The sequence below is a fragment of the Pseudophryne corroboree genome, chromosome 12 (assembly GCF_028390025.1).
Source record: "Pseudophryne corroboree isolate aPseCor3 chromosome 12, aPseCor3.hap2, whole genome shotgun sequence".
NCBI classification, from domain to species: domain Eukaryota; kingdom Metazoa; phylum Chordata; class Amphibia; order Anura; family Myobatrachidae; genus Pseudophryne; species Pseudophryne corroboree.
In genome coordinates, this window is record NC_086455.1 from 145,044,914 (window position 1) to 145,189,092 (window position 144,179).

Here is a 144,179-nt window from a genome sequence, read left to right on the forward strand (position 1 = left end):
CTATCTTTTTTGGTTTACTAACAACTCTGAATAAGGCCCCAAGTCCCCTTGACAAATGTAGTTTACAATTAGTTTAAATGGCATATCATATGAATGCAGTTTTGTTATAATGGCTTGTGTTTTGCTTTTACAATTAAAATGGGAAAAAGGATATATTATGTGTTATGCAATCAGCTGACATTATAAGGATCAGCAACTAAACCAAATGGATGTTATTCTTAAGGATTAAATTGGAATCTAACCTAAAAAAAAAAAAAAAAAAAAAGTTGGCATTTAGGATAAGTAGCCAGAGGGAGGATGGGTGTTTGGCCACAGGAAACTGAAGACAATTGCTTAGACGAGAGATGTAGTAATTAGTGAACTGCTGATTAAACTCATTCTTGCCTAGGGAGAGCGCACACCTGCAAGGAGCCCCAGGGTATAATCTTTAAGAGAGAAGGACCATTCTTTGGCAACTTGTTAGTAGTCAATGGGTCACATCGACAATCTTCACCTATTTCACTATGGCAAAGAGGTGACTCCTTTTAGACTCTCATTATACTATTTCTCACATGGTAATGGGCTCAGAATAGGATGGACTATTACAAATACATGTTTAATGATTATAATGGAGAAGATGTACACTACTCTCTAAATTACCCAGAAATAACTCCTACATTAGTTTTAATATACCATAATTATCTTCAGTATAAGTCTAACCTTTCTAAATGGTACTGTTCAAAGCCAAACCCACAGATATTGTCAGTTGGATGTTTTCAGGAATTTATATGACATTACCACTGGTCCTGTAACATAATGTGCCATCTACAGACAGATTAACACATTCACTGCCAGGGTATCTATCTATCTATCTATCTATCTATCTATCTATCTATCTATCTATCTATCTATCTATCTATCTATCTATCTATGTTACCAGTGGAGTACCCCAGGGATCTGTACTTGGACCAGTGCTTTTTAATATATTTATTAGTGACATTGCAAATGTCATTAAAGGGAAGTATGCCCTTTTGCAGATGACACAAAGGTATGCAACAGGGTAGACACACCAGGTGGGGTAAAACAAATGATTGAGGATCTAGGTAGACTAGAGGAATGGTCAAGAGTCTGGCAATTACAGTTTAATGCCAAAAAATGCAAAATCATGCACTTGGGTCTCAAAAATCCAAAGGCTAAATACAGTATTAATGGCACTATACTGGAAACTACTGAGGAGGAAAGGACTCTAGGAGTTACTATTTCAGATGACTTAAAGGCAGGTAAGCAATGTAACAAGGCAATGAGGAAGGCTAGTCAGATGCTTGGCTGCATTGGGAGAGGAATCAGCAGCAGAAAGAAAGAAGTAATAATGCCACTGTATAGGTCATTGGTACGGCCTCATCTAGAATACTGTGTTCAGTTCTGGAGGCCATATCTTCAAAAGGATATTAATACATTAGAAACTGTACAAAGGAGGGCAACTAAAATGGTGCATGGCCTACATCACAAAACATACCCAGAAAGACTAAAGGCCAGTACTCACCAGCCGATGTCAGAGAGATGTGTGCTGAGCGAACCGCTCAGCGCACATCTCTCCCGGCGCTCAGCACAGCGCGATCTGTGCTGAGCGTGTGCGGGGGGAGACGGGGGGGGCGCTCACTTCACCCAGCGGGTGAAGTGAGCGACCCGCTAGATTGGCCTGCATGCAGGCCAATCTAGCAGCAGCGATAGCGATGCGCGGGGCTGCGCATCGCTATCGCTGAGGGGGCTGCACACGGAGCGATCGTGCTTAAAATCTAAGCAATCTAGTCAGATTGCTTAGATTTTAAGCAGCGATCGCTCCGTGAGTACCCCCCTTAAGAAATCTCAATATGTATAGTTTGGAGCAGAGAAGGGAAAGGGGGGACATGATAGAAACTTTCAAATATATCAAGGGTTTCAACAAAGTCCAGGAGGGAAACATTCTCCAAATGAAGAGAAGCAAAAGGACACAAGGACATGCACTGAGACTGGAGGGGGGGAGGTTCAGGGGAAATTTGCGGAAAAATTATTTCACAGAAATGGTAGTGGACAAGTGGAATAGCCTTCCATCAGAGGTGGTAGAGGCTAAGACAGTAGAGCAATTTAAACATGCATGGGATAGACATAAGGATATCCTTACAAAGAAATAAGGATCAAATAAGGTTAGAGATAAAAAATAATATAAAAAAAAAAAAAAAAAGGGGCAGACTAGATGTGCCAAGTGGTTCTTATCTGCCGACAAATTCTATGTTTCTATGTTTCTATCTATCTATCTATCTATCTATCTATCTATCTATCTATCTATCTATCTATCTATCTATCATTTGTTATAGCTGCCACTCCAGTAGAAAATCTCAGAAGGTCAGGGTTCCCATCCCATATTTTCAGTAACCATATATAGACTTACCATGCTATCACTTCCTGATGGTTTTTAAAGAGTTAAAAGCTATATGTCTTTTTGTGGATGCTTGGTGGACATTTTGAACCGTAACAATGGGTACGGCGGTCTTTAACAGACTGCAATGCTTAGCTATGTCTCTAAATCAGGCCTGGCCAACCAGTGGCTCTCTAGATGTTGTGATACTACACATCTCAGCATGCCCTGCCACAGTGTTAGCATTCCCTTATAGCAAAGCTGTAGCAAGGCATGATGGGACTTGTAGTTTTACAACAGCTGGAGAGCCGCAGGTTGGCCAAGGCTTCTCTAAATGGTGATCATATCTCCAAGAAGACTCTATTTACAAGTAAATTGGGTCCAAGTCTGTTCTAAACGGTGGCCATCACCTACATCTTAGAATGGTTAAGGAAGTGAATACCTGCCAACATATTATAAATGTTCTTCTGACCGTTGTGAGATTTGTGTCACTAGATAGTAAATCAGTTCCCCAACCTCCGCCATTACAGTCCAGGTTTTAAGGAAATCCATGCTTGAGTCCAGATGGTTATATCAAATGGACTAAGATACTTATTAAGTCACCTTTGCTCAAGCATGGATATCCTTCAAACCTGGACTGTAATGGCGTTTGGGAGACTCTGCTGTAAATCTCTATTGATGGTAGTGAAAGGGTTAAGAGCAAAGGGCCACATCTTTTTCCTGTCTGAGGTGATGTAGTACAGATGTAGGTTCTTGTATCCAGAAATCCTTCATTCCAGTGGCTGCTGCGGGCTGGAACGTACATGTGTTGTGGAGCATATATGGTATGGAATGAATACTCACTGGGCAAGATACAAAAATGAGCACACACAAGTCCCAGCAATGCAGTCAATAGTATGTCTCGATGGTGCATACGTTTTTATTGCTACAAATAGTGACAATAAGAAATTATACTTACGGTAGGTTTAGTTGATAATAAATATGCCACTAAATCACTTACTGTACCATCAAGTAACTTGTTTTAATTTGGCTGTGAGAACGGCTGTGTAACTTTACCAGCGATAACCCTCAATTGCCAGCCATCAAGAGCTGTGTTTGCCAACTCCAGTCCTTGAGAAACCACAACAGGTTATGCTATGCAGCAGTTCCACCTATGTTCTGCGGCTGTGGTACAATGCAGGCATTCACCCATGTAGAAACCTTACAATTCTAAGCAGGAGTTTCATACCTTAAGTCCAATGAGCTCAGCAGGACACACCTGTCACAACATGTGGAGGTAGGGACTCCCACAAATTTCAGGCTTTAGGTGAAGGAAGAGGAGAGGTGAAACTTAACCTGGGAACATAGAGAAAAAGAAACCTCTATTCACCCTCTCCAGGCTTCAGCTAAAACCTTTTGTTTAACGTGATTAAATCCTCTTTGTTTCATTACAGACATTCAGGCAAAACAAACACTCAGCTTGAAATAAGCAGCAGGCCTCCTCAATAGGAACCTCTTACCTGGCTTGTGTAAGACTGATGGTATCAGACGCACAGGTGTGCAGGTACAGGGAAAAGTGTGAACTGCTTCTGTTGGTGATAAGATTGAGTGATGGCTTCTTCCATTCTGCTGACCTCTGATGTAGAAGTGTTTATGCAAACAATAGCCAGGGCTTAGAGCAATGATTCTCTAATTCTATTCTTACAGGTCTTCACACAATGCCACGAATATTACAGCAAAGATCTAGAATATCACTTCTACAATTCAGGTAAATCGTTCAGGTAAATCACTGAATATAGTAAGCTCACCTGTGTTCTTGCACACAGGTTGCAATGTTTAATATTGCTAGAAAATACAATTAGGATTGTTCCTGCAATATTACGAAGTTACAGGTTAATTTCTAAACCAGATTGCTGCTCCAAATGAAGTCCTCTGAGTGCCGCATTCTTTCACTTTGCTACCAATTGCCACATTCGGCACCTGGGCACCTTTACTGTTTTTTTGGATTCTAAGGAGTGCCAGTCCCTGCATTGCTATATATATATATATATATATATATATATAGTGTGTGTGTGTGTGTCTGTATATATATATATATATATATATATATATATTCTGAAATCAAAACAAAATTAGCCATTAGCATGTATTTATTATTTTCTAGTAACTCAGTTACTACTAGTAGGTGAAAATGGTAACTTGTTTAGTTGTTACTATTGAGAATGGACTTTTCTTAATGGATATTACTGCACTGATCTGCCCATCATTCCGCAGCATTGTGCCTGGTTCTGAGCTGGGAATAAAGGAAGAAAGAGCAAGCATACACTTTTCACACAGAATAAGAAATTACTGGGTGAAGAAGTTCCATCTGGTAATTTGACGATTAACATGGATCCTTTTTCTGTGTAAAGGGGTCAACCCAGGTAGAAATTCCCGAGACTTCAACCCTGGAATTTACCGGGGTCGAAGGCCCGGAAATTTCAACCCAGGTTGACCATTTCACACAGACGAAATACCCATGTTGATCCGCAAATTACCGGGTAGAAATTCTTGACCCGGATATTTGCTTGTATTTGCTTGTACGTGTTAAACAGGGACCGGCAAAATGACCCAGCATTGAAATGATGGGTAAAAGCACCTTGGTAAAACCATGTTGAAGTGGAAATAATGGACGCTTTTAGTTGATTGGTGCGCTCTCCTTTAATCAATTATAGGCCAATTGGTCCCTGACGGGAAATAATCCAGTCCATCTGGGAGTACTTTTTCAGGAGAGTTGAGTACCAGCAAATGATTTATTTGCTTGCATGTTATTGCTGTATTTTATCTGTTTCCTTTATTTGTTGTCTGCCATAATACCAACTTTAATTAGTTTAATAATTCAAGAAAACCTCAACCTTCTTGATCCTTAGTTATCTAATGCTATTCTTGTGCCTATCCCAAGCATGTTTAAATTAGTCTACTGTATTAGTCTTTTGGTCAAGATATACATGACGAGTCACATTATTACGACCACCTCCTACATTTGACGTCAGCAGCATGTAGCTCATGAAGTACGTCAGGTGTTGTGCGCTGGCTTGGTGGGTATATAAGGTGTGCGATGGGCCCTCTGCACACATATCATTCGTTGCTGTCATGGGTAAAAGGGGCGATTTATCCGAGTTGGAAAAAGGGATGATTATCGGCTTTTGGGCCAAGGGTGGCAGTATTTCTGAAACAGCGCAGTGTGTGACCTGTTCGCGTGCTGCTGTGGTGAAGGTGTATCGTGACTGGACAAATGGCACCATTTCGAATAACCAACATGGAAGCTGTGGAGCAACAAGTGCTATTGATGTGAGAGGTGAATGTCGGCTACAAAGGTGCGTGAGGGCCGGCTGACACGCTACAGTGGAGCAGCTCACCATCAAAATGAACCTGGGGGCTACCAGACGTGTCTAAAATGACAGGTCAGCCCATCTAGTTGCTGTCCGTGCTGCACACGGTGGTTACTCTGGCCATTAGCCGGTGGTCATAATAATGTTACTCGATAGTGTAGAACAGTATGGAGAAATGGTAATGGCTGTTGAATGAGTTGGGGTGGTTTTGATCCTACTTAAAGCATGTGTCATTTCTGTTATGCTTTATAGTGTGTTCTTACATGTTTGTAGATTTTTATAAACCTATATTAATATTTGCTAGGCGGTTCTTGGGTGCGCCACATGTGGAGAGGTCCATTTGAGTCCATAAGAAAGAATTTGCTGGTCTGATTGATTTGGGAAAATATAATTGGTTAGAAGTCTTCAATATAAGGCTGATTTGAATTTTATTGACGTTTTAAAACAATAAAATCTTTTAAGGAATTTTATAGTGATTGGGTGAACTCTGGTATTATTGTCTCTGTGTAAAATCAAGAAGACTTAGTAACAGATCTCCTTCCAAATTGCGCTATAAAAATAACATTATTGGTGGTTATTAGGGCCTTAAGAACATTGGTGCAGTCATTTAATGAATAATGTTATAGTGATTCTGGTCATATTTTTTCAGCAAATCTAGCTTTATGTTGACTTTGCAACATAGGTTGTTCCAGTCTACTTTGGGGTGCATGGCGTGTGGCAGTCAGGCTGGCGGATGTCACATGGCAATTTCAGGATTTCCTGTGATGGCATGAGTTGAGTATTATGTTTATGTTTAGGGGGAGATAAAGTACCAACCAATCAGCTCCTAACTCTCACCTCACAGGCTGTGTTTGAAAAATGGCAGTTAAGAGCTGAATGGTTGATAATTCAACTCTCTCCAAGCTTTGACAAATATCCCCATTAGTTCTTTTACCAGTGGGTGTCAGTGGGAGGTATAGTATTTATTGTATGGACCTTGGAAGCTCGGAGTTCCCCCCTTTTAGAGTCTTTAATATTGGTTGACTAATTGAGTTATCCCTTGCTGTGGTTTTTTTTTTGGAAGAATTAAGTTTTAGGTCACAAATTCTGTTTTAACATGTACTTACTATGCATTAACACTGATTATTTAGTTTTCTACATTTTTCAATAGAAATGTATTGATTAAGAAATGGCTGCTTTGCCCAATTTAATGTCATTTTTATTTTAAGGGGTAATCTGCGGCTTAGTTTAGTATAGAGGTATACACTAAAGTTTTCCCTATGTCAGTGATTCCCAAACTGTTTTGAATTACGGCGCCATAGAGTATCAGAATTTTTCTCATGGCACCCCTAGGCCAAAAGTTTCTTATTGAGAAATGTAGAACTTTTTAAAATGAAGTACATTATGTTTATATGTTATCCTTAGGTTCAGTTATGTGGTGAGGAACAATATTTGCTTCTGTTTGTCCACATATTTTATGATTGGCAGCCACAAGCAGAGGCGGAACTACCGGCAGGGCAAGCAGTGCATTGCACTGGGGCCCGCCTCTGTCCAGGGGCCCAAGCATGTAATGAGTCAAACTGACTCATTACATGCCGCTGTGCGCTGTGGGCAACTGCTGCCCGCAGCACACAGCCGCCCACAGAGGAGAAGAGCAGCGGCACGGACGGGGGAAGGAGGAGGACGGAGGTGAAGGAGGGAGCCGCAGCAGCGCTTTGTTACTGGTGGAGGTGCTGCTGCTGCTGCCCCTTTGCTTCACTATAGGCTGTCTTCCAAGAACAGCCTATAGTGAAGCAGGGGGGCAGCAGCAGCAGCGCCTCCACCAATAACACAGCGCTGCTGCGGCTCCCTCCTCCACCTCGTCTACTGCCCGGGAATCGTCAAGCTGCACGAGGAGCCTGAGCCAGCGGAGAGGGTAAGTATAATTCTACTTTCTTTCTTTCTCGTTATTTCTTTCTTTCTTTCTGTCTCTTTCTTTATTTCTTTCTGTCTCTTTCTTTCTTTATTTGTTGGGACTGCCTGCCGCTATGTGTAAAAATGGGGGACTGCCTACCGCAATGTGTAAAAAGGGTGGACTGCCTGCCGCTATGTGTAAAAATGGGGGACTGCCTGCCGCAATGTGTAAAAAGGGGGGACTGCCTACCGCAATGTGTAAAAATGGGGAATCTGCCTGCCGCAATGTGTAAAAATGGGGAATCTGCCTGCCACAATGTGTAAAAACGGGGGACTGCCTGCCGCAACGTGTAAAAAGGGTGAATCTGCCTGCCGTAATGTGTAACAAGGGCACGCTGTCTGCCGTAATGTGTAACAAGGGCACGCTGTCTGCCGTAATGTGTGACAAGGGCACGCTGTCTGCCGCTATGTGTAAAAAGTGTACGTTGTCTGCCGTTATGTGTAAAAAGTGTACGCTGTCTGCCATAATGTGTAAAAAGGGGACGCTGTCTGCCGTAATGTGTAAAAAGGGGGACGCTGTCTGCCGTTATGTGTAAAAAGTGTACGCTGTCTGCCGCTATGTTTAACAAGGGCACGCTGTCTGCCGTTATGTGTAAAAAGTGTACGCTGTCTGCCGTAATGTGTAAAAAGTGCACGCTGTCTGCCGCTATGTGTAACAAGGGCACGCTGTCTGCCGTTATGTGTAAAAAGGGGACGCTGTCTGCCGTAATGTATAAAAAGGGGGACGCTGTCTGCCGTAATGTGTAAAAAGGGGACGCTGTCTGCCGTAATGTGTAAAAAGAGGAATCTGTTCGCTGTAAGGTGTAAAAGGGTCTCTACCTGGTGTTGTGGTGCTACTGTGTGGCGTAATTTGAAGAATGGAGACTACTGTGCACCGTTTTAGGAATTGGTATTATTTTGTGGCCACACCCCTTCCCCAGAAGCCACGCCACTATGTATTTTTGCGCGCGCCTATGGCGCGCACTGCCCCTGTTTTGCATGCAGGGGTGGGGCTCCGATGCCGTTTCTTGCACACAGTGCTAAAATGTCTAGTTACGGCACTGTTGCTAGGTATCCATTTCTCTGGCCCTGAGCAGGTCCCCCTCACCAGATCCTCTCAAGGGGTGAGGGGGTGGACTTGGATGGGATGGGGGGGGGGGGGGAAAGCATTTTGTCGCACCTGGGTCTGCCGCTTGCTAGTTCCGCCTCTGGCCACAAGCACTAGTTTTGCTTATTACATTGACAATAAATAGTTTGAATTGGTCCTGGACCACCTACCTGAGGCATCCCTGCAAGTGTCCCATGGCACACAGTTTGAGAACCACTGCCTATGTTCTTCATAGCCTCACATAAAGTTATGACCTTTTATTGTTCTCTAGGTTTACAGCCATTTTTGATTTTCTTTTGCTAACCTCTGTCTCCGTATTCCCGTATAAATTACATTTTAAATCTTTTTAGTGGTCAGATTTTGTTTGTTACAACATTTCTTTACATAAATCCCATCAAATTAAATATGAAATGTCACGATAACAAAACCAGATTCATTTGTCATAATTCTTTTGTTCCTAGATTGTTGCCATTTGCATCATGATGAGTTGAAATTGCTCAGTTTGTAGCGTGGTTAGGTAAATGAGAGTGGGCGATGTGGAAAATAGCCATGTATTTTATCAGCATGGAGTCACCAGACTGTATAACATTTCAAATTAAGCCACCTGTCCAAATTTTCCTTTGCACTTCACTGGGGTTGAGACAAACAAAACAGTTACGTGTAATCATGTTAAACATCCTTGAAACATCTCTGTTTATAAAATGTAAAAAAATTAGAATGCGTGTAGCAATGCATCATATTTTAGAAATGTAATATTCATTTCAATAAAGACAATGGGATAAATTTAATAAGATGGGAGTTCTATTTAAGATGGGAAGATGCCCATAGCAACCAATCAGATTCCAGGTATTATCTTCTAGAAGGGTTTAGGTAAATGACAAGTAAAATCTTATTGGTTGCTATGGGCAACATCCCATCCTAAATAGAGCTCCCATCTTAGTAAATTTACCCCAATGTTTTTTGTATTTATTTGTTGTTCTGGAGCTCCTTACATCCTTGTAATATCAGGCTTGTGTCACGAGGGTAAGGGAACACCAGGCAAATACTGTGGCAATTGTCAAATGAGCTGGGTGTGGATGTTCAGACATTGGCCAGGATGTTATGAAATCCGTGTGCGGGATGCCAGCCAAACTCAGACAATTTTTAAAGGGGCAATCGTGTACAAGTCATGGTTTAACCTTGTACGTGATTGCCCCTTTAAAAAAAAAAAATCAGAGTTCGTCCTGCATCCCGCAAGCTCATGGAACTCGGACTTCATTACATCCTGACCATTAGCTGTTCTTGCAGTGTGTTTTATGATGAGACAACCTGCCAAGGAGTATGGTTCACGAGTTCTCTTCCTGTGTATGAGTTGATGATGGGGTTTCCAGGGCACAACAGGACGGTGCAGATGTGTGGCAGCAGCTTGTGGGTTCTGTGGATGAGAGGGGAAAACATAATTTACCTTGTTCAATTATGGGTTGTAATTTTGGAGGTGGACATTTTCTAAAACTCGTTATCAATTCTCCTGAAGCTTTTATTTTGGAAGGAAGTGGACACCATCGCAATAATTAGGCCCTATAAAATAAAAAAGGGGGGAAAGAGCATGTGTTCACTTAAATACATCTAAAAAGAAGCAAAATAAATTAAGAGAATTCAAGCAAGGTACAGTAAATAAAAATAAGGCTCTACTAAAAGAAACAACTAAAATTACAATTATTAACTTAGCAATAACACTTTGTCACTGGATGAACAAGAGCTACTGCACTTAAAAAAAAGTCTCAAGTTCACACTGTCGAACAAAATTGACGATTTTGAGATGTTTATAGATTTGCAAAAATGTATAAGGAAGCTTGCCTTAAAACGGTTCTTCGCTGATAAAAAAAAGAGGAAAAGGTAAAGAAAGAGACAGTAGATCTATCAGTGAAAGTATTTAATAAAGAAGTCTACTTTATTTCCACACCATAAACATGAATGTTATGTGGAAACATTTGAAAAATTAGTAAGAGAAAAATTTTATAACTAGAATATTTTCAAATTTAACAAAAAATTACTGGGAAGCTATATTTATAATATATATAGAAGCTCTTAGAAACAATGCCCAAATTATAATAAAACCTGCAGACAAGGGGGGCAAGATAGTGATACTAAATAGAGATGATTAGAACACTGACATTTTAAGACAGATCTCTAACGTACAGGAAATTGAGGGGTGATGTCACCCCAATATCCAAAAAATGTTACAGGTATTTTTGAATTTGTATACATCTAAAACCATCGATCCCTGTACTTTATATATTACCTAAAGTATATAAATATAAAGAAAAAACACCAGGATACCACAAAGTGGCAGGAACTGCAAATGCATCATGTTTTTTAGATCATAAAATTGAACTTTTGAGAGTAAGACACGGTCATATTTGGAGCATACTACAGCTACCATAAATAACCTAATAGAAGTGAAATTGGAACCAGAATGGTTTCTAATAAAAACAGATGTCATTTCTTTTTATACAAATATTAAACTTCAACTAGAAATAGAGGCTGTTGCATACCATTTAGATAAGAATATTTTAATGAAAGAATATAAACAATTTATTTTGGAGGGGATCAATCTGGTTTTACAAAATAATTATTTTTGGTATAGAGGAGATTTTAATGTCCGATTAACTGGTACAGCGATGGGCACTAGACTGGCAACCAGCTATGCAAATCTATTTATGGCACACTGGGAGAATTCATTGGTATGGACTGGACAACAGTGGAGTGCCAGTCTAGTGCTCAGGTCCTGATACATAGGTAATAATCTATTTATCTGGAATGGAGATGAACCATCCTTAGACCATTACAATTGGATTAGGAGCATTCCCAACAACCAATTTCAGAGGTTGAGGTGCAATTTCTCAGATTTGGGGATATTTGAAGTTAAAGCTGAAGCATGGAACAACATTTTATGAGTAAGGGTTACAACTTGGAAGAAATACAAAAAGTAGAAAAGAAAAGCAGGGAAATGATGAGGTCACAAGCCTTAATAGGAAAGACGAGGAAGACCAACAATCATTCAGATAATGCACCATTTATTACAAAATATACCACTCAGCATAAACAATTAGAAAATCTTATTAAAAAACATTGGCGCATTTAACAACCTCAATTTTATAAAAAATATTTGACTTCTGGTTCCGGCTGCTTCATGAGTGGCAGCTGAAGCAGTGAGCTCTGCTGCTGACCGCGCTCTGCCAGCTATTTCACGGCTATAATAGCCTCCAAACTGAGCTGCACTCACCCGCTCCAGTAGCTTATACTGTCCACTGCATGGACAGATACTTCTCCCCGATGCCCAGCAGTAAAAGCCACACACAAAAGGAGAAAGAGCGGTGTCATACAGAAATAAAGATGGTGCTAGACGCCATCTCCAGCGCTCCTACAGCCACCTAGCCTCACCACCTGAAGGGAGACAGCTTCTCCAGCCATGAGGTAGGCAATCATTCTGAGGGGGACCCTCAGCCCTGTTCCTCTGTGACATTGGAAGAGACATTACCACCTCCTGACACCCCAGTAACGTATGGGTACATGGTTAGTGCTACAGTATATGCCTGGCTATAGGTCCTCTCAATAAACAGCTCTTGCATCTTACTCAGCGACCTTTACATACGGGACACAGACTGGGAGAAACTTTTGCAGATATGACAGAGATGAAGCACTCTGTTCCTAAACATACAAAAGACATATATCCATTGCATAATAAAATACAAGATCTTGAAAATCGATCCCGGCAACATGATCTATTGGGCTCCCTGAATCGATAAAGGGTCAAGAACTGTTCGATTTTATTAAACTCAAGCTCCCTGAGTTACTACATATTCAAGATAGATGTGAGGACATTGTTATAGAATGAGCCCACAGAATTGGCCTGATCAGGCCACAGGATGGTGCTAGACCTCGTGCAGTGATATTTAACACCCTCAACTATCTTCATAAAGAATTGATCTGGTCCGCATCACGCAGACATCGTAATGTGACCTGGGAGGGCCACAAGATACTATTATTCCAGGATTACTCGGCCGAACTGACAAAAATGAGAAAGGACTTTGCACTTTTATGTTCCCGTTTCGTACAAGAGAATCGCAAGTTCGCTTTGTTATAGCCTGCCAGACTGCGCCTTTACAACAGTTCTGCATTTAAGGAATTTTTGACGGTGTCTGATGCTGAAGCATTTCCTTTAGAGGAATCTGGTGCTCTGGGCTGCAGTGCTGGGATGTCTGACTGTGAATGATGAACATATGGCTTTATTTTACCCATACACCACTAGTGTTTGTAATGTCAAACCACAGTTCCTCATGTCATTACCCAATTTGGTAGGCGGTTGTTTGCAAATTTCAGGTTGTTAACCTTTCTACTCCCGTTGCTCGCCTCCTCCTCATGTTGGCATATTGTTATATTTGCTGCTTTCTTTTGCACCTAGTTACAATTTCACACACCCGGCTCCGAGGTTTCTACTAGACAGCTCTATGCTTTGTTAAAGAATGTTTACCACTGCGAGAGTGCGTTTGCTTAGGAGCAATTCTCTGCTTGAGATGTTGGTTACTATATTTAGTTACATGTAATATTTTTGAAGGAAATCATTACTTGTTAAGAATGTATTCTTCTCCTTTCTTCAGACTGTTTGTTTTCTCTATGTTTGTCTTCTCCCTGGTAGGTACTGGCATCTTTCGTTGTCACCTCCTTTGTCTCCCTGCCACCCTCTCTACTCTCTATATTGTCTCTCATACTGGATTTTTTGAATTTGTCCATTTCTCTGACCATACAACGGTTTTTGACGTCTGTTATAACGCAATGTAGCCAGAGGTGGTTTATCAATGTCTCTTAGGATATGCAGTTGGAATATGGGGGCATTAACTCCCCCCTGAAACGTAAATGCATATGAATGTACCTACATAAGCTTCATGTTGATCTTATATTCCTGCAAGAAACACATCTTATACCCACTGAGGTCCTCAAACTTAACATGCTTAAGTGGAAGTTGTTAGCTGCAGCATCTCATAATTCGAAGGCACGGAGGGGTTACTGTACTTGCTGCAAAACACCTAGCGATAGAGGTTTCTGAGATTAAACCTGACCCTATGGGACGGTATGTGCTATGCCATGTTAAGTATGAACATCAGAAATTTATATATTTGACTATATATGCTCCTACTACTTATTCACAGTCCTTTTTCCGAAATATTGTGACACTTCTTACCCCTTTCATAGATATGCCTATACCCCTCTGCGGGGACTTTAATCTTGTTTCTCTCCCACACCTAGATAAACAATTCCACAAGGAGTCGAGTAATAAACTCCCTAAATTTGGGGTACCGGCCTTAGCTAAGCAAATGTTATTGCTGGATATGTGGAGAGTTAAGCACCCCATAGAGAGGGAATTTTCCTGTTTGTCAGCCGCAAGGGGCACACTTTCTAGGATTATCTATATGTTGATGTCCAGCTCATTGCTCTCCAAACTTTCTTAAATTGAAATGGAGACTATATCTATGTCTGATCACGCAGTTATATGGACGGATGTATTTATTGGTAGGGAACAGAGTGACGTTATTACTTGGAGGTGTCCATCGTCATTGGCTGCTTCTAAAACATTAAAACAAGCGGTGACAAAAGCTTGGGAGCGTTTTGCAAAGGAAAATTTAGAGACGTTTCATTCTGATCCAGTGCTATATTGGCAGGCCGCAAAGGCTACGATAAGGGGTGAACTTTTTCCCACTCAGTGTCATGTAAAAAGAAACTTACAAAATAATTTTTAGTAGCCCAACAGACTCTCGCTTTGGCTTTTCAGGCTTACATAGGTCACCCCTCCCATTCTAATAGAAAAAACTATAACGCGGCGAAACTGGTGTTTGAAAATTTGTTCTGTAGGATGAAATCTTCATATACATTCCGGGGTAAATTCAAATTCCATAAATTTGGGAACAAATCGAGTAAATTAATGTCTACTTTATTGTTGGGCCAACGATCTCCGTCCACCATCCACCCCCTTCAGGGGCCAGACAGATCTATCACCTCCTCTAATGCAGATAGCCTCTGTACTCTCTAATGCAGATAGACCCTGTATTCTTCACCCCCCTCCTGCTCCCAAAGCGAGTCGGAAGTTTGGGAGGGTTTACCTTTCCCACAGTTATCAGAGGCCAATGGTAAAACATTGACTGCAGATGTTACTGCCCAGGAAGTTTTGACAATTATATCCACATTGAAATGCGGGACGGTACCGGGACCTGATGGTTACACTTCTGAGTTCTATAGATTATTATCTCCTAACATTGTACCTGTCCTTGTATCGGTTTACAATAGTGTATTATCTTCAGGAAAACTCACAAACTATTTTAATGCTGCTACTTTACGTGTCCTTCCAAAACCAGGCAGGGACCTGTCTAATCCCGGTTCATATCGTCCAATATCACTTTCGAACTTGGATTACAAGATCCTGACAACATTACTGGCGGAACGTTTAAAATTGGTTCTAGCCACGATAGTGCACCGGGATCGGATGGGTTTTGTTATGGGCAGGAATTCTGTGACTAAAATTAGACGGGTTTTAGCTGTGGTGCAGGACTCCCAATGCACTGTGTCAAATGTACCTAAGGCAATTTTATCTTTGGATGCAGAAAAAGCCTTTGACATGGTGCACTGCGATCACTTGTACGACTCTCTATCTTGGTTCTCCTTCCCAGATAAATTCAAAATGTTTCTTAAAACTCTTTATACCTTTCCTACTACTAGAATAATTTGTAATGGATTGATGTCCGCAAGTTTCCCAATATTGCGTGGGACAAAACAGGGTTGCCCCCTTTCACCTTTGTTATTTGCCCTTGCACTTGGACCCCATGCCATTGCTTTTAGGCATTCCCCCCTCTACCAAGGAATTCTTTTAGGTGAATCAGATCTACATATATCGCTCTTTGCTGATGATAGGCTCCTTTTCCTCTCCCATCCCGAACACTCTATTCCTGCTGTCCTTAAAATCATCACTCAATTTGGGAGCTTGTTCAGGCTACAAAATTAATATTAACAAATCAGAACTTCTCGTCCTGAGGGGACCTAGACCTATCTTGCCAGCTACAGTTAACTTATGTACCATTAAATATTTAATAATTAATATTTGGGCATCCAAAATCCCTGATAAGATTGAAAATGTATACAGACTTAACTACCTTCCGGCAATTTCCCTTATGGAAAAATTATTAGACCATTGGCATAACTTGCCTTTATCGTTACTTGGCAGATTGGAGGTTATCAAAACTGTGATATTCCATAAATTGACATATATAATGCAATTGTTACCTATCAAATTAACTGTAAAGGACATTACACGCATAATGCCAGTCTGCAGTAGTTTTATTTGGAAATCCAAGAATCCACGGATTTCACAGGCTAAATTGCTAAGGGATATGGTCATTAGGTCGACACCACTTAGGTCGACAGTCATTAGATCGACCACTATTGGTCGACATGCATTAGGTCAACAGGGTCACTAGGTCGACAAGGTCATTAGGTAGACATGTACTAGGTCGACAGTTCAAAAGGTCGACATGAGTTTTTCAAATTTTTTAAATTTTTTTGACTTTTTCATACTTTACGATCCACGTGGACTACAATTGGGAATGGTAACCTGTGCCGAGCGCAGCAAGGCACCTTGCCCGAAGCATGGCGAGCGAACATGGTGCACTAATTGGGGTTCCCCATCACTTTACGAAGAAAACAACACCAAAAAAAGCAAAAAAAACTCATGTCAACCTTTTGACCTGTTGACCTAGTACATGTTGACCTAATGACCATGTCGACTTAGTGACCCTGTCGGCCTAATGCATGTCAACCAATGGTGGTCGACCTAATGACTGTCAACCTAAGTTGTGTCGACCCAACGATCAATACCCATTGCAAATGCCTAATATAGATGGAGGAATGGGTCTCCCTAACCTTACCCATTACTTCTGAGCTCTCTTATTCAGATATGCTCTTGATTGGTTGACGGAGCAGAATATCTATACAGATATTCTGGTGGACTGTGCTGTTCTTGCCCCTTTTTCCCCGGGAGCTCTATTGCACACTCCTAGGACACATTGTCCCAAACACATATATAACAAGATATTTTTCAAAGACACTTATGAAGCATGGTGGTCTGTAAATGCAAAATGACATCACAACCCCCGTCATTCACCTTGGTTGCCTCTCTGGGGAAACCCGATGTTCACTCCGGGAATGGAAAACTAGTGATGAGCGGGGTCGGTTCCTCGGGATCCGAACCCCCCCGAACTTCACCCTTTTTTGCATAAGTCCGAGCAGACTCGGATCCTCCCGCCTTGCTCAGTTAACCCGAGCGTGCCCGAACGTCATCATCCCGCGGTCGGATTCTTGCGAGATTCGTATTCTATATAAGGAGCCGCACGTCGCCGCCATTTTTCACTCGTGCATTGGAGATGATCGTGAGAGGACGTGGCTGGCGTCCTCTCAGTTTCTATGTTCAGTGTGCTGCAAATATCTGTGCTCAGTATGCTGCAAATATCAGTGCCCAGTGTGCTGCAAATATCTGTGCTCAGTGTGCTGCAAATATCTGTGCTCAGTGTGCTGCAAATATCTATGTTCTCTGCCTGAAAAACGCTCCATATCTGTGCTCAGTGTGCTGCAAATATCTGTGCTCAGTGTGCTAATTGCTTTATTGTGGGGACTGGGGACCAGCAATATTATATAGTAGGAGGACAGTGCAGAGTTTTGCTGACCAGTGACCACCAGTATACGTTCTCTGCCTGAAAAATGCTCCATATTTGTGCTGCATTGTAGTATATAGTAGGAGGACAGTGCAGAATTTTGCTAACCACCAGTATATATATAGCAGTACGGTACAGTAGTCCACTGCTCTACCTCTGTGTCGTCAAGTATACTATCCCATCCATACCTGTGGTGCATTTAAGTTTTGCACAGTATATATATAGTAGGAGGACAGTGCATAATTTTGCTGACCACCAGTATATAATATATAGCAGTACGGTACAGTAGGCCACTGCTCTACCTACCTCTGTGTCGTCAAGTATACTATCCATCCATACCTGTGGTGCATTTAAGTTTTCCACAGTATATATATATATAGTAGGAGGACAGTGCATAATTTTTCTGACCACCAGTATATAATATATAGCAGTACGGTACAGTAGGCCACTGCTCTACCTACCTCTGTGTCGTCAAGTATACTATCCCATCCATACCTGTGGTGCATTTAAGTTTTGCACAGTATATATATAGTAGGAGGACAGTGCATAATTTTGCTGACCACCAGTATATAATATATAGCAGTACGGTACAGTAGGCCACTGCTCTACCTACCTCTGTGTCGTCAAGTATACTATCCATCCATACCTGTGGTGCATTTAAGTTTTCCACAGTATATATATAGTAGGAGGACAGTGCATAATTTTGCTGACCACCAGTATATAATATATAGCAGTACGGTACAGTAGGCCACTGCTCTACCTACCTCTGTGTCGTCAAGTTTACTATCCATCCATACCTGTGGTGCATTTCAGTTGTGCGCAGTATATATAGTAGTAGGCCATTGCTATTGATATATTACTGGCATATAATTTCACACATTAAAAAATGGAAAACAAAAATGTGGAGGGTAAAATAGGGAAAGATCAAGATCCACTTCCACCTCGTGCTAATGCTGCTGCCACTAGTCATGGCCGAGACGATGAAATGCCATCAACGTCGTCTGCAAAGGCCGATGCCCAATGTCATAGTAGAGAGCATGTAAAATCCAAAAAAATAAAGCTCAGTAAAATGACCAAAAAATCGAAATCAAAATCGTCTGAGGAGAAGCGTAAACTTGCCAATGTGCCATTTACGACACGGAGTGGCAAGGAACGGCTGAGGGCGTGGCCTATGTTCATGGCTAGTGGTTCAGCTTCACATGAGGATGGAAGCACTCATCCTCCCGCTAGAAAACTTAAAAGAGTTAAGATGGCAAAAGCACAGCAAAGAACTGTGCGTTCTTCTAAATCACAAATCCCCAAGGAGAGTCCAATTGTGTCGGTTGCGATGCGTGACCTTCCCAACACTGGACGGGAAGAGGTGGCGCCTTCCACCATTTGCACGCCCCCTGCAAGTGCTGGAAGGAGCACCCGCAGTCCAGTTCCCAATAGTCAAATTGAAGATGTCACTGTTGAATTACACCAGGATGAGGATATGGGTGTTGCTGGCGCTGGGGAGGAAATTGACAAGGAGGATTCTGATGGTGAGGTGGTTTGCTTAAGTCAGGCACCCGGGGAGACACCTGTTGTCCATGGGACGAATATGGCCATTGACATGCCTGGTCAAAATACAAAAAAACAATCACCTCTTCGGTGTGGAATTATTTCAACAGAAATGCGGACAACTGGTGTCAAGCAGTGTGTTGCCTTTGTCAAGCTGTAATAAGTAGGGGTAAGGACGTTAACCACCTAGGAACATCCTCCCTTATACGTCACCTGGAGTGCATTCATCAGAAGTTATTGACAAGTTCAAAAACTTTGGGTGACAGCGGAAGTAGTCCACTGCCAACTAAATCCCTTCCTCTTGTAACCAAGCTCCTGCAAACCACACCACCAACTCCCTCAGTGTCAATTTCCTCCTTAGACAGGAAAGCCAATAGTCCTGCAGGCCATGTCACTGTCAAGTCTGACGAGTCCTCTCCTGCCTGGGATTCCTCCGATGCATCCTTGAGTGTAACGCCTACTGCTGCTGGAGCTGCTGTTGTTGCTGCTGGGAGTCGATCGTCATCCCAGAGGGGAAGTCGGAAGACCACTTGTACTACTTCCAGTAAGCAATTGACTGTCCAACAGTCCTTTGCGAGGAAGATAAAATATCACAGCAGTCATCCTGCTGCAAAGCGGATAACTCAGGCCTTGGCAGCCTTGGTGTGAGAAACGTGTTTCCGGTATCCACCGTTAATTCACAGGGAACTAGAGAATTGATTGAGGTACTGTGTCCCCGATACCAAATACCATCTAGGTTCCATTTCTCTAGGCAGGCGATACCGAAAATGAACACAGACGACAGAAAAAGAGTCACCAGTGTCCTAAAAAATGCAGTTGTACCCAATGTCCACTTAACCACGGACATGTGGACAAGTGAACCAGGGCAGACTCAGTACTATATGACTGTGACAGCCCACTGGGTAGATGTATTGCCTCCCGCAGCAAGAACAGCAGCAGCGGCACCAGTAGCAGCATCTCGCAAACGCCAACTCGTTCCTAGGCAGGCTACGCTTTGTATCACCGCTTTCCATAAGAGGCACACAGCTGACAACCTCTTACGGAAACTGAGGAACATCATCGCAGAATGGCTTACCCCAATTGGACTCTCCTGGGGATTTGTGACATCGGACAACGCCACCAATATTGTGCATGCATTACATCTGGGCAAATTCCAGCACGTCCCATGTTTTGCACATACATTGAATTTGGTGGTGCAGAATAATTTAAAAAACGACAGGGGCGTGCAAGAGATGCTGTCGGTGGCCCGAAGAATTGCGGGCCACTTTCGGCATTCAGCCACCGCGTGCCGAAGACTGGAGCACCAGCAAAAACTTCTGAACCTGCCCTGCCATCATCTGAAGCAAGAGGTGGTAACGAGGTGGAATTCAACCCTCTATATGCTTCAGAGGATGGAGGAGCAGCAAAAGGCCATTCAAGCCTATACAGCTAACTACGATATAGGCAAAGGAGGGGGAATGCACCTGACTCAAGCGCAGTGGAGAATTATTTCAACGTTGTGCAAGGTTCTGCAACCCTTTGAACTTGCCACCCGTGAAGACAGTTCAGACACTGCCAGCCTGAGCCAGGTCATTCCCTTCATCAGGCTTTTGCAGAAGAAGCTGGAGAGATTGAAGGAGGAGCTAAAACAGAGCGATTCCGCTAGGCGTGTGGGACTTGTGGATGGAGCCCTTAATTCGCTTAACCAGGATTCACGGGTGGTCAATCTGTTGAAATAAGAGCACTACATTTTGGCCACCGTGCTCGATCCTAGATTTAAAACCTATGTTGTATCTCTCTTTCCGGCAGACACAAGTCTGCAAAGGTTCAAAGACCTGCTGGTGAGAAAATTGTCAAGTCAAGCGGAACGTGACCCGTCAACAGCTCCTCCTTCACATTCTCCCACAACTGGGGGTGCGAGGAAAAGGCTAAGAATTCCGAGCCCAGCCGCTGGCGATGATGCAGGGCAGTCTGGAGCGAGTGCTGACATCTGGTACAGACTGAAGGACCTGCCAACGATTACTGACATGTCGTATACTGTCACTGCATATGATTCTGTCACCATTGAAAGAATGGTGGAGGATTATATGAGTGACCGCATCCAAGTAGGCACGTCAGACAGCCCGTACGTATACTGGCAGGAAAAAGAGGCAATTTGGAGGCCCTTGCACAAACTGGCTTTATTTTACCTAAGTTGCCCCCCTCCAGTGTGTACTCCGAAAGAGTGTTTAGTGCTGCCGCTCACCTTGTCAGCAATCGGCATACGAGGTTACTTCCAGAAAATGTGGAGAAGATGATGTTCATCAAAATTAATTATAATCAATTCTTCCGTGGAGACATTCACCAGCAATTGCCTCCAGAAAGTACACAGGGACCTGAGATGGTGGATTCCAGTGGGGACGAATTAATAATCTGTGAGGAGGGGGATGTACACAGTGAAAGGGGTGAGGAATCGGAGGATGAGGAGGAGGTGGACATCTTGCCTCTGTAGAGCCAGTTTGTGCAAGGAGAGATTGATTGCTTCTTTTTTGGTGGGGGCCCAAACCAACCATTCATTTCAGTCACAGTTGTGTGGCAGACCCTGTCGCTGAAATGATGGGTTTGTTAAAGTGTGCATGTCCTGTTTATACAACATAAGGGTGGGTGGGAGGGCCCAAGGACAATTCCATCTTGCACCTCTTTTTTCTTTCATTTTTCTTTGCATCATGTGCTGTTTGGGGACTATTTTTTTGAAGTGCCATCCTGTCTGACACTGCAGTGCCACTCCTAGATGGGCCAGGTGTTTGTGTCGGCCACTTGGGTTGCTTAGCTTAGTCACACAGCTACCTCATTGCGCCTCTTTTTTTCTTTGCATCATGTGCTGTTTGGGGACTATTTTTTTGAAGTGCCATCCTGTCTGACACTGCAGTGCCACTCCTAGATGGGCCAGGTGTTTGTGTCGGCCACTTGGGTCGCTTAGCTTAGTCATCCAGCGACCTCGGTGCAAATTTTAGGACTAAAAATAATATTGTGAGGTGTGAGGTGTTCAGAATAGACTGGAAATGAGTGTAAATTATGGTTATTGAGGTTAATAATACTATGGGATCAAAATGACCATTAAATTCTATGATTTAAGCTGTTTTTGAGGGTTTTTTTGTAAAAAAAAAACACCCGAATCCAAAACATACCCGAAACCGACAAAAAATTTTCAGTGCGGTTTTGCCAAAATGCGTCCGAATCCAAAACACGGCCGCGGAACCGAATCCAAAACCAAAACACAAAACCCGAAAAATTTCCGGTGCACATCACTATGGAAAACCCTGTTTTCCAATGCCTCCGATTGAAAGGTCTTAAAGCTATAGCTCAGGTATTTGATCCAGGGGTCAATCTGCTTTCATTCAAAGATCTACGGGAAAAATATGACCTCCCTGATTTTTACTGTTTCTCCATTATGCAGCTATTTCACTATGTACATTCCCTCCCCCCATCACCTCTTTTCCCTTCACCATAGATCCTTTGTTTCCTACAGTATTTTTTCCAAATTTATTAAGGGTCGATACAAAGCCAAAGATGTATACCTGTTACTTTTGAAACCACTTTCTACTAAAATTTGGCAAAAAGCAACAGATGCTTGGAGTGGAGATACACCTTTATTACAAAGAGATGGCACACTTTTTAAATATTATGATGAGAGGATTCTTCGCACTGTGCGGTCCTCCACTCTTCAGGAGGTACATATAAAGACTTTGGACAGGGCGTATGTATCTCACAGTCAGAGGAGTCATTTTGTCCAGGCCGAGTCGGGGAGGTGTCCGAAAATGTAGATACTTTTCGGCCAACCTTTATCGGTATCCGGACTCCAGGTCGACAACAAAAAGGTCGACACACCTTAGGTCGACGCCAATTGATCGACACATCTTATGTCGACATGGACAAAAGGTCGACATGGACAAAAGGTCGACAGGAACAAGGTCGACATGGAAAAAGGTCGACATGAGTTTTTCACGATTTTTTTCTTTTTTGGAACCTTTTCATACTTAACGATCCACGTGGACTACGATTGGAATGGTAATCTGTGCCGAGCGAAGCGGTAGCGGAGCGAAGGCACCATGCCCGAAGCATGGCAAGCGAAGCGAGCCATGCGAGGGGACGCGGTGCACTAATTGGGGTTCCCGGTCACTCTACGAAGAAAACGACACCAAAAAAACATAAAAAACTCATGTCGACCTTTTCCCATGTCGACCTTGTTCCTGTCGACCTTTCGTCCATGACGACATTTTGTCCATGTCGACCTAAGGTGTGTCGACCAATTGGCGTCGACCTAAGGTGTGTCGACCTTTTTGTTGTCGACCTGGAGTCCCAGACCCCCTTTATCACAATTTATGGTCCTGCGGTCACATTAAAAAAATTTGGCACAAAATAATTAACTACATTAATACATCTTTTGCCTTAAAGGTTGTTCTTAACCCTATTGCACTGTTATTTGCCAACTTTGATGTATGGAACATTACCTTACATTCAAAAATCGATAATCCCTTTTCTGATGATCCTGGTCACGGTAGCAAAAAAAGTGATCCTCAGTTCCTGAATAACTAGACATACACCGAGTTTGGTGGAGGTGGAGGACCTACTGTCAAGGGCAGTTGTATGATGAATATGGTGCTTTAGATAACTCTCCTCAAGAGGTTGAAAAAAAATTCAAGAAATGGGGCCCCTATATAAGTACTAAATCTCCTCCTATACAATGCCAGATATTTGACTCTTTTTCAAGTTCTACTGCTTCTAATGGTGTGTGATGACTCTTAACTATATATTTTTTGTGCTTATGCAGACAGCCTTATGAGCCTATATAGCTGTACTCAGGGGTTAAAGTGAGCCGGAACGGGACGGAACTGCGTTCCATCAGTTCCACTTGGAGACGGAACACCTAACTCGATGTGTGCCCGTCGCCGCAGGGAGATGCCGGGCGCCCGCTGAGATTGTGTTACCAGTGGGCACCCGGCTCTCTCTCCACAGCGGAAGCTGGAGGCAGGAGCTCACTACTAAGCTCCGGCTTCCAGCTCTGTCAGTGCGTGCTGTGGGAGAGACATTATGATGTCTCTCCCATAGTGCCGAGGAGCGGACGCCAGGAGGACTGCAGCGGTCGGACGCGGGAGTGCGGCTTGGTGAGTATGGTGTGGTTTTTTGTTTTTTTGTATTTTTATATGTGTGAGTGCTTCTACTGGGGGCAAACTATAAGGGGGCAAGCTATAAAGGGGTTAACTACTGGGGGCAAGCTACTGGGGGCAAACTACTGGGGGCAAACCACAGGGGGGCATTACTACTGGGGGCATAACTAAGGTGGCGTTACTACTGGGGGTAAACTACAGGGGGGCTAAACTACTGGGGGCATAACTACAGGGGTTAAACTACTGGGGGCATTACTACAGGGGCTAAACTACTGGGGGCATTACTACTTGGGGGCTTAACTACAGGAGGGTTAAACTACAGGGGGGCTAAACTACAGGGGGGCATTACTACTGGGGGCATTACTACAAGGGGGCAAACTACAAGGGGGCTAAACTACAGGGGGGCATAACTACAGGGGCTGAACTACAGGGGGCATAACTACAGGGGCTAAACTACTGGGGGCATTACTACTTGGGGGATAAACTACAAGGGTGCAAACTACAAGGGGGCATTACTACTGGGGGCATTACTACAGGGGCATTACTACTGGGAGCATTACTACTTGGGGGCTAATCTACAAGGGGGTAAACTACAAGGGGGAAAACTACAGGGGGCATTACTACAAGGGGGCTAAACTACTGGGGGCATTACTATTTGGGGGCTAAACTACAAGGGGGAAAACTACAAGGGTGCAAACCACTGGGGGCAAACTACAGAGGGGCATTACTACTGGGGGCAATACTACAGGGGCTAAACTACTAGGGGCATAACTACTGGAGTATTACTACAGGGGCTAAACTACTGGGGGCATTACTACTTTGGGGCAAACTACAGGGGGCATTACTACTGGGAGCATTACTACAAGGGGCCTAAACTACTATGGACATAACTACAGGGGATAAACTACTGGGGGCATAACTACAGGGGATAAACTACTGGGGGCATTATTAACGGGGCTAACTACTGGGGGAAAATACATGGGGCTAAACTACATGGGGGCATTACTACTGAGGGGCTAAACTACTGGGGCATAACTGCAGGGGCAAAACTACAGGGGGCATTACCACTGGGGGCTAAATTACATGGGACAAACTACATGAGGGCTAAAGTACAGGGGCTAAACTACTGGGGGCATTACCACTGGGAGGCTAAACTAAAGGGGGGGGGTAAACTACTGGGGTCATAACTGCTGGGGCACTACCACTGGGAGCTAAACTACCAGGGGCATAACTACTGGGGCTAAATGACTAGGGGCATTACTACAGGTGACATTACTACTGGGGGCAATACTACACAGGGGCATTACCATTAAGGGCACTACTAATGAGAGCATTTTAAAGGGGTCACTTCATAAGGGGCATCACTCCTGGGGACATAAGGGGCCCTAAAACTGAGGACATTGCATAAGGGGCACCACTACTATGGGCTCTGTATAATGGGCACTACCCCTGTGAGCACTACCATTACAGTGGACATTGCATAAGGAGCACGACTACTGTGGGCATTGTATAAGGGGCGCTACTTCTGTGGGCATTATGTGTATTAAGGGGTGCTACTACTGTGGGCATTATGTGTGTTAGGGGTACTACTACTGTGGGCATAACTATTGTGTGACCACGCCCCTTTTTGATACCATACCCCTTTTGGGGACGCGCGCCGCAATACCTTTATTACATGGGTGCCGGTGGGAGGGGGGGGGGGGTGAGTCCCACCACCTCTGTAGGACCACTTTAAGCACTGGCTGTACTAATAACAGAGATACTGGATTCTTATGTATCTTCACTGGGACTTATGGTCTGAGATAACTATGGCCCTCATTCCGAGTTGATCGCTCGCTAGCAGCTTTTAGCAGCCGTGCAAACGCTAAGCCGCCGCCCTCTGGGAGTGTATTTTAGCTTAGCAGAAGTGCGAGCGAAAGGATCGCACAGCGGCTACAAAAAAATTGTGCAGTTTCAGAGTAGCTTAATACCTACTCAGCGCTTGCGATCACCTCACACTGTTCATTTCCTGTTTTGACGTCACGAACACGTCGGCCAGCCACGCCTGCGTTTTTCCGAACACTCCCTGAAAACGGTCAGTTGACACCCAGAAACGCCCACTTCATGTCAATCACTCTGCGGCCAGCAGAGCGACAGAAAAGCTTCGCTAGACCTTGTGCGAAACTACATCGGCCGGTGTAAGAGTACGTCACGCGTGCGCATTGCGCTGCATACGCATGCGCAGAAGTGCCATTTTTTTCCTCATCGCTGCACAGCGAACGATTGCAGCTAGCGAACAACTCGGCATGACCACCTATGTTCTACGAATAGAGACAAACTATACTCCCCCACCCCTTCCCTCCCCCCTTCTATTTTTGTTCTTCCCAAGCTTTCTTACCTTTCTCATTTTTTAATTTCTAAAGGCCCATACACACTGGTCGATATATCGGCCGTTTTCTTGAACGGCCGATATATCGCGGGAGCGTCGGCCAGTGTGTACGGCCGATACGTCTGTGAACTCCGTCGTTCACAGACGTATCGCGTCGGCCGTGCAGCACAGCCGACGTCCAATATATCTACCGATATATTGGCGCATCGCTGTGTGTGTACGGGGCGGTCGGCCGACCGCCCGTACACATGCTGTGGCGGCCGGCGGTGATTGACAGCTGAACTGGGCGGGCGTGTGTACACGCCCGCCCAGTTCATGACGTCAGTCCCCGACGGATTGGGCAGTGTGTATGCTGAACACACTGCCCGATCCGTCCATAGATATATCTGCAGATCAATTGATCTGCAGATATATCTACTAGTGTGTACCCACCTTAAGGGTATTTGTGTTGGAAATGAAGTACAAGAAAAATTATACACATGGGGGTAAATTTACTAAGGTGGGAGATTTTTAGAACTGGTGATGTTGCCCATGGCAACCAATCAGATTCTACTTACCATTTATCTAGCTGCTTCTAGCAGATAATAGATATAATCTGATTGGTTGCCATGGGCAACATCGCCAGTTCTAAAAATCTCCCACCTTAGTAAATTTACCCCATGCAGTTTATTAATATGGGTTATTTACTTATTTTTATATGTGTACCCAATTTCATATTAATCCTCATGTCTTTTAATGGATATGTATCTGTTTGTTGTTATATGCTCAAAATGCATATTTTCTTCTTCTCTTATTTAAATATGGAAACTGTACGTTTACTCGACACACTACTTAGGTTCCATGTTTGAAATTGAAAAACTCAATAAATATATATTTTTAAAAAATATATTTCTGAGAGACCGGTTTTTATATATCGAAACACAGAAAAATGTTAAAGATATTTTGGTGAAAAGTTTTTACATAAATCCAGCAGAAAAACATAAAATTTAAATCTAAAGGTTTTTATCATTGTGGATCATCTGCAATATGTACAAACTGTTATACAGATAATAAGGTTCTACCATATAAATCCGTCTATACACAAACAAACTATAAGGTTAGTCAATTTATTACATGTCATAACAAAAATGTACCTATCTCCTAGAATGTAGATGTGTGAAACAATACTTATATATGGGGAAAACAGGCAGAGGGCTAAATGAGTGTCTTATAGAACATGTAAGAAATATATATTAAAAAAGCCTTTGTCCAATTTCATGCAAATGCCACTACAAACTCCTTCCTTTGTATACATACATGTGGCTGGATGTGCAAGGATTGAGATGCCCACTTTTAACATCCGTACATACTGTGATTGATGCATCCGTATACCACCATCGAATCTTGCACCAGCACTGTGACAGATGCAGTTTCTATGTATGACTAAGGTTTTGTATGATTGCGACTGTGCAAATGTGCACATTGACACACCCACAACACTCCTATAACACGCCTACCAATGGCGGCTTCAGAAGTCGGACTGCAGCACAGTCCAAAATTCAAATAGGGGAACCACACCAACTGTCAGTGAGTCACGGCCAGCAATGTTTGGCAGCATTTGGTGTGGCTCCCCTATTAGAATTTTGGACTGCGCTATAGCCCTACCTGTGGAGCTACCACTGATGCTCACTGAATGGAATTTTTTGCTTGCATTTCTGGTCACTCTGTGTGATGCAAGCAAATATGAGATTTTAGGCATTTTCTTGCATGGGCAGTTGCAAAAAATTTCTCAACTACATGGATACTGACATTGGGTACAACTTTTACAATAACCAGAACTGATTTGCATAAGACCCTTGGAGTCACTACTCGCAAGGTCTTCAACCACTAACAGTCACCTGCTGTTCCCATAATAATGCTCACCGGTACTTAGGTGACGGCCTGGATTTATGCTCAGAACAGTATGGGCTTATACAATCAGTCTGGAGATCACTGGACGCAAGATTTGAGGTTAAAGTAACAAAGTCCCAACCATACAGAAATCTGGCCAAAGTGGTGACAACTTCGGAAACACAGGATCTGGCTGTCAGGTTGCGGCTCCAGCCATACAGGATTCTGGCAGATGTTAACAGGCCAAGATTACAGGATATGGCTGCATGGTTGCGGCTCCAGCCATACAGGGTTCTGGCATATGTTAGCAGGCCATGATTACAGGATATGCCTGTGAAGTTTTGGCTTCAGCCATACAGGGTTCTGGCAGATGTTAACAGACCAGGGATGCAGGATATGGCTGTGAAGTTGGGGCTCCAACCATACAGGGTTCTGGCTGATGTTAGCAGGCCAGGATTATAGGATATGGCTGTGAGGTTGTGGCTCAAGCTGTACATGGTTCTGGCAGATGTTAGCATTCCAGGGTCCGTATGTAATGATACCCAAGTTCGGCAGCAATGCGGGATGCTGGCTGAACTCAAACTTTTTTTTAAAGGAGCAACCACTTACAAGGCATCGTTTTTCCTTGTAAGTGATTGCCACTTTAAAAAAATGTTTTAGTTCAGCCGGCATCCCAGCCACTGAACACGGGCTTCATTACATCTGGCCCCAGGATGGCAGGATGTCCCAGGAACCAACAGGAGTACTAACAAGGATCAGGCTTCTGTAACCAGGAACTGAGGACCAGGGGCTCATGTTGCAAGCATGAACTATAACCGGCAGGTCCTGGCAGGGCTGAGTGCAAGATTAAGTATGGAGGAGCTAATCAAAAGGCTTACTCAGCCAGGCCCCCTTTTGATTTAGAATCCATGCTACTGCAGCACTGCACAGCACAGGCACCCTGCAACGTAATTACACCCACCAATAATAAAAATACAAAGCTAAATATAGACTTTTCTCAATCTCCGGTGGGAAGTGCAAGAAGTACTGGTACACCTACACAATACATGGCCTGGTCACCTGATATCGGGCAAATGGTCTAACAATTGTATGGGTGTGTATGCAGGTTCGTTGCAGGAGTGTTAGTCAATAAATAGCTTATAATGATGGCTACAAAGGTAGAGATCATCTTTTATACTGTTTTAATATTTGTCGGCTCGACCTCCCGATCCCATAGAAGCCCGTACACACTGAGTTATTTCTAGTACAGTGTACAGTCATGTCTTTGTAACAAGAGCTCATAGTAAGGGATGTTTATCTTGCATTAAAGAAGGTATTTCAAAAGACCACTCACATTACCCCTCTTATGGAACAGATGTGGGGGTAAATTTACTAAGATAAGAGTTCTATGCAAGATTGGATGTTGCCCATAACAACCAATCAGATTCTATTTCTCATTTAACTAGCACCTTCTAGAAGATAATACCTGGAATCTGATTGGTTGCTATGGACAAGGGCCCTCATTCCGAGTTGATCGCTCGCTAGCTGCTTTTAGCAGCAGTGCAAACGCTAGGCCGCCGCCCTCTGGGAGTGTATCCTAGCTTAGCAGAAGTGCGACCGAAAGGAACGAAGAACGGCGTCTAAATTTTATCAAGCAGTTTCTGAGTTGTTGCAGACCTACTCCTACCTTGCGATTACTTCAGACTATTTAGTTCCTGTTTTGACGTCACAAACAGCCACTCCCCCGTTTCCCCAGGCACTCCTGCGTTTTAATATGACACGCCTGCGTTTTGTAGCACACTCCCGGAAAACGGTCAGTTACCTCCCAGAAACGCCCCATTCCTGTCAATCACTCACCGATCAGCAGAGCGACTGAAGTCGCTCGGCCTTGTGTGAAACAGCTTATTTTTTTGTGAAAGTACGTTGCGCGTGCACACTGCGGGCCATACGCATGCGCAGAAGTGCCAATTTTTTGCCTGATTGCTGCGCTGCGAACAACGGCAGCTAGCGATCAACTCGTAATGACCCCCAATATCCCATCTTAAATAGAACTCCCATCTTAGTAAATTTACCCTGTGGTGAGAGAAAGTCACCGTGATACAACATACAGATGAATAGCAAACTGTATGCCTGATTTTGATTTGGAAGTAAAGCAAAAAAAAGCAAGTATCTGTATCTGGAACCATGTTGCAATGCAAAGGGAACAAATACATTTATATTGTTTCTGCGTAAATACTGGCTGCTTTTGCATGTAGACCACAAATGTTAGACAGCTTCATTTTTACACTGCAATTTAGATTTTAGTCTGAACCCCCCCCATCTGCCCAAATCTAAATCTCTCTGCATATGTTATATCTGCCTCACCTGCAGTGCAGCATGGTTTGCCCAGGTGCACAGTTGCTTTCTTTTTTGTTTTACTTCCAAATTAGAATCAAATCCTGTATTTTTCTTAAAATTGTGTGTCCTAGGGGGTCTGGCCCGATCGCAAGCTGCAGTTTTTTGGCCGCCATTTCGTGGGCACGGTCCGGCCAACGCAAACGTGGCCGGACCGAACGGGGGACGGGCTGCAGCGGCTGCGTGATGTCACACGCAGCCGCTGCGGGCCTGGGAGCGATGAGTAGCTCCCGGCCAGCACGCTAAAGCTGTGCTGGTCGGGAGCTACTCTTGAAGTGTACAGGCATCGCGGGGGGGAAGGGGGGGGGGTAGTGGCACTGACGTGGGGCGGGATAGCTATGTTGCGGGCGTCCCCCCACATGCTGGTGGTGTAAAAGGGGTATATTTGGTCTATTTACAATGCTGCTACCCTGGGGCCTCTGGCATAACTGGTTTAAAATAACCTACCTTTACGTGTTCCTGTTTCCCCTCATACTTATTTTATTTTGTATGTAAAGTGCATCATGTTCAATCTGTAAAGAAACATTTATTTCCCTTATTAACAAAATCCATGTCTTATCAGGAGCAATAGCCACATAAATAGCATTGCTTTGGTCTATTGTCAATCAGAGTAGAGTAGTAAATGTTAATGAGCCGGTGGTTTCTGCATAAATTAGACCTAATTAGTTTAATGTGAAAGTGGTTTGAGATAGTTTTTGTGAAGGTGTTACAGAGAGACGCTTGTAGTGAAGGAACGACCCGTTCAGTTAAACTCTCAGATTGTACAGGGCTACGTAAGATGCTGGAGCGTTAAACTACTAGATAACTAGATAATAATGATAATAAGTAGATATAGTGGTTTTTCCATTGACTACTTTGGTTTTAGGCTCTGACACAAAGTTTTATTTAGCAACCCCAATGCTATAGTGAATTATTTGGGAAATCAAACTAAAAGTAGGAGGAAGCTGAAGAGTCCTAGAGCTTTCTTCTGTCTGGTTAGAATATCTTTTGTTTCAAATCTTATTTCTTGTCTCTCTTTCTGCCTGAATCCTTACATTACTATTATGATAATGGGGAGCCAAGCGTCCATTAATACTAAACCATATGTTCGCCGGCTTGCTGTGAAATAGAAAGACGTATATTATTCCTGTTGTCATGGCAACACTCATGCGTTTTGTCAGGGTTCGGCCCGATCATTTAAATTGCCAGTAAACAAGCATCCTAGCGTTGCCACATGGGTAATATTTACAGTGTCTCTGTTGCTAAACAATGACAAAATGAAGGATTTTTATTCCATCCCACTTCGTTCCACTTCACAGTCTCAGGGTGTTGTTCTGCTTTGGGCTTTATACAAACTGCATTGTTATAGTGTTGCACAGTAAACCATAGCAAGCCCTGTTTTTTGCATGTCAGTATCATAGGCCACAAAATCTGTTTGGATAATGGGGGTAATTCAGAGATGATCGCTGCAGCAAATTTGTTAGCAGTTGGGCAAAACCATGTGCACTGCAGGGGGGGGGGGGCAGATATAACATTTGCAGAGAGAGTTAAGGCCCACATAGACGGGCCGATGCGGGAGAGATGTGTGCTGAGCGAACCGCTCAGCACACATCTCTCCCGCCGCTCAGCACAGCGCGATCTGTGCTGAGCGCGCAGGGGGAGACGGGGGGCCGCTCACCTCACCCAGCGGGTGAAGTGAGCGACCCGCTAGATTGGCCTGCATGCAGGCCAATCTAGCACCAGCGATAGCGATGCGCGGGGCTGCGCATCGCTATCACTGTAGGGGGTACACACGGAGCGATAATGCTCAAATTCTAAGCAATCTAGTCAGATTGCTTAGAATATCGCTCCGTGAGTACCCCTCTTTACATTTGGGTGGGTTATATTGTTTTATTGTTTCTGTGCAGGGTAAATACTGGCTGCTTTATTTTTACACTGCAATTTAGATTTCAGTTTGAACACACCCCACCCAAATCTAACTCTCTCTGCACATGTTATATCTGCCCCCCTGCACTGCACATGGGGGGTCATTCCGAGTTGTTCGCTCGCAAGCTGCTTTTAGCAGCATTGCACACGCTAAGCCGCCGCCTACTGGGAGTGAATCTTAGCTTCTTAAAATTGCGAACGAAAGATTCGCAATATTGCGAAAATACATCTCTGTGCAATTTCTGAGTGGCTCGAGACTTACTCGGCATCTGCGATCAGTTCAGTGCTTGTCGTTCCTGGTTTGACGTCACAAACACACCCAGCGTTCGCTCAGACACTCCTCCGTTTCTCCAGCCACTCCCGCGTTTTTCCCAGAAACGGTAGCGTTTTTTCACACACACCCATAAAACGGCCAGTTTCCGCCCAGAAACACCCACTTCCTGTCAATCACATTACGATCACCAGAACGAAGAAAAAACCTCGTAATGCCGTGAGTAAAATTCCTAACTGCATAGCAAATTTACTTGGCGCAGTCGCACTGCGGACATTGCGCATGCGCAGTAGCGACTAATCGCTCCATTGCAAAAATAAAATAACGAGCGAACAACTCGGAATGACCCCCATGGTTTTGCCCAACTGCTAACAAATTTGCTGCTGCGATCAACTCTGAAGTAGGCCCAATGTACAGTGAATTAAAATGTACATGTATTCTTATAGGATTTTCTCATTTATCTGCTGTACATATTCCCCATATAGCACCATAATCAAACTTCCATAATCCTTAACAGTAGAGAGCACAAATTGACTATTACCAGGAGACTGGACCTGCCGCAGTGACTTTAATGTACTGATGCATCATCCTGGGTTATATCACTGACTCACTCCTTTCTTGTACATCACGGTTAGGGAAATAGAAAAACATGTACATTACAGATCAAACCTTAGAAACTTGTGGAGGTAAAGAGTGTGTTTACTAGAAAACAGAAGCATGCCTTACTGTCTAAATTATAATACTATGCCTTTCATAGTCCTTATGTCCATTGGCCTATATTCAGTATTATAGTTTACTAGTGTCTCTACTTTAAATTGAAAGATCTTTTTCTATCAGATTTTTTTTTTTTTGTTATTAATATCGGCTGATTGAAACTGTTAATGTTTATTCTGGCTGCATATTTCCAGGTTCTATTTCTGAATGATGATTACAGATGTTGAAAGAGGAGTGTGTTATTGTGCAGACACCCTTCTTAATGTTCTCCGGGAAGGCTTCATTCCTTATCCCAAGATGGCCGCAAAGATCCTGACTGAGCATGTGCAGGGGCCATCTTTTCACTATGTAGTGTGACATGGTGGAAGACAGAAGTCGTCCCCGTTAATTACCCGCTATAACACTGTTCCATCAGTCTTCACCACTACCCATTTGCAGGATACACTCATGGCTGGTAAGCTGTAAAACCCCACTCCGCTGAAGATTTACTCCATGAGAACCAGTGTGTAACAGTCAGGGGCGTAGGGAGGGCGGTTCCGGTGGAGCTCGAGCTTCAGGCGCCCAAGACAGTACAGGGCGCCGCAGCTCGACTCCGCGGGAACCTCTGCTTGGCCGCAAGCAGCTCGCAGCCGCAGCTGTCAGTCACTGAGAGCTGGAACCCCGAGCTGCTTCAAGTCTCTCCCTCCCCTCGCCTCCCGTCCCTCCTCTCCGCCCCCCTCCCCTCCCGTCCCTCCTCTCCGCTCACCTCCCTCCTCCCCTCTGGTCCGTGACTTGAGTGTGATGTCACGTGTCACTCGCACGGACCGCGGAGACGCGGCCAGCAGCAGTCGGGAAGCAGGAGCGGGCAGGTGAGTAATTTTTGTTTGTTTTATTTTTATTTTATTTTCTGTTTTCGGCGCTACCAGGGGGCACAGCTACAGGGGGCACACCTACTCGGGGTCCAGCTACAGGGGGCAAATCTACAGGGGCACAGCTTCTGGGGACAAATCTATAGGGGGCACACCTAATGTGGCCACAGCTACAGGGGCACAACTACCGGGGGCACAGCTACTGGGGGCAAATCTATAGGGGGCACACCCACTGGGGCCACACCTACTGGGGGCACAGCTACAGGGGGCACATCTACTGGGGGCAAATCTACAGGGGGCACAACTACTGGGGGCAAATCTATAGGGGACACAGCTACAGGGGGCACAGAGCAGGGTGCACAATTACTCTGGGCACAGCTACAAGAGGCATACCCACTGGGGGCACACTTACTGAGGGCACAGCTATAGGGGACACAACTACTCTGGGCACAGCTATAGGGGGCACATCTACTGGGGGCACAGCTACAGGGGGCACATCTACTGGGGGCAAATCTCCAGGGGCACAATTACTGGGGGCAAATCTACTGGGGGCACAACAACTGGGTCTATAACTACAGGGGGCATAACTGTGACCATGCCCCTTCCCTATGAAGCCACGCTCCTATTTTATGCCACGCGCCTTCGGCGCGCACTATGCTTAACCTCTGTGTGTGTGTGTGGGGGGGGCATGCCAAAGGAAACTTTCGCCCTGGATGTCACTAGGTCTAGAACCGGCCCTGGAAGCCACGCCCCCAATTCAGTACAGGGGAGGGGGGCGCCGAAACATACCTTGCTCCATGCACCATGACACCTTGCTACACCTCTGGTAACAGTTAGTACGGCTGTAACAACTATCTTTCAATAAACTAACACCACTTGTTAAATAATTCAGTTGTTCATAGTTTGATTAATCTGCTGGTGTGTGCCCATACAACTCTGCAATATCAACACCTACACACACTATGACAAGGTCGCCTGAATAGTGGTGGATGGCAAATATATTTGCCCTAGGTTTCTTACATATGTATTTTAAAACTCCAGGAATGTTGTGTTGGTTCTGCTGAGAGCTTTTGGCTTTTAGCAAAAGCCAGATAAGGTGTCCTGGGGTCGGATGTGAGAAGAGAGGGCAGGTCTCCAGCCATTTAGGACCAGTTTGGGTCCTTGGGCTGTTAGCCTCACAGAAGGATAATCAAGGCTTTCAGCTGTAAGTGTGTGTTAAAAAGTCTACCAGCCTGGTCATCTCTCTATAACAATTCCTGTGGAAAGAGGAGAGACTATGGAGTCTCTGTGAAAGTGAAACCTGCTAGATTTGTCTGTTTTTTTGGTTTTTTTTTGTGAGTTAGGATTATCCTCTGTTTAGTATGTGCCAGCCGGCAAGGTAGTTTATTTTGTTGTGCTGCACTGGTTGAGGCCAGTTGCACCAACCCAACAGACTTGTGTGACACTCAGCTGCTGCACACTGCCATCTACCCTGGTATATGGTAATTGTTCCCCTGACCCTGTTACCAAAACAACATTTCCAACAACAGGATAAAAAGGTCAATAAGGTCTTTTTGGCCTAAGGAAGCTGATTGCAATAGAGCACAATTCTCTGGATTGGCATTGGCAGGGGTTGTAGGTGAAAAGCAGAGCAGTAGATAGACAGGTACAGCTCTGCCCCGTGCCAGAAAGGGAATTGGTGCCCCTCCATAATCAAAATAGGGTTAGTGTGCACCAAAGGCGCATGCCAAAAATATAGGGGCATGGCTTCAGGGGCGTTTCTAGAGAGGAAGAGGCCCATTTGTAGGCTCCATCTGGGCCCTCTCCTCTCTAGCTGGCAGTGCTGCATCTCTGGGCACTAGGGTCCCTAGGGGACCCTAGCACTGTCCCAGAGTCTAGAGTGCATGCGCAGATCTCCGGGAAAATGGCGCAGTAACCATGTTCTCAGTGATTTTCCTACTGAGCATGCGCAGAATACTGGGAGAATTGCAACACACCATTTTCACAGTGGTTTCTGGTGCAAGGTGTGGACCCCTGCACTGTACACACAGCACCTATTATAAAAATGCCAGTGCATGGATTCATGGGGAAGGGGTGTGGCCACAGAATAGTACCAATTCACATTACACCACAAAGTACTGTCCATTATTCACATTACACCACACAGTACTGTCCATTATTCACATTACACCACACAGTAGTACTCCTTATACACGTTACGCCACAGTAGGGAAACTTATACAAACTATGCCAGGTAGAGCCCCTTATACACATTATGCCACAGTAGAGTCCCTTATACACATTATGCCATGTAGAGCCCCTTATACAAATGATGCCAAGTACAGCCCCTACACCTCATTTCTCTTCCCCTACAGGTGTATTATTATTATTATTATTATTATTATTATCAAAAAAGACAATGAGATAGAGTGTGTGTGTGTCACATATCATGCAACTTACAGCATCCTCCACAGAAGCGCTACAGCACTGAAGCGTCACCCCCTCCGGGAACCGAAATGCACTTCGCACATAGCAGGACAGGCCGGGAGTTGACACTCAAACTAACTGGCCAGTGCTGCCTGCTGTAACATAGGCAATGACCAGCACTACAGTTATGCAGAGCCGGCAAATCGGGGTACATACAGCGTGGTGTGCAAAGCAACGTCTACACTACCCTAGTTACGGTCCTGGTGAAAGGTTTTGCTTTAGTTTGAATGGTTGGTTGTTAGGGTGGGATGAAGTTTAAAATTATTTTACATAAAGAAAAGAAGAGCCAATGGGAATGAGATGGGAAGTGATGTGAGAGGTGCCTTTGGGTACTTATGGATTCTGTTGAGCAGTTGTTTCTTGTGGACTGATACTGGTGTTGGGCTAAAAAGCATCAAAGTGTATACATGGTGGTTTCAAGTCAGCCAATGGAGGTGTGATAAAGGTTACACTCCTGGGGGGTGGGACACCTAGCGAGTGGGAGGAATGCTTGCACAACTCAGGCACAATCCTATTCTCCCACACACAAATAGATTGTAGACATGATCTGCCAACACACTGACTGCTTCCCATCGTTAGTCCCCCCTTTTACCCTCTGCTGAAGAACTGTTGGCACCCATCAGGATACTGTGACTAGATGTCTGAGTACCCCTCTTCCACCTATGAGCACGGGTCGCAGCCGGGAGCCTGACACGGGTGCTGCCCGGCTGCGACCTGTGCTCAGCCCATTTCCCTTCAGCAGTCGCCAACCCGGCATATTGCCAGGTTGGTGACGCTGCTAGTGATGCGGCAGGGACGGCGCTGGGAGATCACATGATCTCCCAGCGCCGCCCTTCCATACAGTGTAAACGGGAGCCGTGTCGCATCGACACGGCTCCCGTTTACACTACAACCCTAGCCTGATCATTCCCGTGTCCTACTCAGGTAGATACCCGGGTAGGATTCATGGGTCACTTGATCTGGGTTTTTGCGGGGGGACCCTTTTCCACTTGCAAAAAACACAGGTAAATGCGCGCCCCTGTGCATTTACCCGTGTTTTTTGAGCTAGTGGAAAAGGGTTATTGTGCTAAGGAGACTTTTGAGCAGAAAGCTGAGGCTTTGAATTGAACATAAAACAACAGGCAACGTTACTGTGGATGTTAGGGATGTGGAGTTATGAGTTTATTATGTAAGGATCACCTAATGTATGATAAATAGAGTAAAGCTATTTTTAAGAGAACTGTCTTAGTCACCAAGCTGAGGGAGACATTGCAGATTAGAGCAGCTATATACATTATGTTGTAGCGCTGTATTGTGCTAATGTTAGTAATGGGCCTAATTCAGATCTGATCGCAGCAGCAAATTTGTTAGCCAATGGGCAAAACCATGTGCACTGCAGGTGGGGCAGATATAACATGTGCAGAGAGAGTTAGATTTGGGTGTGGTGTGTTCAAACTGAAATCTAAATTGCAGTGTAAAAATAAAGCAGCCAGTATTTACCCTGCACAGAAACAATATAACCCACCTAAATCTAACTCTCTCTGCACATGTTATACCTGCCCCCCCCCCCCCCTGCAGTGCACATGGTTTTGCCCATTGGCTAACAAATTTGCTGCTGTGATCAGATCTGAATTAGGCCCAATGTCCTGAAAGCCAATACTAGTTGTTGAGATTTATATATTTTGTATGACTCACATATTTCCTATCCTTTTTCCTACGTGTACTCCTACAAGGTGATTCAGCATTCCCCATTGGCATTCCCTCCACAAAGATTCTTTCCTTTCCAAACTCCACAGCAGCCTTAAGAGAGCAAAGTTGCCGGGAACTGGTGCCACAGCCGGTTAAGGGGAAGGGTCACCAGGCGGGCCGTGGGCCAACATCAAGTATCCAGGGGGTTAGGGGGAGGTTGCCGGTGGGCAAGCCGGTCCCCCTCTTTAGCACCTGGCCAGTAGAATTAAGCAATGCTAATTGCTGGGTAAGGAGGGTGGCAGAGGGGATATAGCAGTGGGCCGGATGGGAGGGAGCCCTGTTACCTCTCTGCTCCAGCCCGGACATACTTCGCTGCTCCAGCCAGGATATACCGGGACTCTGAGCTGAGCACAGCAACTACGCACAGAGACCCGCGGAAAATTATGCAACCCCTCCCCTCCGAACAGGACAGCATTGGCCCCGGAGAGCAGCAGCCACTTCTTACCCGGTGGTCCTGGAAAAACCACGGGACAGCCAGGAGGGATGGACCACGGAGAGCCGTGCACCAAGCACCATGTCCCGCAGCAACACCATCATATGGACCACAGCCAGCAGTAACGTCCCGTGGAGCAGCCCGGGGCTGATGGACATAGGCTACCCGCACGCTAGTTCAGCCACTCACAGCCTGCCGGTAAGGTCAAAGTGCGCCAATGAGGCCCTGCACCGCGCTGAAAGAGGAGGCAATGGAATACAGACAAAGCCCTCCCCCCCTCAGTTACATTCGCTGCAGCCTGCCTTCTTCCTTCTGTTGCACACAGCGTCCACCTCAGCAGCAGGCCAACACCGGAGACAGGCAAGGAGCTAGGGGACACTCGAGGGGGGCCACACGGACGGGAACAGCACCACACAACAGGACAGGGTTCCAGCCCAGTGGACTGGCACAAGCCCCAGGGAAGGGAGGAAGGCGGCTGCAGCACGTGCGGCAGGAGCGCACCATGTGGCTGCTGGCCAGGACCCGCAGGTCAGCATCTACCCGAACATGGGGAAGCGCACGGATTGCCCTCCACCACTACCATCGTCCATCTCCTTAAGAAGCATCAGCCACAAGTGAAACTTTAATCGCATCTGCAGCACAGAGCAACTGAGGTGAGCCTGGAGGCCCCAATGTAGTACAGCAACACCACCGCCATCAGAAGAGGAGCATGGAGACACACAGCGGTCCATGCCTCATCCAGCGGGTCTGCAGCGCAGCCAAGCGCCAAGGCAAGTGTGGCGGAGGCTCCAGCAACAGAGGGCGTCGCCAAGGCAAACACGGCAAAGGGAGGCACCGACATGTTGTCAAACAGGTGCGGTGAGATGAATAATGCTTATAATGTATATACTGTTAGTGCCATATTGGGTGAGGGTGACGACACGCAAAGTGGGGATGTTAATATAAATAGTGCAGTAAGACGGTAAGGCTAGTGTCACGCGAAGTTCAGTTAGCTAGCGTGGGCACTCAGAACGAGGGTGGAGCTGGCGCAGGTGAGCAGGGCACGACAGCACATTAGAGTCAGAGGTCGATGAGTCCTGCAAGGTTTTAAAGGCACGCTAGAGTCGCCACTATGCAACTCAGGAAGGAAATCACAGCAGGGGGCACCAACGACATAGGCCATCGCTCAGGCGCAGCGCGCCATCAAGGCTATACTCTGCCCAATGGGCGTGGCTAAGTCCGCATTTGGTCGGGTCTATGCTTAAATGCTTGTTGTGAGATATTTCGAGATGACAGTAGTAACAAGGTAAATTGAAAAGATTTTGCAAGTATTGAGGCTAGCGGTGCTGTTTGCAATATTGTAATTTCTTGTTTGCAATATACATTCACTAGAACATGTCTTATATACACATGGATAAAGGGGGATGAACTGGTAATTGCCCTTAGGAAAGAAGTTGATGCGGTCCCGGTGCATGAGAAAAGAGATATTCAGAAAATGAAGACTCTCCGGGCACAAAAAAACTTTGTGAATGCCAATGACCGTGTAGGGAAAATCCGGATTTCAGAGCGCGGCGCAGTGAGACTAGAACCAAACTTGGAAACAGTCCTCTGGTGCAAGAATAAGATCGGGCTAGGGGGCCATGACTATGAGGCGATGGTTGAACCAGATTCCTGTGGAACATCGTCAAAGGCAGTCATCGCCAGAAGTATAGTACGGGTCAAGAAGGGATGGTTGCCAGTCCGATTCTTAAATCCCTTTGATCATCCAGTTTATCTATATAGGAACCAACTAGTCACCGCGTTGACCAAGATAACCTTCCAAAACATTTACCCCCTATTCAATTCTGGTGTATAGGCCAATGTACAAATAGAAAAGAATGTACTGGAAGGAGACAGACTGCTGTGGTGGGAAGCGATTGAAATAGGAACGCCCGAGATCAAATAGAAACAGAAATCTAGAGTACTGAAGGTTGTCTGGAAAAATCAGGTGGCGTTTAGTTACACACCAGGTGATTTTGGCTGTGTGGAAACTATACAACACTGTATTTCAACCGGAAATCATTCCCCGATCAGGGAGCGTCACCGCCCGTTAGGTCCAGCAATGTACCAACCTGTGAAGAAGATGCTGAAAGAAATTAAGGATCATTGCGTAATCAGAGAAAGTTATAGTCCATGGGCGGCCCCGATGGTGTTGGTTCGGAAGAAGGATGGTATGCTACGGTTTTGTGTGGACTATCGCAAACTCAATCAAATTACTCACAAGGATGCTTATCCACTCCCACGTATTTAAGAGACACTGGCGGCACTCAACTCAGCCAAATATTTTTCCGCCTTGGATCTTGCTAGCGGGTATTGGCAAATACCTGTGGCCTCGGAAAACAGAGAGAAAGCGGCTTTCATTACACCAATGGGCCTGTATTAATTCGAGAGAATGCCCTTTGGGCTCTGTAATGCCCCGGGAACATTCCAGAGGGTTATGGGACATTGTTAAGGACATCAAAATTTTGACATGGTCCTGCTATATCTGGACGATATCATCATCTTCTCCAGATCATATGAAGAACATCTCCAACATTTTGATGAAGTCTTCCGTCAATTGGCCGAGTACGGGCTAAAAGTAAAATCATCAAAATGTCACCTCTTAAAGACATCAGTACAATTCCTGGGGCAAATAGTCAGCTCTGGAGGAATCTCCCCTGACCCTGAAAAATTTCGGGCAATACAAGAATGGCCGACTCCAAGAACCTTGAGAGATGTGCAGGCATATCTCGGTTTCGCTGGATACTATAGGCGCTTTATACGAGACTTCTCTAAGATTGGCACATCTCTCTTCAGTTTGCTCTGGGGTGTCTCTAAAGCTTGTACAGCCCCGCGAGGACCCATTACATGGACCAAGACACAACAGCAGGCATTCGATGCCTTGAAGACAGCAATGCTAAGCGCCCCTCTGCTAGCCTACCCGAACTATGACCAACCTTTCAGATTATACACTGATGCCAGTTACCAAGGCCTGGGTGCTGTCTTATCACAAGTTCAGGGGGATCAAGAAAGAGTTATAGCCTACACTAGCCAAGGTTTAACCAAGACAGAGTGCAACGATAACAACTATAGTGCTTTCAAGTTGGAACTCCTGGCCGCCGTATGGGCCATTACAGTAAAGTTTAAATACTATCTTGCTGCTTTATCATTCACAGTTTATACAGATAACAATCCTCTGTCTCATTTGCAAACGGTGCATCTGGGCGCTCTAGAACAATGGTGGTGCTCGAAATTAGCCAACTTTAATATAGTGATTAAATATCGGAAAGGAAGGCAACATGATAATGCTGCCACTCTTTGCAGGCTTCCTCTGCAAATGCTGCATATGGAGGAGGATGAGGATGATCACTGGGAAGAAGTGGAGTTACCACCGTTACCAACAACAGACATGCAACAAAAGTTGATCACCATGCCTCCTGCGCAAACTGAACTTGGAGGCCGGTACAAACAAGGATCAAATCTGGGACAAAACCCATGGTGAACCATTCAAGAAGAGAATGCCTTAATCACAGAAGTGAAGCGTCTGTTAGATTTAACAGAAGGATTAACCAAAACTCAATGGTTATCTGCCGACCCTGAATTAGTTAAACTCTGGAGACAAAAAGACAAGTTTCGGGTGCGAGATGGTCTGCTGCTTTGCTGCTCCATAAATCCTAAAACTCACCCAGTTGTAATTCCACAAACTCATGCCTCTTGCGTATTGGAAAAATTCCATAGCGAATCCGGGCACTTCGGACATCAAAAAACCAAATGCACTATAAGGAAGTGATTCTATAGGGTCGGCCTGCGAGAAGATGTCAAATAATGGTGCCAGTCCTGCCTTTTCTGTCATTTGAAACGAACACCTGACCAACAACAGAGAGCTACTCTTCACCCCATTCAAAGCACCCGACCCCTGGAGTTGGTAGCTCTCGACCATGTCAAGTTGGAAGCAAGTCGCAGCGGTTACCAGTACGCTCTGACAATCATAGACTATTTTACAAAATTTGTTGTGGCAATCCCTGTGAAAGACTTGCTGGCAAAAACTATGGCTGTCACATTCTGGAAACACTTTGTCCAACCATACAGTTATCCAGAACAAATTTTGACTGATCAAGGAACCGCTTTCAAATCACAATTATTTGTGGAACTGTGTGAACTCTATCAGTGTCACAAAATGAGAACAACAGCGTACCATCCGCAATGCAATGGACTATGTGAGAACATCAATCAAACCTTGATCAACATGCTTCGGGCAATTCCGTTACCCAGGAGACTAGACTGGCCAAGCCTTTTACCTGAACTGACATTTCTATACAATAATACTGTGCACTGTTCTACAGGGTATACCCCCTATTATTTGATGTTTGGTCAACAAGTAAAACAGATTTACAGATGGAAGTACCTACAGTACTTGACGACATCTACCAACCCAGGGGAAATTGGGTGGAGGAACATCAAGGGAGAATTGAGGAAGCCAAGGTGTTGGTTAAGCAGCAAATGGACGGAGTGCATCAAAAGCAGGAGATCTATTATAATCAGCAAGCAGATGCTGAATTCTTGAATATAGGAGACCAAGTCTGGCTGAGGAAAAATGCATGTCACAGCAAACTGGATTCGTGTTTGGAGGAGACCCCTATCAGGTGATCAAGAAACCATACCCAGATCAGCCTACTTAGGTAGTTGCAACTGGAGATCAATGAAAGACTGTTCATTGTAATCGCCTATGCCTCTGTACCATCCCTTCTATAGACGTTATGGACTCTGGAGCTCGCATGACAGAGAGGTTAAGTTCCCCTGCAGACCAGCCAATTTGCAATCCTCTGTATATGTTATGTATGCTATGGTTTATGGGTACCCAATGCTAGGAATGGGACCGGTGATGCAGATACCTCAGAGATGGCCCCTGAACCCATGGCAGAGGACGAAGAAGTCAATTGTCCTATTAGAAGTACCAGGAGAATACTCCCTCTGCGGTACAGAGATTAGGCAGACAAATCCCAGAACTGTAACGAACTGTAAACTCTGTATTCAAATGGTTGAATTTTTGCATCCGTACTCTGTATACTATGTTTAGCTAGTGGCGAAGTCGCCAATACATGAGGACACGTATAATTTTAGGGGTGAGGAATGCAATACCCCACACTACATTTTCTTTTTGTGTGTTTATATATATATATATATATATATATATATATATACAGAGGTCCCCCTGGGTATAATTGTCCCCTCACATATGGGTAGAAATCAATATAGCCCATAAGAACACCTTGGACAGGGAGATTGCCGCCACCAAAGTCAGAACTGTCTTCCCCTCTGGCCAGCAACAGCCAAGCCCGGGAAGGTTGTCCCCTATTGATTGGGCCCCCCAGGTTGCAGGGCAGAAAGCACCTGGTGCGGTCTGTTGCTGGGGCTGGCGAACCAGTTAGGACCGAGATCAGGGGAGGCCCATTGGAACAGGGGATGATATAAGCAGCCCCACAGCATGGGAAGGAGAGCTGCCCTGGGGAGAGACTGAAGGAAGACCGCTTACCAGAGGGAGAGTGGAGCTCGGAGAACTAGAGAAGCTACCTGCCCATGGATAATTGAGAGGAGTGGGGTACGTCCGAAGCCCGTAGTGCAGAGAGGATACCAGCCCTGCGAAGACCCCAGCTGACGCCAGAGAGGATAGAGAGCCGTCTTCGCCATTGCCGGGCAGAACAGGACTAAAGGCTACACTGAGAGGAGCCACCTGAAAAGGGAAGTGTAGGAAGGAAGAAGAGAACCGGAGCTGCTATTCCAGCTGGCGTCGAGGCGAAGGAGAGAGCAGCGGCCCGCTGAAGGAGGAAAAGGCAGCATGCAGGACGTCTATAGAGAAGACCCCAGCGAGGACCCCTGGTGGAAGGATCGAAGAGCATCGGGACAAGAGGAGGATAGCACCCACCGGATGGAGAGGGAGAAGAGGACTCCTGTGTCTGCAACTGTTTCAAGGGCGCATCCCCCGGTGCGGTGCCTAGCATCCCGGGTGGCGCCGAAGGTCCTGGAGCCGGGTTGGAGGTGGCAGAAGAGCCGCAACAAGGGTGAGATCCTTTTATCCCCTTCCGCTGCGGTACTCTGCCCCTGTTAATTCCCTTCCGCTGCCAGCACTCTGCATTGGGGAAATATTGTTTAAAAGGGGGTAGGCTTCCCTTGTTTAATTTGTGCCGCACCTCCTCACCACCTACTCCTTGGTTTCCCAGCTCTAATTAGTAAATCGAGGGGGTAGGCTCCCCTCATTCCTTTGTGCCTTGTGTTAACCCCTTCCGCTGCAGTACTCTGCAATCTAGGAATGTTTATAAAGGGGGTAGGCTCCTCTCATTCAGTTACCCCGCAAAGCAGTTAAAACAGGGGGTTGGCTCCCACTAGTACAGAGACCCATTGTCTGACAAGAGGGTAGGGGTGTGTATTCCCCTTAGTAATTACTACTGAAGTGTTATAACATTGACTGGTTCTTCTGGTTTAGTGCTCTCAGGCTATGTGTCTGATGCTAATGATTGCCGTTCATTGGAATTGTGGATATAAGAGAGTAGCCTGTGCTAAGCAATTAAGTGTACAGGGCTTTGTGTTATGCTGGTTTATTTATTGACTGTGTTATGCTAGATCCGCCCAGCAGTGCCTGTCAAAACTAATATACCTGTGTGCTTATTATGTTTACAAAGGCGGGTTATTATTGACTGTGTTATGCAAACTCCGCCCTGCAGTGCCTGTCAAAGCTAATATACCTGTGTGCTCATTACTATTACAAAGGTGGGTTATTATTGACTGTGTTGTGCAAGCTCCACCCAGCAGTGTCTCTTAAAGCTATTGCAAAGACAACGCCAGCTTGCTTACCTGTTCCCGCAACTCACCTGCCTACTGCTATTGCTGGTTATACGAGACTGTGCTATTATAAAGACAACGCCAGCTTATACTCAAGGTTTTTTTTTGCCTGTTGTGTATGTAAACAAAAAGTTCTCAACACAATTTTTACATACTCTGCCAATGTCACCTTTATTATTGTAATTGCTCTTAGTGTGTTATAATAAAATTGTGTTGTACCTGCTGCGGATCATTCTGTGTCTGCTCAAGAAAGGGGAGTTCTATGCCTGTCACGGTGTGCTGATAACGATGAAATTCCTGAAGATCGTCAGCTGCGGTTGGAGCACTAACACACCTTTGGACCGAGGTGTTACACCACCATACTGTATTACGCTCCTGCACCACCATACCATATTACCCTTCTGCACCACCATACCATATTACCCTTCCGCACCACCATACCGTATTACCCTTCCGCACCACCATACCGTATTACCCTCCCGCACCACCATACCGTATTACCCTCCCGCACCACCATACCGTATTACCCTCCCGCACCACCATACTGTATTACCTTCCAGCACCACCACACAATATTACCTTCCTACACCACGTACTGCGCTACTTCCCAATGCATTACTGAGTTACCTCTCCACACACTATACTACATCACCATACTGCTTCATTGGACTGCCTCCTCACAATACATACAGTCAGTAATAGCACTATACTAACCCACTACCTACCCATACTACATCACTACACTGCTCCCCACACACAAACACTACATAACAGCACAAACTCCCCACACTACATCACTGCACTACACTGCACTCCCATTACATGAGAACATACCCTACACACTGGCACTTACCTGTAATGAGGATGTCTGTCTCTTACCTCAGGTACCTGGCTGCAGGCTCAGAAGCCCAGCCTCCGGAGAATCAGCATAGAGAGGCTTAGATAGGACAGGGGATGAGGAGGGCCGGGCCTGTGGATGGGGATTGGAGGAACAGAAGAGGGAGGCAGCTGATGCTTTAGGAGCAGGAAGGGGGCGGGCCTGGCCTTGGGGATGGGTGGGGCTATCTGGACGTCTCTGCCTGAGTGCAGCAGGGTGGGGAGGGGCCAGCCAGACAGCATCCATTCAGAGCATGTTGCAGTTGGACTCTACACCAGGGGAGGCGGGGCGCAGGGCGGGTGAGAGGAGGTGAGCACCAGGGCGGGCAGGGCTCCGGGGCTGACGCTGCTAGTTCCAGCAGCTAGTTGCACTGCACGGGTGTCAGATTGCAGAGGATCCTCTGGGCCTGTTTTCATTGGGGGCTTGGAGCTGCAGCTCCATCCACCCCACTGTTAATCCGGACCTGAAACTAGCCATGGCTAGATTGCACAAAAAACCCTGGACCAGTGGCTGTTGTCCTAACTGCTGTGTGTTTGGAGGTGCCCATCAACCCCAGGAGAGGGCACCCCTAATCCTAATTCAGTATTTATCTGTGATTTCTTTTTTCCTCCCCAAGAATAAACCAGCTACATCAGTGGTTCTCAAACTGTCTCCCAGGATCAGAACATGTCTGGTAAAGGTGATACCTGTTTTAAACAAAGTACATTATTTCTCCAGATGAATGCATCCATCTTTTGGGAATGCATCCATCCTTGCAGCCGCTGTCAATCACTCTGCATGCACATCCTGGAAGGATGCAACCATAAGGTGTAGGGTCAGACACACGGCTGTGGCCAGTGCGCGTGCGCAGACCACCCAAATGCAGTCACTGCATACAGATGCGGTTGCGTTTGGGTCTGATTGACCCCCATTATGTGTAACTGCCACTAACTGTGGACACTATGTGTATCTGGCAGTACTGTGGGCATTATGTGTAAGGGCCATTACTGTGGGCATTATATGTAAGGAGCACTACTGTGGGCATTATGTGTAAGGCTGCTAATTATGTGTGTGTGTAGAGGGCAGTGTGATAATATATATATTTATAGTTTGATAACATAATATTAAGTTGCAATGCCACGCCCACTTTCCCAGGGGCGTGCTTTAAAAATTCTCACTCAGGGTGCTAGTAGGCCTGGAGCTGGCTCTAGCATGATTCCATCCCATGGCATGCTATGAGTCACATGGGCCTGGCCTTGTTATATGCCTCCTGTCTCTCTGTATGCCGGGCAACCGAGCCGAGACCTGGGAAACGGAGCTGCTCAGCCAGCACATCTCTCTGAGTGCTGTACTTCTGAGATATCATTAAAATGGTGACATTCTATACACTGATTCCTGCACCATGTCGACGCACCATCATTATGTCAACAGTACAAATCTTAGGGTTAGCCTTAGGGTTTGGTTAATGTGGAAATCAGGTGTCTCGTGAATATTCTGACTTTATGTCAAAGTCGATATCATATATGATGGACATGTACTGTGATAGCATAGAGTACCTGTGATCATTATGGATTCTACAGTATGATCGCAGACATTATGAGAGTCAACAAATCATAACAAGTTAAATTATTGTACTAAATTGTACTCCAAAAGTATTACAGGACATGTTTTTTTTGCATTGTGTTTGTGCTTCATTACAGTGTGTGATGGGTATGCGGTTAACATACCACTCGTCGGGATCCTGCCTGTCGCAATACCAATGCAGGGATCCCGATGGGGGTACTATACCGCCACAAGAATACTGGCGAGGTAGGTGATTACCCCTCTATGGCTGACCACGACACCAATAGAAGGAGAACAGAACATGTGTCGAGCAAAGCTCACCACCGAGCCCGCAGAACAGTAAAACCCACAAGGGGCTTTGTTGTGCTCGGCCTCCTACCGGCATTCTGGCAAACGGGATGGCGATCTCTGTATCCTGACATTCGGCATCCCGTGCGGTGGTATCACATACCGATCCCGTGTGATAAACTGGTCGAACCTGGTAAAAGACTGAGAGATTGAAGGGATCATTTAAGATGTTAGATAGTAGAACAGTGTAGCATATTTATTATGCATGATCATGCCTATCCATCAGGGCATTCATGGGCTAAACAGCAGTCATACTGGCCACCTGTGCAGGCTCTTTCTGTGACCATTGCAGGTTCTTTTTTACAGTGGCACTGCACAAGGTTTCCAAAACTTAAATACTCTGTTTTAGAGATGTGCGCGGACCCATTTGATTTGATTTTGCCAAAACCGCCTTCCATGTTTTGGTTTTGTTGTCCGGTTTGTCAAAACCACCCTCACATGTTTTAGTTTTTGTTTTGGGTCGGGGAGTTTTTTTAATTGTTAAAAACAGACAAAATCATATTAGTTGGGCCTGTTTTTGTTCCTACAGTATTATTAACTTTAATAACATTCATTTCCAGTCATTTACAATTCATTTTGATCACCTCACAGTTCACAATATTGTTCACCAATATTTTCCAAAAGCTGTCTGGCTAAACTAAGCAAGAAAGCAGCTGCACAAACACTCTGCAGTTATTTCTGTTTCAAAAAATGTTGCAAATTAGTCATGTATTATATGTAGTAATATAATAACCAATAAAAATGTTTGTCTATGCAAAAACAACCAACACCAATGCCCCACAAATATACATCCCATAATGAAAGGAAAAGTGGTGCTAGATGGAATGGTCCTTGAGCCCTCCTACACACCCTTATGTTGTATATTGAAAAGGATATGAACAGTTTAACAAACCAAGCACTTCAGCGACAGGGACCGCAACTTTTGTGGCTGAAGCGCCTAGTTTGTTTGGGCTCCAACAAAGCAAGCTACAAGTGTTGTTAATCCTCTGTACAGTCTCCTCATCCGATTCCTCACCCTCATCAGTGTTAATATTATCATCACACTATGAACAGGATGTATAATGCATCACATTTTAAATGCAATGCATCCCGCCACTCATCGTATGCATATCGGCTCCTCTCTCTATGCCCCTCCTCCAGAACTCAGTTATAGGAACTGTGCCCAGGGAGACGGACATTTAGTGGAAAGGATTTACTTTAAACTAGTGGTGAGATACATACCAGCTCACACCTCAACCATGCCGCACAACATGGCATTCAACAGAACACACGCCAACAGGCATGAATCAATAACAGCAACATGCTAAAACTAATATAACACAACTTGTGTACCTCTAATAACAAAAAACTGCAGGTAAAGTACGCACTGGGACGGGCGCCAAGCATCCTCTACGGACTAGGAGAAAAGGATTTACCGGTAGGTATCAAAATCCTGTTTTCTCATACGTCCTAGAGGATGCTGGGGTCCACTTCATGACCATGGGGTTTATACCAAAGCTCCAGTACGGGCGGGAGAGTGCGGATGACCCTGCAGCACCGATTGACCGAACTGGAGGTCTTCATCGGCCAAGGTGTCAAACTTGTAGAATTTTGCAAATGTGTTTGACCCCGGCCAAGTAAGGTTGCAATGCCGAGACCCCCCGGGCAGCCGCCCAGGATGAGCCCACCTTCCTAGTGGAATGGGCCTTCACCGACGTCGGTAACGCCAATCCAGCCGTAGTATGAGCGTACTGAATCGTACTTCTGATCCAATGCGCAATAGTCTGCTTGGAAGCAGGACACCCAATAATGTTGGGAGCATACAGGACAAACAAAGACTCTGTTTTCCGTATTCGAGCTGTTCTAGCAACATAAATCTTCAAAGCCCTAACCACATCTAGAGACTTTGACTCAGTGAACGTGTCAGTAACTACTGGCACCACAATAGGTTGGTTTATGTGGAAAGATGAAGCCACCTTTGGAAGAAAATGTTGACGATTTCTCAACTCTGCCCTATCTTTATGGAAGATCAGGTAAGGGCTCTTGTGAGACAAGGCCCCCAATTCAGACACCTGCCGTGCGGATGCCAATGCCAAAAGCATCACCACTTTCCAAGTGAGAAACTTCAACTCTATCTCTTGTAGAGGCTCAAACCAATCTGATTGAAGGAACTGCAACACCACATTAAGGTCCCATGGTGCCACTGTAGGCACAAATGGAGGCTGGATGTGCAGAACCCCTTTCACGAAAGTCTGAACCTCTGGAAGAGAGGCCAATTGTTTTTGGAAGGACACTGACAAGGCCAAAATCTGGACCTTGATTGACCCCAGTCGGAGGCCCGCCTCCACACCAGCCTGCAGAAAATGGAGAAAACGTCCCAACTGAAACTCTTCCGTAGGAGCCTCCTTGGATTCACACCAAGACACATATTTTCTCCAAATACGGTGGTAATGTTTCGACGTTTTCCTTTCCTGGCCTGAATAAGGGTGGGGATGACTTCCTTGGGAATACCCTTTCAGGCTAGGATCCAGCGCTCAACAGCCATGCCTTCAAACGTAGCTGCGGTAAGTCTTGATACACGCATGGCCCCTGCTGTAGCAGGTCCTCGCGAAGAGGAAGAGGCCGAGGATCTTCTATGAGCAACTCCTGAAGATCTGGGTACCAAGCCCTCCTTGGCCAGTCTGGGGCAATGAAGATTGCTCGAACTCTTGATCTCCTTATGATCCTGAGCACTTTTGGGATCAGCGGAAGTGGAGGGAAGACATACACCGACCAGAACACCCACTGGGCCACTAGCGCATCCACTGCTATTGCTTGAGGGTCTCTCGACCTGGAACAATATTTCTGAAGCTTCTTGTTGAGATGAGATGCCATCATGTCTACTTGAGGAACTCCCCAAAGACTTGTCACCTCTGCGAAGACTTCTTGGTGGAGGCCCCACTCTCCTGGATGAAGATCGTGTCTGCTGAGGAAGTCTGCTTCCCAGTTGTCTACTCCCGGAATGAAAATTGCCGACAGAGCCTTTACATGTCTTTCTGCCCAGAGGAGGATTTTCGTCACCTCTGCCATTGCCGCTCTGCTTTTCGTTCCGCCCTGCCTGTTTATGTACGCGACTGCTGTTACATTGTCCGCCTGGATCTGCACGGGATGATCTTGAAGAAGCTGTACCGCTTGTTGAAGGCCGTTGTAAATGGCTCTCAATTCCAGCACGTTTATGTGAAGGCAGGCTTCTTGACTTGACCATTTTCCTTGGAAGCTTTCCCCCTGAGTGACAGCTCCCCAGCCTCGGAGACTTGCATCCGTGGTTACCAGGACCCAGTCCTGAATTCCGAACCTGCGTCCCTCTAGTAGGTGAGAACTGTGTAGCCACCACAGGAGCGAAATCCTGGCTTTTGACGACAGGATTATCTTCCGGTGCATGTGTAGGTGGGATCCCGACCACTTGTCCAACAGGTCCCACTGGAATACCCCGGCATGGAACCTGCCAAACTGTATGGCCTCGTAGGCCGCCACCATCTTCCCCAACAACCGAATGCACTGATGGATCGACACACTTGATGGTTTCAATATCTGTTTTACCATTTTCTGGATTTCCAGAGCCTTTTCCACTGGAAGAAATACTCTCTGAACTTCTGTGTCCAGAATCATCCTGAGAAAAGACAATCTTGTCTTCAGTTCCAACTGTGACTTTGGATAATTTATGATCCAACCGTGTTGTTGGAGTATTGACAGGGAGAGTGTGATGTTTTGTAACAACTGCTTCCTGGATCTCGCCTTTATCAGGAGATCATCTAGATAAGGAATTATATTGACTCCTTTTTGACGTAGGAGAACCATCATCTCCGCCATCACCTTGGTGAATACCATCGGCGCCGTGGAGAGACCGAAAGGTAACGTCTGGAATTGGTAATGGCAATCCTGAACCGCAAATCTCAGATAAGCCTGGTGAGGAGGATAAATGGGAACATGCAGGTAAGCATCCTTTATGTCTACAGACACCATGTAGTCCCCCTCCTCCAGACTGGAAATCACTGCCCTCAGTGATTCCATTTTGAACTTGAATCGTTTCAAGTAGAAATTAAGATTTTTTAGGTTTAGGATCGGTCTGACCGAGCCGTCCGGCTTCGGAACTCAAAAAGGCTTGAATTAAACCCCTCCCCTTGTTGTGACAAAGGTACCAGGGCTATGACCTGATCCTGACATAATTTTTGGATTGCCGCTGTTACTGCTTCCCTTTCTGGAAGAGAAGCTGGCAAGGTCGATTTGAAAAATCGGCATGGGGGAACGTCTTCAAACTCCAGCTTGTATCCCTGGAACACTATTTGCAACACCCAGGGATCCAGGCCAGACAGAATCCAACCTTGGCTGAACAGTTTGAGACATGCCCCCACCCGAGCGGCCTCCCGCAAAGGAGCCCCAGCGTCATACTGAAGATTTGGCAGAAGTAGGGGTAGACTTCTGCTCCTGGGAACCTGAAGCCGCTGTGGACTTCTTTCCCTTTCCCCTTCCCCTACCTGCAAAGAAAGGGGAACCTGTCGCTTTTTTGTATTTATTGGGCCGAAAGGACTGCATGTGCGGGTGATATGTCTTTTTTGCCGGTGCAGACGCAGAGGGCAAAAATGACGACTTACCTGCGGTAGCCGCCGTGACTAACGCATCCAGTCCATCGCCAAATAAGGCCTCACCTTTATATGGGAGAGCCTCCATATTTCTTTTGGAATCTGCATCCGCGTTCCACTGGCGAATCCACAACGCCCGCTGAGCCGATACTGCCATGGTAGCGGCTTGTGAACTCAAGAGTCCAATATCTTTCATCGCTTCTAGCATGTATGCGGCAGCGTCTTTGATATTCCCTAACTTAAGGAGTATCTCATCTTTATCAATCGTTTCAATTTCTGATGACACGCTTTCTGACCATTTTTCAATAGCGCGACTCACCCACACGCAAGCAATTGTGGGCCTGAGCAGTGTACCATTGGCAACATAAATGGATTTCAATGTAATTTCCATCTTTCGGTCTGCCGGCTCTTTTAGTGAAGCCGTGCCAGGTGCAGGGAGAATTACCTTCTTTGTCAACCTGGACAGTGCACTGTCTAACACAGGGGGTGACTCCCATTTTTTCCTGTCCTCCACCGGGAAAGGATAAGCTGAATTCTCTTGGGAATACGAAATTTATTTTTGGGATTCACCCACATCCCTTCAAAGAGAGTATTAAGCTCGTGGGAAGGAGGGAAAGTGACCTTGGATTTCTTTTCTTTATAGAAATAAGCCTTCTCCTGAGGTACAGGAGTGGCTTCCATGACTTCCAGAACTTCCCTTATAGCTACAATCATATATTGTATATTTTTTGCCAATTTATGATCTATTTCTCTGGAGTCACTATCGTCGACACAAGAGTCAGTGTCCGTGTCGGTATCAGTATTCACAATATTCGCAAATGGTCTCTTATGTGACCCAGAGGGGTCGCCTGCGGATGGAAGAACAGAGCCCTGAAAAATCACATCCTCCACAGATTTTCTCCAGCACTCAGCATGAGATTCAGACTTATCTAATCTCCTATTGATATGATGCATACTATCACGTATTTCTTTCACCCATGCAGGCTCTTGGTGTGCCGGCAGCGCCACCACATTACACTTCTGTGTCCCTAAAATGGTTTCCTCTGGGGAGGAACTCCCTGCCTCTGACATGTCTTACACACGTGTACAACACACACACACAGACACACTGGGACTTATAGGGGACAGACCCACCGTAAAATCTGCCAGAGGGACACAGTTTAGGAGCAGCCAGTTCACAACCCCAGCGCCAGTATCTAATGCCTGTGAACACAGAATGCCCACTGACATACAGCGCTTTTTACAAAGTAAAACACACTTGTAAAGCACCAAATTTGCTTGCCCCCCCCCCCCCGTTTTGCACGCTGATACTTGTAGTCAGAAGTGAAGGAGGACCAGCGATGTCTCTGCAGCCTGAGGAGAGAGAAAATGGCGCTGAGCAGTGTGCTGGCTGCCTGAGGAAGAAGCTCCGCCCCCACAATGGCGCGTTTTTACCTCAGAAACTTTTCATAATATTTATACTGGCGGGGGTAGGGCTGTGCCATCTTATGCCCGCTTTTTGCCAGTTTATAGAGGTGTTTTTGCTACCCAGGGCACCCCCCCCGCGCCCTGCACCCTGCAGTGCCTGTGTGTGTGGGCAGCAATGGCGCACTGCACTCCCGCCAGCCGCGCTGTACCTCAGCCGTCACTTTTTTTGATAGAAGATCTGTCTTCTTCTACTCACCTGTCTTCTGACTTCTGGCTCTGTGAGGGGGGTGACGGCGTGCTGTGGGAGTGAGCATCTAGACACGGCTAGCGTTCAGTACCCTTCAGGCGCTAATGGTGTCCTGTCAGCCAGAAGCAGAGCCATGAAACTCTGAGGAAGTTGGTTCTGCTTCTGCCCCCTCAGTCCCATGAAGCAGGGAGTCTGATGCCAGCAGTTCTCCCTGAAAATAAAAAACCTAACATAAGTCTTTTCGAGCTCCCTTGGACTGCATCCAGTCTGCCTGGGCACATTTCTAAAACTGAGGTCTGGAGGAGGGGCATAGAGGAAGGAGCCAGTTCACACCCATTGAAAAGTCTTAAAAGTGCCCATGGCTCCTGCGGAACCGTCTATACCCCATGGTCATGAAGTGGACCCCAGCATCCTCTACGACGTATGAGAAACTGACAGGTCACACCATAGATATCACTTTTACCATAGTTCATAAAATATTGATCTAAATATTAATAGCCATTCTGTAAAGACAACACAAAGGGGGTCATTCAGACATGGCCGCATCAGCGGCCTGCAGCGCAGTTTGCCGATGGTGGCAAACTGCACATGCGCAGCGGCTGCGCAGCCACACACATTGCGGTCGCATCCTCAATGGATGTGACACAATGTGATTGACAGTGGCGGGCATTTGCGGGACGGCGACGCGGAGTTGGGGAGGCGGGGTAAACAGGGGCGGTCAGGGACCATTTTTGGGGTGGATGCATGATGTCGCACACGGCCGCTCCGGGAAAAAAAATGTCAGCCGACCGCCTGACAGCGCAGCCAGGCTGCACTGCCAGGGGTCAACCTTAGTTCTGATGCGTCCACAATTAGATTGCGGATGCATCGGGATCCTGGACGGCCTTGCCCTGTGCTGGGCAGCCCCGTTATGTGCAGAGATGAACGCAGATATGGCTGTGTATGCAGCGATCTGCGTTCATCTCTGAATAACCGCCAAAGTAAGATTATATACATACTACTATTAGCAACCAAATCTAAGCATTAGTACTACAGGCATACATTTATAATGAAGGGTATTTTCATTGTTACAACTAAACTGTGCATGAACATAAGCTGCATTAAGGCATGTCAGGGCTTTTTAAAGTTAAAAATGACCTGTTAAAATATATTGAATTATTGTAGTAATTACATACACATGACACCTGGGGGCAGCAGTGTTACAGAACATCCCTGCTGACAGCATTATCTAGTGCACTGCTGCATTATTATAAGAGGAATCTCAATTGAATTGTGTAGGAGAGGCTTGGCGAGCCATATTTTATAGATATCATGTGTTTCCGAGAGCTGTCATTTTCATTTACTGCATTTATTATACTCGTCACTGACCCATGTCTATATTATCTTTGACTCCCTTACCAATACATTACTAGTATGTACAGCTGAGCTGCAGTACTGATTTTGATTACTAATGTGGAATGTAGCTTTTATTGTTTCTAAGTGAGATATATTAGTGAAGGTCACTATAGGACTGAAAACTCAATGCCCAACCTCTCTGGAAAGACACCATAGTTCTCTATGCATGTCGCTAGAGACCTAGAGTACGATACCCCTCTGTTTTATCTCCTGAGGATGCCAGGATGTATATAAGCACCTCCAACTTATCTAATCCAAGTCCTAGACTTATTTCTTTTTCCAATCAGCAGCTAAAGTCATATAGGTAAACACTGCTGCATCTCCGCTCCTTCTTGTAATGCAGTCATTATAAACTGGTTATTTTTAGCTGTTATTCTGGTAGCAGCAAATTAATACAGGCTGGAGATTTTTAACACATTTTCACCCACACACAGAGCTCTACGCTCCGGATGTTAACAGAACACTGAGATTAACCACTTCTTCTGCTAGCCAAGTCCTGCAGTACACTGTAAAGGATTGTATAGACAGAAGGTCAAGTTTGCATTCTAGAGGTTAGAGGTATGTATATGAATAAACTTATTTAAGACCAATTTATTTTTGTAGAATTTTGTGGTTTATATGGTCACTTTTCATATTAATATTATAGACCAAAACAAATTTAGAGATGTGCGGCGGGCACTTTTCATGTTTTGTGTTTTGGTTCTAATTACCCTTTCGTGTTTTGGTTTTGGATGATTTTTGAAAAACAACATAAAAACGTCTAAAATCACAGAATTTGGGGGTCATTTTGATCCTACGGTATTATTAACCTCAATAACATTCATTTCCACTCATTTCCAGTCTATTCTGAACACCTTACACTATTGTTTTTAGGCCAAAAGGTTGCACCGAGGTGGCTGTATGACTAAGCTAAGTGAAACAAGTGTTCGGCACAAACACGTGGCCAAGCTAGGAGTGGCACTGCAGTGGCAGACAGGATGGCAGATTTAAAAAATAGGCCCTAAACAGCACATGATGCAAAGAAGAAAAAGAGGCGCACTGAGGTTGCTGTATGACTAAGCTAAGCGACACAACCACCTGGCTCATCTAGTAGTGGCATGCAGTGGCTGAATGTTGAAAGTGGCCCACAATTTTTCAGTCCACTGACAGCATCTCCTGCACGCCCCTGTCATTTTTCAAAGATTCTGCAATTGGTGGACTTATACGGCAGTACCCATGGACTTATATGGAAGTGTCAGACAGGATGGCACTTTAAAAACCAAGCCCCAAACAGCACTTGATGAAAAGATGAAAGAGAGGTGCACCAAGGTCGCTGTATGACTAAGCTAAGCGACACAAGTGTGCGGCACAAACACCTGTCCCATCTAGGAGTGGCACTGTAGTGTCAGACAGGAGGGCAGATATAAAAAAGGCCCCAAACAGCACATGATGCAAAGATGTAAAAGAGGTGCAATGAGATAGCTATATGACTAAGCCAAGCGACACAAACAATTGGCCCATCTAGGAGTGGCACTGCAGTGTCAGACAGGATGGCACTTAATAAAAATAGTACTCAAACAGCACATCATGCCAAGAAGTAAAAGAGGGCAATGAGGTAGCTGTATAACTAAGCTAAGCAACACAAGTGTGCGGCACAAACACCTGGCCCATCTAGGAGTGGCACTGCAGTCCTACTGCACTGATGGCGGATACCGGACGCAAGTCTGGCACCAGCATAGTTGTTATGGCCTCAGTAATCCGCTTTGCAACAGGGTATATAGATATATATATATATATATATACAAACAGATATATATATATATATATACCAGTATCACTGGACTTATACGGCAGGATCACTGGATTTATACGGCAGGATCACTGGACTTATACGGCAGGATTACTGGAATTATACGGCAGGATCACTGGAGTTATACGGCAGTACCGCTGGACATATACGGCAGTATCAATTGACATATACGGCAGTATCACTGGACTGGACTTATACGCCAGTACCACTGGAATTATACGGAAGGATCACTGGAATTATACGGCAGGATCACTGGATTTATACAGCAGGATCACTGGATTTATACAGCAGGATCACTGGAATTATATGGCAGGATCACTGGAATTATACGGCAGTACCGCTGGACATATACAGCAGTATCAATTGACATATACGGCAGTATCACTGGACTGGATTTATACGCCAGTACCACTGGAATTATACAACAGGATCACTGGAATTATACGGAAGGATCACTGGAATTATACGGAAGGATCACTGGAATTATACGGAAGGATCACTGGAATTATACGGCAGGATCACTGGAATTATATGTCAGTACCGCTGGACATATACGGCAGTATCAATGGACATATACGGCAGTATCAATTGACATTTACGCCAGTATCACTGGACTGGATTTATATGCCAGCACCACTGGAATTATACGGCAGGATCACTGGACATATACGGCAGTATCACTGGACTGGATTTATACGCCAGTACCACTGGAATTATATGCCAGTATCATAGTAATTATACCCCAGTATCACAGGAATTATACGACAGTATCACAGGAATTATACTGCAATATCACTGGAATTATACGCCAGTATCACTGGAATTATACGCCAGTATCACAGGAATTATATGGCAATATCACTGGAATTATATGCCAGTATCACAGGAATTATACGGCAACATCACTGGAATTATACGGCAGTATCACAGGAATTATACAGCAATATCACAGGAATTATACGCCAGTATCACAGGAATTATACGCCAGTATCACAGGAATTATACGCCAGCATCACAGCAATTATACGCCAGTATCACAGGAATTATACGACAATATCACTGGAATTATACGCCAGTATCACAGGAATTATACGCCAGCTTCACAGCAATTATACGCCAGTATCACAGGAATTATACGGCAATATCACTGGAATTATACGCTAGTATCACGGGAATTATATGCCAGTACCACGGGAATTATATGCCAGTACCACGGGAATTATACGCCAGTATCACGGGAATTATACGCCAGTATCACGGGAATTATACGCCAGTATCACAGGAATTATACGCCTCTCACTGCACTCTCCGAGACTGGAGTGAAAATGGCGGCGACGACGACGTGGGTCCTTAAATGGAATCCAAACCCCGCGAGAATCTGACAGCGGGATGATGACGTTTTGCCTCATTCTGGTTTCCGAGTCAGGCGGGAAAACCCGAGCCTGACTCGAATCCAGGCTCGTGACGTGAAGTCCGGTAGGGTTCACTTCTCTGAGAACCGAACCCGCTCACCTCTACAAATGATGCAAAATTTGGGTACTGTTCAGTGATGTGCATTGAATACCAGGCATATTACTATAATTCTTTCCAGGTCCGTACCAAGGGGCTAATTCAGACCTGATCGCTGCTGTGCATTTTCACACAGCGGGCGATAAGGTCTGAACTGCGCATGCGCCGCAGTGCGCGGCAGTGCGGCACATGCCAGAGATGCAATCGACAGGCACAGGCATTCGCTGGGCGGGCCGGCGGCATTGGGCCACTGTTTTGAGGGCGCGGTCTGGGCAAGGCAGGCGTTCCCGGACCATGCGGGGGGCGGGCCGCAGTGGCTGTTTGACGTCACACGCAGCCGCTGCGACCCGGAGAGCGACGGGTAGTTCCCTGCCAGCGCGCAGGAGCTGCGCTGGTAGGGAGCTACTGTTCAGGTACAAAGGCATCGCCGCCATGCGATGCTTTTGTACCTGTGTGGCGGGGGGGAGGGCCAGACATGCAGGGCGGACTAGCCCTGTGGTGGGCGTCCCCCTGCATGTCAGGGTGGCTGATCGTAGCCGTTCAAAATTTTGCACGGCTACGATCAGGTCTGAATTAGGCCCCAAGTACAGTGTGACTAGTGCCTGCGTGCAAGGCCAAGGGGGCGGACACAGCTGCCCATTACCTGCCCTGATTCGTAAAGAGTGCTGGCCCCTGTCTGTGGTCTTTCAGCTCACAAGTGAGGGATGGGAGTGAGCTCAAATCAGCCATACAGGTGATGGAGATAACTGGGGAGGAGCCAAAAGTGACAGGGAGGGGATGGTGGCAGGGCCATCTTAACATATAGGCACATTAGGCAGCTGCCCAAGGCCCTACAATTCTAGGGGCCTGCAAGCAGTGGCGGATGGTGGTCACACAATCAGAGTGGCTAGGTAGCATTCTCTATCTGCCATCCAGCCAGCAGCCAGACAGTGAATGACTGTCAGTATGCTGATTGGTGGATAGCTGGAGCTATCCACCAATTAGAGTGATGACAGCCATTCGCTGTATGGGAAGCATGTGAAGAGATGGTGCAGGACCGCAGGAGGGGCATGTTTCTTTTTTTAATTGGTTCCTGTTAATGGGTGTGTAGGTGCCCCAGTGCACTGCTTTGCCCAGGGCCTACAATGTTGTTAAGAGAGCCCTGGATGTGGGAGTTGAGGGAGGCAGCTGTGGCGCTGTCTAGGTACAGCACTGGATCTATATTAGAATACCATAGCTGGCAACACAGGTTGGGTTTGTGTGACCGGCGGTTGGGAGACCTCCGGTCACCATACCGACGGCGGGATCCTGGCTGTTGGATGGCCGGAGGGGAGAAGGTGGGGGGGGGAGTGCAATAAAGCCCCTTGGGCAACAAAGCCCCTATGGGTCATCGGTTGGGATTCCGGGGTCGGTAGGTCGGTATAGTGGCCAGCGGTCACACAACCGCATCCCGGCAACACATGTTGTGTTTTTAAGGACCAATTTGGAGAGGAGAATAATGATGGTGCACAATTAGGAACATTTCCTAGTGTGGAAACATATGGTTGCACAGGGTTCAGTATGAATTAACTGTGGCTGGGATGCCGGCCGCCAGTATACTGACAGCGGCACCCCAGCCACCAGTATGTCAGCAGCGGGGCGAGCACTAGAAAGCCCCTTGTGGGCTCACTGCGCTCGCCACGCTGTGGGCACAGTGGCTTGCTGCGCTTGCCACAGGTTATATTCTCCCTCTATGGGTGTCGTGGATTTCACCGCTAGTTGGGATTCCGGCATCGGCATTGTGACCGCCGGGATCCCGACTAGCGGTATTTTAACTGCTTCCCATTGCACAGTATAAATGCAGCTTATTCTCTGTTTGCAATCCACATTTTCACTCAATTTTGTTGGCCTGAGCGTAGGTTAGAGCCTCATCATTCTCTTATTCTGGAGTAGCACAGTTTTGCACCCTTTGGGCGGGATGTACTAAAAGGAAAATGCAATAATTTAGCATTTTCATATGTACTAACACCCGGGCCACCACGTTTTCGCCCATGAGGGTATCGCCATCTTTGGATGGCGATACCCTATAAGAGCCTATGAGCTTCTTATCGCCGGCTGCTGCAACCCGCCGACCTCCGTCACCACCCTGCTGCTGATGCCTCCCCCACTCCCCCCGGCATACCTTCCTCCAGGAAGCCTGGGCCCGAAAGGTAAACTTCTCCTATCCCTAGCAACACAGCCGGAGGTCTTTCTGGCTGCAGGAGGAGGAGGAGGTGCCGGGGACAGCCTGCTGCCTGCTTCCCAGCATGTGAGCAGGTGGAGAGCCCAGGTAGGTGACGGTGAACCCCGCACACCACCTCACAGGTATCGCGGGGGGCCTCTGTCACCGCATTGCGATGTTGATTGCATATGTTAGTACATATGCAATCAACATCGCTGTGAGGGGCGGTGATGTATATTAATACATCCCGCCCTCTGAGAGGTCTGGATATAGCTGCAGTAATGAGCCTGATTCTGCTGCCGATTATAAAAAAGAGGCCCAAGATGTTCTAATGAACACCAAGGGGTGAAGAGTGTCTCTCTGGGAGTCATTTCCAGTGTAAGGCGTCTGTAGAATCTTGTTCACGACTATTTTAGGTCTCTGACAGAGAGGCGATAAAGCATTGGCCATTTCTTATAATGGAAAGTATTCTGGCCAAGATCATCTGGACGCAAGGGCGTAGTTACCATAGGTGCAGGCAGTGCAGCTGCTATGGGGCCCAGAGCTGAGAGGGGCCCACCATCCCTGTCAAAGTTACATGTGTTATATACATTTTTCACCATTGTACATAGGGGTCCTTTCAAACCTTTGCCTTGGGGCCTGCAATATATCTAGGTATGGCCCTGGACCTGCTCATTGTACTGTGGTATAGAATGAACTGGAGGGCAATTTAATGTTATATAATATGAACCGGGGCACTGTAATGAGGCACAATATGAACGGGGAGCACTATATATCATAATGTGAATTGGGGGTACTGTGCGGCATAATGTGTACTGGCCGCTCTGAAATGTGACATAGGGTAAACTTAAGCACTACTGCAATTCAGGAAAGATACTAGGGCACTACTATGGGGCATAACATTAAATAAGGCTCTACTATGGTTCAGAAAATGAACTAGGGCACTATGGGTGTAGTATGGTATGCCGGCGGTTGGGCTCCCCGGCGACCAGCATACCGGTGCCGGAATACCGACTGCCGGCATACCGACAGCTGGGCGAGCGCAAATGAGCCACTTGCGGGCTCGCTGCGCTGCGGGCACGGTGGCGCACTACGCGCGCCACGCTATCTATTCTCCCTTCAGGGGGGTCATGGACCCCCAAGTGGGAGAAAAGATGTCGGTATGCCGACGGTCGGGATTCCGGCACCGGTATGGTGGTCGCTGGGAGCCCGACCACCGGCAACCTGAAGACCACCCGGGCACTATTATAGGGCATAAAATTAACAACTGCTGCAGAGAAGTGTCTATCTAGAAGCATTGGGACGGGGGCCCTTTCAAAATGTTGCTATGGGGCCCACAAAGTTGGGGCTCCGCCCCTATCTGGATGCATGTTAAACATCTGCAAAAGCCACTGAAATAAAGTAAAATGATAACATGGAAAATTGAGATCTGAAAAAAAAAGGTGTCACTTTATTCTTGTGACTTTCTTAATTCTTGATTAAGTCACACTAAGGTTACATTAGGAGACATGAGAACCTCTGTAATGGCCTGATTCTGTGACTTGTTGCTAATACTGCTACAAAGCCTGGGTATACATTTGTATGAATGCACAAGGATTTCAGTATTCATAGATGCTGAAATACATTCTATGGAGGCGCAGAATCTATGTTGGAGTATGGCCTCCTGTGTGAGCAAACACTTCAGCGACATGTGTGCAACACAGTAACACAGACCATTTCCGTGCTTCTGAATAGTCACCTCCCATTGACCACCTAGAAATGCCCAATACATTTTCAGAGTACTTCTCTACGCGTGCCTCTGACATCGCAACTGCGACTCTGTATGAACACAAACGGGACTCTTGCGACATATACATTATGTTTTAAGGTCTTGTGACATATGCATTCCCATGATGGCCAGCAATCCTGCAATTATCATCCAAACCATCTGCACAGATGCATACCTCCCAACATTGAAGTAGACGAAGGAGGGACATCTTGGCGCGCCCGCGACCGAAAAGGGGGCGTGGCCTGTGTAGAAGGGTGTGTGGCTTCACGGGAGGTCCCGCGATCGCGAGCCACGCCCCGTTTTCATCACTGAGGGGGCATGGCCAGCGCTCTGTGAGCTGCTGGCATGCCCCCTCTCCCTCTAACTCACTGGAATAGACGCACATCCTATTACTAAAGATATCAAGAGGTGCTATCATGCTGCGGCTTCTAATACTATGCTGGGGGAAGAGAGATGCAGACGCACACTCCTAGCACTAAGAACACTGATAATAAAAATAATTTAAGTAAACCCTCACAATTAACATGGAGTATAATTGAAGTTCTTAGCACACATTTGCGCAAATATGCGGGCCCATGTACCACGGCCAGGTGACTTAATCACATGGGTCCCTAACATCCCTAATATTATCACATCTTGTAAATTTATACAGGACTTACCTCTAAATAGGGCCTTATCAATGTGTGATGGGAAAGTATATTTAACAAGCATCCCCGAAGCTATACCCATGGGTGTAGCTATAGTGGGTGCAGGTGGTGCCATAGCTATGAGTCCCAGAGGCTTATGGGGGCCCCGGAAACAGGTCATATAGTCTACCATGTACCAGGTATTAGCTGCTATGTAATTGAGGGCCTAATTCAGAGTTGATCACAGCAGCAAATTTGTTAGCTGTTGGGCAATACCATGTGCACTGCAGGGGAGGCAGATATAACATGTGCAGAGAGACTTAGATCTTGGTGGGGTGTGTTGAAACTGAAATCTAAATTGCAGTGTAAGAATAAAGCAGCCAGTATTTACCCTGCACAGAAACAAAATAACCCACCCAAATCTAACTCTCTCTGCACATGTTATATCTGCCCCCCCCCCCCCCCCCCCCAGTGCACATGGTTTTGCCCAGCTGCTAACAAATTTGCTGCTGCAATCAACTCTGAATTACCCCCAGAGTCCAGCTTGTTTCCCAGCCTGAAAACAGCGGCTGTGTGTCCCACACAAAGATTGTTTAGCCATTCTGGTGCAAGTTTGTCCTTCCCCAGGAACGCCGTAGCCTGATGGGTGCAGCCACACCACAGCCACCGGCTGAACCTTTTGTTAAAGGAGTACTCCATGCTGCCTCTGCTTACTTTTAGTAGTTGTTAGGCACTAAGGGGGACATGTACTAAGCGGTGATAAAAGTGGAGAAGTGAGCCAGTGGAGAAGTTGCCCCATCAACCAATCAGCAGCTCTGTATAATTTTATAGTATGCAAATTATAGATGTTACTTCAGTGCTGATTGGTTGCCATGGGCACTTCTCCACTGGCTCACTTCTCCGCTCTTATCACTGTTTAGTAAATGTCCCCCTAGGACCCAGCTCGGCTCTCCAGGGGGATGTGACTTGTGTCAAGCACCTTCTGTGTATCTGTGCAGGTTCCTGCCACTTCTGTCTTTTCTCTCCTTCTAATACCCCTTTCACATCACACAAATAACCCGGTATCGACACGGCATATTGCCGTGTCGAAACGGGTCAGTGTGCGATGTGAAAGCTCCTTTGCCGAATTAGCGGGTCGCCTGACCCGGTAATTCAACCCGGTTAAAAAGAAGGGTTATTACCGGGTTGAATACCGGGTCAGGTGCAGTGTGAATGGGAGCCGTTTCGATGCGACACGGCTCCCATTCACAGCATAGGGAGAGGCGGCGCATGAGATGAGCTTATCTCCCAGCGCCGCCTCCACCCCCGCCCCTGCTGCTGCTGCGGAGGTCGGAAAGCCAGCAGAGAAGAGCAAATGCCGGATCCCACCCGGTAAGGACACGTTTCTCTTACCGGGTGGGATCCGGCATTTGCGATCTGAAAGCGGCATAAGCTATCGGACATGCCCCTGAGTTTTTGTATAACAGGAGACCCTAATCACACTGTGCCATCACTGCTACTATTGATATTCATAACCCTGCTTCCACACTTGTGCATAAGTATCCTTACAGTGTGTGTACTACATTGCACCACAATGCCCAATATAACCCTAAAGCTCCTAGCTGCAACTGGGAATCCTTACAACCTGTACCTGCTGTTAACCCTGTGTTACCTATTCCCGTTTTCTACCTAGTTAATAAACCACCTTCTGCTTAAGCCAATATGCTGTTTAGACTAACCGCCATTTTGTACACCGCTGCCACCCTATCCCGAGCCACCCTCTCTGCTGTTTCCAGACCACTCTGTGGCCACCTCCTCTTCCACTTCATTGCAGTTTGTTGACACCAAGGCTGGAGAAGCTGCAGGAGGAGGTACCTGGTTGGCTCAGAATAAAGACTAGCTGGAATCTCATGCAAATAAATACTCTAATTGCATTATAACAGCTTATTTAAATGCTTTAGGCCTGATTCAGCGATGTACTGTACATAAACCCCGATTGTTTACATACATCTCCGATGGTGGCATGCCTGCGCATGTACAAGATCTAATCCGGAAATGTGCAGTATAAGGTCCTGCGTGATTGCACGTGGTGCCGCCTGAGCCACAGCCTGATTGACAGGCTTTGGGCATTTGGGGGCAGGGAATTGGTGCAGCTTGGCAGCATTTTTCAAAATAGGGGTGCCACCCCTGTTTTCTAGGAGTGGCGAGACCAGAGTCTGCATCTTTATAGGCCCTACACATTGGCCGATCCGCCGCCGAGCTGCCCGACGGCGGATACGACCGACAGGCGACCCGGTGGCGGGGGGGCAGTGACGGGGGGAGTGAAGTTTCTTCACTCCCCCCGTCACCCGGCTCCGTAGACTTGAAGGCAAATATGGACGATCTCGTCCATATTGGCCTGCATGCATAGCCGACATGGCACCAGCGATGAACGAGCGCGGGGCCGCGCATCGTTCATCGCTGGTGCCTCCACACTGCACGATATGAACGTTATCTCGTTCATTAATGAACGAGATCGTTCATATCGTGCAGTGATATCGGCCAGTGTGTAGGGCCCATTAGAGTGTGAGGCATCCTGGGTACTCTGAGGGTCGTCATTCCACCCAGTTCCCTGGAAAGGGTCCCAGGATTCATCTTTGGCTCACAGTCCCCCAGAATATTTATCTGTACTTTATACTGTATATCTATTTTCCCCAAATACCACAGACATTAAAAATCAGCATTCACATTTAATAAAATAATTCTCCTCCCAAAACCACCGCACTATTAAATATTACTTCAAGTTCACACCATTAAATTATTAGCCCACGCACCTACCTAAATTAGATGATGATCCTCTTCCCCTCACTTACCTTCTATCCAGCACTGCAGAGACAGACTCTTCTGTTTGTCTTTCCTGCACATGTGGGGTGATGGCACATGTTGTCTCATGTGCCCCCCATAAGTCATATGGTATCAGCACTCAGCAGGGGAGAGATGGGAAAAAGAGAGGAAGGGAGGAATGGACCAGTACAATCTGTGGCTTCAAGAAGATGCCATGTTTTAGGGGAGGGACTAGCCTGTTAATCAAGCACCCACCCAACTCAGTCTGAGTGGGGGGGTTTCTGGGCAACTAGAAATCCCCCCCTAAGTCTATGCCTGCTCTACAGATAGTGACTACGGTATGCACTCTTTACATATTGTAATAAATATATATATATATATATATATATATCAGAGTTTCTCAAACGTGCTCCTCAAGGCACCCCAACAGTTCATGGCTTAGAACAGATGGATAAATCAAATTGACTGAGCTGCTAATTAAGTCACCTGTGGCCAAGCATGGATAAACTTAAAACTTGGACCATGGGGTTGCCTTGAGGACTGCGTGTGAGAACCTCTGATATAATATATATGTATATATATATATATATATATATATATATATATAGCAACCAATTCGGCGGCACTCACGGCAAAGAACGACAAGAATCAGCTCTGGGGCCCCAGAGCTGATTCTTGTCGTTCTTTGCCGTGAGTGCCGCCGAATTGGTTGCTGAATTTGGGGAATTGCATGGTTCCTACGGAGGGCACCGGCGTCTACACGCTGCTATACACGCATCGGATTCGGGAGGAGTGCCGCTGGACTGTATATATATATATATATATATATATATATGTAAAATCATATTTAATTTAATTATCCTTATATGGTTTTCTAATTAATTTTAGTTAGACGCCCTTGAAGCCAATTACATCCGTGTAGTAAATGGTATTGAGTCAGTCACAACACCAATGTTTTCCAGCTCTAGGTTATGTGTCCAAGTAATGGGAGTGTTCCCACTATCTATTCCCCCTTCACACCGCACAAACAACCCGGTATATTGCGGGGTCGACGATGTGTGGTGTGAAAGGGGTAAGTCCCGATTTCCCGGGTCACCTGACCAAGTATTTCAACCCAAGAATAAAGCAGGCTTATTCCCGGGTTATTACTGGGCCAGGTGTCGTGTTCACACTATGGAGGAGGCGGCGTGGAGAAGATCTCATCTCCAGGCGCCTCCTCTGCCCCCGATAACGCAGACGACGCCTCCGCTCCCGCCCCCGATGGAAACACGACCTGGCATTTTGCTGGGTCGCGTTGTCAGTCTGAAAGGGGTCTCATGGCGGGTCACACACGGGAAGGACCTGTGTACAATTCCAGGGTGCGACCCGTGATAGCGTTGGGAAAGCGGTTTAGCTATACATTATCCCACCACCTATTTTCTACAGGTTGGATAGGTGGGTTGTGTATAACTTTACAATTACAACCCCTTTAACAAATACATCCTGAAATATTTACTAGAAAATAGAAATTAACAGTTTACTAAAAAAGTACTTTGCAGAAATTATTTTCAATAGTCATTTCTCAGCAGTAGAAGCACCTTAGAGTAAATCTGCAACAAATCCTTACCATGGTACATTAAAGAGTAGACTGTGTCCATATAATCTGTAGAAAGCAGTATTATTCTGTTTAGCCAGTGTAATCAGGGCCGATTCTAGCCCTTGTGGTGCCCTGGGTGAAAATACGGGTGTTGCTTCATACAGGGGTGTGGTCAGTTGTGCCCCCTGAAGAGTTGTGCCCCCATTTGTGTCCCCAGTAGAGTTGTGCCCCAAGTTGAGTAGCGCTGCTTACAAAAATAAAATAAAAAATGAATTAATACTTACTATTCCCGCTCCTGATTGCAGACCGCTGCTGACCTCCGCCGACGCCGCTCCTCTGATCTATGGGAGAGACGTCATGACGTCTCTCCCACAGCACAGCATAGACACTATAGGTCAATTATGACCCCTAGCGTCTATGTGCCGGTTCCACAATGCTGTGCAGTGCGCAATGACGTCATCGCGCACCGCACAGCAAAGGTCCTCTCCACGAAGGGAAACTAGACGGGTAGCGTCTAGTTTCCTTCACAGCACCGGGGGGGCACTGACCAACAGTAGCGGATCTTGCTATGGCGGCGGTGCCCTCTGGAAGGCGGCGCCCCGGGCAAAAATCCTGTGTGCCCGTAGCAAGATCCGCTACTGAGTGTAATGGCACATTGCTTCTGCAAAACTATTCTTGTGAAATTTGAAATGGCTTTTTCTTCAAGCAGTAGTCAAAGTACAGAACCTCTTTAACTATGTTCTGGTATGGACTTGTCTTACAAAAGTGTGTACTCGGATTTAAGCTGGGTACACACCTATACAATCCACCTGTACAGTCTAGATGCAGGAGCGATGCAGGAGCTTTAGGCGATAAACGGCTTATAATGCTCCTGCAATGGTCGGGATTGGGAGGTCGCATCTTATGCAATGTTAAGTATTTGTTGGCCAAACTCCCGATCCAACAAAAGCCTCTATACACTAAGCCATTACTAGGGGTTCAAGCTGGCTACACTGGTCCTCATTCAGATCCTGTTGGATCTGCTTCCTGATGTACAAAGTATCGAGTTTTGGTACTTTGCTCATGTGCAACACCCGTTCAGTGATTGACAGTCTGACGCCGTTTGGGGAAAGGGGTGGGGAGGGGAGGGGAAGGGGGGGAAAGGCCGACTGCATTTGTGAAAATATAGGCGTGCAGCTGCCATTTAGGGGAGCGGTAAGGGGCCAGGGATCCTCTACGTTGAACAGAGATTTCCTGGCCTCTGCGACGGATGGCTTATGCATACCCATGGGTGCCGCAAGCCACCTGATGATGAGTCAGTGACGCAGGTCAGATCACTCCTGCAGCACGAGGTATCTACTTATAATAGTCGCCTCCTGTTGCATCAACATACAGAATGATTGCTACTGCGTCCACATCTGAATTATTCCCACTCGGCTGATCAGGAGCATTTACCCGAGCAGCTGAGTGATCGCAAAAGTGCGTATCCAGCTTTAGTGTTGAACCTCTTAACAGAATTCTCAGTGTTGGATAATAGTCTTAGCTGTATATTTCTTGGTGGTGGCTGTTCTGGCTGCAGGATTTAAAGGGGCAGTAGTATTAAGTGTAAAGCAATCCTGATTTTGCATTTTACATTATTGCCGTTTTAAATCGGAACGGACGACTGCCAGCGCATTTGTAAAGCTACCGCTTAGTAGATTTACATCTTAGAGGTGCTGAACAATATTTACTGAAGTCACTATGGCCCTCATTCCAAGTTGATCGATAGCTGCTTTCGGTCGCAGCGCGGCGATTAGGGGGAAAAAACTGCATTTCTGCGCATGCGTACGGGCCGCAGTACGCACGCGCAAAGTACTTTCACACAAAACTATGCAGTTTTACACAAGGTCGAGCTACGCTTTTCTGTCGCTCTGTTGATCGGTGAGTGATTGACAGGAAGTGGGTGTTTCTGGGTGGTAACTGGCCGTTTTCCGGGAGTGTGCTAAAAAACGCAGGTATGTCAGGTTAAAACGCAGGCGTGCCTGGGGAAATGGGGGAGTGGCTGGCTGAATGCAGGGCATGTTTGTGACGTGAAAGCAGGAACTAAACTGACTGAGGTGATCGCAAGGTCTGGAGCTGCTCAGAAACTGCATGAAAATTTTTACTAGCAGTTCTGCTAATCTTTCATTCGCACTTCTGCTAAGCTAAGATACACTCCCAGAGGGCGGCGGCCTAGCGTGTGCACTGCTGCTAAAAGTAGTTAGCGAGCGAACAACTCGGAATGAGGGCCCTAGTCAATTTGAGTTTGGCTTTGGTCTGTTATGCACAAAAACCAATTAAGAAAAAAATACTAAATAAAACTATAGATCCAGTACTTCATATCATATGCCACATAGGTTATCCAGGGACAGGTGGATGATGTGCGAGTAAAACTGCTCAGACAGACAGCTAAAATGTTCCTCATTTCTACAGAGATTTTCTAGCTATTGTAGTCCTCGGTATTTGTGTGTCTGTGACAGTTTGCATAGAAGGCTCACAGTGAGCAGTCATCTTCATGTGCAGATCATACACTTGACTTTTTTACAATGTATGCAGCAACTTAAATGTGTCATCGGAGGTTAACAAAAGGGGACACCTCTTTGCGCAATGAAGTGAATGAATTTAGCAACAATTTTCTCCTCTGTTTGACAGGAGCTGGCAAAATGAGTTACTTAATGCTTGTAAAATACGTGCAGAATGTTTTTATTCATTTAGCTTCAGTAGTCAGTAAGAGCCATGCTGCATTGCTAAATATCCTGATAAAGTAACATAAGCCGCCCGCATCATAATGCCCTTTTAGCAATGAACAGCAAGAGATGGGTTCTATTGTCTGGCCAGAACTTCATAACAACCGCTAACAGCTTCAATTGTTCTTCTGCCACCTTCTGTATCAAGTGTACCCCCACAGCTTTTAGACTGTAAGCTCATGTGTTCTGTTTCATGGGGGTCATTCCGAGTTGATCGCTAGCGGAAAATGTTCGCTGCGCATCGATGATGAAAAAAAAAACGGCACTTCTGCGCATGCGTATGCGGCGCAATGCGCACGCGCGACGTACTTTCACAACGGCCGTTGTAGTTTCTCACAAGGTCTAGCGAAGCTTTTCAGTCGCACTGCTGGCGGCAGAGTGATTGACAGGAAGTGGGCGTTTCTGGGTGTCAACTGACCGTTTTCAGGGAGTGTTCAAAAAAACGCAGGAGTGCCAGGAAAAACGCAGGCGTGGCTGGGTGAACGCAGGGCGTGTTCGTGACGTCAAAACAGGAACTGAACAGTCTGAAGTGATCGCAAGCGCTGAGTAGGTCTGAAGCTACTCTGAAACTGCACAAAAAATGTTTGCATCCGCTCTGCGATCATTTTGTGCGCACTTCTGCTAGATAAAATACACTCCCAGTGGGCGGCGGCATAGCGTGTGCACGGCTGCTAAAAACTGCTAGCGAGTGATTAACTCGGAATGACCCCCCATGTTCTTGTACATAGGACCCGATTCAGATCTGATTGCGTTTTCGCACAGCGGGCAATTATCGAACTACTGCGCGTGCCAAACAGCATCAGGATGATGCGAAAATTTCGATGGCATGGCTGTACGCAAGGTGATTGACAGGAAGAGGACGTTTGTGGGTGGTAACAGGCGTTCCCAAGCGCTTTCAGGGCGGGTGTGTGACGTCAGTTCCGGACCCCATCAGCCTGATTCCTTCGCACTGATGGAGTATCTAGTGAGCTATGCACAGACTGCACAGAATGGGAAAAACATTCGATGGTGAGTGTGATGCAAACGTTTTTGCAGCTGTCCACTGACTGAGGGGAATTTTTGCACAGAGTACACATGCAATCGCACACTTGCACTGGGCAAATTTTCACTCCACCTGCAGTGGCAAACGCAGGATTTCTAGAGGGGGGTTTCCAAATACAATCCACAATATCCCACTCTGCGGAGCATGGAATACAATATTAATATTTAACACTATAGAAGATCTATAGTATAGGCTGTATCAAACATATTTTATATAATTAAGATAATGTAAGTGGTCAGGAAAAGGTTAAACATACCATAATAAATACACAAATATTATAGAACCTGTACTGCACTTTCTAAGCACACATTCTCCCACCTCATTGTAAGGCTCCTGTCTCTTCTTCTTAGTAGCTACTCTCTGGTCCAGTGCACTGATTGATCCTCAGAAGCAGAAGAAGCTTCTATCCCTAGGCATGTGCAGCAGCTTAAACTGCATGATGTGGAGGCAGCTCTAGTAATTGTATTATATACCATTGCAATTGTCATAATTTGAGCCACTTGCCAAGAGGAGGGGGGTTTCCCGGCAACCAGAAACCCCCCCCCCCCCCCTGCATTTGCCTATGACCTGGGCGGCGACTATCTGATCATAGGACAATGTAATTTGCAGCACAGCGATCAGGTCTGAATTAGGCCCTTAGTTTGTTTGTAGCATGTTCCCCTTAATTATCTTTGCTGCATGATATGTAGGCGCTTCATAAGTAAAGGATAACTATGGCAAAAAAATATATATTTTTTGTGTGTGTGGGAAATACTATAATAAAAGGCAAATATTATTCCTATTGCATAAAAGGTACTCTTATAACTCTTTATCGAAATGTTATTGCCTATATTGGGAGTGGAAGGGTTAATGTGCAGCCTGCAAGTAGTGGAATGCGAGGAGGTAAGAGGCTTATTTGTACTATGTGTCTGAGCAATATGTGATGTCACCTCCCTCCACAGGCTCTTCTGAAATGTCATGACTTTCAATACAGATGCAGGTGTTACTCCATCCTCTATTCCCAGGCTGTCTTCCTGCTGGAGGTCACAATTGCAGAATACAAGTTCCTAGAGCAGTGAATGAGGGGGACTGATGTTTGTAACTATCCCGTCCTCATCTTTTATTTTATCTCCCATGATCCACAGAGCAGAACTAAAACCCTGAGGGTGTTCACATAAAGCCACAAAACCAACGTGGAGAGGTAGGATGTGTGCGTTGTATAGATTCATAATAACCACAGCGGCTGCTCACCTCCACCTACTGCTCATTCAGTGCCCGTCTCCAGTGCGGCTTCCGGACTTAAATAATATCACTCATTGACATGAGTAGTCACTAATAGACAAAATGGGAGTTCTTAGTAGCTGTCTGGGGATTTGGATCCCAGGATCCGGAATGAGTCCGCACGGACATGGCTTTAAAGTGACAAGTCAGCTATAAGCCATTCTGGACATGATTCTAAATTGGACACAACTAAAAAAAAGTGGGTGCATTCTGCAAATATTTATAGATTGCACATGCGCCAGTCCATACAGACGCACCTTGATGGTAGTAAACCTGCCTGACGCTGCCATCTGCACTTGCGGGCACTTTGCATCTAAGAATTAGGCCCTCTGTGTGCTGGACCATTATCTATCTGCCAAATGGGATCGGGATGTGATCCCACCGCATGGGGGATGCTGAATGTCAGCATACCGACACCAGCATCCCATGCGGAAGCATGCTGGCAGGGGGGTGAGCACAATGATGCCCCTTGCGGGCTCAGTGGTGAGCTTTGCTCGCCACAGGTTTTATTCTGTTGTGGACACCTATAGAGGGGGAATCACCTACCTCGCCGGTATTCCAGTGGCCGTATGGTGGTCTTGTCAGGATCCCAGCGTCGGTATTAAGACAGCCGGGATCCCAACGTGCGGTAAAGATAACAGATCCATTTCATTCTGAAGTCATTGTAATATGTAGTTGCAGCCAGGCCCGGACTGGCCCACAGGAGAACAGGGGAAACCACCGGTAGGCCCCACTGCCTGGGGGGCCCTCCTCCTCTAGGGATCAGGTTCTAGACTGTGCACTTGAACAGGGACGGATCTAGACTTTTCTTTAGGGGGGGGGCGGTTTACGGTTTAATCTTGACTCCTCCCTCTACAGTCCCAACTCCTCCCATCTGCAATCCTAACTCCTCTCTCAATTCTGACTGAACTTTTTGAGTGAGACTGAGATGGAGCTTTGTGATTGTTCTATGTACATGTGACTGTGCTATGGGGTAATTGTATTTATTAGCCCTAGTACACACACACCAGCAAGCGAGGGGCAAATGCTCTGTAACCCTTGCTGTCCTGGCTCCTCTGTGCAGCTGTGGTATAAGCTGCAGCACATCGTTCTGCCTCAGGCTCTCCCCGGAGAACTCTCTTCTGCTCAAAAGTGGGTGTGGCTATGACTGTGTTAGGGGGTGGGCGGTCGCCCCCTACGCCCCTCCTAGATCCGGCCCTGCACTTGAATTATATATTATACATATGTTACCTTATACTGCACAGGATTATGATGTATTCTCTACAGTACATTGCTGTCATTAATCTGGCACATTATCATGCATGCACTAGCATTAATTACTATATAAATTATCAAGGAGTCCAGACCAGGTACTCTCTAATGGTTAGCCTAACCTCTGCGGTAGCTGGCCACACCCCCTTTGGAGGCTGGCCACACCTCTAATCATGGGCCCCTACCACTGCATACCCCCGGTGGGCCCTTCATGCTCCAGTCCGAAACTGGTTGCAGCATATGAACTATTATTAATCTGAATTTCCAGGATGTTTTCCTGCAATTCTAAGAAGTATAATCTATTCAATTAGAATTAAAACACCCTCTGTCTATATTACCTCAGGAATCCTCTTCCCCCTGAAATTGTATAGCAGTGCTCCTTGCAGTGCCCACTGCCTATATGAAGATGCCCTTCCTGATTATTGTGACATTTTTGGATTTCACAGATTTGTTGGCGACAGGATGCTGTAAATATGTAAGACATTTAAAAGACCATTTATAAAACACTATTTCCTCTGGGTATCTTTATATGTCCACTTAAACTTCACCTTATTTGTTATCTGATTTGAGGAAGTGAAGAAGGATCTGTTTGCAAAGACTATCATGAAAGATGCCACGTTACAAATGGCTGCTTGATGAAAGCATGTGCGTGCTAATAGGTCAGGATTGCATTGGACATTGACCACCTGCTCAGCTGACCTTATAAATTGCAAACACATTTTTTCTCTTTTTCAGACTGGGATGTGAACTCAAGGTCATCAGCAGGGCTGGCGTATGGGCAGCCAGATAGATACTAGAGACCTGTGTGAGACAACTAGGGAAGAGTTACCCATCATAGAATTTGGCCTTCCTCAGAATACCGCTGGGTGTTAAGGTTTGGTAATCATGGATAAAGTGCTTTGAAACTGAATTAAAAATACAGCAGTTTTCTGGATTATTCTTCCTTTTTCCCTTGAGGTTCATTTATGAAAACTGACACACAACAAATTTAGATGTGTTCCTGCAGCTTAGAAAGTAAAAGCGCCAATTCGCCAGTTTTCAAATCATAAATGTCCCTCTGTAATTATCCTCAGTAAAACAAGTAATTACTTGTAATTGTCCTTTGTCTTAACCATCTGATGACCTCAAGCTTACCTCCGTTCACTGACCAGAGTGGTTTTCAAATGTTTTGATATGTGGGTTCACTGAGAAAGTATAATTTGTTATTTTATATCTACCCAGGTAAACACATACCGACATACGTCTGTCTCCAGATATTGCGGCAAGTTACACTCACAACCTGGAGAGGTGGAATGGGGTAGAAATCGGAGAGGGAGAGACAAGGGAAGGTTCAGAAAGTTCATCTTTTCTGGAACATTGGGGGTAATTCCAAGTTGATCGCAGCAGGAATTTTGTTAGCAGTTGGGCAAAACCATGTGCACTGCAGGGGAGGCAGATATAACATGTGCAGAAAGAGTTCGATTTGGGTGGGTTATTTTGTTTCTGTGCAGGGTAAATACTGGCTGCTTTATTTTTACACTGCAAATTAGATTGCAGATTGAACACACCACACCCAAATCTAACTCTCTCTGCACATGTTATATCTGCCTCCCCTGCAGAGCACATGGTTTTGCCCAACTGCTAACAAAATTCCTGCTGCGATCAACTTGGAATTACCCCCATAGTCTGATGGAATGCATTGATGTATTTTTTTGCACAATTTGTGTAATTATTATACCTTTTATTATGTCTGTTTGCAGTACTTTAAAGACCATTAAAGTCACTATTAAATGCTTTATTCCATCCCTTCCATCAGGGGCGTATTAAGGGGGTCATTCCGAGATGATAGTAGCTGTGCTAAATTTAGCACAGCTACGATCATTCACACTGACATGCGGGGGGACGCCCAGCACAGGGCTAGTCCGCCCGCCCCGCATGTCAGTGCCCCCCCCCCCCCCCCCGCCGAAGTGCAAAGGCATCGCACAGCGGCGATGCCCTTGCACTTCAAGAGTAGCTCCCGACCAGCGCAGCTTTAGCGTGCTGGCCGGCAGCTACGCATAGCTCCCCGTCCCGCAGCGGCTGCGTGTGACATCACGCAGCTGCTGTGGTCCGCCCCCCGTTTGGTCCGTGCCCATGAAACGGCGGCCAAATGCTGCCGTTCTGCCCCCGCCCAGCGACCGCCTCTGCCTGTCAATCAGGCAGAGGCGATCGTAGCGGACCGCTGCGATAAACTGCAGCGTGCGATCGGGTCAGAATGACCCCCTAAGAGAGGAGGGGGCCCATATGTAGTCTCCTTTCATGCAGGCAGCTGTAAAGACAGGGACTCTGAACATAAGGTGGTGTGCAGGTCTCTGGGAAAATGGAGCAGTGGCCAGGCCATTTCCCCAGCAAAACACTGGCAAAATGGCATCCGCACCATTTTCCCAGACACCTGAGCACCACCTAGTGCTTAGAGTCACGGTCACTGCTGTGGGAGTGAGAGGTATTGAGAAAATGGGTGTGTGGTGTGGGTGGGTCCCCCTGAACCCAGTAGCCTGTGTGCACCACACACACTGCACCCATTATAGATATGCTACTGACTTCAATCTTTTAGCCCCTTTGGATCAAGGAACCCCCCCATATCCACCCCAAACACTCACCCAATACCCATTTTAAAACTTTCTGTAATGTCCACCATCTTTCTAAGGGTAATTTATACACGCTGCACTTTATCTATGCACACGGTCCATTAATGATGTTTAGAAAATTCAGAATTGTCTTTAGCTTTGCACATTTGATGCCCTGTGGGTCACCTTCCCCCGTGGCCAACTAATCTCATTAAGGGGTCTATTCATGAAGCAGTTAAAAGTGTGGGGAAGTGAGCCAGTGGAGAATTTGCCCATGGCAACCAATCAGCATTGAAGTAACATTTATAATTTTCATACTATACAATTGTACAGAGCAGCTGATTGGTTGCCATGGGCAGCTTCTCCACAGGCTTGCTTCTCCACTCCCTTCACTGCTTCATGAATAGACCCCTAAATGTAGCCTACATAATTTAACACTAATGGTACTATGGTAGAGCTAACTAGACCAGTGGTTCCCAATTCGGGCACTACCACCCCATGGGGCGGCATGGTGGGTGTTCAGTGTTTTCTTTTCATTTTAGCCAACACTTGTTATAAATCAGTGGTTCTCAATTCCAGTCCTCTGGTAACCCCAACAGGTCATGTTTTCTGGATGTCTGTCTACGGAAAAAGGTGGCATAATTAGTGATCCAGGAAAATAGATTAATGGGCCCTACACACTGGCAAATCTCACTGCACGATATGAACGTTCTCGTTCATTAATGAACGAGGACTCGTTCATATCGTGCAGTGTGTAGGCACCAACGATTAACGATGTGCGGCCCCGCACTTGTTAATCGTTGGTGCCCCGTCGCTTATGCATGTAAACCAATATGGACAATCTTGTCCACATTAGCATGGATTTGCAACCTCCCCCCCGTCGCAAAAAGGGTGTGTGGCTTCGTTGAAATGGGCGTGGTTACACAAAGGGGCGTGGCATTGCAGGAAAAGGCTACCTCATACCCCAGTTTTGCAACCTGCACGCCCAGACGTTAGCCACCACAGGAAAGAAAAATAATCCTGATTCATGCCCCTTACATTATTTGTCATTTTTCCTCCTTATAGTAATGCCCAGTATACATTATGCCACATACTGCAATGGCCCTTAGACATTATGCCACACACAATAATGCACACACCGTAATGCCCCCGACACACTATGCCACACACCGTAATGCCTGTGACACATTATGACAGGAATCGCAATGCCCGTTATACATTATGCTACACACTGCAATGCCCCTGATACATTATAGCACATACAATGTCTGTGACACATTATGACACACACCGCAATGACCCTGAGACATTATACCACATACCACAATGCCTGTGATATAGTATACAACACACCGTAATGCCTGACACATTATGACACACACCGCAGTGTCCGTGATACATTATGCCACACACTGCAATGACCCTGAGACATTATACCACATACCACAATGCCCGTGATATAGTATACCACACACCATAATGCCTGTGACATATTATGACACACACCGCAATGTCCGTGATACATTATTCCACACACTGCAATGACCCTGAGACATTATACCACATATCACAATGCCCGTGATATAGTATACCATACACCGTAATGCCTGTGACACATACTGCAATGCCCGTTATACCCTATGCCACACACTGCAATGCCCGTTATACATTATGCCACACTGCAATGCCCCTGAGACATTATACCACATACCACAATGCCCGTGATATAGTATACCACACACCATAAAGCCTGTGACACATTATGACACACACCGCAATGTCCGTGATACATTATGCCACACACCGTAATGCCCATTACACATTAAGTCCTATAGTAAAGCTTCTAATTACTTTTAAATTACCTGCTCGTTGCCAGGGGTTTCATGCTCTTGGTTCCATGCTTGGTGCCAGGGGTTTTCATGCTCAGGGTGTCATGCTCGTTGCCAGGGGTTTCATGCACTAGGTGTCATGCTCGTTGCCGGGGTTTCATGCACTGGGTGTCATGCTCGTTGCCAGGGGTTTCATGCACTGGGTGTCATGCTCGTTGCCAGGGGGTAGTGCTTGTTGCTAGGGCTGTGCTCTCCCAGTGCCACATATGCCCCCAGTGCCAGATATTCCCCCATAGTGCCAGGTACTCACATGCCCCCAGTGCCAAATACAGCCCCCTTCCCCCCATGTGCCAGGTACACATATACCCCCCATATACCCCCCAGTGCCACATAAGCCCCCCTCCCCCTGTGCCACATATGCCCCCAGTGCCACATAAGCCCCTCTCCCCATGTGCCACATATGCCCCCAGTGCCACATAAGCCCCCCTCCCCATGTGCCACATATGTCCCCAGTGCCACATAAGCACCCCCCCCTCCCCCTGTGCCGCATATGCTCCCCCAGTGCCCCCCATGCTCCCCCAGTGTGCCCCCGCTCCCCCCCCCCTGTTTTGTGTTGAAGGGACACAGAGGAGGGCACAGCGCGCGCCTCTCCCGTGTCCCTCCGTCCTGCGTCTCCGGCGGGTCTGTTAAAGGAAGTGCCGGTTCGTGAGCCAATCAGAGCTCACGAACGGCACTTCCTTTATTAGACCCGCCGGAGATGTAGGACGGAGGGACACGGGAGAGGCGCGCGCTGTGCCCTCCTCCGTGTCCCTCCTTACAGCAGCGGAGGGAAGGAGACCGCAGATTGACATGCGGACGGCTCGTCCGCATGTCAATCTGCTAAATCAGTGGCGCCCCCAAGCCACTGCGAGGACTGCGGGGGCAGTAGTTACGCCACTGCCCTCTTGGCTCGCTAGGTCGAGTGCGGCTCAGCTGCTTTTTTTAAATCAAAACGTGCATCTTATTTGCATAAATACAACAACCTGAAAACTACAGTATATTGGGGGTAATTCCAAGTTTATCGCAGCAGGAATTTTGTTACCAGTTGGGCAAAACCATGTGCACTGCAGGGGAGGCAGATATAACTAGTGATGAGCGGGTTCGGTTCCTCGGAATCCGAACTTCACCCATTTTACACGGTTCCGAGGCAGACTCGGATCCTCCCGCCTTGCTCGGTTAACCCGAGCGTGCCCGAACGTCATCATCCCGCGGTCGGATTCTCGCGAGATTCGGATTCTATATAAAGCCGCGTGTCGCCGCCATTTTTCACTTGTGCATTGGAAATGATAGTGAGAGGACGTGGCTGGCGTCCGCTCAGTTTTATTCAGGTGGCTGCAAATATCTGTGCTCACTGCTTTATTGTGGGGACTGGGGACCAGCAGTATTATATAGGAGGAGTACAGTGCAGAGTATTGCTGACCAGTGACCACCAGTATTATACGTTCTCTGCCTGAAAAACGCTCCATATCTGTGCTCAGTGTGCTGCATATATCTGTGCTCACACTGCTTTATTGTGGGGACTGGGGACCAGCAGTATTATATAGGAGGAGTACAGTGCAGAGTTTTGCTGACCAGTGACCACCAGTATTATACGTTCTCTGCCTGAAAAACGCTCCATATCTGTGCTGCATTGTAGTATATAGTAGGAGTACAGTGCATAATTTTGCTGACCACCAGTATATAATATATAGCAGTATGGTACAGAAGGCCACTACTCTACCTACCTCTGTGTCGTCAAGTATACTATCCATCCATACCTGTGGTGCATTTCAGTTTTGCACAGTTTGCTGACCACCAGTATATAATATATAGCAGTACGGTACAGAAGGCCACTGCTCTACCTACCTCTGTGTCGTCAAGTATACTATCCATCCATACCTGTGGTGCATTTCAGTTGTGCGCAATATATATAGTAGTAGGCCATTGCTATTGGTACTGGCATATAATTCCACACATTAAAAAATGGAGAACAAAAATGTGGAGGGTAAAATAGGGAAAGATCAAGATCCACTTCCACCTCGTGCTGAAGCTGCTGCCACTAGTCATGGCCGAGACGATGAAATGCCATCAACGTCGTCTGCCAAGGCCGATGTCCAATGTCATAGTAGAGAGCATGTAAAATCCAAAAAACAAAAGTTCAGTAAAATTACCCAAAAATCAAAATTAAAAGCGTCTGAGGAGAAGCGTAAACTTGCCAATATGCCATTTACGACACGGAGTGGCAAGGAACGGCTGAGGCCCTGGCCTATGTTCATGGCTAGTGGTTCAGCTTCACATGAGGATGGAAGCACTCATCCTCTCGCTAGAAAACTGCAGTGCCACTCCTAGATGGGCCAGGTGTTTGTGTCGGCCACTTGGGTCGCTTAGCTTAGTCACACAGCTACCTCATTGCTCTCCTTTTTTTCTTTGCATCATGTGCTGTTTGGGGACTATTTTTTTGAAGTGCCATCCTGTCTGATACTGCAGTGCCACTCCTAGATGGGCCAGGTGTTTGTGTCGGCCACTTGGGTCGCTTAGCTTAGTCACACAGCTACCTCATTGCGCCTCTTTTTTTCTTTGCATCATGTGCTGTTTGGGGACTATTTTTTTGAAGTGCCATCCTGTCTGACATTGCAGTGCCACTCCTAGATGGGCCAGGTGTTTGTGTCGGCCACTTGGGTCGCTTAGCTTAGTCACACAGCTACCTCATTGCGCCTCTTTTTTTCTTTGCATCATGTGCTGTTTGGGGACTATTTTTTTGAAGTGCCATCCTGTCTGACACTGCAGTGCCACTCCTAGATGGGCCAGGTGTTTGTGTCGGCCACTTGGGTCGCTTAGCTTAGTAACACAGCTACCTCATTGCGCCTCTTTTTTTCTTTGCATCATGTACTGTTTGGGGACTATTTTTTTGAAGTGCCATCCTGTCTGACACTGCAGTGCCACTCCTAGATGGGCCAGGTGTTTGTGTCGGCCACTTGGGTCGCTTAGCTTAGTCACACAGCTACCTCATTGCGCCTCTTTTTTTCTTTGCATCATGTGCTGTTTGGGGACTATTTTTTTGAAGTGCCATCCTGTCTGACACTGCAGTGCCACTCCTAGATGGGCCAGGTGTTTGTGTCGGCCACTTGGGTCGCTTAGCTTAGTCACACAGCTACCTCATTGCGCCTCTTTTTTTCTTTGCATCATGTGCTGTTTGGGGACTATTTTTTTGAAGTGCCATCCTGTCTGACACTGCAGTGCCACTCCTAGATGGGCCAGGTGTTTGTGTCGGCCACTTGGGTCGCTTAGCTTAGTCACACAGCTACCTCATTGCGCCTCTTTTTTTCTTTGCATCATGTGCTGTTTGGGGACTATTTTTTTGAAGTGCCATCCTGTCTGACACTGCAGTGCCACTCCTAGATGGGCCAGGTGTTTGTGTCGGCCACTTGGGTCGCTTAGCTTAGTCACACAGCTACCTCATTGTGCCTCTTTTTTTCTTTGCATCATGTGCTGTTTGGGGACTATTTTTTTGAAGTGCCATCCTGTCTGACACTGCAGTGCCACTCCTAGATGGGCCAGGTGTTTGTGTCGGCCACTTGGGTCGCTTAGCTTAGTCACACAGCTACCTCATTGCGCCTCTTTTTTTCTTTGCATCATGTGCTGTTTGGGGACTATTTTTTTGAAGTGCCATCCTGTCTGACACTGCAGTGCCACTCCTAGATGGGCCAGGTGTTTGTGTCGGCCACTTGGGTCGCTTAGCTTAGTCATCCAGCGACCTCGGTGCAAATTTTAGGACTAAAAATAATATTGTGAGGTGTGAGGTGTTTAGAATAGACTGAAAATGAGTGGAAATTATGGTTATTGAGGTTAATAATACTATGGGATCAAAATGACCCCCAAAATTCTATGATTTAAGCTGTTTTTGAGGGTTTTTTGTAAAAAACACCCGAATCCAAAACACACCGAATCCGACAAAAAAATTTCAGGGAGGTTTTGCCAAAACGCGTCCGAATCCAAAACACGGCCACGGAACCGAATCCAAAACCAAAACACAAAACCCGAAAAATGTCCGGTGCACATCACATCACATGTGCAGAAAGAGTTAGATTTGGGTGGGTTATTTTGTTTCTGTGCAGGGTAAATACTGGCTGCTTTATTTTTACACTGCAAATTAGATTGCAGATTGAACACACCCCACCCAAATCTAATGGGCCCTACTCATTTCCCGATGCGCCGCCGAGGTGCCCGACGGCCGATACGGCCGACGAGCGACCCGGCGGCGGGGGGGCAGTGACGGGGGGAGTGAAGTTTCTTCACTCCCCCCGTCATGCGGCTGTATTGAAGTGCAGGCAAATATGGACAAGATCGTCCATATTGGCCTGCATGCACAGCCGACGGGAGACCAGCGATGAACGAGCGCGGGGATGCGCATCGTTCATCGCTGGAGTCTCCACACTGAAAGATATGAACGAGTTCTCGTTCATTTATGAACGAGATCGTTCATATCTTTCTGAAAATCGGCCAGTGTGTAGGGCCTATAACTCTCTCTGCACATGTTATATCTGCCTCCCCTGCAGTGTACATGGTTTTGCCCAACTGCTAACAAAATTCCTGCTGCGATCAACTTAGAATTACCCCGATTGTTAGCTTACACTGACCACTGGGACTGGAAGTAATTGTACATCTGTGTGTGACTGAGCTGAATCTGGGTGAAGTTGGTTCAGATCACTGGCGTATCTATAATGGGCGCAAGGTTTGTGTGGTGCACCCTGGCCTGCACCCATTTAATTATACTTACTGCGCCGCCAGCTCTGCATTGGCTGCAGAGCTGCAAAGATCACTAAGAAAATGGCCACTGCATCCATTTTCCAGTAGTTTGCGCATGCACGTTAGACATGTCACTAATGTCGAATACCAACTATATGAAAGAATAATAAATAAGGAGCTTTCCATGCAAATAAAGAGATAATGAATCACTGTTCTGACCCGATCGCACGCTGCAGTTTTTCGCAGTGTAGCAATTGGGTCAGAACTGGGCATGAGCCGGCGCCGAAGTGCGCCGGCGTATAGACGCCCGTCGCACCGCTACGATCGCCTCTGCCTGATTGACAGGCAGAGGTGGTCGATGGGCGGGAGGTGGCGAAACGGCGGTGCTTGGCCGCCGTTTCGTGGGCATGGTCCGATCAACGCAGGCGTGGCCGGGGCCGGATCGAACGGGGGCGGGCCGCAGTTACTTCATGACGTCACACGCAGCCGCTTCGGGCCAGGGAGCGATAAGTAGCTCCCGGCCAGCACGCTAAAGCTGCGCTGGTCGGGAGCTACTCTTGAAGTGCAAAGGCATTTGCCTTTGCACATCTGTGGGGGAAGGGAAAGGGGGGGCGGCACTGACATGCGGGGCGGACTAGCTCTGTGCTGGGCGTCCTCCCGCATGTCTGAGTTCATGATCGTAGCTGTGCTAAATTCAACTCGGAATGACCCCTAAAATTACAAAAGAACTGTTATTTACTATTACACTAACCACAGAAACAAAAGGCTTATCTATATTTAAAGTTTCTTTGAGGAAATCTCACTACCAGGCATATACGTCATAATTTAAGAGAGCAGGGGGCCCGTGTGCACTTGCCCTGCGGAGCCCTCCTCTCCTGCTGCGCAGTTGTGAGTAGATTTTAAAAAAGGTTTTGATATGTGTGTCTGTGGCCCATACCATGTTTCTAGGGGTTCAGTATGATTTACCGACGGACACAATACCGACGGCCAGAATCCCGACAGCCATTGGCCTACAGTCAAAAAACTGACACGTTAAAAATACAGACATGTTTAAAATGTCGACATTTGAAATACCGACATGAGTTTTCCTGGGGGGGTTGTGTCAATGTCGACATAGGTCAACATGGACACCATGTAAGTGTACCGCGTCCCCTCACATGGCTCGCGGTGCTCGGCACACTATTATATTCCCTCTCCAGGTCCACTTGGATGGTAAAGTATGAACAAGTCTCTTTTTAGGCAAAAACGCATGTCGGCATTTAAAATGTCGGTTTTCTGACTATGTCGGCATTTTGAACATGTTGGCATAATGTATGTCGGTATTTTGCCTGTGTTGGTATTTTGACTGTTGGTCAATGGCTGTTGGGATTATGACTGTCGGTATTGTGTCCGTCGGTAAATCAACTGCTGTCCCTTTCTAGTGATTTCTCCATAGCACAAGCACAAATCCCCAGGATGCTGTACTCCAGAGAGGTGAATATATTGTATGTTTAACGGGTATGCAGTATGGGCCTCCCTGGGCCCAGGGGTCCATGTGCACTGCACACCCTGCACCGACTATAGGGGGTCATTCCGAGTTGATCGTAGCTGTGCTAAATTTAGCACAGCTACGATCATCTTCCCAGACATGCGGTGGGGACGCCCAGAACAGGGCTAGCCCGCCCCGCATGTTAGTCCCCCCCCCCCCCCCGCCATGTCAGTCCGCCCCCCCCGCCCCCCCGCACAAGTACAAAAGCATCGCACAGCGGCTTGAAGCGTACTTGAAGAGTAACTCCCGGCCAGCCGCAGGAGCTGCTCTGGCCGGGAGTTACTCTTCAAGTACGTGCCCCGGGATGCAGCGGCTGCGTGTGACATCACACAGCCGCTGCGGCCCACCCACTGCATGGTCTGGCCACGCTTGCGTTGGCCGGACCACTCCCCAAAAACACTGTGCCGCCCCCTCCCGCCCAGCGACCGCCTCTGCCTGTCAATCAGGCAGAGGCGATCGCAAGGTAACGACGGCCTTCGGCCGTCTGGCATGCGCCGGCGCACTGCGGCACCAGGCATGCGCAGTTCCGACCCGATCGCTGCGCTGCGAACAATTGCAGCGGGCAATCGGGTCGGAATGACCCCCCCATAGTGCGCCACTGATCAAGGGGTTACTAGCCAGCTTTAGATTGTTATGCACAGATGCACACAGATTAAAGGGTATGTCAGGTGCAAGCACATCTGACAAGTAATTGCGACTTTGTCAGTGGATGGTACCAAACAAAGGCTACTTAATTAATACAACTTTTACTTTAATAATCATGTAACATTACTGAAACAAATTGCTGGTATATATAAAGTACTGTACAGTGGCGTACTGTCCCGAATTTCCAGAAGCAGTGCCAAATGCATCGATTTGTATGTGGAAATTGTAGAATGACAAGACCACATAAACTGTTACGTTGCTTTTGCCCAGCAGCGTCGGTTTTCTGATCTGAATGTCATATTAAACTGTTGGTGCAGTGATCCTCCTGTATACTGTATACTGTAGGTGCCTTTTATCTTCTCTATTATTCAGTGCACAATGGAACACAGGGGTGGATGGTGATAAAGTACCAGCCAATCAGATCCTGTCATGTCACAGGCTGGGTTTGAAAAATGACAGTTAGGAGCTGATTGGCTGGTACTTTGTCTCCGTCCACTTTAGCTCTATCCAAGGCTTAGTAAAAAGACCCCAGTATCACAGTGATATGATAGCAGTGGGAGGAGCCTAAACAGGAAGTAGCTATTAGCTATGATGGCTCACTGTGACTCACAACTTCTGCTTTCCTTGCAATTAATAATCTGTTAATGCAAAGATTGGCGAGGAGCTGGGCATAGTGAGATGATGGACATTATGCTGTTTACCATGGTTTCCGGCCGCCCAGGCCATGGTAACTGGCAACATTATTCGATGGAAGTTTGGGATATTATAGGCCGTACAAGCCAAAATCTTTCATTTTTAGATACACCCAAATCACACCCCTTTCATACAGATTATATCCCTTTCCTGTCTAGGACTGTCCCTGGTATATTGGGACCTGTTGGCTGGTGTGCTGAGCCCAGCGGTGCAAGTATGCGGGTACGCTCGGGTACGGAGTACCCTTAAGAATTTGGCAGCGGGTACGCAGTACCACCTGCCACACACTTTGCCATTATAGGTTGAGTATCCCTTATCCAAAATTAAAAATGTGGGTACTACAATTATAATATGCCACAAAGCAACAAGACCATGGTGCTTGGTAGCTCCTCCCACTGTGTCAGGGTTACTGAGAGTGCGACAGTGGCTGTATTTTCCTGTTATAATGGAGGCATTACTATATATTGTTATAAAATTTGGGGCATTACAATATATTTTTATTATACTGGAGGTATCACTATATATTTCTATTATACTGGAGGCATTACTATATATTTTTAGCCTTGCCTCCAGATTGAAAAAAAAAAAAGGGTCTGTCGTGTGGCCACGCTGCTAGTGTCATGTAGCCACTCCCACTAGCAGCAAGTGGCCACCCCCCTCACAACACATGACCACACCCATTTTTCGGCACTCAGTACCACTAAGAAAATATTTCTACTTGCACCACTGGCTGAGCCCCAAAAAACTGCGTTCCTCTTACTCTGCAAAGTGCAATTTTCATAATTATTACAGTGGTTCCACAGCACCCTAGAGTATCAGAATATTTTTCACAGCACTAAAATAGTGTTTATACAGTATGTCATCCCTAGGGTCAGTTATGTGGTGAGGGACTGGGTTCACATATTTTATGACTGGTGGAACATGCACTGGTTTTGACTATCACATTGATGTAAATAATTTGAATTGGTCTTGGAGCACTAGCCCAGGGCAGGGGCAAACGCAGGATTTTTAAAGAGGGGTTTCCAAGCGTTTTTTTTTAAGGTGTGTGGGTGTGTGTGTATATATATATATATATATATATATATATATATACAGATGGGCAGATATAAAAAGAGAGGTAAATGAAGACATACAGAATTACAAAGGGGGAGAAAAAGATTACAGACACACAGGAGGTCATTCCTGTCATTCCACAGGAGGCTGCGCTTCTTTGCAGCCGTGCGGTCGGGTCAGACCTGCGCATGCGCGGCGACCACATTGTGAAGGTGCGTCATTGCCTGGCGACGGGCAGCTACACCTCCAATGAAGAAAGCGGTGGCAAGAAGATTGACAGGAGGAAGGCAGATCCAGGTGTCAACTCACCGTTTTCGGGGCGTGGAGATCTGAACGCAGGCGCGTCGAGGAGTTTGGAGGGCGGATGTCTGACATCAATTCCGGGACCTGCAACGCTGAATTGATCACACAGGGTAAGTAAGTCTTACCCTAGTCTAGTTCTGCACAAAACTTTTTTGCATAGCAGGGCTGCACAATCGATAGCAGCCTTGCTATGCAAAAATAGACTCCCCCATAGGAGGCGTCTACGTGATCGCACGGAACGAGGGCCTCAATGCACAGATACACAAACACAATTGAAGGGAGGCAAAGAGAGAAAGACAGAAATACAGCTGTACATATAAAATAAATGCACAAAGAGGGGTAAAGAAAGGAACAGACATACACAAACAGGAGACAGATGGAGAGAAAATGGCATAGAGGGAGGAAAGGGGGAGACACTGACATGGAAAGAGTAGACGAGTGGCATAGTTAGAGGGCAGAGTGGATGGCAAAGATAGAAAGAGAGGCTGGCGCAGTCAGGACAAGGGCAGAGAGGCTGGCGCAGACAGGACAAGAGCATAGAGGCTGGCGCAGACAGGACAAGGGCAGAGAGGCTGGCGCAGACACGACAAGGGCAGAGAGGCTGGTGCAGACAGGGCAAGGGCAGAAAGGCTGGCACAGCAGAAGGGCAAAGAGGCTGGCACAGCAGAAGGGAATAGAGGCTGGCACAGCAGAAGGGCAGAGAGGCTGGCACAGCAGAAGGGTAGAGGCTGGCACAGAGGAGAGGATAAAAGCAGAAGGCTGACACAGAGGAGAAAAGTGCAAAGTCTGACATGGGCAGTAACAAAAAAAGAGAGATGAAAAAAAAAAAGTACAGGAAGAAACGTACATGTTACAGGAGAAGCTGATATGAGATCGGCAACAGGCAGCAAAGTGTCCTATCCTAGCACGTTACTGTACCTCCGTCAGCTGGACAGTCTTTCAGTTTTCTACAGGGCTCACACATACTGTAAGTCAACGGGAGCCGCAGCAGCGTAAGACATTTACAGGAGGGGAGGGGGAGCGGAGCACGAAACACCTTGTAGAGAAAGAAGCAGCCCGGCAACTCTTGCTAACACACTCAGCGCCGGACAGCTTCTTCACCCTGTCTCCTGACTACCCGCTGTGGTGCGCAGCTCAAATTTAGGAGGGAGAGGGGAATAGGACTGCGGTGCTGGGCACTTCCGGCGTGCAGGGGCGCCCTGGACATGCGTGCCACGCAGCTCCGCATCTCGATCCGTACCTGGTGGCATATGTCTAAACTGTGCGATATTGGCGGCAATGAATCGGCGCAGGGGTTGGAAATGATTCAGTGCAGGGGGGGTTTCTGGGTACTCAGAAACCCCCCCTGCGTGCGCCACTGCAGGGCCCCCCTGCAACTACCCCGAGACACCCCAGGGCAGAGGCGGATTGGCCATAAGGTTTACAGGGAAGATTCCCGGTGGGCCGACGCACCAGTGGGGCCTGTTTTGTTTGAGGACATGTGGTCCTTTTTATAGACATAATGAATAAGATGCAAAATAATTTGCATATATGAAAATGACTTTGCCACTTAGCCTGTGATTGCAGATGATCTAGTGTAGGGGTGGGCAAAATACGGCCCGCGGGCCGGATGCGGCCCGCAAACCGATCCTGCTCGGCCCATTGCCTCCCACCAGCGAGCAATGACAAGCGGCCCGACTGCTTGTCATTGCTCTGCAGTACCTTCAAGCTGCCGATGCAGTCTCCCCTGCTGCTGCTGCTGCACGGCGCCTCCAGAGTCCCCAGTGACAACGGCTGTGTACAGCCGAAAAAGGGGCGGAGATACGGCCCGACGAGGGGGCGTGGCTACACGGGACCTAAGGGGGCGGGGCTACACGGGACAAGAGCAGACTACTACAGATCAATCCTTACTGCCACTACCAGCCAGATCAGTGAGTTACTGGAAAAAGTAAGTGAAAGAAATAAAGTGTGTGTGTTAGTGTGCTTATATTTGTGTGTGCGGGCAGTGGCGTCAGACTGTTTTTAGGTTGGGGGTAGAGATCTTTAGCTCTCGCTGTACCAACCCCTCCCATATTCTGTCACCATGTCACCCCCCCATGTTCTGTCACAGTGACACCCCCCATGTTCTGTCACCCCAGTGTTCTGTCACCGTGTCACCCCCGTGTTCTGTCACCCCCGTGTTCTGTCACCCCCCGTGTTCTGTCACCATGTCACCCCCCCATTGTTCTGTCACAGTGACACCTCCCATGTTCTGTCACTGTCACCCCAGTGTTCTGTCACCGTGTCACCCCCGTGTTCTGTCACCCACCGTGTTCTGTCACTGTGTCACCCCCACGTGTTCTGTAACCGTGTCACCCCCACCGTGTTCTGTCACCGTGTCACCCCCACCGTGTTCTGTCACTGTGTCACCCCCACCGTGTTCTGTCACCGTGTCACCCCCACCGTGTTCTGTCACTGTCACCCCCACCGTGTTCTGTCACTGTGTCACCCCCCGAGTTCTATCACTGTGTCACACCTTTCCCCAGGGGCCATAAGACACTGGATAATTTGCTTGCTGCGCAATGATTATCCCAAATAAAATGTTAATGTGTAAAAGGGGGCTCTTCCTGCTGTAATATGTAAAAGGGGGCTCTACCATCCATACTGTGTATAAGGGAGCTCTACCTGCCATAATGTGTGTAAAAGGGGCTCTACCTGCCATAATGTGTGTAAAAGGGGCTCTACCTGGTGTAATGTGTGTAAGTGGCGCTACTGTGTGGCGCAATTTGAATAATGGAGCAGCCTAATATGAATCTGTATTATTTTTTGGCCATGCCCCTTCCACACGAAGCCACGTCCCTATATTTTTGGCACGTGGGGGGGGGGGGGGGAGCTGCTATTTTATGCGTGGCCCACGGATAGTGACAAGAAAGTGTCAAGTGGCCCCTCAGCTGAAATAATTGCCCACCCCTGATCTAGTGTATGCTCTGTCTGCCTGCTTGGCTGACATATAAGATTGAGTGAATAGTGATTTGGATACGGTTGGTGTAATAAACAAGAAAATATATCTTTCTAGAGAATTATATATAGTTTCCTAAATTCTAAAGGTGTATCATATAATGTGCTCATAATATTTAATTTTATTTCCTTTTAACTTCCCCCTTGATGCCATGCCCACTATCTGGAAAGTCTTGGGGGGAGGGTGCTGCTGCCATGGCCCATGGCTAGACCTTACACCTCTGGTGCTGCCCATGTGGGGCCACTAGTGCAAGTTTTTCCAGGCCCGGTTTTTGTTCCCAATCCGCCCCAGGGTGTACGGAACCTAGTTTGGGAATCACTGAGCTAGAAATATTTATATTGGGAAGAAAACTCTAAAAGGTTTCTGTGCCATATTCATTTATAAATAGGAGCCACTTCCTTAAACTGAACTTTCTAACATTTACTTCAGTATTTGCTATGAATGACTAATGTAGAAAATGCCTGGTTCAGAATGGTACAAGATGTATAGGTAAGAAGATTCAAAGACTCCGGAAAACAAACAGATGGCTGAGAGAATAAACAGGAGGACACGTTCTTAACTGGGCGCTTGCTGTCAGATGGATTGGCGATTGTTTTTAGGTGTGCAGACATTGAGGACTGGTACGCAGGTAAATGGAGCCAGATTCAGCACACATAGCCACACATAACCAGCTGTGCAGTGCTGTCCTGTCCTAGTCTTCCCACATCGCAGACTTCACACAGTCTGTCCTCAGCAGATGTTCAGTACTGGATGAAAAGAAGCCCGCTAGGGATTTGTATCACTCTGCAGGTAGGGGAATAGCAGCAGCTGCAGGATATCACGGAAATAATAAAATAATAACAATAGTAATATCTGTCTAGAGGAAGACTGAATATGTCTTTATTTCTTGCTCCGTTAAAGGACACCTGCCGTGGTATAGGTTGTAGAAAAATTCTATCAAAATATTTGCTGAGCTATTGGATCATATGAAATCTGTGTGTATTGTGCAATAGGTAGGATTTGGCTGCTTGCACCAACAAGTTGCAGCATGGACTGAATATAAGGAAGGAAACCCAACGCTACTGGTATCTTGGAACATTATTGTTATCAAACAGAAAGAACTGGGGAATGTTTGGAAAGCTAGCTGGCAGTTTTTGTACTAACAAAGCATTTTATTTCTTTTTGAAACAATTATTTCAAAAACAAAATATTTTTATGTTTGCAAAACAACTACGTGCATAGTCATACGTGGTGTGTGAGGTAAAGGTACTCCCAGTGCTGCTGCTGAGACCTGCCGGGTTCAGACAGGACGTGAAGCATGCATTTCGGCATTTTCTGCAATATTTGGGCTGATAAGTGACACTGCTCTGTTGGCGTCTCTTGGTGATGTTTAATTTTATCTTGGCAGAGCAAGCACCTAAGAGGAGCTGAGTGATGATTACTGTACTTCATTTTTGTAATTAGTTGTATTTTGGGTGATTCTGAGGGCTTGAGTAAATTGGAGATTGATCTCAAGGAAGTTCACTCTTAGGGGCCATTTTATTAAGCTGAAAATTATGTATAATGATTAGTTAAGAAAAGCCTTATGAATGATGTGGGCAGAAGTCTTTGGTATTCTTTATGGGGGCTGTGGTCTGGGGCAATTTGCCAAGTTCTGAAAATGATCTGGGGGGTTCTAGGCTCTAAGGTGGACATCTAAAGGTGGCACCATCCCTGGTTAGGATTCATTATTATAGCACTGGCTAAACACACACAGCAATATCCAGAGCCGGCCCTAGGCATAGGCAAACTAGGCAATTGCCTAGGGCATCTGGTATGCCTAGGGGCACAAGCAGCTTCTGCTGATTAAAATGATATGCGGCATGCCTTTATTCTGTGTGTAGCATTTCGTATGCAGATACAGCCACAGTCGCACACAGTATATTGGCATGCTACATATCATTTTAATCAGCAGAAACTGCTCGTGTGTCCTAGCCACATAGCAATGCAAATAAGATGCATTTTCATAAAAAATAGGCACCCGGCGTTAGCAGAGCTGCCAGTTGACTCACGCCAGGAACTATATGTGTCATTATGTGTATAAGGGCATTAATAATGTGCAACATAAGAGTAAGGGGCACTATGTGTGTCATTATGTGTATAAGGGCATTAATAATGTGCGGCATATGTGTAAGGGACATTACATGTATAAGGGCATTAATAAAGGTTGGCATAATGTGTAAGGCGCATTATGTTTATAAGGACATTAATAATGTGTGTCATATGTTTAAGGGGCATTACTGTGTGGTATTATGTATATAAATGCATTACCAATGTGTGGCATTATGTGTATAAGGTGCTCTACTGTGTGGCCACGGCGTAACGTATATAAAGGGCACTACTGTGTGGTCTAATGTGAATAAAGAGCAATATGGTGAGGTGTAATGTGAATAAGGAGCAATATGGTGTGGTGTAATGAGAATAAAGAGCAATATGGTGTGGTATAATGTGAATGAGAAGCAATTCAGTATGATGTTATGTGAATTAGGGGCACCACTGTGAGGAGTAACGTATATAAGGTAAAGTGGTACTACTGTGTGATGTAATGTGAATAAGAGACACTATCGCATGATAAATTGTGAATAAAGTTGCACTACTGTGAGGCATAATTTGAATTGGGGGTACTATTGTGTGGCCATGCCCCTTGCCAGCAAAAACACATACCTTTTTGGGCTGTGCGCCGAATGTGCACACTGTTCTTATTTAAATTACAGGGGGTAGGAAAACAAAAAAAAAAGGACTGCTTTGGGTGGGGGGTGATGGTGCTGGGAAAGGGGTGCAGGGTCAGAGGCGGAACTAGCGGTGGTGCTAAGGGGCACCAGTCAAAATCTTGCCTAGGGCATCATATTGGTTAGGGCCGGCTCTGGCAATATCAGCAATTGGGCCACATGCAGCAATGATAGGAATGATATATACCACTGTAGGAGTGTGCACAGTACTTACCGTAAGCAGTAGCACGAGTAGTCATAGATGAAGCAGTCAGAGACAGTCAGCTAGTAACAAAGGCCCTCATTCCGAGTTGATCGCTCGCTAGCTGCTTTTAGCAGCAGTGCAAACGCTAAGCCGCCGCCCTCTGGGAGTGTATCTTCGCTTAGCAGAAGTGCGAACTAAAGGATCGCAGCACTGCTACAAAAAAAGATTGTGCAGTTTCTGAGTAGCTCCAGACTTACTCCTAGCTTGCGATCACTTCAGACTCTTTAGTTCCTGTTTTGACGTCACAAACACGCCCTGGGTTCGGCCAGTCACGCTTACGTTTCCCCAGCCACTCCTGCATTTTTATCTGGCACGCCTGCGTTTTTACACACACTCCCCGAAAACGGTCAGTTACCTCCCAGAAACACCCACTTCCTGTCAATCACTCAGTGTCGCTAGAGCTTGTGTGAAACTGCATCAGCTTTTGTGAAAGTATGTAGCGCGTGCGCAGTGCGCACCATACACATGCTCAGTGCGCACCATACGCATGCGCAGGAGTGCCGATTTTTAGCCTGATCGCTGCACTGCGAACAACTGCAGCTAGCGATCAACTCGGAATGAGGGCCACAGTTAATTAGCAAAGGGCAGGAGACTAAGGAGCGCAACAATAAATGAACATATTGAGAGAGTAGTCATTGATCAATCTAGGTTGGGACAACATCAAACAAAGCAAACATCAGCAATCTGAGGTCAAGAGTAAAACAGGAAGAATATTCAAAACCATACTGGGTCAATCAGGATCATGACACTAACAGACTGGCTGTAACCGGTCACATGAGAGGGCCGCAGATCAGCATATAAAGCACCAATAATGACATATTGAGAAGAATACAGCTGCATCAGGGAGTGAGCTCAAGATTAATAATAATAAGTAGGGTTACCCAGGGCGGTAGTAACTAGGTGTGTGCGGAAGGGGCACCTCACACAACGCTGCAGGGTAGGGGCGCTGTTGGCGGCACTTGTCAATTATTTGTTTGAATTATTTTCACTTGCAGCTTCCCTCCTTTTTGAAGCCCAGCATCTCCTGACCGCCGCTGTTGTACTTTGTTAAAAAAATGATTAGGGTTGCAGCTGAGCAGATCTATGTAGTGTGTGGCTGCAAGGGATTGGATGTGTGGCTGCATACTACATAGATCTGCTCAATTGCAATGCTGATTTTTGTTTTTACAAAGTACCAGTAGCGTCATATAGTGTTCATAGTTTTTGTGCAGGATCAAATAGCTCAATGAGTAGGGTGTTTGATTAGAATTCAACAAGTTATAGGTTTGAATCCTGGGGATGGCAGTATATTGAAATGAGTTATTTGATAAAGGGTATTGTATCTGAATAACAATGAGCTCTCAAGTGCATGAATGTGGTATAAAGAACAATTGTGTCCAAATAAATTTTCTTGCAGTGTTCTATAAATGCCGAAAAAGTTCTGTTTCCGTGAAGTTTGTCAGAGTGCCGCCTGACAACACTGCTATATTGGATCCCAAGCAAAGAAGGGAGACCTAGGAAGGCACCGGAGTGATTTATGCAACTGAAATGGGGAAGGGGGGGGGGGGGGGGGGTAGGACAATTCTCTCTCTTTCACAGGGCACCTCTTTTCCTCTGTTTACATTGGTCATATCCTGCTTTGTTTGTTTCTAATATGGTGATTCAGTCACTCATGGTACAGCATCTTTCATCTCTTGGGTAACCCCCTGGCTGCCTGTGATGGTACTGATGTGTGGACGCCGGATGAGGTCACACACTGATGCTGTGATCGGAGGAGGCGATGAGCCGCGGATAGACGCGTGTTTTTGCACATTGGTTGTACCTATTAAAAGTAAGACTGTTCTTTTTGTTTTATTGTATCCCTGAGAAGAGAGCTAATAAACAGGATCAGAAACGTTGGAGTACAGTGGCTGCATATACTGTAGCCTGATTTAATTGGAGCAGAGAAGTCCTTTGAGTGCTTCCGAGCTGGGCATGTGATTGTATATCTGCGAATGGCAGTCAGTTCAGTCAGTCAGTGTGAACTGGGAGAAAGAGCTCAGCTGACCAATGACATTGATCCTCTGGTGACTGGAACTTTTTTACACAGTTTAAACACTTTAAACAGTTGCAATGTTCTCCTAAGTGGTCCATCCACATTGTCTGTAGATTCCTGACTTCATTAATAAATGACCCTTTCAAAAAAAGGCATATGCTGGTTTGTCCTAAATGGCACGGCCCTAACCGTAGCATCACTCTGCACAATTCTTTATGATTTTAATTATTTAAGATGTGCACAATCACACAGGATCCCAAGATCCCACAGACAGGGCTGTTTCTAGACAATTTGGCTCCCAGTGCGAGCATTAAAAAAATGCCCCACCCATAGACATTCAAAAATGCGCCCCCCGTCCCCCCCCCCTCCGTCCCCCGTACCCTCCATAGACATAAAAAACCCTATTTTGCACGTGTCGGGGTTTGGCCTCACTAAAAGGAGCGTGGACTCGCAGGAAAAGTCTAACTTGCACCCCAGTTTTTTTGCCCTGCAACAACAGACCTCTGCCACCACAGAAAACAAATTCCACCATATTGAGCCCCACACAGTAATGCCCCTTGCACCATATTATGCCACACTGTTATGCACACCAGTGCCTGCAGGAATGTACTGGTGTTTGAACTGTTATGCACACCAGTGCCTGCAGGAATGTACTGGTGTCTGAACAGAGAGGGATGCAAAACAAATGAACTCACAGACAGACTGGGAAATATGACATAACGTACACAGAAGGTGATAGGGTAACAAAACCAACACAGAGTGAACAGAGAAGCCCAGAGGCTAAGAAACTGGGTGTCTCCCTAGTATTAGAAATGCTCAGATGGAAAAAGCAAGATGTTGTGTTTTAATACGTAGAGAACCCGAAATGCTGTTGCTAAGGGCAACAGCAAAACCCTAAAGGGTTACCAACGGGTGTGGCAGTAAACTCCTTGGTCAGAGATGGAATAATAGACACAAGGAGAGTCTCCACAATCCTAATTCTCACTTGCAGGGCCCAGGTTCAGCTTACTGCCACTAAACTGACACATGGACGCCCTGCACAGTGAGAGAGGATTATGCAGGCAGGTCTGAAAGTACAGCCACAAACCTGCTGGGTTCACAGAATAGCAAAAGAACCTCAGCAGGCTAAATGACTGACTCCAGTCTTACTGCTAGGTCTGGATTGGCAGAGTGTAGTACCAAATCCCCAGGCCTATTTGCAGTAAGCAACAACAAATACAAAGCTACACAGTACTGGCTAACTTTCAGGAACTGACTAACCAACAAAGATTCAGCAGCATCTGCTTAACCTGAGAAGAGGCCTTATAAAGCAGGTGCTGTCCACGCCCCCCTCAGACCTCACAGACTGTGAGCACAAAAACCAGCACCGGATCCCCTGCCTGTAACCACTGCATAGCAAAAGACCCGAACCGGAGTATCAGCTGCGCTCAGGTTACTCCGCTAGCACTTGTCTCCCGGTTGCCATGACGACGTGGCAGCACAGGGCAGGAGACCCTAACAGTACCCCCCCTCTGACGAGGGGTCAAAGAACCCCTACCACCGGGTTTATCGGGGAACTGCGAGAAGAAAGAGCGTATCAGTCTGGGGGCATGAAGATCACAACTGCGCACCCACGACCGCTCCTCCGGGCCATACCCCTTCCAGTGCACCAAAAATGACAGCCGACCCCGAACCATCTTGGAGTCAAGAATCCTTTCAACAACAAACTCCCTCTGGCCACGTATCAGAAGAGGGGAAGGTCTTCCTCTGGAAGAAGGATTACTAATCGCCCGTTTTAAAAGGGAACAATGAAATGTTTTATTGATACCCAAAGAACGGGGCAGATCTAACTGAAATGCCACCGGATTGATAACCCTGGTGATCTTATAAGGGCCGATGAACCGGGGGCCTAACTTATGAGATGGCTGTCTCAACTTCAAATTCTTGGTAGACAACCAGACGAAGTCTCCTAATTTGAAGCTGCAGGGTCTTTTCCGCTTATCAAAAACCCTGTTGGTCACTAATGACACAGACACAAGGGCTTTCTTCACTTTCCTCCAAATACCTCTAAGGACCGAAACGACAGAGGAACCACCAGGCGTGGAGTCCAGGGGGTCAAAAGAATTGGCCTTAGGATGATGCCCATACACACAAAGGAAGGGAGAGATCCCTGTAGCAGAGTGAGCCGCGTTGTTATAGGCAAACTCCGCCATTGACAGATGAGCAACCCAGTCAGTCTGACACTTGGAGACATAACACCTGAGGAACTGCTCCAAGGACTGGTTCACCCTTTCAGTCTGCCCATTAGACTGCGGATGGTAGCCTGACGACAAGCTGACAGAAATCTGGAGATCGGAACAAAATGCCCTCCAGAATTTGGCCACAAACTGGGATCCGCGGTCAGAGACCACATCAAGTGGCAACCCGTGGAGACGCACAACATGCAGCATAAATAATTCAGACAGGCGTCTGGCCGATGGCAGCCCAACCAGTGGAACGAAGTGCGCCATCTTCGAAAACCTGTCAACGACAACCCAGATGGCTGTCATCCCCGAGGATTTGGGCAAGTCCACAACAAAATCCATTGAAATGTGGGTCCATGGCTTAGATGGAATAGAGAGTGGATGTAATGGGCCAACAGGAACCCCTCTAGGAGTCTTATTTCGGGCACAGATGTCACATGCCCGAACCCACTGATCCACATCCTTAGCCACCGAGGGCCACCACACCGCCCTAGATAGCAACTCCCGAGTTCTGGCAATACCCGGGTGACCTGCCGACTTCTTGGCATGGAATTCCAGGAACACTCGCTGTCTTAACTTAGGAGGCACAAACAAAAGACCTACCGGAAGGTCTGGAGGAGCCTGCTCCTGTGCTCTAAGGACTAATGACAAGAGGTCCTGGGTAATGCCCACTTTAATACATGATGGGGACACAATGGGCAACGGCTCCTCGGTGGTCTCCTGGATTGGAGCAAAACTCCGCGAGAGCGCATCAGCCTTGATGTTTTTTGACCCAGGGCGATATGTTATCAAAAAATTAAAGCGAGCAAAAAACAAAGCCCATCGTGCCTGCCTGGCATTGAGACGCTTCGCTGACTCTAAATATGCCAAATTCTTATGGTCGGTGAGAATTGAGACCACAAACTTAGCCCCCTCAAGCCAGTGTCTCCACTCCTCGAGTGCATCCTTAATAGCCAACAATTCCCGGTTACCCACGTCATAATTCATCTCGGCAGGCGAAAATTTACGGGAAAAGTAAGCACAGGGATGAAGGCGATTATCAGACACTCCCATCTGAGAGAGCACTGCCCCAATACCCATCTCAGAGGCATCCACCTCCACCACAAAAGGACGCTCTGGATCTGGGTGTCGCAGCACCTTGGCCGAGACAAATGCCCTTTTGAGACGGGCAAAAGCCGCTTTGGCCTCACGAGACCAGTGAGCAACATCCGCCCCTTTCTTAGTGAGTGCCACCAAGGGCGCCACTATAGACGAAAATCCAGCGATAAATCGTCTATAAAAATTTGCAAAGCCCAGGAAACGCTGAAGCGCCTTCAAACTAGTGGGCTGCACCCAATCCAGGACTGCCTGTACCTTGGAACCCTCCATTTGGAAACCTTCTGGGGAGATAATATATCCTAGAAATGCGATTTGCTGAACTTCAAATTCGCACTTCTCCAGCTTCGCCCCAAGCCGGTGGTCTCTGAGTTTCTGGAGGACTAAGCGTACATGCTTCCGATGTTCCTCCAGGGAATGGGAGAAGATTAGGATGTCATCTAAGTATACAACTAAGAATCTATCCAAATATTCCCTGAGCACATCGTTCATGAAATCCTGGAAGACTGCTGGGGCATTACAGAGCCCAAAAGGCATCACCAAATATTCATAATGCCCTGAGTGGGTATTAAAGGCAGTCTTCCATTCATCCCCCTCTCTTATTCGGATTAGATTGTACGCACCGCGTAGGTCAATCTTAGAAAAAATGGTGGCAGTACGAAGCTGGTCAAACAAGACCGAAATGAGAGGCAGTGGGTATGAGTTTTTAATCGTGATACGGTTCAATTCCCTGAAGTCGATGCAGGGTCGCAATGAACCGTCCTTTTTACCCACGAAGAAGAACCCCGACCCAACTGGAGACTGTGAAGGTCTGATAAATCCTTTAGCCAAGTTCTCCTGAATGTACTCTGCCATAGCCTGAGTCTCAGGACGTGACAGGGAGTACAACCTGCTCTTGGGAAGCTTAGCATTCGGCAACAAATCAATGGCACAGTCATAGGGGCGATGGGGAGGTAGTACCTCTGCAACTTTTTTGGAGAACACGTCCGCAAAATCTGCATAACACCCTGGCAATCCTGGCAAACTTAGCTGCGAGAGCCTGACTGGAAGGCTCAAGCAACTCCTGAAACAATCAGTACCCCAACTAAGAATCTCCCCAGAGACCCAGTCAAATTGAGGATTGTGGGCCCTTAACCAGGGTAACCCCAACACCAATGGGGCAAAAGTACAGACAGTCACATAAAAGGACAATTTTTCAGAGTGTGTGGCTCCAATAAACAAAGAAATCTGGCTAGTGCAAGAGGTAATTTTACCCTGGGATAATGGTTCCCCGTTTAACCCACAAATCTCAATTTCCGACGCCAAGGGTACTAAGGAAACAGAGTGTTTCAGGGCGAATTGGCGGTCCATAAAAACCCCGTCGGCCCCACTGTCCACAAAGGCCTCAGTCTTGACAGTTTGACCGAGGATCTTCAAGGTCACCGGAATGATAAAAGTCTTCTTGGGAAATTCTGACTTCTGGCCTAACAGGATATTTCCCATCACCCTCAGGCCCTGAAGTTTTCCGGCTTTTCTGGGCATGATACTACCACATGACCCTTATTCCCACAGTACAAACACAACCCCTGCTGTCTCCTCCGCGTCTTCTCACGCGAGGAGAGGCGGGTAGCCCCAATCTGCATAGGCTCCTCGGAAAATTCCTCAGAGTCTGAGGTTCCCTTGGGAAAGAAGGAAACCTCGGTCTCCCTTTCAAGCCTACGCTCTCTCAGCCGTCTATCCACCCGGATGGATAACTGCATGAGCTGATCCAAGCTATCAGGCAAGGGATATTGTACCAGTTGGTCTTTTATCTGGTTAGAAAGACCTCTTCGGTACTGGTGTCTCAGGGCTGGGTCATTCCACTGGGTATCATGGGCCAACCTCCGAAACTCCGTACAGTAAACCTCAACTGGCCTTCGCCCTTGCTTAAGGATCGAAATCTGAGCCTCGGCTGAGGCCGTCTTGTCAGGGTCATCATACAACATGCCCAGTGCCGTAAAAAAAGCATCAACACTTTTAAGCGACGGACAGTCAGGCTGCAACCCATATGCCCAGACCAGTGGGTCTCCTTGTAGCAAGGAAATCACTATACCCACCCGCTGAATCTCTGACCCAGAAGACTGAGGCCTAAGCTGGAAATATAACTTGCAGCTCTCCTTGAAACAAAAGAACTGCGAGCGATCTCCAGAAAAACGATCCGGAAGATTTACTTTCGGCTCCTTAACCCCTGAAGGTGCTGCTGCTGCGGGAGCTCCGCCAGCGGCCTGGGAGGTGTGCATTTTAATGGACAAATCATTAAATTGACGAGTCAGGACCTGCACCTGATCGACCACCTGTTGCAACGTATTGTGAGGGGTATGCTCCATATTCCCACAAAATTTCAACAGGAGTATTGGGCTGCTGAATATGTTATGCACACCAGTGCCTGCAGGAATGTACTGGTGTTTGAACTGTTATGCACACCAGTGCCTGCAGGAATGTACTGGTGTCTGAACAGAGACGGATGCAAAACAAATGAACTCACAGACAGACTGGGAAATATGACATAACGTACACAGAAGGTGATAGGGTAACAAAACCAACACAGAGTGAACAGAGAAGCCCAGAGGCTAAGAAACTGGGTGTCTCCCTAGTATTAGAAATGCTCAGATGGAAAAAGCAAGATGTTGTGTTTTAATACGTAGAGAACCCGAAATGCTGTTGCTAAGGGCAACAGCAAAACCCTAAAGGGTTACCAACGGGTGTGGCAGTAAACTCCTTGGTCAGAGATGGAATAATAGACACAAGGAGAGTCTCCACAATCCTAATTCTCACTTGCAGGGCCCAGGTTCAGCTTACTGCCACTAAACTGACACATGGACGCCCTGCACAGTGAGAGAGGATTATGCAGGCAGGTCTGAAAGTACAGCCACAAACCTGCTGGGTTCACAGAATAGCAAAAGAACCTCAGCAGGCTAAATGACTGACTCCAGTCTTACTGCTAGGTCTGGATTGGCAGAGTGTAGTACCAAATCCCCAGGCCTATTTGCAGTAAGCAACAACAAATACAAAGCTACACAGTACTGGCTAACTTTCAGGAACTGACTAACCAACAAAGATTCAGCAGCATCTGCTTAACCTGAGAAGAGGCCTTATAAAGCAGGTGCTGTCCACGCCCCCCTCAGACCTCACAGACTGTGAGCACAAAAACCAGCACCGGATCCTCTGCCTGTAACCACTGCATAGCAAAAGACCCGAACCGGAGTATCAGCTGCGCTCAGGTTACTCCGCTAGCACTTGTCTCCCGGTTGCCATGATGACGTGGCAGCACAGGGCAGGAGACCCTAACACACACACTGCAATTCCCATTATATATGCCCTACAGTAATTCTTCTAACTACTTTAAAATGATCTGCTCGTTGCCAGGGGCTTCATGCGCTGGGTGTCATTCTCGATGCCAGGGGTTTCATGCGCTGGGTGTCATGCTCGTTGCCAGGGGTTTCATGCGCTGGGTGTCATGCTCGTTGCCAGGGGTTTCATGGGCTGTTTTTCACGCTCGATGCCAGGGGTTTCATGCGCTGGATGTCATGCTCGTTGCCAGGGGTTTCATGCGCCTGGTGTCATGCTCGTTGCCAGTAGTTTCATGCACTGGGTGTCATGCTCGTTGCCAGGGGTTTCCTGCACCTGGTGTCATGCTCGTTGCCAGTAGTTTCATGTACTGCGTGTCATGCTCGTTGCCAGGGCTTCCATACACTGGGTGTCATACTCATTGCCAGGGGTTTCATGCTTTGGGATCCATGCTCATTTTCAAGGGTGTATACTCGCTGAGAGGTACCAGCCCGCCAGCGCTGATATTCTGCTCCCCCTCCTCCCGCCCATAGTACTCCGCTCGGGGAGGTGGAGTTTTGCGAAAATAATGCAGTTGCATCGTGACGTCACAACGCAACTGTGTCATTCCACGAAACTCCTCCCCCTGAGCGAAGCACTAATGAAGAGGGAGGAGGGGAAGCAGAAGGAGCCACAAAGTGTCATGACGGGCGCCCCGTGCAATCGCACAGCTCACCAGCCGCTTGAAATGGTACAGCTTACACATGTAGGTGCTCTTATATAGGGACAGAGCTTTGTCTTTCAGCCCTCGGCATAAATGTTTTGTTTTCCTGTATGCAATTGCTAAATATGTTACAGTGAGTATGATTTCATATTTTATTGTTGCAATGCAGTCATATTTTTTTTTATACAATACACTGCAGACCCTCCAACATTACCCGCCCCACTAGGTACAAAATGCTCTGTTCCTGGACTTCCCTCTTAATTTATGATTTCCATCACCTGTGTTGAACTAGTTAAATGATAAGAAAGCTGTTTCTTCACAGGTGATGGCAATAATAAATTAAGAGGGAAGTCCAGAAACAGAGCATTTTGTACCTAGTGGGGCGGGTCATGTTGGAGGGTATGACACTGTAGATATTGCCCATACGACATACTTGCCTACCTGACCCTCTCCATGAGGGAGAAAATGCTCTGTTCCTGGACTTTCCAGGTAATGTATGATTGCCATCACCTGTGGTGAGCTAGTTAATGGATAAGAAAGGTGTTTCACCACAGGTGATGGCAATCATACATTACCTGGAAAGTCCAGGAACAGAGCATTTTCTCCCTCATGGAGAGGGTCAGGTAGGCAAGTATGCCATATGAATCTCCTCCAGATATTAAATGTACATTTAATATTCAAATGTACATCCTGCATGAGCCTATGAGAGTGTGGGGGGCCTCTGAATTGCCCTACTGAGTAGTAGCTGCCTCCGTTCATTGTGCTAACTACACAGGGTCTATTGATGAAGCAGTTAAAAGAGTGAAGGAGTGAGCCAGTGGAGAAGTTGCCCATGGCAACCAATCAGCTTTGAAGTAACATTTATCAAGTGCATTCTATAAAATTATACATAGCAGCTGATTAATTACCATTGGCAACTTCTCCAACGGCTCACACCCCAGTGCAGGTATTACTGTTGAGGGTGAGTTAATTGTAGGCAGTCTACACAGATCATTTCAGTGACCTTCAAGATGGGGGAGATGTACTAAGCAGTGAAAAGAGTGGAGAAGTGAGCCAGTGGAGAAGTTGTCTATGGCAACCAATCATGTATAATTTAATAGTATGTACATTATAAATGTTAGTTCAATGCAGATTGGTTGCCATGGGCAACTTCTCCACTGGCTCACTTCTCTGCTCTTTTCGCTGCTTAGTAACCCCTTATTAAACTGAATATCATAGTGATAGACAGTACAAATCTGCCCTATTACATAAGGTGTGTGGTACTTTAAGGGTGGAATTCAAATGTTTGAAAAGTTGGTTGGGTGTCTATTAGATAGGAAAAAAAAACAGACTCCCAACTGACTTTTCAAACATTTCAATCTCCCCCTAAGGGCTCTGATGTCATTTGGACAGAAGGTATAAAAGGGGTATGTGGAGTAGGCTGATGGCATAAGAGGAATGTAGAGGCGTAATAGGGAGAATGTGGAGAAAGTCTGATAGCAGATGAAGGGCATATCTTATTGCATGCTCGTATTGTCTTATGACTAATGGTGCGTACCTATTAGATGATTTTGTAAACCATATAGCTCATTTTTACCCGCCTGAGCAATATTGTTTACAATATCGCCCAGTGTGTATGCTGCCAGCGATGGCCGATGCACGCTTCTGGGGGTCGTTAACAACCCCGCTGTTGCCTGTACATGCAGCTCAATCTGACTATATCGTCAGATGCTGCATATTTAGGCTAGATGCGGCATGACATCACTGTGCTTTATTGCTTGCAATATTGCATAGTGTGTATGTACTATGCCGGCGGCCCAGCCCAGGAGGGGAAAACTATCCAATATCACTCAAAGGGCCAGATGTAATAGAGTGAGAGTTTCAGAAAGTGAGAGATTTGGTAAGGTTTTGCAGTTTTTTTTTTAAAGTGGCAATCATTTACACTGCAAGATCAACCTGGTTTTGCAGTGTAAATGATTGCCACTTTAAAAAAAAACTGAAAAACCTTACCAAATCTCACACTTTCTGAAACTCTCACTCGATTACATTTGGCCCATAGAGTGTATCGCATAGCGTGTACCCACCAATATAAAGATAAAAGAGCATGGTACGATTCTGGCTATGAACGATTTTAGCTTAACGATTTCCCTTGAAGCTCCCGGAGTCCAGAACCAATGATATTGACTATACACACTGAACGATTTTGGCTATGAAAGATTTTGTCTAAAAGTGGGCTGGAATGTCAGGGAGGGTGGGTGCTACTTCTGAAGGGGATAATCATTATCCTCGGCTTATATGGTTAGTACTGTACACACACAAACGATATGCACTATCTAAGCCAAAATAGACACTGCATGCACAGTCTATTTTTTCCAGCGATGACGATATGCAGGAACGCGCATCGTTCATCGTTGGTTCTATACACGCGGTACGGTATGCACTAGATTTTCTAATGGTATAGACCAGTGGATCTCAAACTCGGTCCTCAGGACCCCACACACTGCATGTTTTGCAGGTAACCCAGCAGGTGCACAGGTGTATTAATTACTCGCTGACACATTTTAATAGGTCCACAGGTGGAGCAAATTATTTCACTTGCGATTCTGTGAGGAGACTTGCAAAACATGCACTGTGTGGGGTCCTGAGGACCGAGTTTGAGAACCTGTGGTATAGACTATATAGTCCAGTGGTTTCCAAACTTTTTTGAATCACGGCGCCCTAGAATATCAGAATTTTTTTCACGGCACCCCTAGGCCAAAAATTTCTTATTGAGAAATTTAGAAAGAAATATTACATTAAGTAGATCGCGTTTATATGTCATCCTTAGGGTCAGTTGTGTGGTGAGGGACAAGATTTGCTTCTGTTTGGCCACATATTTTATGACTGGCAGCCACCAGCACTGGTTTTGCCTATTATATTGACCATGAATAATTTGAATTGGTCCTGGACCACCAACCCAGGGCACCCCTGCAAGTGTCCCGAGGCACCCCAGGGAGCCACGGCACACAGTTTGGGAACCTCTTATATAGTCCAAGTCCATATCATTAGCTAGAATTCTACCATGTGTATGCGGCTAAAGAACACATTTACTGCAAAAAATAATCTTTCTGCTCTCACGTGTGCTTATTTGGTGTGTAATATCAAGCGCATGGCGAGTCCACAAATGCTAAACTCTTGTCATACAATCTGTGTCTGCTACAGTGGGGTTAAAAATCTTACTGACCCTATAAGGGCAACAGTATTTTTTATTTTAATTAAGACTCAAGAAAATCAGCCTTTTCCGCAGTAAGTGGTTAAAGAGGAACATTTTATATCTAGATAAGAAATGATTGTCCCCAGCAGAGCCCTAGAGACATAATAGGGGTTATTTACTTACTTGGTGCAGATCTGCAGCAATCTATAGTAAGCAATTAGATATTTGATTTCATTAGTCTAACCAGCACTAGAGTGATTAAAGCTAATTACTGATAAATAGCTATGGCTTACTGTACATTTGCACTTTGGCTTCTACTGTATGTTACTAAATCATCCCCAGAAGTAAGTTATAGCAAATTAAAGTTAATTTGTTTTTTACTTTAGTGTACTGTGTTGTATGATAGTTTATTTTAACAGAATCTGATCAGGAATAATGCATTGGTAACATATTTATAGCCCGATTCTTTTCAAAATAAACAAAATTGGTGCTAAATATGCTTTTTTTTCCAAGCCTCAAACATGCAAGGAAAGATTGTAGAATAAATAATTCTCTGAACAGTACATGTAACATAACATAGAGTATTAACAAGAAGATTTTAGAAGAGACTACACAATAACAATTTAAGACTGAGCTGATCATCTTCCCTCCCTCCCACACAACCTCACCTCCCACAATCTCATTATCCATTGATGGCATGACTATCTCCTCTAGCCCCCAAGTACGCTGTCTTGGCGTAATCCTTGACTCCTCCCTCTCCTTCAAACCGCACATTCAGCACCTCTCACAAACCTGTCGTTTTCATCTCAAAAACATTTCCAGGATCAGACCTTTTCTCACCCAGGATGCCACTAAGATCATTATTCACTCACTGATTATTTCCAGACTGGACTACTGTAATCTCCTCCTAACTGGCCTCCCTGACAATTACCTCTCTCCACTCCAATCTATCCGCAGTGCTGCTGCCCGGCTCATCTTCCTCACCAAACGCACTACATCCACCTCCCCTCTCCTACAACCCCTTCACTGGCTCCCCTTCCCTTCCAGAATCCAATTCAAACTTCTCACACTCACTTACAAAGCCCTCACCCACTCCTCTCCAATTTACATCTCTGACCTTATCTCCCTTTACTCTCCCACCCATCCTTTTCGCTCGGCTAATTTACGCCGACTCTCTTGTCTTCTGATTACTTCCTCCCACTCCTATCTCCAAGATTTTTCACGTGCTGCTCCCTTTCTCTGGAATTCTCTACCTCTACCCCTCAGACTCTCCACCTCTCTACAGAACTTCAAATGGACTCTTAAGACCCACTTCTTTACCAAACCCAGCCAACTCTCATCCTAACCCTCTGTTCCACGCTCTCTATGTACCCCATCTGTGTCACCCTTGTCTGTCCACCCCTCCCCTTAGAATGTAAGCTCTCACGAGTAGGGCCCTCTTCCCTCATGTGCTTATCCTTTTCTTACTTTAATAATCCTCAACTGCCCAAATCCCGACGTTTTTTGGCCACCTTGGAACTTATCTCTATGTTGTTTACTGGTGTAGTTATGCTTAGTTACCCTGTACTTGTCCTATATTGTCTTCAACTGTAAGTCACTGTTTTCCTGTTTTGATTATGTGCATATGTACTCTGTAATTGGGCGATGCGGAACCCTTGTGGCGCCATATAAATAAAGGATAATAATAATAATAATAATAATAATAATAATAAAAAAGATACAGCACCACCTACAGTACTGTCCCTCCAATAAAGCTTCTCAAGTAATACTTAGCCTTTAGCTATTGTTATACTCCAACAGGAAACAACTACTGGTACCTGTGCTAACTATAATACTGCCACCAACACTATTCTGGGCAGGACTGCAGAGAAGCTATGACGGGCCTCTGTACTTTTCATGGGAGGTGTGATCACTCACTCTTGTAAAAAAAAAAAGTAAAATAAAGTATTTGCAGTGCCACTGCACACTGAAAAGGTGGTGTGCTATGATGAGTACCCCAGTCAGGGGCAAATTAACAGGGTGAGAATGATCAGTGTGAATAAATTTAGCACAGCTACGATCATTCACACTGACATGCGGGGGGACGCCCAGCACAGGCTTGTCCGCCCCGCATGTCGGTGCTGCCCCCCCCCTCCCGCAGAAGTGCAAAGGCATCGCACAGTGGCGTTGCCTTTGCACTTCAAGAGTAGCTCCCGACCAGCGCAGCTTTAGCATGCCGCCGTTCAGCCCCCTCCCGCCCAGCGACTGCCTCTGTCTCAGAGGTGATCGCTAGGCAACGACGGCTGCCATGTAACGGCGCATGCGCAGTTCCGACCCGATCGCTGCGCTGCTACAAACTGCAGCAACCAATCGAGTTGGAATGACCCCCCTAGTTCACTATAGAAGGGCATTTCACACCTTCATGTATTTGTCAGGAACCCCACATCACTATGTGCTGCCGAGAGACCTGCTCATACTTTTATCCTACTCTTGTGGGTTTATTTATGAAGCTACATATTAAGAAATCTTCAGTTATTTTTGAAAAGCAGAGTTGTTTTGAAGGTAGAACATGCTGGTTTTGCCCATAATAACATCGCCACATTAAACCCCACAATAGGCAAACGCAGGAGGGGGGTTCCGGTTGCCTGGAAACTCCCTTCCTCTTGGCAAGTGGCTCAAATTATGACAACAATAACAAGCTGCCACCACATCATGAAGCTTCTTCTACCAAGTTTGCTGTGCGTGTGGATCTGTGTCCTAAATCAGTGCACTGGACCAGAGAGTAGCTACCAGGAAGAAGAGACAGAACCCTTACCATGAGGTGGGAGAATGTGTGCTTAGAAGTGCGGTACTGGATCTATTATGTTTGTGTATTTATTTATTATTTAAATATGTTGATACAGGCTATACTATAGACCATCTTTGTTGTGTAAAATATAAATACTGTATTTAATACAGCTGTTGTTCTCATACTTGGTCCTCAGGACCCCACATAGTGCATGTTTTGCAGGTAACCCAGCAAGTGCACAGGTGTATTAATTACTCACTGACACATTTTAAAAGGTCCACAGGTGGAGCTAATTATTTCACTTGTGATTCTGTCAGGAGACCTGCAAAACATGCACTGTGTGGGGTCCTGAGGACCAAGTTTGAGAACCTGTGCTATACAGTATCCAGTGTATAAAAAGACCAATGCTTACATTAATATCCAGGTTCATTTCTAGGGTCTTCTACCGCTCTCCCAGACTCCCGCACTTGCTCCAATGTTCTGCAGAGTGGGAGACTGTGGACTGCATTTGGAAACCCCCCTCTAGGAATCCTAGAGGGGGCACAGCAAAAATCAGAGTTCTTTGCCATCAACATAAAGCTGCCGGTGAGACTGTTTAGGAGCCCAGGATTGATATATACCAGAGATACTGCATTCTGTGTCACTGCAATATGCAGCATGCTACTGACCCACTGATAATAAATTCATCCGTTTGGGTAGAAAAAAGGATTCGTTTGTAAAAAAGGATAAAAGATCAAGTCCAAAAACTCTGGTAAAGGTTGGGCATTCGTGTTTCTATAATGGGTGCAGTGTGTGCGGTGCACACGGGCCCCTGGGTCCAGGGGGGGCCCACACTGCACACATTGCACCCATTTAAATACTTACCTTACCGGAGTCCAGCGGCGGGCGCAGCGGTGGGCGCAGCGATGGGTGCAGCGTCCGCAGTGAAAATGGCTGCCAAAATGGCCGCCGCGCATGCTCGGTAGCCAAATTGGTCTCCGGATCATGGCGGGCGCCATGTTTCCGGAGACCTGCGCATGCGCAGTAGACTCTGGCACATTGCCGAAGTCTACAGCGCCATTCAGAGGAGGGGGTTTACCGCATTTTCCGCTTAGTACATCCCGCCCGGAGTCCCTAAGTAAACAGATATTACACCAATCTGTGTATTTATCATTATCAGGGTAGTATTATTAGGGTTGATGCATCATAGCTTGCAGAGAGATAAAGTGGACAGACAGATAAAACGGTAACCAATCAGCTCCTGTCATTGTTCAAACACAGCCTATAAAAGGACAGTCAGAAGCTGATTGCTTGGTACATTATCTTTCTCCCAAGATTGATGCAGGAGACCGACGCCGGAATCCCGGCAGCGAATCCCCTCGTGGGCTTACTGCGCTCACCATGCTTTGTCGCCACACTATTATATTCCTCCTTGGGTGGTGGCGTGGACCACCACCCGAGTGGGAATGCCAGGCTTCTGTCGGGATTCCGACCTCCGGCATTTCCCCGGCTGTCGGGATTCTGGCATCATCCTGACAGCCGGGATCCTGACAGCTGGTAAATTAACTGCATCTCCCTGGCAAGAGTCTCGTGGCACCCCAGGGTGCCTAAGCACACCGTTTGGGAACCACATTGCAACTCACTTTATGGTGGTCATTCCGAGTTGATCGCTCGCTAGCAGTTTTTTATCAGCCGTGCAAACGCATTGTCGCTGCCAACCAGGGAGTGTATTTTCGCTTTGCAGAAGTGTGAACGCCTGTGCAGCAGAGCGCCTGCAAAAATATTTTGTGCAAAACAAGACCAGCCCTGGACTTACTCTTCGTGTGCGTTGATTCTAACGTTGGAGGGTTAGCTTTTGACTAGAGATGAGCGGATTCGGTTTTACTCGGATTTACTCGGTTCTCAAAACGGCTTCTTATTGGCTATTCAAAACACGTGACATCCGTGAGCCAATAAGATGCCGTTTTGAGAACCGAGTAAATCCGAGTAAAACCGAATCCGCTCATCTCTACTTTTGACGTCACACACTCGCCCAGCGTTCGCGCAGCCACGCCTGCGTTTTCCCCGACACGCCTGCGTTTTTCGAAGCACTCCCTGAAAACGGTCAGTTGACACCCAGAAACGCCCCCTTCCTGTCAATCTTCTTGCAGCCGCCAGTACAAATGAAAATGTCGCTAGAACCTGTGCAAAACCATAAAGGACTTTGTACCCGTACGGCGCGCGTGCGCATTGCTGCCCATACGCATGCGCAGAAATGCCTCTTTTTAGCCTGATCGCTGCGCTGCGAACAACGGCAGCTAGCGATCAACTCAGAATGACCCCCTAGGGCAGGCATTCCCAACCATGGTCCTCAAGGCACACCAACAGTGCAGGTTTTACTGATATCCAGGCTTCAGCACAGATGGTTAAATCAAAATAACTGAGGTACTAATTAAGTCACCTGTGTTCAAGCCTGAATATCACTAAAACCAGGACTGTTAGTGTGCCTTGAGGACCGTGGTTGGAAAACACTGCCCTAGGGCCTTTGTTTTGCAAACAGTAATCGTTCCCGCCAATACATTTACAGTATGACCTCTTAATTTCTAGTTGTCATTTTTATTTTTTTGTCTTTTGACTGAAAAACAATGTATGACATTTCCTTTGGCCATCCAGCTTTAGTAACAGTGATAAATGCACCAAAGAGTCAGACTGTTTGCTTAAATACATTTACTGGAACATAACATATTCTAATATTACTACTTAGCTTTGCACTCACCATTTGTAGCTAGTAGGCGTCATCTACAAAGCAAAACACGGTGCAGTGTCTCATTTAGAACAGTTGTGTATGAAATGAATTAGTGTGTTTATGATTCATTAGTGACACCCACAGTCAGGAGCAATGCATTTGCCCATTTGTACTGATCGTTTTGCAAATCAATTTTGTTTTGTGTACGGTGACGTTAGTCTATGTGTGGCTGCAAATGTTAAAAATGAACATAATATAATCATTTCAGTTTGTCTTACTGTAGGCTTCTGCTGTATATCTAAGCTTCCCAGTGACAGGTGCAAGTCATATGGAGAACCACGCAGGGGGCTTGTTAACACTTGAAACAGCTGATAGCTACTATCGCTACTTAGCGAAAACATCTGAAAATTCATCATGGTATGTAAATGATACAGTACATAACGATTTCTGGGTACCTTTTCTTAATAAGTTAAGTTCAGCAGTCCTATACATAATCAAGGGGTCTGTTCATCATCACTTAACATTATCACCTACTTTTGTATAAATATCCTGGAGATCTCCTGCTTACCTTTCACTCCCGATCTGGTCCGATGTCCCCATATACACTAGTATGGGGAACTAAATTCATAAAGCTCAGAAAAAACAATATTTTGGTAGCTTGACTGTGGGCACATTCGCCATCTCCAGATGGTGTTTGTTCCTGGTCTCCGCTCCTTCACTATGGGAAGAAGACCCGGTTGTGAAGAGAAATCCGTTTGGATCCCTCCGCCACTGTCTGGCTTCTTCCATGTGCATGCATGAACCCTCAGTCATGCATGCAAAGTAGCACTGCCAAGGTCAGACTCAGCAGTGCCAAGTTTCACCGCCACTACAGAAGCGATGAAGAGTTTTTCCGGGGACAGCTGATTTTCACATCAGGTTTCTCCATACCAGAGCAATGATCAATTGCTTTGGCACCTGACTGCAAATTTAAAACGTAATTATCGGGGGCCGCCAATAGGCCCCAAAGTGACCTCTGCATTTTTATCTGCCACTAAATAATATTAAAAGCAAAACTGAATACAATAGCATTATGTAATGTTTATTATAAAATGCCCCTTCATAGAATACCTAGACACAGGATATGGCATTGTCCCCTCTTTCTTTGGAATAAGTGCCACATGTGATGTAGAAGTGGACATATAGGTGTAATGCAGGCTGATGTCTAAGTGACAGACAGCTATCACATTAGAAGTCAATGATAACAGATTTAGCAGTCTGAAATGTAGGCCCCTCTTGACTGTGACCGACCTCTGACCTGACTCCTGCAAGCTTGACTAGCGTAGGGTAATTGTCACAGGTGCAGGGAAACAACTAGTCTACCAAGCCTGGTTACAAAAGCAAGTGGGACAGGAGGTTTAGAGAGGGGGCTTGACCTCTATTGACACTCCAAGGAGACTTACTTTAAACAATGGTAGGAAGTAGACATATGAGAATCAAGAGGAAATTGGGTCAACTCCACTTCACGTAAAAACTTTGTGACATTGGTATATGGGTTCTGAATTAGGTTCTTAGTAAGGGGGTATGGCTACTAGTACAATGCATATAAATAAATGTCTGTTAAGTAGATGGAAAGGTTTGGTGAAAGTTGGAGCTCTCTTAGTTTACTGGTAGCCACCCACATACAGTAGCATAAGCTTTCCATTTAAGGCTCTAATGTACATAGAACCAAAGAGAAAAAAGAAACTCTTTGTTGGGGCACTCTATAGTAAAAAAAATGATTAATTATTAAAACTTAACTTTTAATTACCTTAAATAAAATAAGTGTGGCAGAAAACAGTTGACAAGACAAAACATAGAGGTGTCGCATATGAACCTGTTGTTAAAGTGCATACAAAAGATAAAAGTATACATAAGCCATAGTGAAGATATTTATAAATTAATTTGAGGGATAAGATCCGGTCTATCATTCGTGTATTATGGACAGGATAATGAATCCCTACTAGGACCCTTGGATTCTAGATAATAATTTAGCTTGTGTGCTGTATATTTAGCAAATGATTGAATAGAACAGAGGTTCTCAAACTCGGTCCTCGGGAGCCCACACGGTGCATGTTTTGCAGGTAACCCAGCAGGTGCACAGGTGTATTAATTACTCACTGACACATCCACAGGTGGAGCTAATTATTTCACTTGCGATTCTGTGAGGAGACCTGCAAAACATGCACCGTGTGGGCCCCCGAGGACCGAGTTTGAGAACCTCTGGAATAGAAGATGTAGAAAATTTGTTTTTTTACTATAGTGCCCAAACAGGGACTTTCTTTTTTTCTCTTTGGTTCTCGTATAATCCTCACTGACTCTGGGAGCACCACCAACGTGATAATAACACACTGCATAACGCAATATACTTTATAAATTGTTGGTGTTCGACAATATTCTCAGCGAGGTCTTGTCAGCAATACTAACCCAGTGCGGAACTACCCCCCCCCCCTTTTACCCTCCCCTCCCCCCCCCCCCCCCCTAATGTACATAGCTGTGCCTGTGTTATCTATTTGAGATAACTTTAATAAACTACATGTTTGTGGCTATGAAAGTTTCTTTTAGTGGGTGGCGGATAGCAGGGTTCTATTTACTTCCAAATCTCTGCTGAAGCAACAAATCAAACACTTGGGGGCAAGCAGTGGTAACCACTTTTAGTCGTTTTTGATGAAAAAGGGTTATTACTGCTTTTGCAAAATTTATTTAAAGGCAGTCTGTGGGGAAACCAGAGATTTCTCCAGCAATGTTTTTGATTTCTTTAAATAGTGCCATAGCTAGCCTCCTGGCTAATGTAGACTCTGGCACTATGTGGTGCGGACCCAAAAGGAAGGGGGGGGGGGGGATTGGGTTTTCTTTTTACATTGGAGGGATGGTGCAATGGGCAATGCTCACAAAAAGCTTTATTGGCCCTTGGAAGAGGATGGCAGTGGCAAACGGAGGATTTCTAGAGGGGGGTTTCCAAATGTAATCCACAGTCTACCACTCTGCAGAACATGGAATACAGTATTAAATTAATATGTAACACTACAGACGGTCTATAGTACAGACTGTATCAAACATTTAAATAATATAAATAAGATAAGTGGTCATGAAAAAGGTTAAACATACTATAATAAATAAATACGCAAACACAATGGAACCAGTACTACACTCTCTAAGCACACGTTCTTCCACCTCATGATAAGGCTCCTGTCTCTTCTTCCTGGTAGCTACTCTCTGGTCCAGTGCACTGATTGAGTGCTCAGATCCACACACAGCAAACTTGATAGAAGAAGCTGCTACCACTGGGCATGTGCAGCAGCTCTGCTCTGTCTCTTAACTTACATGATGTGGCAGCAGCTCTAGTAATCGTATTATATACCGTTGGTATTGTCAAAATTTGAGCCAAGAGAAGGGAGGTTTCCGAGCAACCAGAAAACCCCCCCCCCCCTTGTGTTTGCCTATGGAGGGTACTATAAATAGATACAATGACAAACATTGGGTGGGGTTTACAAACACAGTGGGGTCTATGGATGCAGACTGGGGGGTGTTGTGCCGCTGGGGTACTGTCACCACTAGGGGGTTGGTGGTAATATATCTGGAGATCTATTGCTGCTGTGGGATTTAATGACACTGTGGGGTTGCCACTAATTTTTTAATAGGGGGTTAATAATGATCAACTATTTCTGAGCTGATTTTTTGTGTGTGTAGGTAATGTTATAGCTGAACCTTTATATGCCAAAATCAGCCCTGATAAGGTTAATCTGACTAGATCTACAACTCTGGTCTTTATATTCTAGCCAGGTGTGTAACTGGACACAATTGGGCCCATACATGAACGGGATGACACTGACGCTGCCTTGCGCCATGGGGTCTAATGGAGAAGTGAGCCAGTGGAGAAATTGTCCATGGGAACCAATCAGCTGCTCTGTGTACTTTTATAGTATGCAAATTATAAATGTTACGTCAATGCTGATTGGTTTCCATGGTCAACTTCTCCACTGGCTCACTTAACTTTTATCACTACTTAATACATCTCCACCTAACTCTTGATTGTAAGGAACTGCACAGCCGCTTCTTTGCGGCTGTGCAATACCGTTTCACTAAAATTCAAATACAGCAAGAGGTGTCTGTAGGAGATAGATGCCTCATGCATTTGCGAGATTTGCGTGTTACGTCTGGGGATGCAGCCTCGGAGAACCATTGTGACCTTTGCTACCCTCTATTGTGATTCTCAATAGTTTCAGGCACCTGCCAGCCTGCATTAGCTGAAGTTTACTTAGACTGGTTGAAGGATCCAGACACCTTGGTCTAAGAAGTCTGCCGACGACGCAGACCCTTAACCGTCACACCTTCAAAATGGGGGTGCCACCAGTGACAAGCAGTGAGGTAAATGGCTCAGGAGGCACTGGCTAGTACCAGAGCCAGATTTACACACAATATATGAGCCAAAGGGTTCATGTGGGCATTATACACAGGTGCAGCAGTATATACATGTGGGCATTATACACAGGTGCAGCAGTATATACTGCTGGAAGTTTGGTGAGTTTTGATCAGAGATGTGCGGACAAGGTAGGCAGGTGAAGCATTGTCTCACCTGTCATAGACTTTTTACTCCAGAGTTTTGACTATAAAAATGATTGGAATAATACGAAGAAGATATTTACAATATATTCTTTTATATTTTTCATATACATTATATAGTCAAAACTCTGACTTATACTGGAGTATGAGAGGAAAGGCTCTGCCTCCCCTGCCTCATCTTACCGCAGGTCACTGGGTGACACCTCCCATTTTGAAGAACGGTGACGGATGACGCCCCCCCCCCCTCCCCCACCCAAGTGCATGTCACTTGTGCTGCTGCTTACAGCAATATTGGAAGACTAATTCTGCACAAACATGCTCAATGAATTTGGCCCATGGTCCTGTGTTCAATTATCCTGCGACAGTGAGGCTCCTCCCACCTACCATGGACATATTTTGCAAAAAGGTAAGTGACTGGGCATTACTAAATGTCTGTAATAGACCAATCAAATGGCCGGATTAGGGGGAAAAAATACTGTTTTCTTAAAATACACAGGGGCAGATGTATTAACCTGGAGATGGCATAAGGAAGTGATAAACCAGTGATAAATGCAAGGTGATAAAGGCACAAGCCAATTACCTCCTAACTGTTAATTTACATATTGGAGCTGATTGGCTGGTGCGTGTATCACCTTGCATTTATCACTGGTTTATCACTTCCTTATGCCTTCTCCAGGTAATACATCTGCCCAGTGGCGTAACTAGGTGTGTGCAGAAGGTGCATTGCCCACAGCACACTTGCCCTGTGGGCGCACCTTCTACATACACCCCGAGTGGCCAAAATATCCCTCCCGCTGACGGCCGCCCTCCCACTTTCCTGTTCCTTGCGCCCGCAGTAGTCCCAAGTTCGTACCACCTGGAGCCGCTGATCGCTCGCTGTCGTGCTGTGTAAAGTCAGCAGCAGCGCTGAACAGGATATCCCCCCTGCGCTGCTGCGCTCCCGCGGCCTGCCCCCTCTCTTCCTGTGAAGTGTACAGACTGTGCAGAGGAGTCAGGAGCCGGCAACAGTGCTGGAAGAACGTACACATCATGTAAGTGCCTACACAGACACTATACTACAGTACACTACACTACACTATACCACAGTACACTTCACTACAGGACACTACACTACACTATATTACACTACACTTCACTACAGTACACTACACTTCACTACACTACACTATATTACACTACACTTCACTATAGTACACTACACTACACTTCACTACAGTACACTACACTACACTATATTACACTACACTTCACTACAGTACACTACACTACACTATATTACACTAAACTTCACTACAGTACACTACACTACACTACACTCTAAGGGTGGGTGTGTGTGTGTAAGGGGGAATCTGCCTGCCGTACTGTGTAAAAGGGGGACCTATCCTGCCGTAATGTGTAAAAGGGGTCTCTGTCTGCCGTAACGTGTAAAAGGTGGACTCTGTCTCCCGTAATGTGTAAAAGGGGACGCTGTCTGCCGTAATGTGTAAAAAAGGGGATGCTGTCTGCCGTAATGTGTAAAAAGGGGACTCTGTCTGCCGTAATGTGTAAAAAGGGGACGCTGTCTGCCGTAATGTGTAAGAAAAGAGGACGCTGTCTGCCGTAATGTGTAAAAGGGGGAATCTGTCCACCGTAATGTGTAAAAGGGGCTCTAATTGATGTAGTGGCGCCACTGTGCGGCGTATTCAAATTACGCAGTGCTACTGTGCGGCGTAATTTGAATAATGGAGACTACTGTGCACCGTTATATGAATTGGTATTATTTTGTGGCCACAGCCCTTCCCCATGAAGCCACTGCCCCTATTTTACATAAAGGAGGGGGCGCCGATGCCGTTTCTTGCAAACAGCGCTAAAATATCTAGTTACGGCACTGCATCTGCCCCATTGAGACTTCAAACCTATGATGAAAGAGCAAATAAGAAAAAAGGGGGCTTTGATAAGCTTTTTTTTTATTGTTTCATTTTATTGTTTATATTTTCAGATATTTTATGTAGTTTTAAAGAAATATCAAGTCATTAAAGCTGTATTAAGCATTAATAAGCACTTCCTTATTTTTTGACCTTTTTGCTCACAATTAGGGGCCCATTCATCAAAGAGTGATAAAACTTGTTGGGAATCACTTGTTGCGTATGCAGGGCCGGCTCTACCATTAGGCAGCTGCCTAGGGCGCTGGGATCTTGGGGGGCAGCCCTGAGTCTGCTTATCACAAAATGAAGGATAACTCTGAAAGATGCATCCTTGTTTAACTTAATGCAGATGGTGGCTGTTGTACTTCTATGAACTTCTAAGATGCTGCCCTCACACTTTCACCTGAGAGCCTGGAAAGTGGGTACTGGTGTATGGGTTTTTTTTTTTTTTTGGTGGGGGGAGGGGAGTTTTGCCTAGGGTGTCGAGAAACCTTGCACCAGCCATGTGCGGATGATAAATGGTGCCCCAACCAATCAGCTCCTAACTGTCATGTGTTTGAAAAAAAAAAAAAAAAAAAAAATGACAGATAGGAGCTGATTGGCTGGGACACAAACTGTCATGTGTTCAGCTCCTAACTGTAATGTGTTTGAAAAAATAACAGTTGGGAGCTGATTGGCTGGAGCACCAGTTATCATATTCAATGAGTTTTGTCATTCACAGTAAGCTTCATCACTCATTGATAAATGGGCCCCTTAATAAGGGCTATACTGTGATCACAATGTATGATTTCTAGGTGGTGTTTTGTTGAGCACAGGAAAATTGACACTGCTCACCCTTGTAAAATTCTGAGCCTCTGTATTTCGATACAAATAAGGAAGCACATTTTATGCTGTCAGATTGCCATTTATTAAATGCCACCACTAGCATACCATTTAGCAGACAGTGAACAAACTCCATGCTGTGATTCTAAAGTCACTGATTGGTTTCAGAGAAAACAATAGTCCTAATATGTAACCACCAAAATATTTGGCCACAGTATATGAAAGGGGCACAACAAAAATGTTATCGGTATCAGGTTTGCTGGTTTTGGACAGTGACACTCTTCAGGGTAGAAAGCCAAAATTACTGTCAGGTTCCTTCTGAAGGTCGGAGGTCGCGCCCTAAAGTTATTATTTAGTCATAAAATGCTTTGATGAGTAACCTGATCACAGCTCAGTGTATACAAAGCCTAAGGATAATTGTCTGTGGAAAAAGGAGAGATTGTGTTACTCTTAATAGACTGCCAGGCTTCCATATAGCTAGATAAATGCTGAGTCTGTGGTGAATGGGGTGATGGGAAACCCCATCTGTTTGGTTCCTGTTGGCTCTGCATAATTATATAAACACAATAAATAGACTAGATTGTGTTACGGGATCAGCCGCCATTTTAAAAAACCTCTGTCACTGTGGTTTCTGTGTGAGGCAGCCTTAAACCATGTGCGCCGACGTCTGAGGGGAATCTTTCTGTGGTGACAGAATGTCAAACAATTATCTTTCAGGCATGTAGGCATCTGAATTGAACATTCAACGGCATTCAGGCATGATTTAAATAATTATAAATCTCCACTGCCGTTCTGTGCGTTCTCCTTAACCTTAAACGTCTAGTAACATTGGATGTTGGAAACACCTAAGAAACACATATATCTACCACTTAAGCATGTTGCCAATCTTAAAGTAAAAGGGGGATATCCAATTATCCCCATTAAAACATCGGGTCCGAAAAATGGCCGTTTTCGGACGTTTCTCAGACTTTTTTCCGATGTTTTACCGTTTTGTTTTTTTACAGGCTATTCAGTTAAATCGTGTGTAAAAAACAAGAAAACCTTTTCTCCCGAAAACACACAGTGTTCAGTGAAACCTGTGTGTTTTCGGGTGAAACAGCCCCGTTTTCGGCCGAAAACGGGGCTGTTTCCGCGGATTAAACAAAATCCCCGATAAGCCGGCGTGTGCTGCGGCTTATCGGGGCTAATTAGATAGGCGGGACAATTAGCGCCGGTAAAAAACCTTTTATAAAAGACCTTTTATGTTTATTTCTGTTTAGTACATAGCCTGAGTAAAAAGAAGTAAAACAATGTATGCACTACTAAGCTAGATAAAAAGGCAACTATAACACATGAATGAAAATAGCAAATGTATATTTTATAGTATATTTATTCCGACACCATAGAACCTGAAGCTGTTTAATTCCTCCAGCTACGACAAAACCCCCACGTTCTCACGAACTACAGGCTTCATCTTTCGCAGACAAAAACCCATAAAACTGCTACCATGCTTATTATACCAAGTCTCCAGTAGGAGCAGGGGGCATTGTCTACCTGTGTGTTTCGGGAGGAAACTGTGTGCACACCACTTTAGAGGTCTATTGCATTCACAATGCTCGGGTACAGATGAGGTTTGAGTGCCATTCTGTCTCTCTGCCCATGACAGGTATTTGAAGAGAAAAAAAGGCAGCTACAGGGGGCATGAAATCCTATAGAGAGGGGAAGTGCTGTCAGCCGGAGGGGATTTTATCTGCTTTTTTTTTCTTTTTTCTTCCTTTTGACACCTTTGGTTGAGGCCTGAGTTGCAAGTCTTTCCAGCAGTAGCGATGCCATTAACCACCTCTATGCCAGCGCAATCTATTGCTTTGGACATTGAACACGGTTTTCTGGAAGTTGTTAGGGAATGGTATAAAAACCTAGGTGTCTATGTAATAAGCCTAGGAAAGAGATAAAGTAGACGGAGATAACGCACCAGCCAATCAGCTCCTAATTGCCATGTTACAGGATGTGTTTGAAAATGGACAGGAGCTGATTGGCTGGTACGTTATCTCTATCCAATGCTAGTAACATGGCAGTTAGGAGCGGATTAGCTGGTACTTTACGTCCGTCAACTTTATTTCTCTCCAAGGCTTAGTACATAGGGGGTCATTCCGACCCGATCGCTCGCTGCAGTTTGCCGGCGCATGGCAGTCGTCGCTGCCTAGTGATCGCCTCTGAGACACCGGCGTTAAGCCGCTGTTTAGTAGGCCCGGTCCGGCCAACGGAGGCGTGGCCGGACCGTGGGGGGGGGGGGGGGGGCGTGTTACTCCACAAATACAAGAGCATCGCCGCTGTGCGATGCTTTTGTATTTGTGCGGGGGCGACACTGACATGCTGGGCGTCCCCCCGCATGTCAGGGAAGATGATCGTAGCTGTGCTAAATTTAGCACAGCTACGATCAACTCGGAATGACCCCCATAGACCCCTTATTTACAATTTCATTCAGTCTTTAAAATATATACACAAAGTGCATACATGCAGATAGATAAAAACATACTGAAACACACACGTTTATGACCAAAACCAGGTATTGGTGCATTTATGAGTGGCTCTACGGTGCATAGCCAGGTTCCTCTGATGCTACTGTACTTTACTGTGAATGGTATAAATCTGGGACTGGCATACAATTGACAAGGTCATTGCAGAATGTAAAAAAACAATTGACGTACTTTAAAAAAGTTTAAGCATGCTGTATATACCGCTAAAGGAATGGAAATCACCAGCACCGTGTATTAGAACAGCTTTCATTTTCTAACTTACATACAAAAACATTCCATAAGGTTTATGCTGATTTAAGTTTTCAGAGCTGGCGCAAACACACATGAAAGGTAGTAATATATAAAGAAAATACCAAAAACATTTATGTTCAAGAATAAAACTGACATTTATGAATAACATACAGTAGATTGCTTTTGGGGTGAGCTGAGCACAGGAAGTGTTGAGGGGGGATGTGTGTTTGAGGTTGGGGTGGGGGGTGGCACAAAGATAGAAAGCCACTCTAGGTCTGAATTACCCACCACTCCAATCAGTTTTGCTGGATGCTTTTAATGACGACCCGTCCTGCTTTTCTTATCCTCCCCCCACTCAGAAGCCCTATCTCTACAATGAGCGCACCATTCAGGTCTGACAGCAGCACAATCAGGACTCCATTCACAGGCGGCCTGTGTTAACCCCTATGAAAAGAACTCTAATGCATGTGGCAGTAATGGCAATTAGGTTAAAAAAAAAAAAAAAAGAATATTAGGAGACAAAAGCTGTGGTTTATAAGCATTACAGGTGTGTGTGTGTGTGTATATGTGTGTGTGTATATATATATATATATATATATATATATATATATGTGTGTGTGTGTGTGTGTATATATATATATATACCGTATATATATATATATATATATATATGGGTCTGTGTTTCTCTCTCTCTCTCTCTCTATATATATATATATATATATATATACTAGGTGATTCATCGCGCCCTATGGGCGCTCTTTACACCGTCGTAAGGGGCTACGCCCCCTTGACCCTTGCACACCCTTGTGGCATGCAATATTTTTATTATAGGGAGTATTACATCCAATCATAATTGTGTGAGTGGTTAAATATTGCACGGACAAAGTGCGTGCAATGGTTAAGGGGTGGAAGCCCCTTGCAACGGCGTGAACAGCGCACGCAGGGCCTGGTGAATCACCTAGTAAGTGCTTTGGTTGGGGGAGTAGGGGCTGCGGGGAAGAGGTGGGTGGGATCCTGGGGTGCCACGGGAGGGGCGGTTGCGGTGGTGCCGCAGGTGGGGGAGGGTGCGTGGGTGCTGCTGGTGGTGGTCCGGAGCCGCTGCGGGTGGGGGAGGAGCAGTTGTGGGGTTGCGCCGGGTGGGGGAGGGGCAGATGCGGTGGTGCGGCGGGAGGTACAGGTGCGGGGTCGCTGGGGGTGGGGGAGGGGGTCCGGAGCTATCGTGGGTGCTGGAGGGGGTGTGTGGAGGTGCCGTGGATGGGGCCCAGAGGTACTGTGAGTGGGGGAGGGGCGGGTAATGCTTATCCTGCTTCTCTTCCTGTCAGCAGCTAAGCTTCTGTCCTCCCTTTGGCAGTGGCTCTCCCGGAGACTCACACAGCAGCCAGTCACTATTGTTCGCGCCAGTATCCCAATGCGCCGCATTACAGGGAAGAAGATGTACGCAATAAACTAGAGCTCCCAGCAGCCCTAAGGGCCGGAATGCTTCGGTGCTAAGGGCTGCTGGGAGCTGTAGTTTATGTAGTGCGTCTACTACCCTATAATGCGGCGCGTTGGGACACCGGCGCGAACAATAGTGACTGGCTGGCAGAACTGTGTGACTGGCTGAATCAATGTAAAAGGTGAGAGTGCTGTGCAGTGTCAGTGACACTGCACACAGGCCCGGCGCTAGCCGCTCAGCAAAGGGATGCAGTGCAGGGAGGCACCAGGAAGGAGAGACATTCTCCCTGCTCTGCATCCCTGTGCTGAGCTTCTGCTGCTATCCCTGCTGCTGCCGGCTGCTGTCACACATGCAGCGGTGCCGGAAGCACAAACCCTCCTCTCCCCCTCGGTGCCATCAGCACAAATCCTCCTCTTCCCCCTCCCCTCCCCTGTGTGACATTCAGTGGCCGGGAGGGAGCCGAAGTGGGCGGAGCTAGATGGGAGTAAGTGGCGGAGCTACACGGGACCATGCTGCAGCAGGAGGATGAGCTGCTACAGCTTCGGCCAGCCAGACTTCATTAGATAAGTGTCTGGAAAGAGAGTGAGTGAGTGTGTGTGTGTGTGTATATACAGTGTCTGTGTATACTGTATATATGTGTGACTGTATGTATGCAATGTATGTACAGTGTGTGTTTCTATAGATATATGTCTGTTGTGTGTGTGTATGGGTGACTGCTGCATAATGTGTGTAAGCGTCACTGCTACAGGGGGCGTTACGTGTGTAAGCGGCACTGGTACAGAGGGCGTTATGTGTGTAAGCGGTACTGGTAGAGGAGGCATTACATGTGTAAGCGGCACTGGTACAGAGGGTGTTACTTGTGTAAGCGTCACTGGTACAGGGGGCATTACATGTGTAAGCGTCACTGGTTCAGAGGGCATTACATGTGTAAGCGTCTCTGATACAGGGGGCATTACATGTGTAAGCGTCTCTAATACAGGGGGCATTACATGTGTAAGTGTCTCTACTACAGGGGTCATTATGTGTGCTGTGCCTGTGTAAAGTATGCGAGGGTGCAAATTAATAGTTTGCAGGGGGGCGACGAACACCCTACCACCGGCCATGACTGCACACCCACTGCACTGCACAGCACTGTCACCTTTTACATTGATTCAGCGTCCATACATTACCCTCCGCGATATCACCCTCTCTATCCGCTACATTAGCCATCTCGGGGCTTCCAGGCCGGCAGGCCAGGTGCTGTGTTGCGGAGTCAGGGCCTCTGGGGATCTGGGCGCGGCTGTGGCTGGGAGGCACTTCTGTGACATCACACGCAGAGCAGGGTCCGGGGCTCAGATAGTATGCGGCGCAGGGAGGCCTATGAAAGCCTTCCGCTGCGCCGCTTTCATACACTTCTATGCCGGTGGCCGCAGCAGCTTTTGTTCCACCTGCGGCGCGGCTAGGGAGTGGGGATTGTTGATGCCAGAGGGGGCAGGTGGACTGGCAGCAAGACATTGGTGGTCATTTCGAGTTGATCGCTCGCTAGCAGTTTTTAGCAGCCGTGCAAACGCTATGCCGCCGCCCACTGGGAGTGTATTTTAGCTTAGCAGAAGTGCAAACGAAGGGATCGGAGAGCGGGTACAAAAATATTTTGTGCAGTTTCAGAGTAGCTTCAGACCTACTCGGCGCTTGCGATCACTTCAGACCATTCAGTTCCTGATTTGACGTCATGAACACGGCCTGCATTCGGCCAGCCACGCCTGCGTTTTTCCGAACACTGTCAATCACTCTGCGTCTGCCTGTGCGACTGAAAAGCATGTGTAAAACGACATTGGCCCTCATTCCGAGTTGTTCGCTCGGTATTTTTCATCGCATCGCAATGAAAATCCGCTTAGTACGCACGCGCAATGTTCGCACTGCGACTGCGCCAAGTAACTTTACTATGAAGAAAGTATTTTTACTCACGGCTTTTTCATCGCTCCGGCGAACGTAATGTGATTGACAGGAAATGGGTGTTACTGGGCGGAAACACGGCGTTTCAGGGGCGTGTGGCTGAAAACGCTACCGTTTCCGGAAAAAACGCAGGAGTGGCCGGGGAAACGGTGGGAGTGCCTGGGCGAACGCTGGGTGTGTTTGTGACGTCAAACAGGAACGACAAGCACTGAACTGATCGCACAGGCAGAGTAAGTCTGGAGCTACTCTGAAACTGCTAAGTAGTTAGTAATCGCAATATTGCGCATACATCGGTCGCAATTTTAAGAAGCTAAGATTCACTCCCAGTAGGCGGCGGCTTAGCGTGAGCAACTCTGCTAAATTCGCCTTGCGACCGATCAACTCGGAATGAGGGCCATTGTTCGTTGTAATAGTACGCCGCACGTGCGCATTGCGCTGCCTACACATGCGCAGAAGTGCAGAGTTTTTGCCTGATCGCTGCACAGCGAACGAATGCATCTAGCGATCAACTTGGAATGACCCCCATAGGATGCTGCAGTAAAAGGATTTGTTTTTTACCCTATCTACAGCACAGAGACTTGCTGCAGATGCAGTGGTACACCCTCCAGCTGCACCTTTTTGGCAGGTACAGTCCCCTTTTTTATGGTCTGTACTGTTTTTTGACTCTCCAAGCTTCCATTGGAAGTATAGGAAAAGGGGCGTGGCCACACCGCTGTACCCGTGGCCATGCCCCCTTTTCGAATTTGCATCAATGTTTATGTGTATATTGTTGGAGGGTGTGTTGCTGCAGATACAGGGGGCCTGTTTTGGGGTGTGGGGCTGGAGCTGCAGCTCCATCAGCCCCATTGCTAATCCTGCTCTGTGAAAACACAGCAGGCAAAGGGCAGAGCCTCACATTGGATGTAACCTGTGTGGGAGGGCGTTTCTCACCCAATCAGCTGTGGACTGGGTGTGATAGACCTGCCACTAACCCAATCAGAACTCCTAGCCACGCCCAGCGTTAGAGACCCAGGCACAGAATCACAGGGCTATTATATAGGAGATATATATATATATATATATATATATATACTAGTGATGTGCACCGGAAATTTTTCGGGTTTTGGTTTTGGGTTCGGTTCCGCGGCCGTGTTTTGGGTTCGAACGCGTTTTGGCAAAACCTCACCGAATTTTTTTTGTCGGATTCGGGTGTGTTTTGGATTCGAGTGTTTTTTTCAAAAAACACTAAAAAACAGCTTAAATCATTTAATTTGGGGGTCATTTTGATCCCATAGTATTATTAACCTCAATAACCATAATTTACACTCATTTCCAGTCTATTCTGAACACCTCACACCTGACAATATTATTTTTAGTCCTAAAATTTGCACCGAGGTCGCTGGATGGCTAAGCTAAGCGACACAAGTGGCCGACACAAACACCTGGCCCATCTAGGAGTGGCACTGCAGTGTCAGACAGGATGGCCCTTCCAAAAAATACTCCCCAAACAGCACATGACGCAAAGAAAAAAAGAGGCGCAATGAGGTAGCTGTGTGAGTAAGCTAAGCGACCCTAGTGGCCGGCACAAACACCTGGCCCATCTCACGCAGGTTGGCCCTTCCAAAAAATACTCCCCAAACAGCACATGACGCAAAGAAAATAAGAGGCGCAAGCTCTTCCCGTCCAGTGTTGGGAAGGTCAGGCATCGCAACCGACACAATTGGACTCTCCTTTGGGATTTGTGATTTCGAAGAACGCACAGTTCTTTGCTGTGCTTTTGCCGCAAGTCTTTTCTTTTTTCTAGCGAGCGTATGAGTGCTTCCATCCTCATGTGAAGCTGAACCACTAGCCATGAACATAGGCCAGGGCCTCAGCCGTCTCTTGCCACTCCGTGTCGTAAATGGCATATTGGCAAGTTTACGCTTCTCCTCAGACGCTTTTAATTTTGATTTTTGGGTCATTTTTTTACTGATCTTTTGTGTTTTGGAGTTTACATGTTCTGTACTATGACATAGGGCATCGGCCTTGGCAGACGATGTTGATGGCATTTCATCGTCTCGGCCATGACTAGTGGCAGCAGCTTCAGCACGAGGTGGAAGTGGATCTTGATGTTTCCCTATTTTTTTAACCTCCACATTTTTGTTCTCCATATTTTGCGCACAACTAAAAGCCACCACAGGTATACAATGTAGATGGGTGGATAGTATAGTATTACATTACTTATGGACGACGAGTGACGACACAGAGGTAGGTACAGCCCGTACTGCTGCTTATATATATATAATATACTCTATAACGGACCTGGTGGACACTGTCAGCAGACTGCTAAACTAGTATGAAGAAAAAAACAACAACACAGGTATACAATGTAGATGGATGGATAGTATAGTATTATATTACTTATGGACGACGAGTGCACTGACGACACAGAGGTAGGTACAGCCGTGGCCTACCGTACTGCTGCTTATATATATAATATACTGTATAACGGACCTGGTGGACACTGTCAGCAGACTGCTAAACTAGTATGAAGAAAAAAACAACAACACAGGTATACAATGTAGATGGATGGATAGTATAGTATAGTATTATATTACTTATGGACGACGAGTGCACTGACGACACAGAGGTAGGTACAGCCGTGGCCTACCGTACTGCTGCTTATATATATAATATACTGTATAACGGACCTGGTGGACACTGTCAGCAGACTGCTAAACTAGTATGAAGAAAAAAACAACAACACAGGTATACAATGTAGATGGATGGATAGTATAGTATTATATTACTTATGGACGACGAGTGCACTGACGACACAGACGTAGGTACAGCCGTGGCCTACCATACTGCTGCTTATATATATAATATACTGTATAACGGACCTGGTGGACACTGTCAGCAGACTGCTAAACTAGTATGAAGAAAAAAACAACAACACAGGTATACAATGTAGATGGATGGATAGTATAGTATTATATTACTTATGGACGACGAGTGCACTGACGACACAGAGGTAGGTTCAGCCGTAGCCTACCGTACTGCTGCTTATATATATAATATACTGTATAACGGACCTGGTGGACACTGTCAGCAGACTGCTAAACTAGTATGAAGAAAAAAACAACAACACATGTATACAATGTAGATTGATGGATAGTATAGTATTATATTATATTACTTATGGACGACGAGTGCACTGACGACACAGAGGTAGGTACAGCCGTGGCCTACCGTACTGCTGCTTATATATATAATATACTGTATAACGGACCTGGTGGACACTGTCAGCAGACTGCTAAACTAGTATGAAGAAAAAAACAACAACACAGGTATACAATGTAGATGGATGGATATTATAGTATTATATTACTTATGGACGACGAGTGCACTGACGACACAGAGGTAGGTACAGCTGTGGCCTACCGTACTGCTGCTTATATATATAATATACTGTATAACGGACCTGGTGGACACTGTCAGCAGACTGCTAAACTAGTATGAAGAAAAACAAAACAAAACACAGGAGTGTTTTTCAGGCAGACGTATACTGGACTGGTGGTCACTGTCAGCAAAACTGTGCACTGTACTCCTGCTATAACTGCTCCCCAGTCCCCACAATTAGGCAGTGTGAGCAGAGCAGTGCACTCAGCACAGATATATCATGCAGCAGTGCAGCACACTGAGTGAGCACAGATATGGTGGTCGGAGCGTTTTTTTCAGGCAGAGAAACAAAGGATTAAACTCACTGGTGGTATAATCAAAACCCTGCACTGTACTCCCTAACAGCTGCTCCCCGTCCCCAATCCTCCCCACAATTATAACTAACTAAGTCACTCTGTGTTCTACTATAACGGAGAGGACGCCAGCCACGTCCTCTCCCTATCAATCTCAATGCACGTGTGAAAATGGCGGCGACGCGCGGCTCCTTATATAGAATCCGAGTCTCGCGAGAATCCGACAGCGGGATGATGACGTTCGGGCACGCTCGAGTTAACCGAGCAAGGCGGGAGGATCCGAGTCGCTCGGACCCGTGTAAAAAAAAGGTGAAGTTCGGGCGGGTCGGATTCCAAGGATCCGAACCCGCTCATCACTAATATATACTAGGTGATTCATCACGCCCTACGGGCGCTCTTCACACCGTTGGAAGGGGCTACGCCCCTGTGGGCTGAGGGATGGTGGAGGGGGTAGGAGGTGTTGGGCGTGTTGGAGTTGTGGGTGTATGTGGCAGGGGGATTGGGGAGGTTGCACTTGGTGGAGTTGTAGGCGTGGGGATAAGGGGTACGGTGGGCGAAGGTGCCATGGCTAAGGGATGTCTGCATAGGTAGATTTGTGTAGGGTCGTGTTGGTGTGTGCATGGGAGGGTGGGTGGTGAGTAGGTTAGGGGGATGTGGAAGTGTGTGTTGAGGTGCAAGGTGCAAGGTTTTTCTGAAAGGTGGTTGTTTGATATTGTGATTGGGTGGTAGATGGATGTGTTTGTGAGGCGTTGTGGTGTAATTGTAGTGGCAGGGTTTGTTGTGTGTTGTCGTAGGTGTGGGAGGGTTGTGTTCATAGCTGTGAGGGTTACTGTTTGCAAAGTTGTTGGTGGGTGGGGGTTTAGGGAGTATGGTGAACTGTTGTTGTGGGATCTGGGGTGTGTTTTGAGGGTGCGTCTATTGGGGGTAATTCCAAGTTGATCGCAGCAGGAAATTTTTTAGCAATTGGGCAAAATCATGTGCACTGCAGGGAGGCAGATATAACATGTGCAGAGAGAGATAGATTTAGGTGGAGTGTGTTCAATCTGCAATCTAAATTACAGTGTAAAAATAAAGCAGCCAGTATTTACCCTGCACAGAAACAAAATAACCCACTCAAATCTAACTCTCTCTGCAAATGTTATATCTGCCCCCCCTGCAGTGCACATGGTTTTGCCCAACTGCTAAAAAATTTCCTGCTGCGATCAACTTGGAATTACCCCCATTGTGTTTTTGTGGTAGCGGTGGGTGAATTGTTAATGTGTGTGGCAAGGTGAAGTGGATGTGGTGTTAGGGTGTTTGTTGGGGGTAGAGGTGTGTTATGTTAGCAGATGTTGGAGTTAGAATTGGTGTATTAGTGGCTTTAGGCTATGGGGGTAGTCTTGTGGGGTAGCTGGTGTTTTAATGGTTTGACTGAATTAGTTGGGTGCAGAGGGAGGGCGGTGGGTGTGCGATAGGGTTAGGGTGGTGTGTGGCTGGATTGTGGAGGGTGTTGAAGGGAATGTGTGTGGTGGAGTGTTTTTTGTGAAGGGTACGTAGTTTGGCGTGTGGTTTTATGAAATGCTGTGGGTAATGATTTATGGTCCTTGGGCAAGTGTGTGGAGAGGGGTCACTGCCTGTATATGTTTTTGCGTAGGGGTGAGGGATTGTGGTGGTGATAGGAGGTGTAGTGTGGGATAGAGTTGGGTGGCAGGGGGATGGGTGAGAGGGTTTAAAGTTGGCATGGGTGGAGGAGGTCCACATAGGATGGGTGGTTGGATGGTGGAGGGTTTTTGTGGGAGGGGGGGGGAAGGGCAGTGGAGGGTGCGTGCGTGTTGTTAAGAGTATGGAGGGTGAGTGTGTGCGTGGGGGGAGGAGTGGAGGGTGCGGCCGTGTTGTTAGGAGTGTGGAGGGTGAGTGTGTGCATGTGTAGGGGGGGTGGGGAAAGTGGAGGGTGTGGGCGTCTGGAGGGTGTGTGTGTGGTTGGGGGGAGGGGAAAGTGAAGTGGAGGGTGCGTGCGTGTTGGTAGGAGTGTGGAGGGTGAGTGTGTGTGTGTTGGGGGGAGGGGAAAGTGAAGTGTAGGGTGCGGGCGTGTTGGTAGGAGTGTGGAGGGTGAGTGTGTGCATGTGTAGGGGGGGAGTGGAATGTGGAGGGTGTGGGCGTGTGGAGGGTGTGTGTGTGTGTGTGTGTGTGTAGGGGGAGGGGAAAGTGAAGTGGAGGGTTCGGGCGTGTTGGTAGGAGTGTGGAGGGTGAGTGTGTGTGTGTGTGTTGGGGGGAGGGGAAAGTGAAGTGGAGGGTGCGTGCGTGTTGGTAGGAGTGTGGAGGGTGAGTGTGTGTGTTGGGGGGAGGGGAAAGTGAAGTGGAGGGTGCGGGCGTGTTGGTAGGAGTGTGGAGGGTGAGTGTGTGTGGTTGGGGGGAGGGGAAAGTGAAGTGGAGGGTGCGTGTGTGTTGGTAGGAGTGTGGAGGGTGAGTGTGTGTGTGTGTTGGGGGGAGGGGAAAGTGAAGTGTAGGATGCGGGCGTGTTGGTAGGAGTGTGGAGGGTGAGTGTGTGCATGTGTAGGGGGGGAGGGGAAAGCGGAGGGTGTGGGCGTGTGGAGGGTGTGTGTGTGTGTGTGTGTAGGGGGGAGGGGAAAGCGAAGTGGAGGGTGCGGGCGTGTTGGTAGGAGTGTGGAGGGTGAGTGTGTGTGTGTTGGGGGGAGGGGAAAGTAAAGTGGAGGGTGCGTGCGTGTTGGTAGGAGTGTGGAGGGTGAGTGTGTTGGGGGGAGGGGAAAGTGAAGTGGAGGGTGCGTGCGTGTTGGTAGGATTGTGGAGGGTGAGAGTGTGTGTGTGTGTTGGGGGGAGGGGAAAGTGAAGTGAAGTGGAGGGTGCGTGCGTGTTGGTAGGATTGTGGAGGGTGAGAGTGTGTGTGTAGGGGGGGAGGGGAAAGTGAAGTGGAGGGTGTGTGCGCATTGTTAGAAGTGTGTGTGTAAGGTAGAAGTGGTTGCAGTGTATGTGGTGATAGGTGTTGGTATGTGTGGGGCCATGAGGCTGCTACTTGTTTCCCCCCTTGTGATGGACAGGGTGCGAGTGGGGCTTGGTGCAAGTGGTAGGATGGGTGATATGGTGGGCACGTCATACGCAAGTGGGTGAGTGGGGGCGCTGTCTGCACAACACGGGGTAACAGTAACACAGGCCATAGCTGTACATGCGGCATCACCCTGACAGCACGCCACACCTGACTCTGTACCAGCGCTATCTCTGTCGCTGCTGCTGGCTCGGACCCGACGACCCTGCTGGACGTTTGGAAACAGACAGATTTGTGGGGTCGGAGGCAGCAGCGGTGAGAGAGATAATGCTGGTACAGAGTCAGGTGCGGCGTGCTGTCAGGGTAATGCCGCATGTACAGCTATGGCCTGTGTTACCCGTGTTGCGGACGGCGTGTCCCGGTCAGCGTGTCAGTGGCTGCATGTGGGAACAGGCGACAGGCTGGTGCAGAGGGAGGGGTGTGGGGTGCGGGTGTCAGTGGGCTCCCGGGCAGTGTGTCCCGTTGGTGGCATCGGTGGCTGGATGCTCTGCTCCCCCCACCGCCGGCTCCGATCCCTGCGGCACACGGCCGCAGCGGCCTCTGCTCCCCCGCACCGCCGGCTCCGATCCCCGCGGCACACAGCCGCAGCGTCCTCTGCTCCCCCCGCACTGCCGGCTCCGATCCCCGGGTCATACATCCGCAGCGGCCTCTGCTCCCCCCACCGCCGGCCAGTGTGTGCAGCGGTAGTGGGGAGGGGGGAGCGGTGTGTGCGGCCGGGGTGTGGAGGGCGTTTAGTTGTGCGTGTGTGGCCGCGTCTGCAATCTTAAAGATGGTAGGGGGGTTAGCGGCGGCCTCGGTTGCGGGTGTGTGTCCCGCCGTGGTGGGGAATGTGGGTGTTTGCAGGGGAAGGGTGGTGTGGGGTGCGCCTGGCTAGGTGGCCATGCTTACCTGGCAGTGTGGGGCGTAAGTGCGCTGCTAGATTGTGGCAGGGAATGGTGGGTGGAATCTCTGGCTGGTGCTCCCTTCTGCTATTGGTGTGTGCTGTGCTGACACTGGGACAGGGCAGGAGCTGCTAAGTCCGCCCAGGTCTGTGACTCCACCCAGCGTTAGAAATGCAGCCACAGAGTCACAGGGCTAATATATAGGAGATATATATGAGATGTGCGGCGGGCACTTTTCGTGTTTTGTGTTTTGCTTTTGGATCTGGATCCCTGCTCGTGTTTTGGATCTGGATTGGTTTTGCCAAAACCAACCTTTTGGGTTTTGGTTTTGGATCTGGATGATTTTTGAAAAAAACACAAAAACATCTAAAACCACAGGATTTGTGGGTAATTTTGATCCAACGGTATTATTAACCTCAATAACATTAATTTCCACTAATTTCCAGTCTATTCTGAACACCTCACACCTCACAATATTGTTTTTAGGCCAAACGGTTGCACCGAGGTAGCTGGATAACTAATACCCTTTTTCCACTAGCTTTTTTAAACACGGGTAAATGCGCGGGGGCGCGCATTTACCCGTGTTTTTCCCTAGTGGAAACGGGTCCCCCAGCAAGTTCCTGGATCAAGTGATCCGGGAATCCTACCCTGGTAGCTAGCCGGGTTGAACATGTGTTCAACCCGGCTAGCTGTCTAGTGTGAACGGGAGCCGTGTCGAGGCGACACGGCCAGGGGCGGATCCAGAACAAAATGACAGGGGGGGCACTATGATGAGGAAGAGGGGGGTGTTACTAGTGCACGCCAAAGGTGCATGTTCTTGGAAAAGTGAGTGTGGCCTCTCAATACGGGCATAGCCTCTCAGCAAGGGGCGTGGCCTCAAAGGTAATGCTATATTCATATAATGGGGAGCAGGTGATGCCTTGGAAAGACAGAGGGTGACAGGAAAAAGAGGGTGATAGAGAGATAGTGACACAAGGTAGAGGAAGAGGGTGAGGCAATGGGTGACTGAGAGGCAATTGGTGACAGGGACAAGCAGAGTGTGACAGTGAGAGACAGTGGGTGACTTCAGGGAATGGATGACAGCGGGAGGCAGTGGGTGATGCCAGGAAATGGGTGGCAGGGGGAGGAAGTGAGTGATGCCTGGGGAAGACTGTGGGTGACAGAGGATGACGGGGTGTTGCAGTTGGTGACAGGAGAGAGGTGACGGGGAGAGATAGTGGGAGATGGAGAGGTACTGCAGTGAGTGACAGGAAAGTGTTATGGGAAAAGGCAGTGGGTGACAGGGAGAAGGTAATGGGGAGAAGCTGACAGGGATAAGAAGCGGGTGACAGGGAGATGCAGAGGTTGACGGGGAGAGGTTGATGCTTTGGAGAGACAGATGGTTATCTGGGCCCTATAAGCCTCTGGGATCTGTAGCGATGGACATACATGGTATAATTGCTAATTACACAGGACAGGTGCAGTAAGGTGTATTAATATAATGAGAGTCCTCACCAGTGAAGAGAGTGTTCTGTTAGCGGGAACGGCCTCTCCCCGTCCCATGTTGGAGGAGGTGTTCCCGGGTTTCCCCAACCAGAGCTGGACCTTCCAGGAGCAATGGCTGTCTGGGATGGCACAGGAAACAGGCCAGGTGCCATCCACAGCACCATATACCATATAACATCCCCAGTCCCGTAGCTACTTTGCCACTAGCTAAACCACATGCAAACTAGGTCACTGTTGAACAGCTAATAGAAATAACTAAGACAAACTATTGTATAACACTCTCTGCTCCTGCTATCCCTTCTCCATCACTCAAGCAAGTAATTCACAGCCACTTTTAGTGATCACCAATGCCAGCCTGAATTAAGTGAATTTAAGCTGACCCTATATACATTGTCACCCCAGTTGCTTTACAATTTAACAAAAAAAAAAAACAACAACAACCTGTAATTACTATATTTTACTGGTATGCCTTAATAATAAGGACATTGGGGGTTATTCAGAGTTAGTCGCAGATTTTGCTATTTTAGCAAAATCTGCAACCACTAAAATCGCATGCAGTGGGGGGCCGCCCAGCACATGACAAAGTCGCCCAGCATGTTTGGTGCCGCCCCGCGATGGGATAACAATTCTATTTTGATCGCATTGCGAAAAGCTCAAATAGAGGTCGACCTCATGGCTGCGCAGGCAGGTGCACCGCCGCCATGCGATCTCAGGAAATGCAGGTGACATCATCGGCCCCGAAAATGGCCATGACACGCCTGCATTTCATGGTGCACTCCCCCCAACACTGTGTTACCGCCCCCAGAAGCCCGCCATCTGTCAATCATGATGCAAATGCATCCTTCCACACATGTAGATACAGGTTGAGTCTCCCTTATCCAAAATGCTTGGGACCAGGGGTATTTTGGATATGGGATTTTTCCGTATTTTGGAATAATTGCATACCATGATGAGATATCATGGAGATGGGACCTAAGTCTAAGCACAGAATGCATTTACGTTTCATATACACCTTATACACACAGCCTGAAGGTAATTTTAGCCAATATTTTTTATAACTTTGTGCATTAAACAAAGTGTGTCTACATTCACACAATTCATTTATGTTTCATATACAACTTATACACACAGTCTGAAGGTCATTTAATACAATATTTTTAATAAATTTGTGTATTATTAAACAAAGTTTGTGTACATTGAGCCATCAGAAAACAAAGGTTTCACTATCTCACTCTCACTCAAAAAAGTCCGTATTTCGGAATATTTGGATATGGGATACTCAACCTGTATATATAATACATATATTACATAGAACACATACACACAAACGCACACATAGAACACCACAAACATACATATATACAGTACACACAGTCATAGAACACATCAATACATACATAGATCGATATACATACACTGAACACGTACACATAAATATACACATGGAACACATACATATACACACATACACAATTACACACCACATACACTACACTTACATTTGGAAACTGCCCTGTCCTGAAGGAAGAGGATGCTGCAGTTGTCATTAATGCAGGGCTGGACAGGCATTAATTGTCATTAATGGCAGGGCATGTTTAAAAAATAAGCCACCTTGGCATAATTGGTCCGGCAACTGTAGCCCCACCCCCTCTCGGCTAAATGCCGCGATTCGCGGGTCGGCGTTGAGGGGGAGGAGCCAATATGACTCAATTACATGAGAATTTGTTCGTATTGGCTCGGCCCCTTCCCGACAGACCCGCGAATCGCGGCAAATAGCCGCGAGGGGGCGGGGCTACAATTGACGGCCGTCCAGACCAATGCTGAAAAAAAATGTGCGCCGTAGCTTTAAAGTGTGCTAGCACAATCCTGCTCCCCGCCTGAGCCGCTGGCAGAACATCTTGCTTGGTGCCGTCCCAGAACAGAGCGGCGGCTATTAATGGTTCAGGTCCCTTAATAGCGGTGTGCACCGCCGCTACTGTAGTCTCTCCCTCACCTCTCTCTCCCCGCCCGACAGGAGGGCTAAGAGGCTGACTCGCTCATCCTGGACACGGGCGGGCTTGCGGTTTAAATGAATGAACGACAGGGGGGGCACGTGCCTTTGTGCCCCCCCCCCCCTAAATCCGCCACTGGACACGGCTCCCGTTCACAGTGCATAGGGAGGGCGGCGCTGGGAGATTTGCCGGGTTGGTGAGCACTATCTGCAGGGGGCTGTAGCACGGGTCACAGCCGTGTCAGGCGACACGGCTGCGACCCGTGCTACGCTAGTGGAAAAGGGGTATTAGCTAAGTGACACAAGAGGAGCACAAAAAGAGGTGCACCAAGGTCGCCGGATGACTAAGCTAAGCGACACAAGTGGGCGGCACAAACACCTGGCCCATCTAGGAGTGGCACTGCAGCATACCTCCCAACTTTGACCTGTCTTGAAGCGGGACACATGTGCGGCAAAGCCGCGCACGCTCCCGAAAAGGGGCGTGACCTATGGGAAGGGGGCATGGCTTTGCAGAAAGACATCGAACGTGAGCCACGCCCCCATTTTCGTCACGGAGGGGGCATGCCCAGCGCTCTGTGAGCCGCTGGCATGCCCCCTCTCCCTCTGACTCCAGTGAATAGATGCTGTGCGCATGCACACAGCGTCTATTCACCGCTGCTCTGCTAAGCAGGGCAGCAAGAGACAGAGCCTCCCAACTGCCCACCCCCCACCGCGGGACACTGTGGCCCGCGGGTGGGACAGCGGGACAGTCCCCAAAAAACGGGACTGTCCTGCGAAAATCGGGACAGTTGGGAGGTATGCTGCAGTGGCAGACAGGATGGCAGTTTTAAAAACTAGGCCCCAAAGAGCACATAATGCAAAGGAGAAAAAAAGGTGCAAGATAGAATTGTCTTGGGCCCTCCCACCCACCCTTATGTTGTTTAAACAGGGCATGCACAGTTTAATAAACCCATAATTTCAGCGACAGGTGGTCCCCCTGAAAAAAGCTCACCAAGTTCTCAGAATCATAGCTAGCTACAAACATACCACCTCCATATTTGATGACTTTTCACATTATGAGAAGAGGCAAGAGGAAGAGGACAGTGTCAAGAAGGTGATGAAAAATTAGAGAGGCACACGCAATCAGGAACAACACACAGGCTTTCACCTCAACTCCTACAGTATATTGGTGTGGAACAGAAAGGACTTCAACCAAGCAAATATTTATCTATTAATTACCACATTACTGGAAAAACTGAAAAACTAGGGACCAAAGCCTCCAAATTTGTAACCCCTTGTCCATTTTCAGGGATTAAGATAATCTCAGATTTAATTCTGGGATACAAATAAATTGGTGTATACTACAGGCTCTAGATTGGATATTTTCCCCTCCACGGAGTCTGGAGACTTATTTTGTGAAAATCTCGTAGGTTTCCTGTTTTTCTATTTTTTTTATTGCATTTTTATTTACATGTTTTGTGGCAGATGCCTTATTTTTGTTTTTCACAGCTCCCAGTTACACACATGTGAGCATACCTGTGTGTCCCAGTTACACGCATGTGAGCATACCTGTGTGTCTTGTTTATTTTATTCATATTAAGTACTAAGCACGACTGTGCAGTAATTTTTTTTGTTATTGAGCTCCTGCCCTAGTGGAATTTACCACTCTACAGTCCAAACTAATTTCATACTATAAGTAGGACTGTGGGAGGAAGCAATGCTAACCTCCATGCCCACAGCATGCCTCAGCCTCGCAAGTCAGACATCTTCCTGGCTATAAGCCACCATGAGACTCCATAATGGGCCTTATTCAGTAACTGTTTGTGCCTCACAGGAGCTCCTGGCCCATCTAGTGCTGCAGTGCATTGGAAAGCTGATGCAATGCAAGATCACTGAAACTCTGTTCTTCTAACACCGCGAGGTCTTGCGATAACCCTATGCAGCCCTTAGGAAAGGAGGATCCCTGTACAACAAATGCACATCTTCTAAATAAATGATCCCAAAATGTGGAACATCAATAATAAATCAAAATTAAGGTTGACTAATTGAAGCCATTCATTGTGTTTACCTCTCTGGCAGTTGCGCTGGTTTATGATTCAGTCTCTTGTGAGCCACACTGACTTTGGCCACAATTGTGGTCTCTCCTTACTTTATTTAAAAACACTTTCCGTTTCCAATGTAACCTTTGCGGCCAGTTTTCACAAATCTGTTTGTGATGTTGAGGCTTGTTTCATATCTGCTCTAGGCTTTCATTTAAACCTAGGATCAAGTACAGCAGCACCCCTGGAATGATGTTACAGACAAAGAAAAGAAGTGCAAGATGGAATTGTCCTTGGGCCCTCCCACCCACCGTTATGTTGTATAAACAGGGCATGCACACTTTAGCAAACCAATCATTTCAGCGACAGGGTCTGCCACACGACTGTGGCTGAAATGATTGGTTTGTTTGGGCCCCCACCAAAAAATAAGCAATTAATCTCCCCTTGCACAAACTGGCTCTACAGTGGCAATATGTCATCCTCAGATTTCCCTCCCCCCCCTTTCAGTGTTTACATCCTTATCCTTACAGAGAAATGATATTCAAACAAACAAAACGACATCATTTAGGTGTCAGTGGACTGCTTATGCTATTACCCAAAGTTTCTGAACTTAATAATGACATGATGAATGCACTGCAGGTGACGTATAAGGGAGAATGTTTCAAGGTGACTAACGTCCTTACCCCTACTTATTATGGATTGACAAAGGCAACAGATGGCTTGACACCTGTTGTCTGGACTTGTTGAGAAATAATTCCACACCAAAGAGGTGGCTTTTTTGGTATTTTGCCCAGGCATGACAATGGGCTTTTTCATCCCATGGCCAACAAGTGTCTCCACTGGTGCTTTATTCAAACAAACCACATCACCATCAGAATCCTCATTGTCAACTTCCTCCGCAGCACCAGCTACACCCATATCCTCCTCATCCTGGTGTACTTCTACAGTGACATCCTCAATCTCAATATCAGCAACTGGACTGGCGGTGCTCCTCCCAGCACTTGCAGGGAGCATGCAAATGGTAGTAGGAGCCCCCTCTTCCCATACAGTGTTGTGAAGGTCAGGCCTAGACATCGCAACTGCAGACAGTGCCAGCACCCCTGTATTTTCACAACACCCTTGTAATTTACAGCATACAAGACAGGGCCAGTGTACATTGATTTTCACTGCACCCTAGAATAATGACAGCATACAATGCAAGGCCAGTGTACATTGATTTTCACTGCACCCTAGAATAATTACAGCATACAAGACAGGGCCAGTGTACATTGATTTTCACTGCACACTAGAATAATTACAGCATACAAGACAGGGCCAGTGTACATTGATTTTCACTGCACCCCAGAATAATTACAGCATACAAGACAGGGCCAGTGTACATTGATTTTCACTGCACCCCAGAATAATTACAGCATACAAAACAGGGCCAGTGTACATTGATTTTCACTGCACCCTAGAATAATGGCAGCATACAATACAGGGCCAGTGTACATTGATTTTCACTGCACCCCAGAATAATTACAGCATACAAGACAGGGCCAGTGTACATTGATTTTCACTGCACCCTAGAATAATTACAGCATACAAGACAGGGCCAGTGTACATTGTTTTTCACTGCACCCTAGAATAATTACAGCATACAATACAGGGCCAGTGTACATTGATTTTCACTGCACCCCAGAATAATTACAGCATGCAAGACAAGGCCAGTGTACATTGATTTTCACTGCACTCTAGAATAATTACAGCATACAAGACAAGGCCAGTGTACATTGATTTTGACTCTAGAATTCTTACTACATACAGGGCCAGTGTAATGTTATTTGAACAGCAACATGCCTATATTTTACAGCATACAGCAGTGTGCTTTTAATTTTTAACTACTGCACCCCTGAATTTTTACAACATACAGGGCCAGCAGTACCCCTATATTTTAAAGCATGCAGGAGGACAGTGCCCCTGCACCCTGTACAACACAGTGACAGCCAGGACAGCAACAACCATGTATAGCTGCAGCACACGAAGCACCAGGCAGGACAGCACCCCTATCACAGCACAGGTACACCACAGTGATTGCAGCAGCACCCCTACAGAGCTCACACTGACCCCACCCGATGCCACCATTCACAGAGAGAGACGGAGGTCTGTCTCCCTCACTCTCCAAGCCTGGAGTGAAAATGGCGGCAACACGCAGCTGATTTATATGGGATCCAAAACCCACGAGAATCCGACAGCGGGATAATGACGTTTTGCCTCATTCTGTTTCCGAGTCTGGCGGGAAGTACCGAGGCGGACTCGGATCTGGGCTCGGGACTTGATGTTCCGGGGGGAGTTTGGTTCTCAGGGAACAGAACCCGCTCATCTCTAATATATACACACAATATTCATTTATTACTAACCAACCATTACTGATTATTACAGTACACAGTGTTTTACATATCAGCCTATGACACACACACACACACACACACACACACACACACACACACACACACACACACACACACACACACACACACACACACACACACACACACACACACACACATCCATTAATACAAATACAGGTTGAGTATCCCTTATCCAAAATGCTTGGGACCAGAGGTATTTTGGATATCGGATTTTTCCGTATTTTGGAATAATTGCATACCATAATGAGATATTATGGTGATGGGACCTAAATCTAAGCACAGAATGCTTTTATGTTACATATACACCTTATACACACAGCCTGGGGGTCATTTAATACAATATTTTTAATAACTTTGTGTATTAAATAGAGATGAGCGGGTTCGGTTTCTCTGAATCCGAACCCGCCCGAACTTCATGGTTTTTTTCACGGGTCCGAGCAGACTCGGATCCTCCCGCCTTGCTCGGTTAACCCGAGCGCGCCCGAACGTCATCATGACGCTGTCGGATTCTCGCGAGACTCGGATTCTATATAAGGAGCCGCGCGTCGCCACCATTTTCACACGTGCATTGAGATTGATAGGGAGAGGACGTGGCTGGCGTCCTCTCCATTTAGATTAGAAGAGAGAGAGAGAGAGAGATTGACCTGATTTACTGGAGCTTAGGAGTACTGTAGAAGTGTAGAGAGTGCAGAGTTTACTAGTGACTGACCACAGTGACCACCAGACAGTGCAGTTTTATTTAATATATCCGTTCTCTGCCTGAAAAAAACGATACACACAGTGACTCAGTCACATACCATATCTGTGTGCACTGCTCAGCCCAGTGTGCTGCATCATCTATGTATATATATCTGACTGTGCTCAGCTCACACAGCTTATAATTGTGGGGGAGACTGGGGAGCACTGCAGTGCCAGTTATAGGTTATAGCAGGAGCCAGGAGTACATATTATATTAAAATTAAACAGTGCACACTTTTGCTGCAGGAGTGCCACTGCCAGTGTGACTGACCAGTGACCTGACCACACTGACCACCAGTATAGTTAGTAGTATACTATATTGTGATTGCCTGAAAAAGTTAAACACTCGTCGTGTGACTTCACTTGTGTGGTGTTTTTTTTTTTATTCTATAAAAAACTCATTCTGCTGACAGACAGTGTCCAGCAGGTCCGTCATTATATAATATATACCTGTCCGGCTGCAGTAGTGATATATATATATTTTTTATATCATTATTTATCATCCAGTCGCAGCAGACACAGTACGGTAGTTCACGGCTGTAGCTACCTCTGTGTCGGCACTCGGCAGTCCATCCATAATTGTATACCACCTACCCGTGTTTTTTTTTTCTTTCTTCTTTATACATACATACTACTACATCTCTTTATCAACCAGTCTATATTAGCAGCAGACACAGTACAGTACGGTAGTCCACGGCTGTAGCTACCTCTGTGTCGGCACTCGGCAGTCCGTCCATAATTGTATACCACCTACCCGTGGTTTTTTTTTCTTTCTTCTTTATACATACATACTACTACATCTCTTTATCAACCAGTCTATATTAGCAGCAGACACAGTACAGTACGGTAGTTCACGGCTGTAGCTACCTCTGTGTCGGCACTCGGCAGTCCGTCCATAATTGTATACCACCTACCCGGGGTTTTTTTTTCTTTCTTCTTTATACATACATACTACTACATCTCTTTATCAACCAGTCTATATTAGCAGCAGACACAGTACAGTACGGTAGTTCACGGCTGTAGCTACCTCTGTGTCGGCACTCGGCAGTCCGTCCATAATTGTATACCACCTACCCGTGGTTTTTTTTTCTTTCTTCTTTATACTTATACATACTACTACATCTCTTTATCAACCAGTCTATATTAGCAGCAGACACAGTACAGTACGGTAGTCCACGGCTGTAGCTACCTCTGTGTCGGCACTCGGCAGTCCGTCCATAATTGTATACCACCTACCCGTGGTTTTTTTTTTCTTTCTTCTTTATACTTATACATACTACTACATCTCTTTATCAACCAGTCTATATTAGCAGCAGACACAGTACAGTACGGTAGTCCACGGCTGTAGCTACCTCTGTGTCGGCACTCGGCAGTCCGTCCATAATTGTATACTAGTATCCATCCATCTCCATTGTTTACCTGAGGTGCCTTTTAGTTGTGCCTATTAAAATATGGAGAACAAAAATGTTGAGGTTCCAAAATTAGGGAAAGATCAAGATCCACTTCCACCTCGTGCTAAAGCTGCTGCCACTAGTCATGGCCGAGACGATGAAATGCCAGCAACGTCGTCTGCCAAGGCCGATGCCCAATGTCATAGTACAGAGCATGTCAAATCCAAAACACCAAATATCAGTAAAAAAAGGACTCCAAAACCTAAAATAAAATTGTCGGAGGAGAAGCGTAAACTTGCCAATATGCCATTTACCACACGGAGTGGCAAGGAACGGCTGAGGCCCTGGCCTATGTTCATGGCTAGTGGTTCAGCTTCACATGAGGATGGAGGCACTCAGCCTCTCGCTAGAAAAATGAAAAGACTCAAGCTGGCAAAAGCAGTAGCACCGCAAAGAACTGTGCGTTCTTCGAAATCCCAAATCCACAAGGAGAGTCCAATTGTGTCGGTTGCGATGCCTGACCTTCCCAACACTGGACGTGAAGAGCATGCGCCTTCCACCATTTGCACGCCCCCTGCAAGTGCTGGAAGGAGCACCCGCAGTCCAGTTCCTGATAGTCAGATTGAAGATGTCAGTGTTGAAGTACACCAGGATGAGGAGGATATGGGTGTTGCTGGCGCTGGGGAGGAAATTGACCAGGAGGATTCTGATGGTGAGGTGGTTTGTTTAAGTCAGGCACCCGGGGAGACACCTGTTGTCCGTGGGAGGAATATGGCCGTTGACATGCCTGGTGAAAATACCAAAAAAATCAGCTCTTCGGTGTGG

General features: G+C 46.5%; 1 long non-coding RNA gene across 1 annotated transcript; it reads left to right on the top strand.

The window, feature by feature from the left end:
* Positions 1-3,142: 3,142 nt before the first annotated feature.
* Positions 3,143-75,841, top strand: LOC134980507 (uncharacterized). Its single transcript, XR_010190418.1, has 4 exons — positions 3,143-3,198; positions 3,808-3,917; positions 4,061-4,121; positions 75,651-75,841. It is a non-coding gene; the product is annotated as an uncharacterized LOC134980507 (long non-coding RNA).
* The last annotated feature ends 68,338 nt before the right edge of the window (positions 75,842-144,179 follow it).